The 144,179-nt window shown below is 41.8% G+C and overlaps 7 protein-coding genes across 13 annotated transcripts; 1 reads left to right on the top strand and 6 right to left on the bottom strand.

Moving 5' to 3' along the window:
- Positions 1–19,855: 19,855 nt before the first annotated feature.
- nppa (natriuretic peptide A) lies at positions 19,856–23,240 on the bottom strand. The gene is made up of 3 exons (XM_085393547.1): positions 23,065–23,240; positions 20,863–21,169; positions 19,856–20,289 (listed from the first exon to the last, which is right to left on the bottom strand). Exons 1-3 carry the CDS (start codon positions 23,173–23,175, stop codon positions 20,285–20,287), a joined length of 423 nt encoding a protein of 140 aa, XP_085249673.1. The 5' UTR covers positions 23,176–23,240; the 3' UTR covers positions 19,856–20,284.
- Positions 23,241–28,150: 4,910 nt separating this feature from the next.
- Positions 28,151–29,286, bottom strand: nppb (natriuretic peptide B). Its single transcript, XM_085393548.1, has 3 exons — positions 29,102–29,286; positions 28,445–28,730; positions 28,151–28,361 (listed from the first exon to the last, which is right to left on the bottom strand). Exons 1-3 carry the CDS (start codon positions 29,213–29,215, stop codon positions 28,345–28,347), a joined length of 417 nt encoding a protein of 138 aa, XP_085249674.1. The 5' UTR covers positions 29,216–29,286; the 3' UTR covers positions 28,151–28,344.
- A 5,042-nt stretch (positions 29,287–34,328) lies between these two features.
- On the bottom strand, positions 34,329–35,564 carry nppal (natriuretic peptide A-like). Its single transcript, XM_085394730.1, has 3 exons — positions 35,432–35,564; positions 34,973–35,283; positions 34,329–34,546 (listed from the first exon to the last, which is right to left on the bottom strand). The coding sequence occupies exons 1-2, from the start codon at positions 35,513–35,515 to the stop codon at positions 34,975–34,977; spliced, it is 393 nt and encodes a 130-aa protein (XP_085250856.1). The 5' UTR covers positions 35,516–35,564; the 3' UTR covers positions 34,329–34,546; positions 34,973–34,974.
- Positions 35,565–61,552: 25,988 nt separating this feature from the next.
- Positions 61,553–83,903, bottom strand: clcn6 (Cl-/H+ antiporter 6). The gene is made up of 23 exons (XM_085393117.1): positions 83,725–83,903; positions 82,370–82,426; positions 82,160–82,225; positions 80,767–80,832; positions 80,625–80,691; positions 80,033–80,139; positions 79,699–79,825; positions 78,750–78,817; positions 78,544–78,602; positions 76,918–77,050; positions 76,311–76,424; positions 74,214–74,380; positions 71,430–71,538; positions 69,299–69,428; positions 69,012–69,165; positions 67,405–67,561; positions 67,213–67,319; positions 65,042–65,228; positions 63,924–64,084; positions 62,424–62,580; positions 62,233–62,340; positions 62,021–62,146; positions 61,553–61,895 (listed from the first exon to the last, which is right to left on the bottom strand). Exons 1-23 carry the CDS (start codon positions 83,797–83,799, stop codon positions 61,815–61,817), a joined length of 2,583 nt encoding a protein of 860 aa, XP_085249243.1. The 5' UTR covers positions 83,800–83,903; the 3' UTR covers positions 61,553–61,814.
- A 401-nt stretch (positions 83,904–84,304) lies between these two features.
- mthfr (methylenetetrahydrofolate reductase (NAD(P)H)) lies at positions 84,305–98,488 on the top strand. 3 transcript variants are annotated; one of them, XM_085394096.1, is made up of 12 exons: positions 84,305–84,817; positions 86,060–86,318; positions 87,166–87,404; positions 89,336–89,446; positions 89,522–89,715; positions 90,116–90,366; positions 95,655–95,789; positions 96,743–96,923; positions 97,271–97,453; positions 97,538–97,639; positions 97,722–97,841; positions 98,232–98,488. In XM_085394096.1, the coding sequence occupies exons 2-12, from the start codon at positions 86,074–86,076 to the stop codon at positions 98,445–98,447; spliced, it is 1,977 nt and encodes a 658-aa protein (XP_085250222.1). In that variant the 5' UTR covers positions 84,305–84,817; positions 86,060–86,073; the 3' UTR covers positions 98,448–98,488. The 3 variants fall into 3 exon arrangements, with proteins under 3 accessions (XP_085250222.1, XP_085250220.1, XP_085250221.1); XM_085394094.1 differs by lacking the exon at positions 84,305–84,817 and adding an exon at positions 85,322–85,920; XM_085394095.1 differs by lacking the exon at positions 84,305–84,817 and adding an exon at positions 85,322–85,615.
- A 4,623-nt stretch (positions 98,489–103,111) lies between these two features.
- LOC146645599 (solute carrier family 2, facilitated glucose transporter member 1-like) lies at positions 103,112–118,827 on the bottom strand. Its single transcript, XM_085394097.1, has 10 exons — positions 118,810–118,827; positions 116,415–116,507; positions 113,223–113,383; positions 112,855–113,095; positions 111,074–111,236; positions 110,549–110,736; positions 110,090–110,194; positions 104,437–104,538; positions 103,841–104,044; positions 103,112–103,318 (listed from the first exon to the last, which is right to left on the bottom strand). The coding sequence occupies exons 1-10, from the start codon at positions 118,825–118,827 to the stop codon at positions 103,112–103,114; spliced, it is 1,482 nt and encodes a 493-aa protein (XP_085250223.1).
- Positions 118,828–122,873: 4,046 nt separating this feature from the next.
- LOC146645600 (mitochondrial carrier homolog 1-like) lies at positions 122,874–140,427 on the bottom strand. 5 transcript variants are annotated; one of them, XM_085394100.1, is made up of 13 exons: positions 140,357–140,427; positions 140,028–140,180; positions 134,968–135,052; positions 134,778–134,884; positions 132,983–133,042; positions 132,020–132,077; positions 130,338–130,389; positions 130,147–130,206; positions 129,962–130,055; positions 125,310–125,357; positions 125,157–125,224; positions 124,211–124,286; positions 122,874–123,582 (listed from the first exon to the last, which is right to left on the bottom strand). In XM_085394100.1, exons 1-13 carry the CDS (start codon positions 140,372–140,374, stop codon positions 123,517–123,519), a joined length of 945 nt encoding a protein of 314 aa, XP_085250226.1. In that variant the 5' UTR covers positions 140,375–140,427; the 3' UTR covers positions 122,874–123,516. The 5 variants fall into 5 exon arrangements, with proteins under 5 accessions (XP_085250226.1, XP_085250225.1, XP_085250227.1 ...); XM_085394099.1 differs by having other exon boundaries at positions 132,983–133,045; XM_085394101.1 differs by lacking the exon at positions 140,357–140,427 and having other exon boundaries at positions 132,983–133,045; positions 140,028–140,302.
- Between the last annotated feature and the right edge of the window lie 3,752 nt (positions 140,428–144,179).

The raw sequence follows: 144,179 nt of genomic DNA on the forward strand, positions 1-144,179 counted from the left end.
TCTCTGTCATCCTCCTGCTACTGCAAAAACAAACAAACAACAAACAAACACATACATCCACCCTTTTTTTACTGTTTGGGGTGGATTAGGCATTAGAAGTGACTGATCCTAAAATGGTTACTGTCCTTAATCTCAATTTCAAGTCAGTCACACTTAGAGACTAAAGAGGTTAAAAAAAAAACACAGGGAAACATGGGAAATAATGTTTTGTCAGGCAATGACTTGTTGGCACAGGAAGAGTGGTCCTTGGTAGCCATGACAACAAGGAGGTCTGTTTGTTGCTGGCAGGTAAAAGAAAACAAACAAACAGTGGCTGCAGACCTCTACATTGGAGAGACCAAACAGCTACTTCACAAGCGCATGGCACAACACAGAAGAGCCACCTCCACAGGACAAGACTCAGCAGTCCATCTGCATCTTAAGGATAAAGGACACTCTTTTGAGGATGCCAGTGTTCACATTTTCAACAGAGAGGACAGATGGTTTGAAAGAGGAGTGAAAGAAGCCATTTATGTCCACTGTGAGCGACCATCTTTGAACAGAGGCGGGGGTTTACGACACCAACTCTCTGCCATCTATAATCCAGTTCTGAGATCCCTTCCCAGACGCCTTAACGCCCACTCACATCCTGGGCCATCTGACCTCAGGAATTCGCATGACAAGGTGGGGCCAGGTTTCACAATGAACACACCCGAAACTCTGGCTGATTGGGACCCACGCCCAGTTTCACACCTTGGCTCAGGCGATTAGAGGATCATCAGGGGGTCCTTTTGTCCCTCTCTGTGGGGATACTCACACTAGGTTTATATCTGGGACTCTCCACCATTTGACCTTAGAACTGAAGAAGCCTCTCGGATGAGAGGTGAAACGTCTTCAAGCAACTTAAAGAAGTCCAGACGCTTTTCTTTCCAAGCTCCTTTGACTACGATGACCTGGATGACTGAGAACCTTCACAGACATAGATAGAACTTTATTAATCCCTCGGGTGGTTCCTCCAGGAAATTCAGTTTCCAGTATCAGAACACTGACAGAAGTTGCATATTACAGAGTTAGAATATCAGGACGGGACCAGGTTGGTGGGGGTGAAACAGCAGATCCAGTCATGCAGTGATAATTCATATTTAATGCAGCAGATTTTGTTAGAAATGTGTAAACAATTGTATTCTAATCACATTGGCTAATTTTATATGCATATATAAATAAAAGGTATTTTTATTATGTCAACAGTCCTCCAACAGCATCCAGGAAGTACTATCCTATTCCCATGCCTCTGTCCAAACCAGGCGAGTGTTTCCATGTCACTTCAATGTGTTCTTTGCCATCAATAATTTTATGCTGATTTTTTGTTACATAAGCATGTCTCATGTGTCCTTCCACTTTTTTTCCATTGTCATTTCTCGCCTCCTTTGGATTGTTTTTTGTTGTCTCTTATTCAGTCATTCCCTCACAATTTATATAATCCTCTTACCCAACTCTGTCCTCCTTCCTCTTCTTTTCCCCTTCAATCTCTCTCATCGTTCATCAATATCGCACATCCAGACTATACCCGTAAGATAGAGTTGATCCGCTACCTTGTGAGCGGCTATGTGAACGGCAAAGTGCTGGCCACAGCAGAGCACGCCAACTCCATGGCGTCCTCTGCTGTGGCCAGTCTGGAGGACGAGGCTGACCAGCTCTCTCACTTCCCCTTCCTCCCAGTGGCCAGTGACCCTGTGCTAACTGTCTCCAAGCATCATGGTTGGTACAGTGGACTCTGTTGTAGCTAATGAGCCAGACATTTGATGCTGGTGCTGTAGTGATTAGAGTCGTGCTGTGCTCTTATAGTGCTCTGTGGCTGCAGGCCGTAGTACAACAAAGCTCTGCTGTGGTTATGAGTGCTGCACCTTGCTGACATATCATTCACACCAAAAGAAGACGTGAATAGAGCAGTTTTCAAGTGTAATAACATTCCTTTCAATCATATTGAGTATAGACGAATGCAACTGTGAGCTTTAGCAATTAGCCCGTTTCAACAGGACCGTGATCCCGATGTGTGAGACAGCAGGGTGCTGCCACTGGTGTTGTAATCTGTGATTTAGTTCCTCCTAACATTTCAGTTTGCTTCCAGTATCTATCCTCTGTGATTACTGGCTCTATAAACAGATTTAATAGAAGTGTGTGAGCTATTGGCTCAGTATAAAGGGTCAGTAGTGTTTTCACGTCACCTATCCATCCTCCATTTAGTCACCCAAAGCATGTAGTAAATACTCCTCACTTTTATTCATCTTCTCTTAAATCCAGACAAATTCCAGCTTGATAACATTGAGCTTCTGTGTGTGTGTGTGTGTGTGTGTGTGTGTGTGTGTGTGTGTGTGTGTGTGTGTGTGTGTGTGTGTGTGTGTGTGTGTGTGTGTGTGTGTGTGTGTGTGTGTGTGATAAAGTCACATGTTCATATATTGGGAGTATTCCTGTCAGCCCTCCTGTCAGATAAAAAAATGACGGCTTTGTGGAGATCAATTGTTCATCTCTGTAAAATGTCAAAATTATCAGAGTAATAATTAAGATTTGTCAGTGTGAACAAATAAAGGCCTGTCTGTCCAACAAACTTCCTGCTATTATTGCCCAACTGTGATGCACTGAGGATATTTCACTTTCAGAATTTTGCCGAACCACTTGATATGCTCCAACACTGGCAACTGTTACTTCAAAAATGTTCTGAATCCTTACTTCAAGGTTAATTATTGCTAAAAATGAAAATATTCAATTTATTTTATCTGAAGCTGTTGAAGCTCAGTCTAAATGGAGCTTATGTGTAAGTTCAAAAAGGAGGATGTGCAATCAGACACCTGTCTATGACACTGGTGTTTGGCAGCCAGTCTATTCTTTTCATCTCCTCATGCTCAATAATGACCTCTCCTTTTGAAATATAGTTGATAATTCATTTAAAATATATATAAATTTATTTTTTAAAATATTGTACTTGAGTCATGTTAAAGGGCTGTGATGTTTCAGCTAACCTTCAGTTTTTCCCTCTTTAATATTTAAATTGTGCATGCCACATTGAATCTTAATAGCAAATATCCTTGATTTGTTACGGCAGAGTTTTGTGTATGGCAGATTGCTTAGCAATTGCCTAACACACAAAAACTGCCTGTTTCTAACCCATCCTCATAGGGTACAAGTAACTGCCAGTGAAACTAGAGTTTTATGAACCTCACAGGAATATTGTAATTAGGTAAACAAGAAAATTCAGGTTTCCGGATGCTTGTCTAACCATGTAAATCTGAAATATGAAAACTCAATAACAACTTTAAATTTGATAAAATTCATAAAGGTATTGAATCATATGTTTGAGTTTCCAGTTTTTACAGTCAAGTGTTGTAATGAAAACAAAAACACAAAAAGTTCCACAGGAGGGCGCTCTGTGATAAAGTGTTTTCAAGGCTGCTGTTGTACAAAGAATCATTTTTGGGATATATTAAACAGCCACACTGTGCCATGATATAACGTCACCTTGGACTTTACAGGCCTAATTCATGCAGTTTGCTTTGTAGTGAAACTTACTCCTGCATTGTTTTCCCTTTTCCTTTTTCTCTCCCAGTATGTCCAGTCTGGCTCCAATTCCAGAGTCAGCTTTTCTCACTAGTTTTTCAGTCTGCCTGCACCCATGTTTCTGTTGTTACTAACTTTTTTGGTGTGTTTTAGTGATTTAGTGCTTTTTGACTGGTGCTTTAGTTTATTGGCAACTCCTGGGTTTTGTTCTCTTTCTTTAAACAGTGGTTTCAACAGTGCTTTTGTTGGGCTGGAGACATTTTCCATGATGACTGTTGCCATAGAGGGATTTATATTTCCACTCCCAAGCCCTCACCATTGCAGCAGCACAGCCACCATGAAAACACCTCTTTATCTCAGCTGGAGTAGGATGGTGTCTTCCAGATTTGCTCTGTTTCAATGAGAAAAGTACCCAGAGCTCTTGAGCAAACTCTTCTCCACAGAGACGTATCCATCGCTAAAACTAAAGTTTGAGTAAAACTCAGAGCTGCCAGACTTGCTGCTGCTGTTGAAGTGCATGTTCTAGAATTTAGGTGAAAGAGCCAGCAAACTGAAATCTTGCATATTTGTATATTCTGGCACACACACACACAAACACATACACACAGACCTTTTCCCCTTTTGATCACGTGTGCAACACTGAAGCCAGCACAGAGAAAAAAGTGGACACAACGACGGGCTATGTGGTGGTTAACATCGTGAGGACACCATGTGTCTATTGAGCATAACAATAATTCTTTTCAGGTTCAGGTGAAATGATTCACTGGCGTATTACCAATTGATCTCCATGATCTTCATAATCTAACTGGACACAACAGTATGGTCGTCCTTTTGTTATAATCAGCAGTGACGTCTTCTCCATGCTGCCTGTCAGGTACATTTAGACAGCAGTAGTTAATGGATGAATCACAGCTATTATTTCCTGCATGAATCACCTCTCTCTCTCAATGATCTATTTTTATTTCACAGGAACTTAGAAGTGATATATGTAATTAGTTTCTGTTCATGAATCCATTTCATCAATCACATTATATCATTTGTAGTTTCTTTTTCATTTTGTGTCTTAGCTTTTCAGCTCCAACATTTTGTTGGTACATCTTTATCAACCACTTCTACTCCAAACTCTGTTTTACAAGGTGCATTGGGAAGATTGGGGAAGGAGATTTGACTAAGCGGTCCAGTGTTAGTTATACAAATTAAAGAATGGGCTGTTGTCAGTGCTTGTTGCGCTGGTGTGCAGCTGCCCTTCAAGCCAGTCCATAAGCCTGTATAATTATACTGACAAAAAAAAATTATATTGGCCCATCGACCCACTGGGCAAATACTCGGTATGCCAGATTACCAGTCCTGTGTAAGACTCAAGCAGTCAAGGTTATTATCATTAACGAAAACTAACGAAATAACGAAAACTAGAAGTGAAAAAATATTTTCGTTAACGGAAATAAAAATAAAAACAAAAAAAGGAAAACTAACTAAAACTGTAATGAGTGTTCACAAAACTAACTAAAATTAACTGAATTTATAGCAAAAATGTGTTTAGTTTTCATTGATTTGTGTGTGTCATACAATAGTCAAGGGTGAAAATGAAGTTTAGTTTACAGATTTTTTTCTTGCTGTCTAATTATGCCAGCAGGTGGCAAATATTTTAGCCGAGTCGTCTATGTTGCTGCTCCGTCCACGCGCAGAATCATGTCAGGAAAAGTCGGGAGAAAGCGCCAAAGTCCAATTTGGGATTACTTTGAATATGTCTTTGTTTTGGATAAAGCAAGTGTCTTGTAGTGGAAAGAGACAAATTATGAGGGACATTTCTAAAGGGGGAAAAAATCCCACAAACCTTAAAGTGCACTTGAAAAGCTCACACAAGAAGGTTACCTTGAGAAGGTAAGGGAGCACACTCAACCCTCATCCCCAGAAAACAGAAGCTAACCTCAGGCAAGGCAGCGTGATGCATCCCGAGACAACAGGACGGGGATATCTACATAACTGTGTGAGTCAATTGCCTTCAAAGTTTTTATTTATTTATTTATTTAAAGAACCCATAGGTGGGAATGTGAGTTGTCTGCCTCTGCGTGTTAGCCCTGCGACAGACAGGCGACCTGTGCAGGGTGCAGGGTATGGTAGCTGGAATAGCAACATACCCAAGGATAAGCAGAAGAGAATGACTGATATGATGAAACTGGGATTTTGTTAGACTTAATTATTGCAAACACAACTAAAACTATAACTGAAACTAATCAAAACTAAACTGAAACTAAGGATTTTCAAAAAATAAAAACTAAACTAGCAAACAATTGGTAAATACTAATTAAAACTGATATAAAATTGAAAATCTGAAGTCAAAACTAAATAAAAATAAAAACTAATGAAAATTGCAAAACTATTAAAACCCTGGAAGCAGTGAATAAGAATTTCAAGAAATAACCATTTTCTGTTGTTTAAATTGTAGAGGGTGACTTTGATGCCACACCTGAACAGAAAAATGCGAACAGTCAAGATCTCTGATGTTGTTCCTGGGATCTGCTGGAGCCACTCGCCTAACTTGGGAGTCATTGCACCTAGTGCTCTGATTACCACTGGGACCATGGCTACCTTCACCTTCCACATCATCTCCAATTCTTCTCTGAGCCCTCGGTACTTCTCCACTTTCTTGAGTTCTTTCTTCCTGATGTTGCTGTCATTGGGAACCGCTACATCTATCACTACAGCCATGTTCTTCTGCTTGTCCACCACTATGTCTGGTTGGTTAGTCACCAACATTTTGTCTGTCTGTATCTGGAAGTCCCACAGGATCTTAGCTCAGTCATTCTCCACCACCCTAGGGGGCATCTCCCATTTTGACCTTGGGACTTCCAGGACATACTCGGCACAGATGTTTCTGTATACCATCTTTCTTTCTTGGGTTTCTGCTGCCTGAGGTATTCACTGAGCACGCGGTCGGTTGGGGCTATCTTGCTGATGTATTCATGGATGTTCGCTGCCTCATCCTGGACTGTGGTACTGACGCTCTCCAGTTCTTCTATTTGGCGTACAGCCTCAGTGTCACGGTCTGGCTAGGGCAGACCGTATGTTGCAGGGAAGGACTCAAGCGCAGACCGAAATGAGGTATGGATAACAAAACAAGCCGTTTATTAAGGCAAGAAACGAGGGTACAAAATAATAGGGAATCGATGAAAACTAAACAATGACCTAAACTGGGTGAACTAAAACGAAACATACAAAACTCTAAACATAACGAACTGACAGGGATACCTGGAGCCGAGACATGGATGAGCAGTACAACAGACGAATACAACGGACCAGTACAACGGACGACCTGACAAAGAATGAATGAGAACACACAGACTAAATGGACACAGGAGGATAATGAGGGAAGTGGCAACACCTGGGGAAACAGCTGGCACACATGAACATAATGACGTCACAGTGGGAGAGTAAAACTGAACACGATGAACACAGAAACGCCAGACCTCTTCACAATAAAACAGGAAACAGTGAGATATAGACATGACAACCTGAACTTGACAACATAAGCCACAGACATGAAATACATGAAAAGCAGGGGAGACTTAACATGGTGGAAACACGAGGGGAAAATAACTAGAAACACCTAGGCATGAAAACAATGAACTTAGGAAACCTGAAGGCTACATAAACTAAACACAAAACGCTGGGTCAGCAGACCCAGGATCATGACAGAGCCCCCCCTTCAAGGGCGGATTCCAGACGCCCAAAACCCCAAAAACCAAGGCAACCCACCAAGGACGGGCGGCGGGGGCCCAGGACGGGGGGCCAGAAACAAGGCCACAAAACAAAACGTCCAACAAGAGCACAGGAAACAGTTCGCAACTCCTCAGGGGCCGACCCGGAGGGTGACGGTCCAGAAGTCCATAGTTGACTCGAGCAGGGGGCCGGCCCGGCGGCAGACGGCACAGGAGAACACAGTCAAATAGTTCTGGGGACCGGCCGTGCGGGCGGCAACGGCGGCGACACAGGCGACGGCGATCCGGGGGCCGACCATGCGGAAGGCAGCGGCGGCGATGAAGGAGACCACGGAGCAGTTCAGGGGGCCGACCCCGACGGCGATGACGTCCAGCTGGTGGCCCCGAAAATGGCCGGCGATATCGAGGTGCAGAACGAGGCTTGGGCGGCGGCACAACAGCCGCAGGACCAGGCGTAGCAGAAGCAGAGGCCGGACCAGGCGTAGCAGAAGCAGAGGCCGGACCAGACGAGGACGAAGACTCGGATGAAGCCGGACCAGGCGAGGACGAAGACTCGGATGAAGCCGGACCAGGCGAAGCACAGGCTGAAGCTGAACCAGGCGAAGCACAGGCTGAAGCTGGACCAGGCGAGGATGAAGACTCTGATGAAGCTGGACCAGGCGAGGAAGAAGACTCTGATGAAGCTGGACCAGGCGAGGAAGAAGACTCTGATGAAGCTTGACCAGGCGAAGCACAGGCTGAAGCTGGACCAGGCGAGGACGAAGACTCTGATGAAGCTGGACCAGGCGAGGAAGAAGACTCTGATGAAGCTGGACCAGACGAGGATGAAGACTCTGATGAAGCTGGACCAGACGAGGATGAAGACTCTGATGAAGCTGGACCAGGCGAAGCACAGGCTGAAGCTGGACCAGGCGAGGACGAGGCGGCCGCAGGTGGCGGCTGGACAGGCTCCTCGGGCCCTCCAGCTGACGCGGCGGGAGGCTGAACGGACCCCTCGGACCCTCCAGCGGAGACGGGAGGCTGAACGGACCCCTCGGACCCTCCAGCGGAGACGGGAGGCTGAACAGGCCCCTCGGACCCTCCAGCGGAGACGGGAGGCTGAACGGGCCCCTCGGACCCTCCAGCGGAGACAGGCGGCTGAACGGGCCCCTCGGACCCTCCAGCGGAGACAGGAGGCTGGTGTGGTTCTCCTGAACCCCCAGCTGACGTGGCATGAGGCTGGACGGGCTCCTCGGGCCCTCCAGCTGACGTGGCATGAGGCTGGACGGGCTCCTCGGGCCCTCCAGCTGACGTGGCATGAGGCTGGACGGGCTCCTCGGGCCCTCCAGCTGACGAGACATGAGGCTGGACGGGCTCCTCGGGCCCTCCAGCTGACGTGGCATGAGGCTGGACGGGCTCCTCGGGCCCTCCAGCTGTCGAGGCATGACCAGCAGGTGTAGAGACCACTGGCTGGACAGAAGGCTGAGCAGGTGATGGAGCAAATGACTGAGCTGCACAGTGGGTTAAGGGCTGGGCTAACGGAAGCACAGGAATGTAAGCTACGGACCGGGCTGCTAACAGAGCTAACGACTGAGCTAATGACTGAAAGGCATGCAGTAGAGATGGCGGTGTGGATTGCAGACCGAATTCTCCTGAGCCCTCAGTAGAGACAGGAACGGGTGCAGGAGCATGCCGGACACTAGCCACTCCCACCCGAGGAGTAGGTACGGGTGCGGAGACGGGCTGTATCCTGGCTGCCCTCACCCTGGGGACCGGAACAGGTACCGGTAACGGCTGGGCAACTGCCCTTCCCACCCGAGGAGCAGGTACAGGTGCAGAAAGGGTCAGAGCCTCAGCCGGCCTGGAAACCAGAGCGGGAGCCAACCGGGCCTCAGTCTCCCCCACCCGAGGAACAGACACGGGTGCAGAGGTACGCTGGGCCCGAGTTGCCCCGGAAGGAGAAACACGAGCAGGAACGGGAGTAGGCTCAGAAAAAACAGTCACAGAAACGGCAGGCTCAGGGTCAATATATACGGGGTCGACAAAAACGGATCTATCAAAAATGAACCCGCCGTCCACTTCATGCTTAGCAGTCTTAGCGTTTGCAGTCCTAGGTTTAACAGCTTTCGAAATCCGTGGGTTAGTGGTGGCAAAGCGGGTTGACTCAGGGATAACTGAAACGGACCTGACAGAACCTGAACAGACGGAAGCGGAACCGAGTGTGTTTGTCCTGGTAGCGTGATTAACAGTCTTTCCCTTAACCGTATGTGCAGGCTTAGGCGAGCGGGAATTGTCCTTCATCCCTCCCTGTGTAGAGGGAGTAAAACAAAATGGATCCTCCCAGTCCACATCGTCATCCATAAGGGAAATACCCCATGGATCGGAAGTGAGCCGATTGTTGTTAGCATCAGACGGGACGTGAGGGTAATAGTCATCGTTACTCACCACCGTGAGCTCGGCATTGTCCAGTTTATGGCGACGGGCGCGCCGCTTCCTTCGAGCGGAGGAAGCCGGTGGAGCGAGCGACTGAGCCCCCGGTGCACAACACGGCGACAACGAGGCTGGAGCGCGAGCGCCTGTAGCCACGCGAAAAACTCCCACTTGAAGCGGACGAGGCTTGGAAACAGGCGGGGACTTACGGCAGCTCTTGGGACCTCCGAGAGCCAGCCGAGTCCCGTGGAAAATCCGCTCATAGTCGGGGGCGCGCCACGGCTTCCAGCGGAGCTCCTCCTCCAGCTGGGCGAAGGCTGCCTCCCGACGCTCGTAAAGCTCGCGGTCTGCTGAGTCCATAGTGGTCAGGTCGTACTGTCACAGTCTGGCTAGAGCAGACCGTATGTTGCAGGGAAGGACTCAAGCGCAGACCGAAATGAGGTATGAATAACAAAACAAGCCGTTTATTAAGGCAAGAAACGAGGGTACAAAATAATAGGGAATCGATGAAAACTAAACAATGACCTAAACTGGGTGAACTAAAACGAAACATACAAAACTCTAAACATAACGAACTGACAGGGATACCTGGAGCCGAGACATGGATGAGCAGTACAACAGACGAATACAACGGACCAGTACAACGGACCAGTACAACGGACGACCTGACAAAGAATGAATGAGAACACACAGACTAAATGGACACAGGAGGATAATGAGGGAAGTGGCAACACCTGGGGAAACAGCTGGCACACATGAACATAATGACATCACAGTGGGAGAGTAAAACTGAACACGATGAACACAGAAACGCCAGACCTCTTCACAATAAAACAGGAAACAGTGAGATATAGACATGACAACCTGAACTTGACAACATAAGCCACAGACATAAAATACATGAAAAGCAGGGGAGACTTAACATGGTGGAAACACGAGGGGAAAATAACTAGAAACACCTAGGCATGAAAACGATGAACTTAGGAAACCTGAAGGCTACATAAACTAAACACAAAATGCTGGGTCAACAGACCCAGGATCATGACACTCAGGGTACTGGACTTGGGGTGAAACCCTCCATGCATGGTCAGGAGCTTCCTTGTCTTGGTGTCAGTGGCTTCTATCTCCTCCTTTGGCCCGCTTATTATCCCAGCAGGGTACCTGATCACGGACAGGGCGTACGTGTTGATAGCCCAGATCTTGTCCTTACCATTTAGCTGACTCCTCAGGACTTGCCTGACCCTCTGCAGGTACTTGGTGGTTGCAGGTTTTCTAGCGGCCTCTTCGTGGTTTCCATTTGCCTGTGGGATTCCCAGGTACTTGTAGCTGTCCTCTATGTCTGCAATGTTACCTTCTGGTAGTTCAATCCCCTAAATTCTGACTACCTTACCTCTCTTTGTTATCATCCAATTACACTTCTCCAGACCGAACATCATTCCGATATCATTACTTTAGACCCTGGTGGTGTGAATCAGTGAATCGATGCCTCGTTCACTCTTGGTACAGGAGGTGGCTGACAACTGCTCCATTCTGTAGTCGGTATCTGTAGCCAGTCTTGTCAATGATCTGACTGAGGGGGTTCAGGCCTGTACAGAACAGCAAGGTTTGAGCCCCGGTTCGGACAGTCTCAGTCGTTGTGTCCTTGGGCAAGACACTTTACCCATTGCCTACTGGTGGTGGTCAGAGGGCTCGTTGGCGCCAGTGTCCAGCAGCCTCGCCTCTGTCAGTGCGCCCCAGGGCAGCTGTAGCTGTGTGTGTGTGTGAACGGGTGAATGACTGAATGTAGTGTAAAGCGCTCTGGGGGCATTAGGGACTAAGTAAAGCACTATACAAATACAGTCCATTTATCATTTACCATTTATGGGCTTGAAGTTGACCTACGTTGTTGTCCACCACAATCCAATTGAGTTCCTGATGAAGGCTCTTAGTGTCCTGTTGATCCTGTATAGTTATAGGCATTCTAGGTTCCAGGTGTGGGGCATTGAGTCATAGGCCTTCTTGTATTCAATCCAGGCAGTGCACAGGTTGGTCAGTCTGGTCTTGTAGTCTCGGCTGACTGCTAGAGTCTGTTGCTGTCCAATTCTTCATACCGGAGACCCTTTCTTGTAGGTCTGCCACTGTGATGGTTACTGGACCCTGTTCAAGGAGGTTGCTGTGGTCTGCTCTTAGATCCACTAGCCACTGAGCATTGCTGTTATGTGTTGCTGTTATGTGTTGCTCTTTCAGTATTGCTTGGTCTTCAGCCTTGTTGGTGGGTGTTCTCATGTTGTTCTCCTGCCACTGAGAGTACATCTTGGCTGGTTCTGTGGAAATAGCTGGTTTATTGTCCTGCCTTCTATCTCTCTGGTGTATCTCTTGAAGCGGCTGGCCAAGGCTGTGAGTCTTTGCTTGGCAGTTTCCAAGGCCTCAGGTATGGACAGCTTGCTGTACTTCTTAGGCATCCTCTTCATTCCACCTTTCTGCAGCTCCAATAGTTGGCTCACTTTCCTCCGTGCTACCTTGATCTTGGCCTCTAGTCTCCTTCTCCATGGAGGGTACTGCTTCTTGTGTGAATGTGTGTGTGAATGGGTGGATGACTGGATATGTAAAGCGCTTTGGGGTCCTTAGGGACTAGTAAAGCGCTATATAAATACAGGCCATTTACCATTTACCATTTGTGGCTGTTCAACTTGTAGCTAAGCATTTCACTGATCACTGCTGCTATGGTGTAGATCAGCTGGTTAGTCTCTTTAATAGTGGTGGTAGGTATCGTCCATAGTGCTGCATTCACATCATCTAGTAGATCTTCTGAGGGTATTTCACGTAGTCTTGGTAACTGGCTATGGAGGATCCGGGTTTGAAGCTTCGCCATGATTCTATCTTTTAGGCCAGCTCCTCTCGCACTCAACTATCCTTATTCTATTGCACCTGCTGTTTAGTATCCAATGTGATGATATCTCCCCCCTGACCTGTCATCCTGGCTCCCCCTTGCCATAGCATTTGTGTTGTACCTCATCAATCTCTAGCCATGAGAGCAGTTCTTTCTTCTAAAAGTTGGAACACTGAGCTACTAGTTGTGTTGCTGTCAATCTGGTTGCTGGGCATCAAAGATTCCTTAGGTTCTTCATCCTATTCATGTAGCCCAGTTCTCATCATGGATCCTGGTTACTCAACACCTGGCGCAGGCTTTGTTAATCCATGCGACGTCAAGCCAGTATGGCTTCATTTAGCAGCTGGATAGTGTAGTGGTAAGACTACATGCCATTTTATAACAGGAGTTGTGGGTTAAACTCCCGACCAGGACATCTGTAAGAAATCAAGGTAAAATAAAAAGTAAAGAATGAAATCTGAACAGAAATAAACCCTCTGTCTATTATCAATGAATGAAGAATTAAAACCAATCATAAAACCTAATAATAAGCAAGAGTATAAAGTACTTAAAAAACCCTCATACCTTAGGTCCACAACCCCTGTCTCTATAAACCAGGTAATGTTCGGTTAAAACTATACTGGGAGAAACTAAAGCTGAGGCGCTGGGAAGACACGGGGGAACGCACACAACCTAGAGGGACGACGCAACACGGAACAAAGGGATACTCTGACATAAATACACAGAAGGAAATGAGGGAAGTGGGAACACACGGGGAACACAGCTGAGGACAATTACTCATGACCGAGCGGGGAGGACACGAAACTGAAAATAATGACACCAAGATGTGGACCTTAAACACAACACAGTACACAGAGAAGAGCACAGAGAGAGAGGCAGAGAACAAGGATGAATACACGAGGGGATGAGGAGAACACAGAACCCAAAGGACGGGAACACGGTACCAGAACAAACACCACAATAAAAGCATGAACACAGGGGGAATCCAAATACCAAACCAAACAATCCAATGAACATAAGGAACAAAATACAAAACCACAGGAAAACTAAGAACACTGGGTCAAAATGACCCAGGACCATGACAAAACATGTCATTGACAAGGGACAGTTCGATACTTGAATGAATGAATGCCTTTTTTTGTCACTTGCATTTGCCTGCACCAAAATTTCAGCCTTTCTGACTGTACATAAAATACACAAACATCATATTGGGGAGACAGGTCAGACAAGGTGGCATTTTAAAGAAACAATGAAATGTATAACACAAAAGGGCAGTCGAGGAGAAAAAAAGAAACTCTGCTCATACTGGTCCCCAATAGGGAATCAGTATGAGAACAGAAAACAAAAACTCCTCAGCACAAAAAAGCACATGTATCTTCACATTGTAACACCATGAAACACAAGACAAGCAACAGGGAAATATGCCAATGTGCACAGCAGCATCTGATACGCCGTAGTACTCTCCACATCCGAAGCTGATTCGCCGTCCACATCACCATTGGTAGCTGCACTGAGCCTGTTTTTCACTGCACACCTTCTCGAGGTGTTGAAGGCCTAATCCTAACCAAATTCATTTATTCAAAATCTGCACTTTGTTTTCACTGAGGCAACAGCAGAAAACAGATGAAAGATGTGGCAAAGGGAAGTCGAATGCCAACAGCTGTCCATCCTCTCCTAATTACACCAAGCCAGAATTTACTCAGTGTTTGTGCTGCAAACCTCAGCCGCAGGATGGAATCAGATGTCATATCGATGAACTGGTGTTTTTCAGGAGAAGTAAAATCAGCAGGTGCAGCTGCATTAAATGGATCTGTCATTTAGTCATACTGAGCACCGTTGTTTCACCAAGAGCATTTCTGGAAAAATGCTCTTTGGAGAAGAGATGTGTCCCTTAAGACATGTGCCACCTCCCAACTCCTTGGTTTCAGCAAATTTACCCAGATGACATGACTGACAGGAAATTACATTTCCTTCATCAAGTTTTCTGCTGAGTGAATGCACAGATTTTTGTCTGCCAAGAGGTTTTCTCTGCTTCAAGGCTGAAGATTTAATTTCACTTTATAATATATTGCTGATATAAGCCAGCTTCATCACTTCATCACTAAATTTTCTTGCTTTTCTTTGCCATGGTCTGTGCAACATTTATGCAAACATGCACACACTCACACAAACTGTCACAGATGCAGGAGAAAGAGTACCCCGGATTCTCTTCTCCTTGCCAATTTCTGGCTTGGAGTAATAATCCGATGTCAACTGTCGCCACACATCTTCCTTAAATGCCACAGGTCTAAGAGGGAGGCTGATTAGAAGCAGCGGGCAGGGCGATCAAGTGCAGGTGAGTCCACAGCCGCGCGGAGGAGCCTCTGTCCGGGCCACACCCTCCCCGGAAGCGCGAGCTTCCGTAAACAAACGCCACGGTTGGGAGAGAGGAGAAACAGGAGAAAACCAAAATAACAAAACCCAGGTTGCCCGGGGAGGACCGTCCGACCGTGACAGTAACATTGTTTGTGTCCCATTTCAGATTATATTCTGTAATATAAGAAACAAGAAGCATAAAGAGCTCATGAGCTCATCTATTTGGGATGTACTTTTAACAGTGAAAATCCTCATGCAGTGACTCTTAGGTGACAAAGTAATTATAAGCAATGAATAGACATCCTTTATTGCTGTCTGCAGCCTAGTTGACCTGTAAGGCACTGTTACCTTTACGTTAGCAGATTTTCCCAAGCAGCCAGGAAAACAGGCTAGCTTAGTAATGGTGAGGAGAAGGCATAATCCTAAACAGAAGCCCATGATTCATGTTTCAAATAGCTTTTCCCTACTCTGGCTGTTGGTGATTCTGTTTGGAGAAATGTGACGTTGTGTAATGTTGATTCGGTGTGTGGCTTTGTCAAAATGAGGAAAACCTGGACTTGTTAGAAGATGTGGCATCCATCTCACTTTGGATGAAGTGGCTAACATTCCTCTCTCTTATAATTGCCTGTTAGCACTTAATAATTATTAGTATAGCAAGTAATAATTGATCAACATATTGATTTATTCTGCCTTACAGAAAGCTGGTTACAGCAGGATAACTATGTTAGTTCAAATGCAGCTCATCTACTAATCGGAAGGTTAGTGGTTCGATCCCTGGCTTCCCCAGTCTGAATGACAAATATCGTTTGGCAAGATACTAACCCCATGTTGCTCTCCGTGGATCCATCAGAATGTGGATGTTGGCTAGGAAGCACTGAAAAGCACAGAAAGAACTGTTTGTGTGAATGGGTGAATGTGGCACTTCGAGTGCTCTGGGAGAGCAGAAAAGTGCTAAAAAATAGAATCTGCCCATTTACCATCTAACTCTTTGCATTGTTCCCCTGAACTGAAAAACTGAAAAAACAGTTTTAGAGTTTTCATTTGATTTTTCAAACTTTTTATCCAGTTTAGTTCTCATTTCAGGTCAAATTATTATTAAAATAAAAAAACAAAACTAAAATCAGAAGTACTTGAATTCCTGGTATAACTGTGAAATGCATACCTTAAAGCAGATAACTCATAAACTGGAGAGGTAAGGGTGTCTCACACTATTCCTCTATCCTTGCCTCACTGGTACTGTACTCTTCAAGTTCCAGTCCTACCTTTCGATTTTGGCTATCCTCTGTAGCAGAAACGCTTATCCAAGTCTTTCTCACCATCTGGCTGGATTACGGCTGTTCAGGATTTCCAGCAAAGACCTGGACAGGCTCCAGTATGTCCAGAACTCAGCTGCTATGATTTTAACATGCACTTATCTCTGGAACATGTCACTTCAACCGACTCTCAGTTGACTCCCAGACTAGTCACACATTACTTACAAGATCCTTCTTCTCACTTACAAATCCCTTGATGCTCTGGGCCCTCAGTACCTGTCTGACACTGCTGCACCCATACACACAGTCTCAGATACTGCAGTACTCAGCCAGGGGTTTACTTTCTGTCCCTCACAACAACCTCCAAACCTTTGGGAACAGAGCCTTTAGTGTGGCAGCCCCCACCCTCTGGAACTCTCGCAACGCCCCATCACTGGACTCTTTTTAAAAATCTTCTCAAAACTCACCTCTAGCCACAAAGCTTTTAACCTCTAGCCTTTTTATTTATATACACTACCGGTCAAAAGTTTTAGAACACCCCAGATTTTCCAGTTATTTATTGCAATTTTTGAACAGTATTGTACTGCAGAAAGCAGTGTGATGGTACACAAATGGTGAAAAAAAGGTGATTAACAATGGAAGAGAGACAGACCATCATAACACGTATAAATGTCGGTCTGTCCTACAGAGAAACTGCAAAGAAAGTCAAAGTGTCAGTGAGTCCAGTTTCCTTCACCATCCAAAGGCTCAGAAACAAACTGACAGGAAGAGGTCTGCAGACCCAAAGACACGACTCAATCAGAGGACAAGTTTCTGAGAGTTAACAGCTGTGTGATAGGCGGCTCACAGGACAACAGCTTCAAGCAGCTTAATAGTGGTCGTAGTAAGAAAGTCTCAGTTTCAGCTGTGAAGAGAAGACTTTGAGCTGCAGGTTTGACAGGACGAGTTGCAGCAAGAATGCCAGACGTCAGAATAAGACAAAGAGGCTTGGCTGGGACATGAAATACCACCATTGGACTACTGAAGACTGGAAGAAGGTATTATGGACTGATGGATCAACATTTGAAATCTTGAGATCATCACACAGGATCTTTGCGGTGGAGTAGGTGAAGGATGGTTCCACAGTGTGTGGCATCGACTGTCAAACATGGAGGAGGAAGTGTGATGGTCTGGGGCTGTTTGCCGGTGACTTGTACAGAGTGAGAGGCACCCTGAACCAAAACCACAGCATTGTGCAGCACCATGCAGGACCCTCTGGTATGACCTTGGTTGGTCAGGGCTTCATCCTACAGCAACATAAAGACCCAAAACCTAAATCCAAGCTGTGCCAGAACTACCTCAGGAACAAAGAACAAGGTGGTGAGCTTGAAAACACGGAGTGTCCAGCACAGTCTCCAGACTTAAACCCCATCGAGCTGGTTTGGGATGAAGTGGACAGAAGAGTGAAAGCAAAGCAACCTACAAGGTCCACGTTTATGGGAACTTCTGCTACAGATATGGGAGAATATTTGATTTCTATTGTAGAAAGAAGCCACGACTGTCTTCAGCTGTTATATCTGCCAAAGGGGGTGACTTTGATGAGTCAACCCTTTTTTTAAGCTACTATACAAGACTAAGTTATTCACGATAATAATTTAAAGCATCTTCAGTACTTGTGTCTGTGAAGGTTCTCAGTCATCCAGGTCATTGTAGTCAAAGGAGCTTGCAAAGAAAAGCGTCTGGGCTTCTTTAAGTTGCTTGAAGACGTTTGACCTCTCATCCGAGAAGCTTCTTCAGTTCTAAGGTCAAATGGTGGGGAGTCCCAGATTTAAACCTAGTGGGAGTACTTCAGTACTTGTGATTAATGATTTGGCATGATATAAATAAAACTGGGGTGTTTTTTGTTTCATTTATTTTATTTACTTATCTTTTCTCCTTGTTACTATGTGGAGTGATATATTCTTACTGTAAATTTGTTGTTTGGTTTGAGTTAGGACAGGAAATAAGTGTTAATGTTAGTTTGTTCCTTGACTTTTGGTGCCCACTTGCGATATAAGTTGGATTGTAGATGGGGGGCAGGGTTTAATAAGAATATATTCTTCTGCCTGCTCCTTTTCACACGTGGTTGCAGTGCTTTACTGACAGAAAGTGTAGTTGGTTTGTTTGAAAGAACTAACTGTGGAAACTGTTGACCAAGTGTGAAATAAATAAATAAATGAAATGAAATAATGTTACATGCAGATGTTTCCAGATGGAAAATACCTACTGTTTGTCCTCATCTCAAACCCCATTCACTGTGAAACCATGCACAAGATTACCTCTATCATATATACTCTTTGAATCCTTTTTTGCTGATTCTGCTGCCTCTGCCTCTTGTTTATTTTACACGTTATGCCCATATTTTAACTACATTTTTGTCTGGCATCATCTGCCTGCTAGCCCTTAAATCTCTTATGTATAATTTCCAGCGTAAATCAAACAGGGTTCTTTCCAGCACAGCTTGAGGATGGCCCCGGGTATACTTCCACTTTTGATGCTCAGCCTGTCTTTGCTTGGGATACCCCACAGGAGGAAAGAGCTAATTTCCTTGTGCTGCTTCTGTGGAAGCTCTGCTCCTGCGCTCATGTTGGGTTGATGCCAGGCAGATTCACCTGAGACTGGTTGAGGCTGGACTAGTCCATGCTGCCTTGTGTTTACCACCTGGGCTGCCATCTAAAAGGCGTGGAAAGCTAGGGCCCAACACAGCAGGAACCCTGATTTTGTGTGTAGCTTACGCCACCAAAAAAAACTTGTAATAAACAGCCACTCAGTTTGTAGTCTTATATTTTAAAGGACTTGTTCTATAATGAGAATCTGGATTTAATGTTAATCTTTTTGGCCTGGCAGCGTGATAATAAAATGTGGTATTTTTAAAAACTATATTCTAGAGTTCCAGTTCATTTGTGCTCCTCACATCTTTGCCAAAGGAAGTGGAACAGCTGTAAGCTTTAAAAAAAGACATTTTTATGCCCGATGATCCGTTTGAGCTTTCACTGCTCTTTTAAGGTTCATAATGATTGAGAAAGGCAAGAAAGTGTTTATTAAAACAAACAGTTTCTTGCCATTCTCAATCAGGTCACTCCTTACAAAGTGGCCCTTGCTCTGTCAATTTCCACTCACCCTGGTTAATTAATAAGACTTGCAGCCTTCAATATTTCCATCGAAAAGCAGGATGACTGCAGAAGTCCCGAGGTTTGGTTGTCTACTGTGAACACTTCAAAGAGCTCATTCACTCTTACTCGCTCGATCCTCTTATGTCAGTAATCTTGCTATAAGAATAATTTCCGTTTATCATTGGATACTATCAACTGTATTGTTTCTCCTCCATCTCAGCACGCTCTGTTACTTTCTGATGATGATTGTAACACATTTATCAATCACTTAAATCACATAAATAATGTGATGTCCTCAAACTGCTTCCGTTCGGTGCCTTGAGTCATTTATTTGGCTTTGCTAAGGTAACTCCTCTACTAAAGAAACCTAACCTTGTTGACAGCTCTATTGGTAACTATCAGCCTATTTCACAATTAGCAAATTATCAGAAAAATTGTAAAAAGTTTGTTCGAATCTTAAGTATGTCATGGTGATGGAAGCCAACAGTAACACGGAACAACTATTTCCCTTTTTATTAAAAACCTCAGTGTGGACAACCACTGTCCTCCTGCAGTGTGTCATATATGCAGTACAATGTTTCACATACTTTACCACTTTGTTGTTGTGAGAGCCGTATTCTTTTATAGCAGCATCAGTCACTCCGCTCCTCAATGTGCACACTGCAATCTCAAATATTATTTAAATTCTACTTTTTATTCTGTCTATAAAATAGAGAGAATCCTTCATGTAAGTAAAAAATATGTTTATTTTTGTTAGACCCCCACATGCAGTTACAGTAGTTGTTTAACTCTTTTCCATTAAAGTGTTTATGTTGCTCATCTACAATGGACTTATCGAATTAATTACCTACTTGAAAAACAACCAGTTTCTCATGTCTGACACAGAAACATGCAAAATAGATACACAAAGTTGAAATGCAACTAATACAAAACCATACTTTTCCAAACTCTATATTTCTCTGATATAATTTCAGTTCCAACAGCAGAATTCGTCATGCGCCCCGGGAAAAGGCTGGACTATCCTAGGAGGACAATGACACAAGCACAAAAAGAAGACAGTACTGTTATTTAACTGGTCATGTTGCAATCCTGGTACCATCATCATCCTTCAAATGCATTTATTTCCAACTTCTACTTAAACTTTAAGTATTTATATTTCATTTAAAAAATAAATAAAACTAAGTGTCAATCAACATAAATGTGTTCTGCAAATTATTACTTGGCGTACTTTATAGTATGAACAAAAGTGGACTGTCCAAAACATTTTTACAATGAATAGTGTGAAGAAGGTCAATGTTTAAGGCAAAGCTGAGATAGTTTGGACATGTGCAGAGGAAGTTGGTGTGATGGAGGCAGATGAAGGCTCAATGCTGTGCCAACCCCGAAAGGCAGCAGCCCGAAAGAATAACAAGTGAGAAAACACATCAACACAATTGTCACGTTGTCAAGTTAAGAACTTGTAGAATATGTGAATGCACATTTAGTCAAAATCCAACTGCATGCACATTTTTAAGGGTTGACATGTTCTAATGCTCTGTATTTATTTAACAAATTTAATTCAAATTTGTGTTTTGCTTCTCCGACTGCAGTCCTACCTCTTCCACTATTGCATCCCAAGCCACTGGCATTTCCTATTCGATCGATCCTGGCTCCAAAACAGCCAGAGGTGCGTTTCCTGGTGGCCATCAGCAGGTCCTGGAGGCGGCTCCTCTGATTCACAGTCTTGCCCTCAGTTAGTGGTTGGGCTTTTTCAGATATCAGAGGTTCTTGGTTCCCCTCTTGGTCCCATCCTTGGCTGGCCTGGCTGCTTTTGGGCTCTTGGTTCATGTCTTCATAATAAGCTTCCAAGTCTTCTTTCTGGACCACTTCATCCAATGTCTCCTCAAAGCGTTCCAGCAAAGACTGTTGTAGAAATCATAAAGCATCTAATAAATCAGGTGGGACGTGCAAGTGTGTGTGTGCGTGTGTGTGTGTGTGTGTGTGTGTGTGTGTGTGTGTGTGTGTGTGTGTGTGTGTGTGTGTGTGTGTGTGTGGGTGGGTGGGTGGGTGGGTGTGTGGGTGTGTATACATAATGAGGGTGACAGGCTGCAACAACACCCCCCTGGGAGCCCCCACTGCCAAAGGACAAGGGCCCCAGAGAACCAATGGGTAACCAACCCCACAAGAGGCCGGCCATCCCAGCGTGAGCCAAAAGAAAGGTCCCAGGTGATGAGGATTGTTTGTCAACCCTTGTTTAAAGGACAATAGTGGACTTTTAGAATGAGATGAAGTTGCTGAACCCTGACCTCCAGCATCTCAAATCAGTTGGTTTAGCTATAAACTTGTGTGAGGAATTTATTGACAGTGGGGGTCTGTCTGTCAGAAAAGGAGGAATAAAAGCTGCCTCAGCTAGGTAAAAAAGGAAGCAACAGTTAACCCAGCTGACTCTCACACTGGATTATTACACCTCACAGAATCTCAGTTCCTATGTTATGTTTCTTCTGCTAATACTGATACTATAGTGTACACTGCAAGCTTTTAAATACAGACCTTATGGTGCAAGTGAGTGTTTGAGATATAAAGGATGAGTATGACTGTATGAAAAATAGAGTGCTTTTAAGATTGACAGTTGTGACATGAGCACCCGACAGCTGGTCAACAATGCTCACACTCAATGCCTCAGGTGCAGATCAAATTGAAAAACACACAGCAGTGACGAGTTGTGTGGGGCCACCAAGGTAGCCAGGAAAGACCCAGTTCATCAGCTGATCATCTAAATCCCCTACTACACCCTACCTGGGGTCCCAGGGTTGGGACTCACCATCTCCACCGCAAAGCGTGGACTAGAGTCAGCAGATGGGTCCCGAGTCTGAGAGCCCACCTGGAGTCACCCACTCAGCCAACAACAAACAAGAGGGACCCATCATTCACGATGTTTAAATTTTAAATATCACAGTTATCATCAGTGCACAGATATTGTGACGTTCACACTATGAACCAAAGGCTGCATACTTTCAAAACAATGGATGTTTTTATTGCCTAATTTAATAGGTATGCAAATATTAACAGCATATCAGGAATAAAGGTGAAGGTTTTGTTCATGTGTTGTCAGTGCTGTGTCAGAGTCAAAGCAAACTCATTAATAACTGTCTACTTCAGCCACAGCTAAACCACAGCTTGTTATTCTGGAAGCAGAGAGCTCTAATTTCTAGTTCACCTCAGCTAATTATAAGATGAAGGAAGAATGAAGATGAAGGTTTTGATGAAGTTAAAATTACAAGTGAAAATCAGGAGAACAAAGTAAAGCTGGTATATCTTTGAGATCAGATCAATGTGAGGTCACACTCTAATGATAACTACTTTTCGACATTGTGTTGCTTTGTTTGTAATCGCCTGATCTGTTGTTGTGTCTTCTTGGTGTCATCACAACAGTCAACATTTTATCTTGTTATGCCCTCTCAATACTCACAAATCCAAAGAAAAGCATGTCAACACGTGGTCTGATTTAAACTATATTTGAAAAAAACTCTTTACTTTGTCAAGTAAAACATAAATCAGTTATACTGGACTGGATGCATTTGTGCAATTATAAAATGCTTGTAGCATTCCTACAAGCATGGTATAATTGAAGACACTGATACCAGTGAAACTGCCTTTGAATGACTTTTAAATGTTGTAATAACAGGAAATATGTTATTCATGCAACTATTTTCTCATCTTTGACCCTCTCTCTGTTTGAATATCAAAGTACCTGACCCTTCACAGTGTAATGTTTTCACAAATGGTGTGTTGATTACAGGTGTGACATGGTTTCTTACCTTGAGCTGAGCCAGGTCATTAGCAGATGAGGGCCTCCCCAGTATGTGGCTGCTAACCAGTGTTTGCTGACACAGCAGGGCCAATACACCCCACAGAACCTCAGTTCTCATGTTATGTTTCTTCTGCTAATACTGATACTATAGCATGCACTGCAAGCTTTTATATACAGACTGGCTCACATACACAACCATCTACATACACTTACCATGCGCCAGACAGGCAGTGCCATCATTTTGTAGACGGCCCCAAGTGCATTCTGACACCTCTAAATGATAAGGCCGCTGGTCAGATGTCTCTTTAAGTGGCGCTTGGTGGTAAGTGACGTGTGTGTGTGTGTGTGTGTGTGTGTGTGTGTGTGTGTGTGTGTGTGTGTGTGTGTGTGTGTGTGTGTGTGTGTGTGTGTGTGTGTGTGTCTATGTATACAGTATATGTGTCTGTGTATCATCATGCTTTCCAGTCAGCAGTGGCATGACCTAAGGAGCCATCTTGGATCTCTGAGCTGTGTATTGGGAAGAATGCAGTTTCACTATGCAAATACTTAACACTGTCTACACTCCTAAGAATGAAACGTACCATAGTAGGTTAAAACTGCTGCTCGTGGTTCCATGGTTTAGATTAGGACAGGAAGGAAACAATGTTATAGTCAAAGGAATATAAACAGTATCGTGAATATGATTTATTACCATAACTGAAGGCATTTCTTCCTGCCATGAGTTTGTAAGGTAGGAATAATACAGCCTATAATCTAAAATTATAGGCTGCATTATGAACAGGCATGAACAGGCGGTATTATAGAAAAGAAGAAGCATATACTGTGAGTATGTTTCAATAATAGGTGGCCTTTAATAGAAAGTAGACAAGAATTACATGGACTCAACTTTCAAGAAACAATCATAAATTTACATGTTTTATAACAAACAAGTAATTTTCACATATTTAAAGAAATATTTACAAAATAAATATTTGAGTTTTAATGTGTATTCGGTGAGTTTCAAAGTTAAGAGTTACACAAACACCATGTTCTCATTTTACTGTAACTCCACAGTATTAATCAGACAAATCAGAGCCTGAGGTCTTTATTGGTTTCTAGGGTCTTTGCAGTCGCACATTTTGGAAGTGCAGACTTTGATGCACTATGATAAGAGATTGCATTTCATGGGTGGAGCTTTGCCTTGTTCGCTCATTCAGAAGGCACATAAATGGCACATTTAATAAGGGATGTGCTTCACACAGACCCCTAATAATCCTGCAGATTTGAATTCTAAGGAGTCATTTTAAATTCCTATTTGGAGAAAATTAAAAAGCAATTTAAAAAAAATCACAAGGTCACTCAAAACTAAACAGAACTGAAATAAATAAATAATATTTAGAGAATCATTTGTTTCATTTTGCTGAGAAGACTAATACCATTGTCATGCTCAGACCTCATGTTTAAAACATACAAAAACTTTTTTTTAAATTTGCTTTCGTTTTTTCTTTACACTCTTGGCGTGGGACAATCCTCCACAGCTGACCAAGCTCCCAGAGGACTTTGTAGGACCTATGATGGCCAGCTAGAGCCGGAGAATTATAGGGAATGTAAAGTATTTGGGCAATAAAATATGAGATTTATGTGGCTTTGCAGCATTACAGATGTGCCACATATACTTGCACAGTGTGACCTTAGCTGCCTTCAGGCTTTGAGCAGACAAGGACATTAATCTGAGTGGTAAGAAGGAATATAAAGGGAGTGCACTGGGTGTGATTGAAAAGTAATGTGATCCTGGACATGCTGCTGCAGGAGGTGTCTCTGTGGCCTGATGGTTGAACTGCTAGCTGTTGGAATGCATTTAAATTACCCAGAATTCATCATTGTTGTTGCTGTTTGAATCCACTTCAGACCAATACAGTTTGGACTCCTTTCCATCATTTGAGGAACAGGCTAACCAAATGACTGTGGCTGTGGTGAATGGATGTGGATCCTGAGCACCCAGCTTTTGCGTGCTCTCTCATGAAAACAGAGCCAGGAGAGCCTGAAAGAGCGTAATGTCATGGCTTGATGCTTTGGCTTTATGAGAACTCCAAACAATGAAAATTAAAGCAGTGACTGCAGTCAGCAGTTCAAAGCTGGGCGACCTTCATTTGGTTCCAGTTGCAGCAGCTGTGCTTCAGATGGGACTGAACTGGGAGCACATCCAGTTCCTCTTCATTGGATGGGAATGGGGTGGCTGAGAACCAGTTGAAACTTTAAACAGTGATTGCTTTTAGCACTGAGTGAGTTATGGGCATATTCACAAGACAACTCAAAGTTATGGATTGTTATGGATAATTCAACCACAGGCTGCTGCTACTTCCTGCTTTCATCTTTCGATCTGTCCATTTGTCTGACGGTAGACTCCAAAGCACTTGCTCTTGTATTATTATACTGTGGTGGACCACTAGAGGGCTCCACTCACACCCAGTGTTGAGGAAGTGTGTGTTGCTGTGTTTGTGGCGCGATGTGTTCAGTTGATGTTGGAGAGGAATAAAGAAGGAGTGAGAATTAAGAGCTCTGTGTCGTCCATGCTTACCTCCACAATACAGTCTTTATCTTACAATTTAAAGTGCCCTGAGTCAACTGCTGTTATGATTTGGTGCTATATAAAATTGAATTAAATTGAATTGAAATTGGAGGCTGAGGGAGCTTCTTCAGGGCCACACAGTGAGCTGCCTCAGAGAACCTGTACACAGTGGTTAATATAACTGTCTTTCCATCTGAGAGGAGAAAATCAGTGATAAAATCCAAAAAGATGTATGACAAGAACCTATTTGGAATTGTTAGTGGGTGAAGGAGACATGTGGGGGAGGCAGGAACGTATTCTTTAACACTAATGAAGGACACCAAAAATATTGTTTCAGGAAAGAAGTAGTTCTACTTACCCAAAGGTAGCAGGCAAACCTAGTGATGTGGTCCCAGTGGAAGCTGGGAAGGAATGCCATGGTGGTAATTTCAGTTCTTAAAAAAAAAGTTCCAAATACAACAAAAGTTGCCTCGAGATGCTGTAAGGTAAAAGTCTTCCATCACCGGTACAAGCGGTACATGGTGGACAAATTGAATCTTCTAAAAACAAGAACCATTGTGTAAGATTGGAGTTCGAACTTTTAGCAGTCTGCAGGTAGGAGAGAAATTGTAGTCTGTGGTCCAGCTGGACCTGAGGTGGGGCCAGGCTTCACCTGTCAACCTCGAACAGGATTTTGAAAAAAGTAGAGGAAAATCCCAATCTAAACACAAAGATGAAGACGCTAAAGAAGTCTCTTAGGACATCTTTTCTGAGGGTCTGAGACACCGTAGGGATTGGTTAACCCAAACAGCATACGAGGTGTTTGAAATGTCCCAGTGGAGTTTTAAAACAATTTTCCATTCATCTCCATCTTGGATTCTAACCAAATAATTAATTTTTTTAAACCCAGTTTAGTAAATAATGTTGCAAAGATCAGAAGACAGAGTTGATTAAAGGCTGTGGATACTTACTCTTGACAATGGTTTGGTTAAAGTTCTGTAATCTATAGATGGTATGAGTGTTTTATACCTTTTGTTGCACACTCTACTTCAAACATACAAACTACACTTAAAATAAAATATGACAAGAAAACTATTACATACTCTTACTATAACTAAAAAACACAACTTTTCCTCAGATCCCCAGACTCTTGAATGATGTACATGGTTCATGACAACCACTTCAATAAAACCTTAAATCTAAAATGATAAATCGATAAACCACCCCGCCATTTTCTTCTGCTTCTGTGAAGTTGGGCCGTAGGGGCAACAGTCTAAGCAGGGAAGCTGAGACCTCGCTGTCACCAACCAGTTCCTCCAGCTTATCCAGAGAAACATCAAGGCATTCCCAGGCCAGCCGAAAGATTTCTCCAGCATGTCTTGGAGAAATCTGGTGCCCACTCGTTACAATAGCAATGATTAGTCGTCTAGTCGTGCACGTGCCTAGTATATTTCTAGACGAAGAGATTTTTAAGATGGGTTGTCAGACCCAACCCATCAAAAAATATCCATAAAATTCAGATTGTTTTGGAACTGAGATGTTTATTAGCCCTTATAACAAAATCCACAAATCTTTTTTTTTCCTACATAATGTTGTGCATGATATATGTTTATTATATATTTATTATATATTTTTTGTATCGCATTTGATACATTGGATGTTTTGGCAACTTTTTGTTAACAACAATGTTAATTTTAGACAAAAAATGAGTTTTGTCCATAAGATTTTGAAATTATGGCAAGTATTGATCATGTTCATGAGATAGAGGTCTCAGAAACTCATATTAAATATGATACAAAGGACATTATAGGGTTAATACCCTGTTCGGTGCCTGTAACAAGAAATCACATGTGATTTTTCTTCCCCCTTTATTATCTCTAAAAGGGGAATTTATTTAACAAGCTGGGGACTTGTAAAGTGTGGTGGAGTCAGTGTGAATTGTTATACATCTAGTGGAAACAATCAATATATCAATCAGTCAAACAGCCATCTAAACCATGTGGCCATGAAAGGTGGTTTGAACACTCTAAAAAAGTCAGCAAATTCAAATTCACTCATGATGATGTAATTGTAGCTTTAATCAGTGGAGCTCCTCACTGATGATGGAGTGCTAAGCTGTACTGTAATTCACTGTACATCACTTCCTTGTTAGAAAGCGTTTAATCAACCTCGGAGACGCAATCAGGTGCCAAGCTAAGCATGTACACACTAAACTACTCAGCTGATCAGCAGTAACGCACTGGCAGTGAAATAAATGGGAATGGAAAATCATTATCACCAATAAACAGTTCAGCATATTAATCAATGTTGTTGAGTAATGATCTGTGTCAGATCATTACTCTTTTTTATGAAGACAGAAAAATAAATCTGTTATCAAATGAATTCTGTATATAAACGTCCTGCATAGAGCTCCCTGCTGCTGTCAGTTACTCAGAATGACAAGAGCTTCTTCATTAAGACAACACTGCATGTTTCAGTGTGTGTTTTTATATTTGACAGTTCAAAGGAAAAGTCTCCCGTACATTTGTGCCTTTTTGAAATATGTTGGCTGTGTCTCATGGTCAGTGATGAGGGCCAATGACGTGCAGTTGTAAACATTTATTAAAACATTCAACAGTACACAAGGAACAGTTTGGCTTTGATTATTTTAAATATTCTGCTGAGCAACAGTATTTAATAAATATTAGTAAATAAATAGCCTTTAAATAAAAGTATCTTTGGGTAGAGACGTTGCAGTTTTGGAATTTAGATGGTAAGACTTCATCTTTGCTTTGGATCTGCAAGGGAAGAGTAAGAGAGTAAGAGTTAAATCTGTGGTACATTACTCTAACCGTGTTGTAGTGTAGTTACTGTAACTTACTGTATCTTCCCACAGTGTTGCACCCCAGAGAGCTCATGGAGCCTATTCTGTCCATCCGTCGCCCAAAACAACCAGAGGATTTCCTAGATGAATCATTGCGGACACTCTTGAGGTTCTTGGCCGAAAGAAACTCCCGGATTTCAGCTTCATCTAGTCCGGTGTCTGGCTGATGTCTATCTCCTGCGTCCTCTCTGCTAAGGCTGTCTAGAAGATCTCTCTGTCCAGGGGCATTTTGGTCCACTGCCGTTTGGTCTGAAACAGACTCTTCCAGTCTGCTTAGGAGCACCTTTAAAGATCCACACAGATGAAAGTTGTACTGTGTCTTGAATAATAAACATGGCAATTTAACTATGGCATGAGGATAGACAGAGGCACTCAAATGTATTTGTCAACAGTTTATGTCTCAGTTTATTGAGATTATTAGAAGCAATGTTGGAGCACAGGTGACAGATAAAAATGATCAGACTTTATGCTTTTATCACATGAGAGATCAAGGCTAAATATTGGGAACAGCTATGGAAGGAAATGCAGGATGTTGTTCAACATTTTACGTGAATAAAATTGAGTTCCTTGTTCTGATTGCTGCTACAGATTGCCTGAAACTCCCAGAAAGACTCAACTTTTTCAAGAAAAACTTTAGTGACTTTAGAGACTTACCTTCAAGATGTCCATGTCAGTGTCAGTCAAGCCAGTGCTGATGGGATATGTACTAGTCAGCTGCAGCTTTAAAATGAGAAGGAGGCTACAGAGCGATATAGAAGACAGACGCATGTTGCTCTGTGGGTTGCTGCAGCTCGTGTTAGTAGTTGGATGAATGGATAAATTCTCTTTTTCTTCTTTGACTTGTAGGTGTTTGGATGCCGGAGCCAACAGCAGCACTCTCTTTTATACTTAAGGTTAACACACATAGGTATGCCAGGAATTGGACCGGCATGCCTGACACCTAATTCTGATAACACGAGCTGTCGGAAAATGCTCCTTTTAAAGCATTGTATGCTAGTATTCTTATGACATAGCCGCTTACATATGCTACTTTGCTTGAGAAACATTCTCCAGAGCCTCCCCACCTCACACGGGACACTGTTGTCACTGAGTTACAGGAAGTAGTAAACTAATGTGACAACATGATAGTGTTACTAAATGAAGACACAGATGTAATAGTTGTACGGTCACCTCGCTCTGAGAAATCATCTTTTAGTGGAAGGAATAAAAATGGGGGGTCCACTCTGCTAATGGGCTGTTTACATTGCCTAATGTTCTTTTCTTGAAAGTGTATTTTAAAGTCTGTCACCTTTGGGTGATTACAACATTTTTAATTGTCGGTCATCACTGACCTGCTGTGAGAAGCAAAGGAAAAACAAAACACTACACATATCACTCACAAGTCTTGTGATAACTTTAATCAAATATAGCAGTGAATTAAATGATTATGAATTTAGGTGAAGTACTGTCTCTAAAAGACGGATTCAGCTCTGCTTTCATACAGACAGATACAGGAAATCTTTTATATTTCATGCAGTTATAGTGACTGACAAGTAGTAACTGCTAAACTCACTGCTGGGATTTTGGTAGGTCTAAATAAATAAAATCGTTTTTATTATTGTAGCAGTCTCATTTGGACCACCAAGTCACAGAATCCTCAGTAATTGAATGAACACAAACACAAACAAAAAAAACAATAATTTAATGAACAACAACAACAACAAATTTCACTTTCTTGTAAGCAAATTAACTTCAGAATAAACTCCTCTAAAAAAATTAAAGGGTCATCACACTATCTGGGTTTGGGGCAAGGTGGAGCAGGAAAAGCACTGCTAGAGCCAGATCACCAGTAAGCTACTACTGCATTTTCAAACAAAACATTCGTGAACGGACCTAGAGAACACTACAACTAGCAGGTCTGCCACTGGTGCCCCAATTATCCTTGCAGATGAGAGCAGGTTCAGCCCTGAATCCAAATAAGAATGAGAATCCAGCTGTGGTGGGGTGGAGCAGCGGGTTTAGGGTGTGGAAGCAGGGGAGGCTGATCTTCACAACTGATGAGCATCATTTAATCATGCATTACCTATTCCAGTAGCTGCTGGGGCCGGAGAGGAGCATTTTCATCCAGACACAGGAGCTGGCGTGACAGAAACTGACAGCGAAGATAAAGGAAGAGCGCTGCAAAGTTCAAGAGCACATCAATCAAATAAAAACTGCCCAAGCATCCGGGTCGTGCCAGGAGTTTTTTCCACAGTGGTGCTGAGGAAAATTTCCTCCAGGCCCAGGAGCGCCCGTACAAAGGGAGCGGCTAGATTCTGGCAATTTTCACTGGGAGACAAAGTGCTTGTATTAGTCTCTCCTTGTAGCTTCTCTGGTGACCCTGTAGCTTCTCCAGACCCTTCTCCGGTGGCTGGAGGTGCCAAATTTCAGCTTTCTGGCCTCCCCCTATTGTGATAACCATCTCATACAGGCCCAGAGAGCAGATTTTGCTGTGTTGCAATAGCAGTTTTTGCAGATGTGTTCTCCCCCCTGCCCGGCTGTACAAATGCCATGGAGCAACATTTTGAAATGCGGCCTGATGTGACAGCACGTTCAGAGGTTACCTGAACGCCAGAGACAAACTGTGCAAAAGGAATTGTTTGAACTGCTCAAGCTGGGAATGATAGAAGAGTCAAACAGTGCATGGAAGAGTCGCACAGCCCCATAGTTCTTGTACTAAAGAAACATGGGTCCATATGGTTCTGTGTTGAAGTTGAATGAGGTTTGATGTTTGATCGACGAGCTCCTGGACCAGTTGGGCAGAGCTAGTTTTTTTTTTTACGATGCTAGACTTAACCAAGGGCAACTGGCAGATTCCCTTATCTGCAAAGAACATCCTTCACGAGCAGATAGAGAAAGTGGCTGAAATCCAGAAATCCTAGAGTGGCTGAACAAGGCACTAATTGTGGCAGTACAGAAACAAGCTTTCAGCACAAGATCTATAGAGAATGAAACGCCACAACAAAGTGGCCGGCATATTGTACAGCAGGGGTCCCCAATCCCAGTCCACGAGGGCCGGTGTCCTGCAGGTTTTAGATCTCGCCCTGGGTCAACACACCTGAATCACATGATTAGTTCATTACCAGGCCTCTGAAGAACTTCAAGACATGTTGAGAAGGTAATTTATCCATTTAAATCAGCTGTGATGGATCATGACACATCTAAAACCTGCAGGGACACCGGCCCTCGTGGTATGGGATTGGGGACCCCTGATCTACAGTAACATTGTAGCACTCCTACCCTTTTATTCAAAAGGCCCGCTTTCAGTAATGGTGACCACAAACACTTACCAACAATGCCATGGCCACGGTTAGAAAAACTGCTGAAACGGCCAGCAGTTTTTCTAACCGTAACAGTGGTCCCAGTGGTAATCGGAGTACTTGGTGCAGTGACTCCCAAGCTAGGCGAGTGGCTCCAGCAGATCCCAGGAACAACATCGGAGATCTCTGTCCAGAAGAGTGCAATCCTGGAAACAGCTAAGATGCTGTGCAGCACCCTAAAACTCCCAGGGCCCTGGTAGAGGACCTAAGCTTGAATGATGGACTTTAGACAATAATACAATAATATATGGTGATGGTGACGATTTAATGATTTTGTTTGCTTTCCACCAGGATGTCACCAACTTCTAATTTCTAACTTCTTAAGTTCTACATCTATCTGTGAGTCATTGTAGGTTTTCTTTTGTATCCATTTGATTAAATATTTTAGTTGACTGTGACATAATAATGCAAATTTGTACTGCTTCTAATCTATCGTGTCATTTATTATCTTGTAGTGTTGCTATGGCAATTTTGGGTTTCTTGTTTTTCCGATAGATTTTTGTTGCTCATGCATCGAGGAATTTAAACCAGTTGTCTGTGAGTGCTATTGGGGGCATTAAGAACAGATAATTATTGTGTGGACTTTAATTTTGACTGTTGCAAATCAGCCAGTTAATGACAACAGAAGGCTGATCCAGTGTTTGAGCAGATACTCACTCGTATTATTTGAGGTATTTGTGTCTAACTGATGAAAACAGTCATACAATTTAAAAAGGCCCCGACATAGTTTGGACTGGCTGTGCTGGTAAAATGTGTCTATATTGGAACAATAGTCATGAGGAATGGGTCAAAAAATTGAGAAGTAGTAACTAAAGGAAGCATCTAATACTCTACGAGTGTATACATGCCCACCTGACAAGCTTCACTACTAATTAGGTTTGTTTCACTAATAGATCCTGCCCTTGACTGTGGCAACAACTTGAAATGAGGTTCTAACGACAGTCAACAACACCTGTGTTAAGTAATAAGTAGGTAAAACATACTTTATTTCCTCTTCGGTAAGAAATACTTGACCACAAAGGAATACTTTTTGTCATAACTCATGGGTGTTTTATTTTATAATTGAAGATTTCAACACAATGTAAATGTAAACATTCAGTTGGTTTCATCACACAAATATCACAAAAATAATGTTTACTCAAGTGAGTGAAAATAAACTGCACATTTTTTATTGTTTATATTTGGTTGGAACCCTTTGAGTGGTCAATAAAAAACTATTCAGTTCCAACTTTTAGATGTTCGTTGACCGAGGGGCTGGTATTTAATCCCGACTGACTGACCCCACATATTTAGCCAGTCTTACTGTTTGTGTGCGTTGTACTTCTACCTGCCAACCCGCAGGATTAGCCATCAGTTATGAAGCACTTCTTTTCTTCTTTTTGTAAGATATAGTTACTTGTTACTGTACAGCAGAATATTATATGATTCATATAATATTATATAATGTATCAGACAAAACACAATGAAGTTTCATGCAGTGAAGCTATTAGACAATATCTAAAACAAGATAAATAAGGCTGATGTCAGGCTAATATATTTTACATTCTGCTTTCATCTGAACAGCACAGAAACAGTGCAGTGACAGAGCACATTTATCTGTGAAGTAGTCACTGACATAATAAAAAAAAAGTGTCTATTTTTGGGCACCAGTTTAGCTCAGTTGGATGAGCAGGTGACCATATGTAGCATGGCTGAGAGCAGGCGGCCGGGTTTGGATCTAGTCCTTTGCTGCATGTCTTCCATTCTCTCCTTCACTTTCCTGTCAGCCTTCACTGTTTCTGTCTAATAAAGCCAAAAAGTATATTTTAAAAAATACTTCATTTTTGTACTTTTGCTCATCATTTGAGAATTTTTATTGGTTTCTTTTTTGTTCTGAGACTGGTTGAGAAATTACAACAAAGTTGTAGAAATTTGGTGAAATTCAGTTTGATTCATTTTGTCATTTTTAACATTAATTGTTTGCTTGTTTTTTCATTTTGGTCTACTGGCATGTACAATCAAGAACATGTGGAACCAAATGTTTCATATGCCGTGTCTCTGAAAGCTGTGATTTATATCTTGTACCTCAAATACTCAAATATGAGAGCTTTGACTATGGACTGCTTGTGAAGCCTAACCCAGCAGCTTTTTATTTTCATCCATCCATCTCCTGCTAACCAGTTCAGGGTGGGATGGCTCCTAGCTCAGCTATCATGGGGTGAGAGTCAGAGTGCATTCACGGAAATTTTAAAAAATATATTCATTATATTTTAAGAAATATAGGCATTTAAAAAAAAACGTCTATATTGCTCCTAATGGAAACAATAAAATCAGCAGAAGTGATCTTGTTTCCTATCAGGTGATCACATGATCAAATGAAACAAACCAAACAAATCCTTCAGGTACCGGCTCCCCAAATCACAGACACCTTTATTTCACGTGTATATATCTCATTAAAATATTTCCTGGGAAAGTCTGGAGCTGCTTTAAATTATGTCAGGAAAGAATTGAATGCAACACTCAGCAATTATGCAAAATAACTGTTTTACTGCAGTACATTCTATTACAAGGCAACTCTTATACAACAGCATAAAATAAATAATAAATACATTTATAATAATTTAACAGCTCACATTTGAAAAAGGAAAACACAGTTTTGAATATGAACCATGTACAGCAGAGTCTGAATCAACCGCCCTTTAAAGTGTCAGTCAAAACCTTGTGGTGTGAGGGGAGCTCGGCTCTTGGTTGCGTTTCACACTGATGCGCTGAAGGTCCCCGCCTGCTGACAGAACAACACGTTATTAGTCCCAGTGAAGAGCCACCCTCACCTGCTAGAACTGCCCAGCTGTTCTCACACAATGACATACGAAATCCGATCTGATTAATTATATGTATAATGATATTTATTAAAAATAAATAAACAAAATAGGATGTGACTTAAATCTTCCACATAGGGACCATAATACTGCTTCTACCATCGATTTATATTCATATTAACAAATCATATCAAGTTATACATGAACGCAAAATACCTCTGCATCAAGACAATATTTTAACTGCATGTATTCATAAAATGTAACATTTAGTGGCGCAAATTGTTTCTGTTACTCAGAATGAAAAGAAAGACATTGAAACTATGTTTGTCTTTTTTTCTGTCTTGCAACTATTCCAAATAGCGTTAAACGGAAAGTTTTCTGCTTCTTACCTTTAGCATCCCAGCCCACTGAAGGAACCGATCCTCTCTAATCGGACCCCGAAACAGCTCCTCATCCCACCCTTCTTATACCGGCTCCACGAGCGCTTGGAGGTCCTCACGAGATCTTTGAAGATGCGGGAAAGGAGGTTCTGTTTAGCCACCAGTGCGGAGTTACTGGGGTCAGAGGAGTCCCATGGCTGTTCCTCTGGCGCCCCGAACACCGACTTGCCCGTGTGCAGGTCTTTCCCCTCCACCTCAGTCTCGTCTGCGGGGAGTAACGGTGAGGCGTTGATCTCCTCTTCTAAAAGCTGCTTGAAACTCTGAGGAGAAATGAAATAAAGATGCTTTTAGAATAAAGTTGCCATTTCTGCACAGTGCTAAGAAACTAACCCGCAAAGATTCAGCAATAAATAACTCATCATTATAAAAGGAGACATTTACACCAGCTGAAAGCTCAGGTAAACTCACCTGAAGGTCAGAAACGGGTTTGGCTCCTACGAAATGAAGCAGTAACAGCAGAGACACGCCGCAAACAGAGACAGTCAAACTCATTTTCTTTTGTTTTTCTTGCTCTTTTCTGTGAGGACCAGCTGACGCACGCGCACTCAGTCCGTCTCTGCTCCACTGGCTGTCCAACGGTGGACAGGTGCAGCTTTTATACGCGACCTGATTCCGTCATCAGTGCTGGGGAAATTAACGAGGTGTGACTAATGTTCCCACACGTGGGAGTAGAGTCTAACCTGACTGCTGTAGGCGTTCAAACTCCTCTGAAGCTCTCTCTGCTGCTCAGTGTCAGAGCTTCATTTTAGAGTTGAATTACTCACGACATGGAACATCGCATCTGTTTGGCTTTCACTGCCATAACTTTGTGACAATACGCATCAACACACTTTGTTATAAATGTGTAATTACTCAAGAACAAATGAGAAAGGATTTTGGAAGTTGGCATTTGGATAGCTGACCCTTATAATCACTTCTTAACTTTATCAGCCCTGTAAGTACAGTACATGGTGAGTAGTTGGTTTGGAAATACCATATTAGTGACTCTTCAAGTAATTGAGCTCATTCATTTTTATTTCTGAGCCATAGTCGTAATTATATCGCGAGACCTGCCTGAATTCCAAACATAGAATTGGCACAAATATAGATGTTAGTATGTTTACAGCACAGGTACAAGTACTGGTTTATTATTTTAAATTTTCAACATAATAACTCAAAATGTCAGGTTTTGTTTGTTGGAGTTTTTTAGTACCAGACCAGTGCTAATCCCTCAGACCTGATTGTGGGTTATCAAGTCGAAATGTTGTGTTGAACATTTTGCATTTTTGAAGTGATGTAAATGACATTTAACTGTATTAGGTAATTAAGGTGGCGTATGAAAAATACTTGTATTAAAGCACTTTTAAATGCAAGATAAAAATGGAGTAACTGTTCCTCAACTCCAGATTAGAATAAAGTTTGGTTAAGGTTTGGCGAAGCCCAGTCAAACTAATATGTTCTGAAGTGATGAGCCACATGTGCACATACCGCTGCCCCTAGCTCACCTCCCTGCAGACATGTACCAGGGGTAAATGATGAGCGATTAGCCCTGGACCCTATGAAGCTGAGCACACCGTGTGGAGGTGGATGGAGGCTAATTGACATTTCACCAGGTTCTCAGCTGGAGGGCTATCATATGAAATTGGCGCAGGCAGCAGTGAACAATTCACATGGTTTTTATGGAAGAAATCTGCACTTTTCTAATTTGTTACACAGAGAAAGACACTACATGTCTACATGTGCCAGATGTGATGCTGTCAGACAGAAGACAGGCATTTAGAGCCTTTGTTTCTCAGCATTTAAGAAACTAAACAAACATATTGTATGAACCACTGTGCTTTAATTTTGGGGCTTATATGCAATAGTTACATGATAAAAGATAAAATGCAATTTTTTAATGCTGTGCTGAGAAACTTTGTCCTGCCATTTTTAGTTCTTTCTTTAGTTGTTGATTATTGGAGGGTTTTTCTGCCTCTTGGCCCATTTTCAGCAGTGGAAGCTCAGTCAGGTTAATATCAGTCAAATGGCTAAGCTACTGTACAAAACTGACAATATGTTTTATGTCATTGTTCAACTCGTACAACTCTTCTTTCAGTGGACATTTTATTGCACTTGTACTTGTACAGACGTTAATGGAAGCAATGTTTTTTAGTGTTTTTCAGTGTTCACTATATGTATTCTAAGTTGACGGGCAGCTTCTACAATTAATTTTATTCTCATTTTCCTTTTCAGATTTTTTTAGTCTTACATGTATGGACAAGGTTCAAACTGGCTGCTGTTCCAATCATGTGTTTAAGCACTCGTAGACTGTATGACCCGCCCAGTAATGACGTGCTGTCACTGGGCACTGCCACTCAATGGGGTATGATTCATTACTAGCAGATGCTTGATGAAGAAACATGATGAAACATGATGGTTAAATATCTTTTCTCGGTCTCTTAGCTCTTTGTGTTTCTTTATACACACACTAAAGCTAATAGAGTCATAAGAAAGAAAATTTGACCTTCATGTTGTGCATGATTAAATATCCAAGTTCTGGGGGCCTCTGGATGTCTGGAGTTTTGATCTCCTCCATACCTGCTTCACGCCCTGGAGGACGGGGCTGTGGCCCCCCCACACCCTCTAGCAGATTATTACATGAAGGAACCTTTTAAAAAAACAAAAAACAAGCGCGTCCATGCTCACAGGTGTACACACGGGTGATCACACCCACAAACTACACCCTTTTTGGCTCCTACCTCAAAGCACACTGTGCTCTGTTGATCTTATGTGCTGCACAATAATGTTTAATATTTAGTATTTACTGTCATATTCCCATATATCATTGTGATGTTGTTTATTCTATTACTCTTGTTCTCTTCTGCTTGCTTTCTTTTTTCTTTCTCAGCAGGTGATCCAGGTGATTGATATATGCATTTTTTTTTCTCTGCCCGTTCTGTTGGTTTTTGTCTTTTGCCCTTCTCCCCCGTCCCTCTTCTCAGCTGTTTCTCTTTCCCTCTTTCTTTCTCCCCTTCTTTCCCCCAGTCAAGTCTGTCCCGTATTCAGTAAGTGAAAATAAAATGAACAATAAAAGGTGAATCAAATGGACCATTACGGCAAGGCTGGGATGGTCAATTTGGTAAAGTAAATCCGTTGGGCATCTTTCTTTGCCTTTAGACAACAATTCTGATGGCAAAAGAGCCAAACGGGACAGGCCAAAAATAAAAAAAATTAAAAAAATAAAATAAAAAATATCCAAGTTTGCAGCTTTATGGAGCAAAACTGAAACAACCGTCAACATCAGGTTAGGTACATGAACACACAACATTTTAGGATATTTTGGAGGTTGCTGGATAAATACTAATCAAAAATCACTGGGATTTCAGACAGACACCAAAAATAATAAAAAAATTTAAAAATAATAAAACAAAAAAAGCACTCGGTTGTAAGGTCAAAGCAAACAGGGCTAAGTAGTTCTTTCTTTCTTAAAAAGCAACAGTTACACATTTATGATTAAATATAAACACCTCTAACTTAGCATGATGTAAAGAGAACAGGTAGACGTGGTCTTTGACCAGTGAAAGACAGCAAGCAGGTCAACAAGCCTGTTGTTCACAAGGCCTCTACAGTATTTCACCCAGACTATGGACTCTTGTGGACAACAGGCATGCAACCAACTACCCCATGTTTAACTGATGTGTGCACATACCATAATAATATTAATGCACGTCTCCTTCTAAAGATTACATTTTACATTTATATAGCACATATAGCATGGATGGATGTGAGCTATGAAACTGTAGGAAGGAACTGTTGAAACTAGGTTAAGGAATCCTTTGTGGGTTTAGTGAAAGAATTTAAATAATAGGAGATCACTTGAAAGAACTGAATGCGATTTATTGAGATAAAGAAGTTGTATGACTCCAGTGACCCATCGTAGCAGATCAGAATCCCAATGGTGACCCCCACCCACATCTGCTGAGCTCAGCTGGAACCACAACGCAAGTGCCCTGATAAGGAAGGCCCAGCAGCAGCTGCACTTCCTCCATGACCTAAGGAAGAATAACCTGGACCAGGAGCTGCTGCTGGCCTTCGCCCGCTCCTCTGTGGAGAGCATGCTCTCCTGCTGCTGGTGTTTGGTACACAGGGGCCATTACTGAGAACAGGAAGGCTGTACCAAGGGTCATTAACACCGCCCAAAAAAATATTGGCTGCCCTCTGCCCCCCCATCTCACACACACACACACACACACACACACACACACACACACACACACACACACACACACACACACACACACACACACACACACACTCTACTCAGACTAAGTCCTTTGCACTACTTTCAAGCACTTTGCTGTCTGTCCTCTGATGTGTTTGTGCTGTCCTACTGCTTATATTTTACACCATGCAGGGTTGGTGTGGACCACCCACAGTTTCATTTTGCACAGTGGCTGGGACTATTCTATTCTATTCTATTCTATTCTATTCTCAGTGTCCAAAGCTGTATTGTGAGTAAGAAACGCAGCACCTGATACAGGATGTGACTGAAAGACAGTCAGTCATGGATGATCCTTTGAGCTTCCTGTCATCATTTAGCTTATTGCCAAAGCACTGCTGGAAACAACTCTCAGCTGTGTGCTTTAAGCAGCTCCTCAACCCCACATGAGCCTGCTTTCCCATTGAAACATGGCTGAATGAATGAAGTAATAAGTTGTTTCATTTTAGTTGTTTCATACATAGAAACATTGCAATGTGAAAGTGTTTTACAATGTTTGCTGAAAACAATATTTAAAATAAACTGGACTGAAAATCAGTAGCAACGGGTCCTACAAGGTGAGGAAGCCAAGTTGTCAAAATGTATGTACGAGGTCACAAAAGGGGTACAACAGTGAGCATCTACAGCATTTGTAAAAAACAGTGGGGGCACTTTCATGGTGTGGGGCAGCATGAAAGCTATTTAAAGAAATGTTGGATAAAGATGTCAGACTGTGTTGAAGAATAAAGATGACTTTCAAGCTTGCTAGAACTGTACAATCTCCGCTTTTGACTTGTATAACTGCATTTCCACGTATGATTGCACATATTTCTATCAGTCATTGCATCTGCCTTCTATTTTCATAGCATAATATAAACCAAAGGAACTTTTTTGCAGTACTGTAACTAGATGTCAGTGTTACGTTTCTTCATGACTCATCTTTTTTAATTCACCATGTGTTTATACACTATTCAGCATTTAACCATTAATTATTATTAATCTCCCTCCCCTCACCCTCAGCTGGCTGCCCCTGAGCCTGATTCTGCTGGAAGTTTCTTCCTGTTAAGAAGGGAGTTTTTCCTTCCCACTGTTGCAAAGTGGTTTCCCATAGGGGGATTGTTTTCTCTGAATGACTGTAAAATGTAAAGCTTCTTGAATGAACTCTTGTTGTGATTCAGTGTATGCAGATAAAACCGAATTGAATTGAGCTGAATTAGTGTTGGAAGACCTCAATAGTGCCCAGTCCAAATCGAGGATACAGGTTTGGTTTAAGAAGTGGATTAATTAAGACACAATGCCTTTGTTTGTATTGCATTTGGAGATCATTATGCATGTGTGTGGATATTTTTTGCACTTACTAAATGTATTTATTTCTGTTCATCAAGAAATCCACAAAGTATACCAAGATATTAAAGAAACTGACTGCTGACAAACGTCTGTTTTTTTCTGTTTTCTTTTCTTATGACTGTGTATCTTTCTGACCTTCTTCCAGCCCACAGCTTAGACATTTCCACCTACTGCTAATCATTCACAACCATTCCAAAAATAGCCATCAAAATTCACTTCCATAAACAATAAGCCAGCTTCAGTTAACTCGTTAACTTGTTGGTAGACACTGAATGTTTCAAATATTACCAGCTTGTGTCTATTTTTGACTTGCAACCCCCCCACAGGGTAATTATGTTTCTGTAATAAAGCCATTTCTTAGTTGTGAGAAAAGCAGCAACATATGAAACTGAGTGTAGAAATAACCGGACTTTGGCTGTGTCGACTTTTATGCATCGTGCTTTCCTTTCTTCCTTTTTACATCATCACGGTCAATTTAATTCTATTCAAGTTTTATTTATGTATCACCGATTCAAAACAGCAGTTGTTTTATATTGCAACACAAAGACCCTAACAAGAATTCATTGTAAATTCATTGTGGTGCACTTTCTAAGAAGAGAGCGTGTGACCTTGATGGCTCAGAGAACTGCAACGTTAGATAAGACAATGCAGGATAATAGGGCATGAATCAAAGCTTATAACTCACATTAACGGCAGGTAGGTTTGCAATTTGTGTCTTTAGCGGGAACCAGAACAGTGATCATTCATTTCTCAAGCATATATGAAAACCAAGTGCCAGTGAAGCTCTAGCTCCTTTGCACTTTTACATAAAAAGAAACTAATTATTTAAAAACAAATCTATGTTTAAAATGAGAAAATGGCCAATAAAAGTATGAAAGAAACAGCTAGTACAACTTTAATTTGTCAGTTTTAGTTTAAGAGAAGAGGAAGTCAATGCCTGTTGTCTATCATGTTGCCAATAAGTGTCTAAGAACTTAACAATGAATGGATAAAAATATAAAAGCCCAAAATTCCTGTCATATCAGTGCACATGCGCCAACCAGCATGTGGCCTGTTACAGTTTCTCTGTCTTGGCCAGTGCAATCCTCTATGCTGTTGCATGCTGGAGGAGTAGATTGAGGGTTGCTGATGATAACAGACTCAATAAACTGATCCACAAGGCCAGTAATGTTGTGGGGATGGAGCTGGACTCTCTTAAGGTGGTGTCAGAGAGGCGGATGTTGTCCAAGATAAAGACAATGTTGGATAATACCTCCCACCCACTCCATGACATGTTGGTCAGTCACAGGAACACGTTCAGTAAAAGACTGAGATTACCAAAAAGCACCACTGAACAACACAGGAAACCATTCCTGCCTGTGGCCAGGTCCCTGTACAACTCCTCCATCTAACACACTGTAAACACTGCAATAGCTACACCCTTTCTGCACATGCTCTTCTTTCTTTCTCTCTTTCTTTCTTTCTTTCTTTCTTTCTTTCTTTCTTTCTTTCTTTCTTTCTTTCTTTCTTTCTTTCTTTCTTTCTTTTTCAGATATTAATCAGTAAGTGACTTATATGTATGTATATATATTGTGCTATTTCTAACTTCTTGAATTGTCTGTTTTTGTTACTGTTTGTACTGGAGCACTGTAACCAACATAATTTCCCCTAGGGATCAATAAAGTATTCTGATTCTGATATATGTATAAACTATATACAGTAGCTATGCTAACACATTTTTAATAACATCTGCATCCCCAATTCCCAAATTGTTGGGACAGTGTAAAATGTAAATAAAACAGAATGCAATGATTTGCACATATCATGAACCTGTATTTTATTCACTTTTATTCACATTGTCTAACACAGAAAACATACCAAATGTTTAAACTGAGACAATATAACTCTCATGAAAAACATTAGCTCATTTGAATGAGAGGGAACAAACTAGTGGAAAAGTAAGTAGTCCTAAAAAGAAACCACTACGGGAAAATTTATCCAGTTATTAGTTCAACTGGCAACAGATCTGTATTCAAGGCTGACTTCACTTCAGCATTGTTATAATACCACTAACAGCTGACTATGGAATATCAAGTAGTAGGAGAATTCATAATTGGATAAATTGAAGTAAATTGTTGCACGGCTACTTCATAAATTCTGTTTTCATGGATGCCTGGATGTTAAACTTAATTGTTACACCTGGTAGAGCAGCCACACTGATCGTTTTCTTAAAGATGAAAGTTTGTAGACAGTTTGTAACTCTCAGTGTTAGTTTGACTTTGGGACCTGAAGCAAAGTTTGGACCTGCTGAAAGTAACCCACTGTTTCACAAGTCTTTGTAAAAAATAATAATATAGTGTATGATGCAAAGAAGAAGAATGATCCAGACACACTGAATCAGAATCATAATATTTTATTAGTCCCTGAGGAAATTACGTAAAAGAGAAAACGTAAAGTAAGAGTAAAAGAGAAAGAAAAGTTAAAGTATGGAGAAAAAAGCAGGAGCAACTGATGGTTCATGCATGCGTACTATATATGTTGCTGTCTTCTTTGGGCCAAAGCTCATTTAAAATAGAAATAGGCAAAGAAGAAAAGAGTTGTGTGGTCAGACAATTCTAACATTTTTCTGGAAAACATGGATGCTGCATGCTCCAGACCACAGAAAAGAGGACCATCTTGTTATCAGTGCTCAGTTCAAAGGGTTGCATCTCTGATGGTTTGGGGGTGCATTGGGAATAAAATCAGAACAAAAAGAGTCTCTGAGCTCAAATAAAACAACAAATATAGTCCAGGGGCCTGGTCCATGGAGCTAAACAGAAGGCAGCGCAGATCAGGGAGTCAGCTTGAACACTGGCTTGATTCAGAGGCAGGGACTGCTGACAACATAGTTCACGGGGTCTGCCAGGAGGTCAATAGCTAAGATGGAGAAACTCTGGAGGCTCGCTGAGTGGGCATCAACAGAGATGGAGTAACTATGGAGGCCAGCGGCTGATGATGGTGAGGGAGACCCTCAAGTGGCTTCGATGGCAGCCTACAATGGCGATGGCCAAGGAGACGCACCTCTGGCTTGGGCTGGCTTAGCAGAGAACCCAACGAGCTTAACTTGGGACAGGGACTGTGGCTGTTCTTGCTTTAGATTCTCCAGGGGGGCAGAGCTAACTGGGGGCTGTAGCCCTGTCTCTGGGGATGTGTTGGCCAGACTTACAGTCACTGGGCATTTTAGCACAAGAATTTACCAAACAGTTCATTACAGAGGTTGGCTCACAGCTTGTGCCAAACATTCCATGTTGGGAAATGTTGGGAACAGGTTGTAAATGTCTCCTGTGAGTCTTTAGCATTAACTATGCCCTGGCAGTATTCCAGAAGCTGGGTAAACATTTCCCCTGAAGCCTCTGAAAATCAGAGTTTTGCACCTGATTCTTCACAGCCTCCTACCTGATGGGAGGGGACAGGTGTATCTCCTGGGTGAGGAGCGTCTTTAAAAATACAGGACGCTGCTGTATATGTAAGGTCATCAAGAGGCTGCTGCCAACATCCTTCATGCATCCTTCGTGCTGAAGATGATGGGAGAGGAGTAAATGTTGTGAATTTTGATGGAAGAAATTAGATTGAAGAAAGAAAGAGCAGGCATAAACTTTTCAGGTTTATGAAAAATGCAGGAACTACTGATGACATGGCATCGTCTGTGGAATGGTTTTTCCTGTGGGTATACTGGTGTGGATCCACAGTGACATCGATGTCCTTTATCAGGGCTATAACCAGCCGTTTGAAGTACTTCGTGACCATGAGGGTGGAGGCCACCATCTTTTAGTCATTCAGTCATTTTTGGGAATTCAATTAGAATAAATTTATTTCAGTTTCAAGTGTTACTTATATAGCACTAAATCACAATAACAGCTGCCTCGAGGAGCTGTATGTTGTATGGGCAAGACCCTATAATGATATAAATGAGGGTGATTATGGCAGGTATTGTTGCCTGTGAGAGAGAGGCGTCCGGGATTTCAGTCAGCACCTCCAACAGATTAAACAGCATAAATGAACAACATTTATGTTTCATTTAGTTGTTTAGACCCATGAAGAACAGTAACCCTCAGAGCAGCAGCAGCACAACAAAACCCAGTGGAGCTTTTACTGGAGCATTTCACAATAAACCTGTCTGTACTTCTTCTTTAACTACTATTAGATGTAAACAATCGTGAAAAACACCACTGTAAACTTGCAAGACAGTGCGGCCGGCTTTGACAGTCAAATATTCTCAGGACCTCGACACCGTGACTGTTTACCAAAACCAAGATTTGTACCAACTTTTGTTTATGTACACATCCTGGATATTTCCCTGCCAGATGGCCTCGATACACATGAAAGCGTGGCATGCCATCGATCTGGATGGTTGAATCTGCTGCTGTTTAGCAAGGTTCCCAAAAGTCAAAGTACAGCACAGTTCTTCAACTTCCTGAAAACCCCAAACCTTGTCCACCTTGTTGTCCAGTGAGTGGACCAGAAAAAGAGACAGGATCAGTCTGTTAGCTTTTGGAATGGCTATCAAGCCAACTTCCTGATCTCTCCATTGCATAAGCTTCCTATTGCCTCCTGGCTGCTGTACCAGGGTGTGCTCTAGGGATTTTATGGTTAAACTCCCTTATCTCAGTGAGGTCAATCTTTCTGTACATCATACCTTTGAAAACTAAGAATCCGCTGCAATGCTATGCACCATCATTGTATATGACACCCCAACTTCTCATGAATGATTATTGATTAATCTTCAAGTGAAAACATCTTGTTAAGTTTTGGTTAGATTTCAAGTTAAATTTCTCCTGACTTCTCTTGTGTTACCATAGTGATGTTTTAGCACATTACACATTTAGCTACAGTTTTCTGCATGAAGGGACTATTAAGTTACCCTGTTAATTAAACACATTATCTTAAACAGTTACCCAGTGCACTGAAGTATGGCATCAAGGGGCCTTTGCCAAATGATCATCAGTGACAAGTTTGGAGTGAGACTTGAACCATTTAGATTTGCAGTTGCAGGATACAGCACCAACAACGGTACAGCAACAGAGTGTTGCCACTCTCAGCAGGATTTGGTCGAGCTAATCTAAACTGTTTTACAATTTCTGTTTATGCATGAGCGATAAAAAACGTTTTTATTGTACAATAAATTAAAAAGACGAACTGACCTATTTTCGACACTGGTGAAAGTTTTTTCAATGGTCACAGTTTTTATAGATGCAAGGTAACTTTAACCTAATATTTTTGCTTTAAAATATCATTAGCTATTTCCTGAACACCCAAAACTGGGATATATATATATATATATATATATATATATTATTCGTATCGATATTGAACCGTTCGATACAGTGCTTTCGGTTCGGTACGCATATGTATCGAACAATACAACATTTGTAATTTATTTTATCAATTTTCCTTCTGACGATGCTGTCTGTGTTGAGCGCTCAGTGAATCTGTGTTCGACTACTCCGCCTAGGCTGCACTGTCGAGCGCAGATCCACTGAGCGCTCCACACAGACAGCATAGTCAGAAGGAAGAGCACAGGACAAGCTAGCGAGACAGTGGTTAAGCTCTCCTTGCAACAGGCAAATTGACCCTCATTCAGATCTGGCGTTTGGAATTATTTTGGTTTTCATGTGACGTATGACCCTGAAGGTAAGTCATGGACTAAAGTAAAACAGTATGTTGGATGTGCCATGCAATGCTCAATTACATTGGTGTGAACTAGTGTGTTAGCGCAGTTAGCTCGTTAACGTGTTGGCCGTCTAGCCCCATGCACGGAGCGATCGGCGGTAGCTCGTTAACGGAGATTTGCCGTGTTGTGGCGTTAAGGTCATTTCAACGAGATTAACCTGAAAGCACTAGTGGGAACACAACGAATATGACTGCACATTTACACCGACATCATCCTAGTGCAAAGACAAAAACAACAAGCATGCTACTAACTTTACCCGAGTCATTTAGACAGCTGTTAGCACATGATTCTCCTTATGCTGCTGAGAATATAGCCCAGAAGAAGCGGATAGTATAGCTTTTATTTTGGAAAGAGCCATTTCTCTGTAATAAACTCTCTTTTCCAAAGATGAGTGATTCCTCAATCAGATACAGGGCTTGCAATATGGAGAAGTGTAGTCGGATGGTAACAAAGAGAGGGAAGGTAGTCAGAACTGAGGGGATTGAACTACCAGAAGGCAACATTGCAGACATAGAGGACAGTTACAAGTACCTGGGGATCCCGCAGGCAAATGGGAACCATGAAGAGGCCGCTAGAAAGGCTGCAACCACCAAGTACCTGCAGAGGGTCAGGCAAGTCCTGAGGAGTCAGCTGAATGGTAAGAACAAGATCCGGGCCATCAACACGTACGCCCTGCCCGTGATCAGGTACCCTGCTGGGGTAATAGGCTGGCCAAAGGAGGAGATAGAAGCCACTGACATAAAGACAAGAAAGCTCCTTACCATGCATGGAGGGTTTCACCCCAAGTCCAGCACCCTGAGGCTGTACGCTAAGCGGAAGGAAGGGGGCCGGGGACTGGTGAGTGTCAGCACCACAGTCCAGGATGAGACAACGAACATCCAAGAATACATTGGGAAGATGGCCCCAACTGACCGAGTGCTCAGTGAATACCTCAGGCAGCAGAAACCCAAGAAAGAGGAGGAAGACGAGGAACCATCATGGAAGGACAGGCCCCTGCACGGTATGTACCACCGGCAGATAGAGGAGGTGGCTGATATCCAGAAATCCTACCAGTGGCTGGACAAAGCTGGACTGAAAGACAGCACAGAGGCACTAATCATGGCAGCACAAGAACAAGCTCTGAGTACAAGATCCATTGAGGCTGGGGTCTATCACACCAGGCAAGACCCCAGGTGCAGGCTGTGTAAAGATGCCCCAGAGACAATCCAGCACATAACAGCAGGGTGCAAGATGCTAGCAGGCAAGGCATACATGGAACGCCATAACCAAGTGGCCGGCATAGTGTACAGGAACATCTGTGCGGAGTATAACCTGGAAGTCCCGAGGTCAAAATGGGAGATGCCCCCAAGGGTGGTGGAGAATGACCGAGCTAAGATCCTGTGGGACTTCCAGATACAGACGGACAAAATGGTGGTGGCTAACCAACCGGACATAGTGGTGGTAGACAAACAGAAGAAGACGGCCGTAGTGATCGATGTAGCGGTTCCGAATGACAGCAATATCAGCAAGAAGGAACACGAGAAGCTGGAGAAATACCAAGGGCTCAGAGAAGAGCTCGAGAGGATGTGGAGGGTGAAGGTAACGGTGGTCCCCGTGGTAATCGGAGCACTAGGTGCGGTGACTCCCAAGCTAGGCGAGTGGCTCCAGCAGATCCCGGGAATAACATCGGAGATCTCTGTCCAGAAGAGCGCAGTCCTGGGAACAGCTAAGATACTGCGCAGGACCCTCAAGCTCCCAGGCCTCTGGTAGAGGACCCGAGCTTGAAGGATAAACCGCCCGCAGGGGCGTGCTGGGTGTTTTATATATATATATATATATATATATATATATATATATATATATTAGGGGTGCAACGATATTCGTATCGATATTGAACCGTTCGGTTCGGTACGCATATGTATCGAACAATACAAAATTTGTAATTTATTTTATCAACTTTCCTTCTGACGATGCTGTCTGTGTTGAGCGCTCAGTGAATCTGCGTTCGACTACTCCGCCTAGGCTGCACTGTCGAGCGCAGATCTGACGTTTGGAATTATTTTGGTTTTCATGTGACGTATGACCCTGAAGGTAAGCGAGTCATGGACTAAAGTAAAACAGTATGTTGGATGTGCCACGCAATGCTCAATTACATGGGTGGGAACTAGAGATGGCACGATACCACTTTTTTATGTCCGATACCGATATCATAAATTTGGTTATCTGCCGATACCGATATGAATCCGATATAGTGTTTTTTAATCAACAAAACTGTTTTTTTAAATATCTTGCTGCATTTTGTATAAGTTCATACTCAAGTTTAAAACAACAACTACACTAAAGCTATTCTGTTATACCTGTATGCAAAAAAAAAAAATTTCATAGTTCAGCAATACTGATCAATCTAATAAACTTAAACCTACACCATCCTCCCTATTCTGGTATTTTAAAGAGTACTTAGCATAAATATTAAGCAACCTAACTAATAGGGTTCCAACTCCCAGCAACAACAAAAATAAATAAATAAAAAATAGGGAACCACCCCTCACACTCCACCTCATGATGCTTAATCGACGTAATCAACCTTAATTTGATTCAGTGTGAAAAAAAATGCACAGAAATCAATTATTTTTCAAGAAATATTAAATAGATTCAACATCTTTCTTCAACAAAATTGCAGACTGCACAGATGGTACCTTTCCAAAGGAAAAAGTACTATAGCTTACTAGGGTATATATATTAGACTTAATAGTCACTATATACTATATACAGTAATTGACTTCTATTCATTTTACATCAAATTAAAACTTTGGGTGTAAGATTCGGATAATTATTTATTAAAAGCTAGACATTTTAAATGAGAATAAGAAAGAAAAGTATGTCTTTGTGCCCCCTTTTCCCTGTTAATGCCCTATCGGCCCCCCTGGCTAAACTTTGCTAGATCCGCCCCTGCACAGTTACCAGCCGTCAGCTACGTAGAAAAAGATCCTCGAGTAGAAAGAAATATTAAATACATTCTAACAACAGCTTATCAAGCTTAAACGTGCTGCTGTTGTTCAGCCACTGGTTTCCTCTTTCTGGTGCAAAGTGGGCCAAAAACAAACCAGAGAGACGGACTCACTCGCGACAGAAAAGCCGATCAGCTGATCATTAAGCAGTTTCATGATTGAAGTAGCAGCAAGAAGAGGCAGTCGCTTGTTAAGCTTAACGCAGGAATGCTTTACATACATTCAGAGATGGACTTACACACTTGCTTTACTTCTCTCGGGGATAACTTTGTCGGAGATGAAATGCCGGGTTGCTAGCGAAGCTCCACATGCTATCCAGACCACCAACAGGTCCCGCATGCCACAGCCGCTCTATCACGTGATGCATACTGCTCCGACGTGCTAACGTTCTGAGGTGAGTTACAGCGTGTTGCAAGTTTTGTGAGGTGCTTTCGTGATATTTAATGGATCGGATTACATTTTTTATTTTTCTCCGATATCCGATCCAGTAATTTAGGTCAGTATCGGACCGATACCGATACGTAATATCGGATCGGTCCATCTCTAGTGGGAACTAGTGTGTTAGCACAGTTAGCTCGTTAACGTGTTGGCCGTCTAGCCCCACGCACGGGGCGATCAGGGGTAGCTCGTTAACGGAGATTTGCCGTGTTGTGGCGTTAAGGTCATTTCAACGAGATTAATGCTCACAGCACTAGTGGGAACACAACAAATATGACTGCACATTTACGCCGACATCATCCTAGTGCAAAGACAAGTGGAAGCAGACAAAAACAACAAGCATGCTACTAACTTTACCCGAGTCATTTAGACAGCTGTTAGCACATGATTCTCCTTATGGGGACCTGATATGTTTAATATGCTGCTGAGAATATAGCCCAGAAGAAGCGTATAGTATAGCTTTTATTTTGGAAAGAGCCATTTCTCTGTAGTAAACTCTCTTTTCCAAAGATGAGTGATTCCTCAATCAGATACAGGGCTCGTAATATCTCTAGCCCGACGTCTTGGGGCTAGCGATTTTTCCAGTCGGGCTACCAAAATCTATCTCTGCCCTGCCCGTCGGGCTATTGTAGGAAGGAAAAATATATGTCAATGCTTTTGCATTCTTTCAGAAATGTAGCTGGGTAATTATGTCATTGGCATCGGTGAGCCACTGTCAATATGTGACATATTGAAATCGCGTTTGAATTTGCGCTTGTTTTTTTGCTTTCACTTTGCAATCGCGTGAACTGTGTATAGAGAGCGACAGCACTGATCTGTGAGTGACGATAATTTGTGCACCAATTCCTCTGACATCGTCTTATTAATCGTTAGCTTACTATGCAAACATGACAAGTGAAATCTCCCGCAGCTTAAACATGTGAGAGGTTGATCGCGCAGAGAATCGCTGAGCTTATGTGAGTGCGTGTGTAAAAGCAGCAGGATATATATTTTAGTTCTGCTGAGCCAAATAAGACAGGTCAGGGTGAAGAAGTGACAGCCAAAGAAAAGCTTACCACAAAACGGAGAAGTTATGACAAATCAGACTATAAGGCAAAAAGAAAGGGCAGCTTTATGGTTTCATGGACAAAATAATTTCTGTGGCTGCAATATGATGAGCTAAATAACCAGGGCTGCACATAAGTGGTCCGCAGGTGTGCATTCGCTGTCAAAATAAAAAACACGCACAAGGGTTAGGGTTAAATTTAAAAACTGTACTTTTGAGTTAAAATATATATTTATAATTTTAATAAATGACAAATTAAAAATGCATGAACATTTTTTTTGTATCGAAAAAATATCGAACCGTGACAAAAAGTATCGAACCGAACCGTGAATTTTGTGTATCGTTGCACCCCTAATATATATATATATGCACACACACACACCTATCAGGAGGTAATTTAAATAAATTTGATTACAATTGACCTGTACCCTTCTATATTACGAAGCAAGTCAGTCAGCTCTGAGCTGATGTGTTGAAAGCAGGACAGATGGCCGCACTGTGGACTTGTTCTTACTTTATATGGTCAAAAACCTTTATTCTTGGTCTATAAGCCACATTTTCCCATTCAGACACTCTTATAATACAAGCACTTTCTAACCATCAAACTCACACTGATGGATGATTTGGTATCTTGCCCAAGGACATTTCAACATGCAGATTGGAACAGCTGGGGATTGAACCACCAACCTTCCAAGCTGCTCTACCTCCTGAGAAACAGCTGCCCCTAATTGTGATGGCAGGCAACAATATCAGAGCATTCTCAGAGCTGCAGGTCTCGGGGGTTGTTCCTGGTGTGCAATCGATGCCACGTTAGCATCAATCCTAAACAAAGGAACAACCCACCTACTATGAACCATGTTTTCTTTTTCAAGATGCGCATATAAGTTAAGCATGACAATAAAAGAAAGAACATGCAAAATCTAAATGCATGTGGAGGCCATGTGTCCTCAGTTAGTGAGCTGTGATACCTGGCTCACTGTGGCTATTCATGGATTCATTTATGAGTCAATATCGGATGACAAAATGACAGCTCAAATATTTCAACTTGATCAAATATACATCATCTTTATGCCCCTCTTCTCCGAGGGACTCAGATGCTGCAGTCTTTGCAGTATGTGTAAGAAAGCCTCCTGCTGACTTCCTGGTAGCTCCATACACGTGCACTTTGTTAGTCTGCTTTAAAAAACCTAAAAACTAACTGTAATTCATTGTCAGTAGGCACACCTTTCTGAAATTATAGCAAATTCTGTTCTAACCTTCAGTGAACAATCCTTGTATATTTCTGTCCTAAACTGATCCCAGATGCACATGACACCTCATACCTTCCCCTTCCCTCTGGCTCTGGAAAGACTAGCATACACATGTTGTAAATGTGACCTCTCTAGTGCAACCTTTGAACAGATAAGGCTATTTTCACACAACAGGAGTGGGAATGCATATATTTAGCATTAGTTCATGTTATTTTTAACACAAATGGCCTAAATACAGCAAGGACGTACTTTTTGTCACTACCGGTCTTTCTTACTGTTCACATAAAAAATCAGGTGTTACATGCAGTTTAAATATTTCCCTAACAGTCTGATTTAACTACACCAGGCCTTTATATAGATTGGTGTTGTAGATTTACTTTATTGAGTTATTAAAATGCTTCACTGTAGCAGCTGCTGGAAACTTTATCGTGGCCTCTAATTAACTCTGGATTTCTATCAGTTAACAGATTTCATTATTATTGTTATCTTTTTTCTTTTCACCTGTAGAGAGATAGAACTTTGTTATAAGCTATATTTAAATTAAATCTTTTATAAAGATTATTAGCATACCATTTGAGCTTATTATTAAGTAATCGATAGACCCGTTGAACCTTTTGAATTTTCAAAGCACGATGTTTCAGATTGAAGGAAGCATCATAATAATAATATTAATAAAAGAGATTTGAAATCCAGAAATAATCCAATCGTAAAGCAGGATGGGTATAGCTGACATGCTGAACAAAGGAGATGGATTCTGAGTTGAGACTTGAACTTTGTAAAATTATCAAACTGATGAAGGTGTCGCCATGATGTTTGGTTTGAAGCTAGGAGCACTCAGGATGATGCTGAGCATAAAGCATGTCAAGAGGTGTAAGGCTGAAGGTGGTCTGACTGATAGGGAGGTGCCAAATCATTAAGGACTTTGAAAGTAAGAAGCAGAATCTTTTATTGAGAAATCTGAGGAATTGGGAGCCAGTGAAGCTGGATGGGAATAGTGTAATATGGTCAGTAGTGTTCCATTTAGACAGAGAGAATGACATTACAGTAATCCAAGTGAGAGGTGACCAGAGCAGGAAAAGGGCAAAGTCTATAAATGTTACGAAGGTGGAAGTAGCAAAGACTGGTTTTATACCAGTAGCATTGGAGGAGAAACCAAATCAGAAGCTGGCTCAGTCAGCTCGCTCTGGAAATAGCCAAAGAACAAGACAATTTGCATTTGAGTGTCTTACTACACGTACAGTGGAAATACATTCATATGTGGAAAATATAAAAAGATGAAAGAAAACAAAAGTGTGTTTTATAAAGCCCCATATAACAGTGGTACACAGAGCTCCTTCTTTCCACTTAGTGTTTCCTCAAGGCAACAAAACACACTCAGAGTCTGTTACATTTGCATGTAAGACACAGATTTGACAAAAATGAGAAAAAGAGCTTTTTACAATGTCATTAAACCTCTAACCCCCCCTCCCTGCACACACACACACACACACACACACACACACACACACACACACACACACACACACACACACACACACACACACACACACACACACACACCCTACTGCTGACCTCCTATTGCGTGCTGACAGATATTGATGGCATTACCTCCGGCTTCCAGGACTCCAACAGTTCCTAATGGACTGGTTACAACATACAAAGAAAAGAAGACAACACAACAATCTGGTCACACTCACTAACTCTCATGGTCCTCCATTGCTTTCTCTGGTGTGCTGTTTTTCACCTACTCCGCCAGGGCGGCATCGGGGCCCCAGTTTCCTACTGATCCCCACACCCACGCACTGTTCACCTGCTGCTCATCACTGCTGAATGATCCAGACAATAGTCAAGACCTCAGTGGATCGTGGCTCCTCACTGGATCGTTGTACTTACCTTTGTAAGTGTAGCCCCGGCTGTCTCTAGCGTACCTCCTTGTGTTTCCTGGTTCTTCTCCCCCAAAGGCTGCCTCTGTCTCCATGTACAGATGTTCCTGGACCTTTGCCTGTTTCCCTTAGACCCAACCTGGATGAGTGCAAGTGTGTTTCTTGTCACGGGCTGTAGGAAGAGGAGCGTGTATCCCCTGCCCCGGACCCTCCCTTGGAATCCCTGGAACCGTCACCGCTGTATAAATGTATGTAACTCTCCTTGTTTCAATCATAAACATGCGCCATTAAGTCTAATATTCAGATTTACAGTATGTCTGTGAGTGCATACATGTAACACACAGACTCGTTGATGCTGATACAGTTGATGCTGTATCAAAATTATCAGACAATTGTGTGACGAGCTCCAGTGACACAGCCCCTGATGACAGGATTGTGTATGTAGTATTTCATTTACTCCAGTGCAAACAGGACTGTTCTGCTCGACTTGTGTGGCGCCTCCATCATTCCTCGAGCTGTGTGATTATTTTTACATTGTCTCTGTTTCAGCCACTCCCACTTCCTACTTTGACACTGCCCGCATGTAACTAACCCAGATAGCATTACCTCAGGCAGACACTGTTTACATGATGTTTTCATCACAAAGTTTTAACAAATAAAATATCACATTACTAGAAATTAAAATCAAGTATGCTTGTGTCTCTTTTAGAGTTCAGGTTTAGAGACGCAGACGTAAAACGCAGGACTGTACAGCATTCAGGAAAGTGCACACGATATTAAAGTTTGTAAAAATGATTTATTATCATGATTTCATAGTAATGTTCACACTGTTGTTTTGTTTTTTCTCTTTCCCAGATCTTTATGAAGCTTCTGCATTTGCCCAAACTTTACCGCTTTGTGAAGTTTGGTGAAACTGGGCGTGTTATTGTGTAATGAGTAATAGATGCCCTTGGCTCTCCTGGCAGAAAAATAAATAGGTGCACTTAAAGTCATTTGGGAAATGATTAGTGATATTCCATGAAACAGTGTGCATTGTGTAACATTGTGACTGTTCATCAGGAATCTCACCTTGCTCTGGGTCATATTCCCATACAGGCACGTAGAGATTTTCAAGACCTTCTCTTGCTACCATTCTGAGATCTAGAGCACTGGAGCAGATTCCAGTAATGTTTACAATGCAATCATTTAGCATATTCACACATATTTAAAAACATAAAAGTCCACACGGGACTCAGAATTTAGATTTGAATAATATGTAGACTATAGAATATAATAGAATATAATAATAATGAGTACATTTCAGAGCTGGTACTTTTTCACTCTCTGTTTCTTCAGTACTTCAACATTTACTGGAGATTTTTTAAACACGGGTATCTGTACTTCTACTTAAGTAAAGAAAGCGTGTACTTTTGCCACCTCTGATAAGAAGTATGTGAGGTTGGTGGCAGACATGTATGAGAACTGTGAGCCACTGGTGAGGTGTGTGCATAACTGGACTTAACAAACAGAGACTTGAAGCTGACTGCAAATTTCAGTGCAGTTCAGTTCTTTTTTATTTCAAACATATACATTCACCAACGTTTCATAAAATCATTCCATACAGTTGTTTGAAAAGGAGTAGGCAGAAGTAAATTTGAAAGTGTTTTGATAAAACATCAGCTGATATTAATAACTATTGTTTAATAAATGTTGTATGTGTGGTAAAGCTGCTGTTTTAAGCCACAGTGAACAAAGCTTGACATGATGACTGCGTGATGGCGTGGTTAATTCCAGTGCGCGAGCACGGGTCACCCATCACTCTGGACATTCCAGACTGTGGGTTCTTAGGGACTAACTGTCATCACACTCAACAAAGTTCGTTTCGCAGTCTTGGATGAACACGCCACTGCTAGTGTGTGCATGCTACTTTAGTAACTAATGTGCATCTGAAAGGCACAGTTGTATTTATAACAGGTAAACACAACCTGAAATGACACATTTAAACTCTGAACTACATGTTACATAAATATGAATATAATACAAGCAGGCTAAATGGCTGCTGCCTCTGTTCTTGAAGAAATGAAATGATTGACCTGCTCTTTGAAAGCCTTTGTGAGACGTATTAGTGGTCAAATTATGCAAGTTTCAGCTACTGTGATATTTCAGAAAGTGATGCTTCTCTTTTGACATCATTAAAAAGCTTATATAAGCAAGGCAGGAAAAACCAACCGACTGACACAGAGCAACTGAAAGAAGCAGCAAACGAGTCAGACAGAGAGCGTGTTCGCTCTAATCACTGCAGTGTTGCAGTCATCACGCTGTCCCCCCTTGTGGCAGTTTTATTATCAGAGCTGGAATGCAGCACAAGAGTCATTTCCCCTAACGATCTCAGCCACCTTCCACACCTCAGGACAAGTGAGTGTGGCTGACATGAGTGTGGAAGAGGGGAGGGCAGCAGAGGAGGATAATACATATACGAAAAGGACGAAAGATGGAAAAAAAATAGTCATGTATGAAAGTGAGCCAACAAAGACACCTGTTAGAACGGCAGCACTAATGAGATGAGAGTGAATAATGTAAACACAGAAGTGTTTATCTGATATACTGTAACACTGTCAACAACTAGTATTGTAAGTAAAGTTATCATAACTGGTGCTGTATGTCCAGATGCAGTTCACAGCTCACTGAGTACAGAGAGAGAAGCCATGTTTAACTCTGGAAAGATTAGATTGATAAAAATAAGAAAAACATGCAGCTGAGCAAACAGAAAGAGAAAAAAATACATGGATCTGAAGGTAGAAACAAAGACGGGGGAGACTTCCTGCCTGACCGCAATAAGTAGAATAGATAAATAAAAGTTGTTGCCTTGGTAATGGGTTTAGGTTTTTGTTGTTATACTCTATCTATATTTCTGTGTCTGAAGTTTTTCTTTCAGCCTTTAGAGCTGCTTTATCTGTGGCATAGACTCCACACTGGCTTTTGGATGTGATGACCTCATTGTGGTGTTCAAGAAACCAATATGAGACTAGTTTGGTGTCAGGATCGGGGCAGACTGGATGTTTTTCCCTCTTCTTTCATCACCAGGTGGATTGATGGGCAGGGTTTGCCTCCCAGCTCTCCACGGCTCCTGCCAAGTCATCCTCACAAGTCTCCTACAGGAAATTCTTCCCCGGTTCTCAGAAGTCCGTAAGAGTCACTAGCTGCCGTAACCTTAGCCAACTCTTCCTGTCCACACTAATCCTGCCTCTCCTCTGCAGACGCTCCCTGACTGCCAGTGCTACGTGTAGTGTCAGCTGTGATTCTCCCTCCTTGTTTTGCCTTATTTATGTTGTCAAAAGCAAAGCTCGTAATTGTGCTACGCACCGTCTCAGGCTGCTAGAAATTCTTCAGCCATGACACATGGTCTGTGATTCACCCTGAGAGGACAGCAGCACGAGTTATTGTTTCTGCACCATGATACTAAACAGTTTCATCTGCTCTAAGCTGCCTAGTTATTTCACACAACATTTAATAAACACTAAAATTAATCAGAATATGTTTTTCAACATATTTTCCAATATAAAATAACCTGATAACATCAGCAACACTTAATGTAGAAACCCAGGGTCTAACATGAATTAGGACATTAAAATAATCTTTGAATGTAACAATTATTAAATGTCACTCATGGAGAAGTTCTTATGAATCAAGTCATTACATGGTGAAAGCCTGTCAGATTTAGTGATTTATTTGGTTAAGATGCTCTTTTAGTCCACTTTCCGTATCTATGTAAAACAGAATAATCTGTTAAAGCAAACATGATGCATAGCACCAGATTTCTTCTTCTACAAGAGCTTACAGCCACATCATCACCATTAGCAGTCTGGCTACATTTTTCATGCAGTACGAGGATTTTTCTAGTCTTATTTTAATAATCCATCATAATAATCTGTATTTCTCCTATTAAAAAGTCTGTTACATAAGCCATCCTTTGATTACCCTGCTGGTTACGGGTGACGCTTTTTAATGGCTGGAGGTAAATGACAGGATTGTATTCAATCAGCTCAGGTCAGATGGAAAGAGCCTCTCATAAATACCATCACCTCTCATCATCATGTTCAAGTGTGAAGGGTCTGTTAGAGTATAAAGTGTCACATCGTCATTATAGCATCGAAGAGACTGACATATTATGTTTTTATTATTTGCTAGTGATTTTATTTGAAATCTCCATGATGAAAAAAGTTTTACCAGGTAAAAACCTCAGAATTGGACTCAGAGGTTAGCCATCAGCCTCGGCTGATCTAGGATGACAGTGTTACAAACAACAAACCATAATGACACATACATGTTACACCACAATAGCAACATAAATGCCTTTTTAAACTGTATCTGTTTGGGAAATGACGTTTGGCTAACTGCTAACTATCCACAGTTATGGTTTGTAGCAGTGCAATACTGACAACTGCCACTGGATTACTTTAGTGCTGAAGCATCATAACGAGAAACAGGATAGGATGTGTGCATCGTTATGGTATAACATTATAACTTTGGCCAAAATGGAGACATACAAACATGCCAACAAAGTTACTCAGTCAAGAGCAAACAGTAGTACTGTGCCAAAGCGCAAATTATGCTGTTCTGCATAGGCCTGAACCCCCTCAGATCATTGACAAGACACTCTACGGATACATGGATGACATCAAGCTGTATGCCAAGAATGAACGAGAGTCACTGATCCACACCACCAGGATCTACAGCAAGGACATCGGAATGTTGTTCGGACTGGAGAAGTGTAGTTGGATGGTAACAAAGAGAGGGAAGGTAGTCAGAACTGAGGGACTGAACTACCAGAAGGCAACATTGCAGACACAGAGGACAGCTCCAGGTACCTGGGGATCCCACAGGCAAATGGGAACCATGAAGAGGCTGCTAGAAAAGCTGCAACCACCAAGTACCTGCAGAGGGTCAGGCAAGTCCTGAGGAGTCAGCTGAACGGTAAGAACAAGATCCGGGCTATCAACACCTGATCAGGTAACCTGCTGGGATAATAAGCTGGCCAAAGGAAGAGATAGAACCCACTGATATCAAGACCAGGAAGCTCCTGACTATGCATGGAGTGTTTCACCCCAGGTCCAGCGCCCTGGAGAGAAATCTTATATAATTAGTCATGTAAATGTATGTCTCTGATTGATTTCCACTGCCATACAAAATAAGGGTTATCAAAATAAATTGTGCCACAATCAATGTCATACAGTAAAACAAAACCAAAAATAAATGTGAACAACTTGAAATAAGATCTCCTCCTAATAAAACACTGAACTAGGAGAAATATATAACACCAGGCACCTCCCTCATCCCTCCAAGCTGCCCCACAGATGTATAATCCCCCCACAAAAACAGCCCATGCAGCACTGGAGTGGTTGCCTCCAGATTCCCTCCAAGCCCTCTTGTGTAAAGTGCAGCTTCTGTGATTACTGAATAAAATGATTTACCCATTTAGATCCCAAAATGAACACGAAATTAAGAAACCACGCATATTTTACAACAAAAACAACGGTACCGTTTAAGAACTGCTTCTCAGGCAAAATACAAAGCTCTATATGGACCATGTTAGTTCTCTGCACTACAAATGTTACTGTAAAACCACCTTTCATCCCCACTTTGCATTGTTGTCCATAGCATAAAGTTCACTTCCATAAACTGTCTGCATATTGGAGGTTTTCTCATGCTGAAACAGTTTTTCTTTCCCACTGTTGCCAAGTGCTTGCTCCAAGGGGGATGTTTGATTGTTGGGTCTTTACTTCACAACATAAAGCTTCCTGAGGCAACTGTTGTTGTGATTTGGTGGCATATAAATAGAATTGAACTGAACTACATGGAACACTGCATCTATTATAACAGCATGGCTTCGTAGTACAATAGTAAAAAAAGTGTTGAAATTGCCTGGCTGCAATGCAGATCTTTCACCAATTAAAGACAGCTGGCACAATGTGAAACAAGATGAACTATAAAAATGAAAACAAGAGAAGATGCTTCACGGCAGTAAACGTCCAGTGAGACATGTTGCTGCCATCATGGTACATTTCCTCACTTTAAACTCTGATTTTATTCTGTTTTGAATAAACGATGCCTTTATTGCTAATCACTACATTCTGTTTTACACACCGCCCCAATGCTTTCAGAAAGGACGGACCGTACATCTTATTTAAACCAAAACAAACACAAACACACAAAACAAGGATCTTTATTTAAGTCATAGAACAGAGGGCAACATAAGAATGGTTTTACATCGCGCGTTCTCTAGTATGTGACCACGATCCAGGGCAGCCTCGGCCCATCAGTGAGCGATTCAGACTAGAGTCAGTAAATCATAAAGATAAAACTGTATAAAAATAAACCACAGCGCAGAGGCTACACTAAAATAAGAAATGTTTGACGTACACGTGTGCTGTTGTGCTTGCCAATAATAAAATAACCATACACATAAAGGAATTTCATCTCTTTGACTTGCCTTTACTCACATCTTTAGTCCCTTTTAGGAATGACAGTGAAATGATGTACCGGAAAATCCGATTAGAAACATATTGTTGAAAAAAGTAATAGTATGAGAAACAAAATACATAATAGACATTTGTTTTTCTAAAATATGGCTCTGCATTAAAAAATATTTAAATGACATAACACGTTGGTCAGTGAAACCTGATCATCACAGCCCTCACAAGTCCAACACTGAACTCTGTGAACACAAACATGGATTTACAGACAGCTCAAGTGGTTACAAATGTTACAGTACGGCATGTGCAACAAGGTCACAACGTTACTGCTGAGCTCTGGGTTAGTGTCAGACCGTGGGGACATCCGCCTGCTTTTAGTGCACATATCCAGTTCATCACAAAGATTCAAATAATATACAGACAAAAATAAAAGTGCTATAGTGATAAAGCAAAATCAAAACATCAAAAGCAACATTCAGTCATGAAGCCATTCGGGAATCCTCAGTAGATGACATTTCATTTTGGAAGTTTGTGTCCTGTGCGTCAAACTGCGAGAAAAACAATCAGCAACGCACTGAAGCCACTGCTGCTTTTAGATGATTAGAGTGAGACGGACATGCTAGTTTGAATTTATTATAAGATGCAGATCTTCCTTCTGTCTAAGAGCTGTTCAGTTGGTTTCCCCCTCAAACCACACGAAGATCTCTCCCGTTTAAAGGGGGCTCTTCCTTCTTACCATTGCTGCTGCTGACTGCTGGGGTTCTCCCTCTAGTACTGTAGGGTCTTTGAGTTTTTCTTTCTTTTTAGTATCAACTCTTTAACTAGTGGAGACACGTTGGAAGCTCAGCAAAACAAAAGACAAATTAAGATGATACAATGTTCACCAAATGTACTGACGACAGGGTTAATGGTGCATTCTCACTGGATAAACAAGCTGCTTCATGTTTATATATGACAGAAAAATCCTTGCCGTCACTTCTAGAGTTAAATATTTGTAGGAAGGTGGACGTGCATGGACCTGTTCCTCCTCTGGGAACACATAATGTCCTTGAGAATTATCGGAATACTAGTGAGAATCTCGCATTAACGTGTGTAATGCTTTTAATGCTATCAATCATTCTGCAGCTGTTTCATCAGATGGCAGGATGACTCTCTGCGGCTCACAGCTTGAATGCACAGCAAGTGTTCTTGAATAATCAGCATCGATATCTGTGGTTTATGGTTTATTGTGTGTGTGTGTGTGTGTGTGTGTGTGTGTGTGTGTGTGTGTGTGTGTGTGTGTGTGTGTGTGTGTGTGTGTGTGTGTGTGTGTTTTAGCACACTGGAGGTTGGACTGAAGAAGACCAAAAAGACTGCAGTGATTGACAGCTGAAAGGTTTCGTTACCTGGATAACGACGCCCCCTACTGTACAGAGGATGTATGTGCATGTGTGTGTGTCAGAACGCTATCAGGGATGGAGGAGGTTTGAGGGGAGGCAGCTGGGTCAAATGGTGATGTAGTGCTGTCGCAGTTTGGCCATCAGGAACTCGTGGGTTAAATTGTGTCGTGTGATTATTCCCACAATCTAAAAAAAAAAAAAAAAGAAAAAAAAAAAAAAAAAAAGAGTTGAGTTGGTGAGGACAACATAACACAACAACTCTGTGGCTTCCTCACACGTTTACTAGAGGCATGAAAGCCCAAATCACTTACTTCTCCAACAGCATTAACCACGGGTAAGTGTCGCAGGCCCATAGTCCTGAAGAGGTTAAACACCTGGGAGATGCGGGCATTGGGTGAAACAGTGTAGGGACACGGGTTCATGTAGGGGGTGACATCCTGGGTACACAGAAAGGACGGCCTGTTAATGAATCTGAGTTTTCTGCTTGATTATTTTCTGTCTCAGTCGGGTAAATCGAACGTACCACTATCATGCGAGGGCTGAGCAGGGTGAGGTCGAGGTCATGGATGTCAGGGTAGCGTGGGTAATCTTCAGTCATCTCTGCATACGACAACCTAGGCTGATTGGTGCTCTGCGTCAGAGGGTACAGAGAAACTGCTCGTATAAGAAAAAGTCATCTCATTTATTATCTACACATGTGTGTCAATGACTGACCGACTGGTTCTCGGCGTAGCACACCCCTCGTATGAGCAGGTTAACCAGCTGGGAGCGAAGGATGAGACCGTGAAAGGTTAGCGGCCTGAAGCGCTCCTCCATGGTCCACTCCTCACTGGGAGACTGGTCTGGGTACAGGTTAGGGTAGGGAGCATGCCTGCAGCACAGAAATCACAGGAGTGCCAGATTTATTTGCAGTTATTATGCACCACAAAGAAAACACAGACAGAATGAAAGGCAGTGTTACAAATACTTGTAGTTACTATGTGCACTGACAGCATCAGGAGTAAATTCAAAAACTTGTGGTAAATATTAGCAGTTCAACTCATTATACTACGCCATTCGACATCAGCTTCTCTGGTCATTTGTCATCTGTCTGGAGCAGGGGTGGGAACTCCAGGACTTGAGGGCCGGTGTCCTGCAGGTTTTGGGTATCACCCTGGTTCAACACACCTGAATCAAATGTTCAGTTCATTACCAGGCCTCTGGAGAACTTCAGGACATGTTGAGGAGGTAATTTAGCCATTTAACCCTCTCAAGGCAGGCGTTGCAGATTTGCAACAGTTAAAAGCTAACAACCTGATTACCCCACATACATATTTTATGAGGTTTTTTTTACTCAGAAGTACCACTGCAGGTATTCTTTTGTGCATTAGCAACAAAAACTTAATTTGAGCCTGAGAGGGTTAAATCAGCTGACACATCTAAAACCTGCAGGACAGCGGCCCCTGGAGTTCCCACCCCTGCTCCTGAGCGCTGCTTCTGGGTCCCCTTGGTTATACTGCCTCCTCTTGGTCTAAAGAATTATTTCGGACAAACTTCAAAAAACAAAAAACAAACCTCTGACACTGATGATGACAAGAGATTGTAATCAAATCTGTAACATTCAAACTTCTCTGAATTTTAAATCTTTCCTCTCAAGGGGTGGCTGTAGCTGTAGCTCAGCGGGTCATCTCCTAATCGGGAGGTGGTTTGATTCCCTGGCTGCACCAGTCTGCATGACAAATACATACCTTGGGCAAGATGCTAAGCCTGACCAACTCCGGTATAAATGTTTGTGTTTTCGGTCCATTTACCAAATACAAAACCTTAAATAATTAGGCCCCATTTTATCCAGGTTTCAGCTTTCAAGCCCCTCGTCTGTGGATCTCCCAGTTTTTATTTGGGACACAGACACTGTCTGTACTTTTAAGATTAGTCTAAAAACGTTCCTTTTTCATAAAACACATAGTTAGGGCTGGATCAGGTGACCCTGAACTCTGTTATTGCTATGCTACACTAGGCCGAGTGCTCGTCAGTCAGCTGTCTAATTACTTCTGGCCCTCTGAAACTATAAATGTCTAAGTATTAATAGTTACTGCCGTATTGTTATCAGACATCCTGAATTAGAGCTTGATGTCTGCACTTTAATCACAACTTGATTGTTTGATTTAAAATCCACTGAGATCAAATTTAGAGGTAAAACTTCAGAGACTGTCTGGATGTGTTTATCTGGCCTACCTCCTCTCTAACATCTGCTGCAGCAGGTCTTCTCCCTCTTCTGAAGGTTCGACTGCAGCACTTTGCTCATCGCAAACATTCCTCAGCTCGCTCGATGGGTACGACTTCATGGACTGGCAGCGCCGTCGCTGTTCGCCCGCACGTGACACAACACTGGATTTCTACATGTAACAGTCAAGGGTTAGAAGAAAACACAGCCTTCAAAAACCACAACAATGATTTCATCCAAAAATAAAGAAACATGAAATTCTTAAATAATTATCTGCACATCAACATATTGCAAAGCTTTGCTCACTACAGAGCCAAACCTATGGGCTCGCACTTTCAAACCCACTGATTCTCCCTGGAGACAAAAATACAAGCTCGGTAGCTGATGTTACTTTGGTTTTTATACTTTATTTAGCTCAGTAACATTTCCTGCTGCCTCTAGGTTTTGTTAAACACTACTTCAACACAGACCATCGAAATGATAGAACCAGTGACAGAAAACTCGATCATCACAGTCTGACCTGTTAGGAAGCACAAACCGTATGAATCCATTTGATCTGCTTCACAAGTGACAACAAGTGCACTGCAGACACACTCAGGCTGCACATACATATGTGGAGACCACCGGTGGCTCCCCGTTCTCTTCATGTTCACACTTTCATTTGCACCCAAGCAGATGAAACTGATGCATGTTGGTTTCTGCTTCCTTACTGGACAGACTGATACACCAAAGGTTTACACTGTGAGGATCAATTTGCATGAATGACACGGCAAAATAGAGCTGACCAAATCAATCATAGTTTCTACTGTTGTTTAATTCTTAATCTTGGAAGGGAAACAAATCCACATTCTTTTCAGAATTATACAAATTACTGACTGCTGTAAAAGTCTGCATGCTCTTTGTTAAATCGATGACGTGTCTGTATCAAAACTATATTATGGGACGAGCAATGAGGAATTAGAAAAAACGAAGAAAAAAGCAGAAGCAACCTGAAGGACATTGCTGGAGGGGCTACAGTGTCACTAAAGAAATGTTTCAAAGTCACTGCTGCCCCTGGTGGGGGGAGCCTTAATCACCTCCATTTGGACGGGAAGCTTGAGCTTGAGCTCTGTAAAAGAGCAGGACATACCTTGAAGTGGATATTGTTGCTGATCAGGATGTTGCCCTTCATGAAATCCCTCTCATTCTGACGGTTTTCAGTAACTACGGGGAAGGCATGGTAGACCGTGGTGCGCAGAATGCTGACTAGAGACTGGACTCGGGTGTGGGGGTACACGTAAGTCAAGTTGGTCTCCATGATATCACTGGCTGTCAGCCTTGAAGAAATGAGAGATAAAGACAACCTGAGTCCACAGGAAGAGCGACCATGCTCGAATCACACAGTTTGGGTTTTTAACCTCACCTCACCCTCACACTGCAATAATAATAATAATAATAATAATGGATACTTTATTGATCCCCATGGGGAAATTACTTGTTTTTCTCTGCATTTGACCCATTCACTCTGTGAAGCAGTGGGCAGCCCACTAAGCAGGCGCCCGGGGAGCAGTGTGTAGGGACGGTACCTTGCTCAGGGGTACCTCAGGGTAGCCGTTAAGTGGATTCGAACCGCCGACCTTCCGATCATGGGGCGACCACTTTACCTACTGAGCTATCCCTGCCCCTATCATGGGGTTCCTAGAATCTGTAAAGGCAGAAAACAAGACAGAGCCTCTCATGCTAATGCTGAGACTGACAGCTTTGTCTTTTTGATGAAGTGCATCGAGGAAGCTTTGACACTGCTTCAGCCTTTCACCAAAATGGACTAAATTCATTTTTCACCTACATTTTTTTCAACTATTTGCAAAAATCTCAAGCATCTAAACCGTTTGAGGCGTGTATTCACCGATGAAAGGCAACATCAAATCCCCTGACAGATCAGCTCTGCAATATAAAGTCTTGTCATAAACCACCTCATTTTTCAATTTCCACCTTAACCCTTCAGCTGCCCACCATGGTGGAGGGGTTTGTGTGCTCCAGTGATGCTAGGTTGAGGAGGCTCGTTTTGTACCCTCCCCGGGACAGGATTACTGGGGCCACACCCTCGAGTCAGGCCTGGGGAGGTAGCTCGATGGAGAGTGCCTGGTGGGTGGGCTTTAGCCCATGGGGTTTGGCCGGACTCAGCCCGTCTCTCTTCTGTAGACCCACCACCTGCAGGAGGCGCCATAAAGGTCCGAGCATTGTGTCTCGGGGTCTCAGGGTGTGTTACGCCCCTCTGCAGTCCCTAATCTCTTTGCAGTGACAGTGCAAGAGTGTTCAGCTGTTGCTAATTGACCACACCTAGTCAGGTGTGGATAAAGGCATACCTGAGGCAGGCTTTCAGGGAGGATCACTAGTCTTTGCCTTGGTGGTGCCAGCTACTTTAGCCAACTTGCCATGTAATTTTAGAAAAAACTATTCTTGTTGAAATTCTGGTGTTCGTCTCCATATTTATGTTGCGGCTTTCAAGCCGGGTCATAACAGGGTGTTTTTCACAAGTGAGAAGAGAGGCAGATTAACACATGGGTTGATGCTGCGTCTACAGTACCGATTCGTCTTGGTAAATAAAGAGCGAAGCATAAAAGTAAAGCTTTTCTGATCGATTTACATCCCTACATGACCTGTGGTCACAAGCTCTGGGTAGCGATCGAAAGAATGAGATTGTGGTTCCCGCAGATAAGCTGGAGCTCTGGGCATTCTTGCTTTTAGGGTGCTAGCTCCACAATCCGGCCCCAGACGAGCATTGAATGGAACAATGAAGTATCAGACCTGTGCTTTGTGTAAGCAAGTAAGTAAGTAAAACTTTATTTATATAGCACCTTTCTAGACCTTTCTTGTGCTTCACACAAGGATAACAAAGCATAAAACAAACAGACAACAGTTAGCAAAATGCAATTCTAAAAAGTGTGATTTAGTTGTTTTTTGAAAGAAGCTACTGAGTCCAGAGATCTTATGCTCAGTGGGACAGAGTTCCACAGTCTGGGAGCCACAGTGGCAAAAGCTGTCTCCCTTAGTTCTCAGCTTTGTATGATGAATGACAAGAAGACCCTGATCACATGACCTCAGAGACCTGCTAGGAACATAAGGCTGTAGAAGTTCAATGATGTAGGCAACAGAAGAAAAAAAACGAATAGATACTTGAGGTTGGCAGCTGCATTGATCTGGAGAGTTGAACTGCTCTGGGCTAAGGAGGGATACCAACGCCTACTGACAATGCTGACAACACAGTTCATCCACCACAAGGGCCAACTGTCCTTTTTTGTTGCCAACAACAATTCTTACCTGTCCATCTCTACCTCAGTCTCCCACTCGAGCAGAGGCACTCCTCTCAGCTGGATGTGTATATCATAGATGCCCTTGTTGAAGAAATCACCAGTCCACTTGGCAACCTGACAGTCAACACAAAAGAATTTGCACATGAACTCAGGTCACAGTGGCGAACAGTGCAAAGTGCAAAAACACATGGTTGTGTACCATTAGCGTAATCATGATGGGCAGCCCGTATGTGATTTCATTGGTGGATTCAATGAGGATGACAGTGAGGCTGATGGTCATTCTGACCACACCTCCAAGGAAGGCAGCAGCTCCAATGAGAGCAAAGGTTCCTGAGTAGATGTCCATTCCCAGTTTCCTAACAGAGGACAGACTCATTAAGAACCAGTATAACCACTATGAGAGAATGTGACAACTGAAAGTGTTACGACTCAGTTTGCTTTGTTTTTACTCTGATAAGGTCGATAATGTCTGTTCATTTTGTTCAGTCTTTTCTATCATGTAAGCTGCAGGTGGCAGCTTGTTGGAGATTGGATGCACCACCTTTTAATTGATACCCATCCAGACCAGTTTGGCTCCACCTTCTTCCTGACTCCCAGACAGATTGTGTCGTGTTTCTGAATCAAGAAATGTCTGAATCTAGAAGAGCTGGATTAGCAGCTTTGTATGTACTGTCAGTTCTCTACAAATAGCCCAGGTAAACACATTTCTCCTGTTTCTGTTAGCGAAGGATGTAAGAGTCCTGCATTGCTTTTGTTTATTTTTGGGGTAATTCCCCTGAGAACACTGTGAGTTTCAGCTGTACCCACCCTGACCTTTTGTAAGTGGAAAATACACCAAAATGTTTGGAGTGCAAATCTTGCCGCAGCACTGGGAGTGAGGAACAAGGAGTTACTTCTATGGTATTCTCTGGCTGTCTTAGGCTGGGGTGTAATATAAAGTGTAGGGGCACCAACTAACTGGAAGCTGGGCGGTTTGATACCTAAATATCACACCTGCTAAATATCCTTGGGCCATACACTAACCCCAAGGTGCTCTCTGGTGCATCCACCCATAGATGTGAATGTTAGGCTACGTTCACACTGCAGGTCTTAATGCTCAATTCTGATTTTTTGATCAAATCCGATTTTTTTTTCTCTGCTTGTTCACACTACAAATAAAATGTGACAGCAAACGCGCTCTAGTGTGAACGGTTCACGGCCCTCAAAGTGGCCGCATGCGCAAAAGAAGACGTCACAGACAACGCGCTCTGTTTACGGAAGTAAAAATGGCGGCTACAGAGTGAGTAGGTGTTGTTGCAGCAGTCTATCAATTTCTGCACAGTCGTAACCGACAGAATTTTGACAAATTAATTAGAGAAAGAAGGACACTGAGAAAACAGAGAGCCGTGCTTTAACAATGGCCGCCATGCTTTCTCGTTTGTCTTCTCCGGCGCTGATAATTGGCGTCTGTCTTGTGTCAGTGACGTAAAAGACGGATATAATGCGACATGACCATTCACACAGCCTCGCTTTCTAAAACATCAGATATGTATCGGATTCAGTACCACATATGAAAGTGACCCAGATTGGATTTGAAATATCGGATTTGTGCCGTTCACATTGTCATACCATGATCGGATATGGGTCGCATAGGGTCAAAAAAGTCAGATTTGATGTGCTTTCACCTGCAGTGTGAACGTAGCCTTAGATAGAAAACACTTGAGCAGAAAAAAGTGCTTGTATCAACAGTGACTGCTCTCAGTTCAGCTCAACACAAGGCTGTGACAGAGAAAAAGTGAGAAAAAGCATATTCTAATTAGTTCTTACACTTTGAGCACGTTGGCAACCAAGCGTCCAAAAGCTGCCCCACACAGCAGTGAGGGGACAAAAAGGCCACTGGGGACAGACACACCATATGTCCAACAGGCCAGCAGGAAGTATAAGAAGAAGAACACTGACAGAGTCACAGGGCTGAAGGTACCTGAGGGGGAGAGTTAGAAACCAGTTTATTGATAGAATTGAACTTGATTTTTGAAAAATGGCCTAAAATGCCACTTCACTGTACGGGGTACATGAGTAATGCATGGAATGAATCATGTGTGAACTCATCTAACCATCCTGATGGAAGAGCTGGTGGATGGCTGCCTCCTGTGGGTTGAAGAACAGTGTTGCCATGTCATTGTAGGTCTTGTTTGAGCAGAAGAACTGTCGAATGGTTGAGTTGATGTCCTCACTGCCAGCCAGCTAAAAAACATACGTCACAGGTTAACATGGTCACATAGTGAGGCTCTATTTTTCACCGGAGCTCCAGTATCCAGAGTCGTACGTAGTGAGGAGGTAAAATTATTAACAAGATGATCGACCTCTGTTGGACTAGCGTTCAGGTAGCTGCTCTGCTCTGTGTTGGTACAGGGCATTGAAGATGATAACAGTGGGTGGATTATATTCTTAAACTTAGTCACAGCGCTTTCAGAAAGACATCTACTGTGATAAAGTCTACTCCCCACTGCTGTGTAATCAATTATTGTAAATGTAAATGTTATCAGGAAATGATCAGACAGGAGAGGGTTTTCAGGAAACACTGTTAAATGTTCAGTTTCTATGCCATATGTTAACACAAGATGTGGAGTGTGGTTAAAGTGGTGGGTGGGTTCTTTTACATTTTGACAGAAGCCAACTGAGTCTAATAACAGATGAAATGCTGTGTTGTCATTTTTAATATATCGTTCTGTCATAAATCAGCACATTTTTAGGAGATGTTCTGCTTGACCACCTGATTTGTATAAAACTTTTATGATTTAAAGTTTAAACATATAAATAAAAAATTAATAAGCTTATATATCATTCAGACATCATCACTGATTAAAATGTGAAGTTTAATACTGTATGGGTCTTTACCAGACAGCTTGAAATAATTTCCATATTTTAGTGGGCCAATACTCATATTTTGTGATGCATCTGTGCCAAATTGCAGATCCTCATTTATTTTAATGGTAGAAACACTTGTAGTCCAAGAAAGGTCGTAGGTCGTACACAGGGAGCAGGCAGGAAAACCTCGGGATCCCGCTTCTATGGACTTATAGTCACTCACTCACATGTACTCAGCCTCTCCACCGGCACTGATCTACAAGTTCTCGGTACTTTGGATGTTTGCATTTGTTTGCTTCTTCCAGCACGATCCTCACAGGGAACTGTAAGCTTAACTACAAGGACTCTTTCAGGGAGAAATAGCTGTAAGTACCATATCTGGCCTCAATGAGGTTGGTGTCATATGGTTTGGGAACTTCTCTTGATGCGTGTGTGAGTCTCAGTCTAAAGCTGAAAAGGCCGTCTGATGGTTTGAGGCTTCTCTCTAGCCAACAGCAAGCAGCTGTGCTGGGGGTGGCATCAGCTCAGGAGGTAGAGCAGGTCACCTACTAATCAGAGGTTTGATCCCTGTCTGCATGCCAAATATCCTGGGCCAAGATACTCTCTGATGAATGTGTGAGACTTTTGGATAGAAAGCACTTACATGCTCCAGCACAGTAGACCAGTGCCACAAGAACCAGTCCATTTACCATGTTGGCCAATGAATTGAAGATGGTATTCACGGTACATGTTCATAAATATTTAAGTAAATATTTGAGCAGAAAATATTCTGAAACTTTGATGATTACAGATGGAATGAAAAAGGAAAACATATTGAACTAAAGTATTTTCTGTTAGCAAAGCATCTGAAAACTCAAGAATCCTGCTCTGTTTGAACAGGACAGTCTTATTTTTGTGGTACAACTTTTCATATTTGCTCAATCCAGCAAGAACATTGAAATGTAAAGTAAATTTAACTATGCACCATTAAGACGTCAGTACAATATTAAATAAAAACTGTCATGTAGTTTAATGCTAACTTTGCAAGACTTCTTGAATTAGTTTTGATATTTTAATTAGCCAGTGTCTTTTTGATACATCGGCCCCAGATTACAGATCCTGGTTCATTTTAATGGTAAGAAAGGCTCATGGAAATGTCAGGCTTTTGTCATTAATAGTTTCTGAATTATTCCCATTCAAATGGTGTGACAGATTTCAATCTGAGGAAAAAAAAGGCCTGAAAGTGGGCTGACAGATTGTTTTTCACACAAATATATCTTAAAGAGTATTTGAAGCTAAAATATCACAGTAATCATAACATACGTTTAACGTTTAGACCAGTGAAAACACACCTGTGGTGTTTTTGTTGAGTAATGCAAAGATTATTAAAATTCTTACCGTGGTGTTGTGAGCTGTGGGAGTGGACAGGTCACGACATTCACCCAGCATGGAAGCCGCAAAAATCACAATTGTTGTCACCATGGTAACCAGCAGACTCTCTAAAACTCTGGAACATTAGAACAATCGTTTATTATCCTCTGGTTAACAAAGTTAGGCACATATTTAACGACAGTTTGCACCTTTATAAAAAGAAACACAATTACAGTAACTGATTGGAAAATTATCAATTAAAAGGAGCGCCTCGTTAATTTATTCAGCAGAATACATCATCTTTCTCTCAGTGCGCAGATTTTAGGGAAGAATCTATTTAAACAAATGATAGAAAACTGGGACGGGAGCTCATTCATTACTAACAGTGCTGTTTGTAAAGGAGACGAATCTCGTTTGAGTCTGACATATCTGTGCCAGCTTCTACTGAGAACAGAAATGTATTTTCCAGTGGAAAATGTGGATGTATCACAGCTTTGAGGGCAGTGTCACTCTAACCACTGTGGCAGTGAAACAACAGTGAAATCTTTGGTCCAAATGTTTACAGACCCGTTCTGCATGTTCCTGGTCCTGATACATAACATGGATCACCAGAAGGAGTTTCTAAACACAACTCAGTTACTTTCCATAATGAACAGAGCGGTTTGTGACTTTCCAGTAGGGCTGGGCCATATCATACCGTTCACGGTAATACCGGTATAATATTGGGCTACGATAAGAAAAAGAAATACCGCAATAGAATATGGGTAAAACGTACGGAGCCCCGCAGGGGACATGGGAGAAAAAAAAATTACGATGGACTTTTGTGAGATCTCGCAAAACAAACTCGGGATCTCGCAAAAGTTTTGCGAGATCTTGCAAAAGTTTTAGCTGCATTCTTTGGCCTTCAACCTCCCGTTAGCGTCGAGACCTACTACAGCCGGGAGGAACACCGCACATCGTGCCTCGACCTCCCGGTCGGCTTCGAGCCGGCATCCGAAGAATGTGGCTAAAACTTTTGCGAGATCTCGCAAAAGTCCGTCTTAATTTTTTTTTTCTCCCATGTCCCCTGCGGGGCTCCGTAAAAACGTGCATGCGCAGTGCCTTTGTTTTCATACGCACATGGCGGAAAAAGCATGGCGGCGACGGAGAATGTGAAGGGCAAAAGCGGATCGTTAAATGAAACGGATGAACCAGAATTGGTTTTAAAAAATGCTGCAACTCCAGTGGTGTAGAACTGGTTTAGATTTCGTCCATCAGATACACAACAAAGCACTATTTTTGGTAGCGCATGCTAGCGGGCCGTCGTTATTACCTTTTTTTGGAAAATACGGCACACTTAAAATCAATCCTTTGATTTTTCTGAAAATCAACAGCGCCCCTTATAATCCCGTGTGCCTTATGTATGAATTCTGGTTGTGTTTACTGACCTCGAAACGATTTTATGTGGCACACGGTGCTCGAAAATCTGTCAAATGTTTTAGTACAACTTTGCTAAGCTACGAAGCCGCACCGCTTGATGGATTGTCGGAGCATTACGACTATCGTAGGCAGGAGCCTCGCAGAGTGATACGCACTGCGCTTCAACATAATATTACTGTATTGTGTGTGTATAACCTCTTTTTAAGTTTTGTGGATATTATACATGGTTATGCTGAGGCTATATCGGCCAGTTTCCACTGGAAATGCCTTTTGGTTAAACTGTCAGCAAGGAATTTGCATTTGCACTGTTAATTTTTATATAACTTTAATGCACACAAAAAACAGCTGCTTGTTTAAGTGAAAATACATTGATGGGTTTTTTTGCACTAATAAAGTTGTGGAGTTGTAAAGTATTTTGTCTCACATCAATTATATCATCAGTTATATCGTTATCGCAAATTTTCAAATGTATATATCGTGATAAATATTTTTGGTCATATCGCCCTGCTCTACTTTCCAGGTTTTTGTATATGTTACCATGGAGATCATTGTACTGGTACTTATAAAGCACTTTTCTAGTCTTACTGACCATGTGACCAAGTGCTTCAGACGATATATTATCTTGTCCTCTTTACATCTAATCATACATTCATACAGAGTTTTATTCGATCCACTTACTGATGCATGGTCAAATTAGACTGAACAATGACTCTATTACACATGCTGCATGGACTGTGAGAGAAAACTGGAATACCTGGAGAGGAACCGCGCAGGCACACAGGGAACAGTGTGTGTGCGCCACACAGGTCTCGTATCTAGGCTTTATGGCCCATTCTAGGCTTCCTTGTTTGTTTCTCTACAGATGTCAGTATGTGAGACTTCTTCCATTCCTTTGCATGCAGCTTTATACTCCATGCAACAAAATGACAGTGGTATGCTTATTTATGCTATGATGTAACACAGGAACGTTCAGGTAATATTCTGGGTGTTGACCAACCACACATCTAATAGCTTGTTATACACAGATTTCAGGAATTTACTGAGGAATTGTTTGTAATAAAGCCTTTGCCTTTCTAACGTTTGTCCTGCTCTGAACGTTCCCTGTTATGTTTGTTCCAACTGTGAACAGCAGCTTGGCTCTGAGATAACATTATTATTGTCGGGTCTGCCTTACAATATAAAGCAGCTTGAGACTCTTGTTGTGATTTGGTGCTATATAAATAAAATTGAATTGTAGATGCTGTTCACACATTTATGCATTATCAGTTGATCACTTTAAAAACCTTTCACTTCAGTTCATGTTTGTCTTACACCAAACTGCTTGCGTCCTAGTGTCACAGTCTGATGAACATGAAAAGCACAGATGGGATCAAAGATGGTCAAACAGTTCACCTGATAAACTTGGCCTTAGGATGAATGTGTCTTATGCGATACTTGGCCAGGTTCTTGTTCATGCAGTTAAAGAGCGCCCCCAGAAGGCCGCCCACCACACCCATCAGGACAAAGAAGGCAAGATCCACAGCTGTCCACAGGTGGCAGTTCTTGTCTCCATCTGGACACTGGTCAGCAAGAGGAATAAAACCATAATAATATTTACATCAGGCTGATATTTAGGGATGGGTATCGTTTAGGTTTTATCCAATACCGGTGCCAAACCGGTGCGTTTGAAACGGTGCCGGTACTTAAACGGTGCTTAAAGAATGGTCCAAAAACCTCTCATGTTCAGCTGTTTTTTGTAAAAAGATAACAATGTTAGCCTTTTCTGCAGCTATGGGGCATATATGGTATCACTCTTGGCTGGAAGCAGTGCTTAAACAATGGAAAAAACACAAACTTTGTCCAAAAACCTCTCATGTTTAACTGTTTTCCACTTTTTCTTTGGTCATTTTAGCCTTATTGGCCAGGGTGAAGGGAGTATCTGCCATCAAACAAGAAGACAGCTGCATGTAACTACGACGGTGTTTGCTAGTTCACCTTACATGCATTCATGTAATAACGTGGTTAGCCTACTCAACGTAAATTACACACGAACAACATTAAGCTACTCACGCAGAGAAGAACAGCTGCTGCTGCATCATCATCCTCATCATTTCTGCTACACTGACCCGTGTTTTTGGGGGATGTTGCTAAATCCGGGTCCGATAACAGGCAACCCACCCGCAGTAGATGTGCTTGGTGTGAGGTCTCGCAGCAAGCTATCAAATACGGTGCATTTCTCGGCTTTAAAAAAACCCCGCTATGCGTCACCAGGTGTTTCATCGGATTTGAGGTGTTACCTCTTTTGACAGTATCACAGTATCACCTTAAAGCTCTTGTTGCTGCTGAGTTTGCATATTTTGCTGTGAAGTACAGCCAGACTTTTGACCGCTTTGCCTTGGGCATTTTTAATCTGTAGCTCTGCTCTAACAGAACGTACGTACCTGGCCCCGCCTACTATCCTCGGAAACGTAAAACGATTGGCTAGAATCTAAAGTGTATCACAGCTCAGGAAAAAAAAAGCACCGAAATAAAGCACCGAAATGTGCGCTGCTTTTCGGTCTGGTTACTACCGTTTATGTCAGAACCGGTGCCATCATGTGGGTACAGAAGGAAAAGTCAAAACTGGAAGCAAACGAATCACCAAGCTTCTTTTTCCAAGTTTTGTTCTACAAAGTCTAATCTTTGCAAAGTGTTGCAACATCTCCCTCTGTAGAATCTGTCAATCTCTGCACATCTATACTGACACATCATTAAAATTGGGCTAAAGACCTGCGAAATCCGACACTCGCGTCTTCAACACAGCTGCCAGGTTACATAAATTGAGTGGTGCATGACCTGCAGATCTTTAGTCATGTCAGCAGCTGTCACATCAGTTCAACATCAACTTTGTTATCGAGTACTGGAAAGCTCTGCACAGCGGGTATTAACTGGGTCGGTTGCAAGAGATATCACAGACAGGAAGAGGCAGTAACGATGATGTGAGGAGCAGATATGAGGTGAGATGGTGGAACAGTTGGGCTAATGGTGACCCCACAGACTCTGTTTTTTAAATCCATATGTAAACATGTCAGAACAGATTAGTTGAGATTCAGATGTTTTAACTTCATTTGTGTCAGTTTTATTTACATATCACCTACTCACAAAAACAGGTGCCTCAAGGCACTTTATACGGTAAGGTAAAGCCCTACAATCCAACAATCGTGAGCCCCTGTGAACAGCATTTGGCGACAAGAAAAACTCTCTTTTTAAAGGAAGAAACCACATAAAAAAGTACCATATGGTAAAGTTTAGTCACCCCAGATCAGTGTTTCCCTACCCACAGGGTTGGCATGTTGCTTTTGGAGCCGTCCTCAAAATCAAATCAATGAGTCAATCAATACAATGAGTCACTGTGTAGACCTAAAGTCTGTTATTTCAGCATCATACTTTATATAAAAAATAAAATACTATATATAATCTTTGAAGATACATTTTGTACCACATGGAATAACAAGATAAGAAACTCTTAACCTTGAACTCTCCAAAGTTCAGGAGGCCAGGCAGCTGGAAGGAGCCCCACTTGCTGAAGTTGATTCCCGAACGGAAGAAGTTGAGAGTAAAAGTGGCCGACATGGAACAGAAGAGCTAAAACAGTAGATAGACAAGAGGAACATTTAATCACACTCATTGGTCAGTAAAGGTCAGAGAGATTGGATGGTGCACTGTGTCCTGGTCTACCTGGCTATATCTATAAAGCAGATGGATTGTTGTTGCAAATAAGGGAAAAATGACAGGATCAAATTTCATGTACTTTTATCCTCTTGGTGTACTTCTGATCCAAAGCAAACATTAATCTGTCGTGCAAACTTTCAGCTTTAGGTCAAAACCATCAACTGTTTAGGTTTAAAGACGTTTTTGCACATTTTCAGAGCTCAATTTTACAATTGACTGACGAGCAAGTAAAGCTTGTTCTCTTGTTATTTGATGACAAATGAAGCAGGTAAAATAGAAATAGAAGAATAGAATGAATTTTTATTTTATAGCATTTCAGTGTAACTCCTAAATATGATATCCAAAGAGGTATCCGTGCATCTTTATCAAAGAAATTGTGGTGAAGTAACTATAAAGGGTGACCTACCACTTTCCATGTAAGGGCTTGGTTCCAGAATGACGAGCCCTCCTCCAGACTGAAGAGGGTGCCACCGATTGGCGCACCAAAGGCAGCAGCTACTCCAGCAGCAGCACCAGCTGACACAAAGTCTCGCTTGTCCCTAAAGAACAGGTAAGAAAACTGTCAGTCACATGTCACACATGCTACACTGCTAGGAGGCAGTAACAGTGTTTGTGCCAAAAAGTTGGAACATTGTGTAAACTACAAATTACAAGAAAATTCGTTGCTTTGGAGATTATTCAAACTCTTTGAACAACTAAAAATAGACTTTGTATAGTACAGAGAGAGAGCTGGTCGATAATATTGGAGAGTCTCTGTTATACCAGAGTAGGGATAATCTTTAAGAGAGGACACATAAATAATGCGAAGGTGAAGACAGCGTCATACAGGATCATGAGCCTGAAGCTGGAAATTAAAGGGGTGGTGTTGAATGCTGTTTTATTTAGTGCCAAATCACAAAAACAGTTGCTTCAAAGCATTTTATATTGTACAGTAAAGAAAGTATAATAACGCAACACTCAGAAGATCCCCTGTGAGCAAGCACTTGGCCTCCTGTTAAGTTTTTCCTGTTTAACAGGAAGAAACCTCCAGCAGAACCAGGCTCAGGGAGGGGCAGCGACCAGCTGGGGGTGAAGGGAAGGAGACAGGGCCCAAGACGAGCAGGGGAAAAGAGTCAAAGCTTAGTAGTAACTAATGATTACATGCAAAGTGGTTTGCATAAACAAACTGAGAGTGAAAAGAGGTGAGTGAAGAAGTCAGAAGAGAAAGATGAGGAAATAGTCAAAGAAAATGTGGCCTAGGCAGAAAGATGAACAAAGCAGCCGGGAGCACAGGCGAGGTTAGGATGTGGATGCGAGGCTGGATGATAACGAAGGACAAAAGGACTTGTACTGATTGTCTACAAAGAGAAAATGAGCTGGAAAGGAAAGGATGCACAGCAGGTTAGTGTGGTTAACAATAACAACTGAAATCTACTAACAAGTGGAGAGAGTGTGTTGAGAAGATGGTAGGAGTGCTGTGAGGGGCTCAGGAATGAAGAGAGAGGACGGATGGAGCAAAGTCAGTGAATCAGGAACTGCAGAGGATTAGTAAGGAGGACAAGAGTGCAGCTGTGAATTCACACCATGCTCTGTATTAGAAATCATTCCCATGTTTCATCTTATCCAGATTATTAATCCCTTGTTCTTTTTTCTCAACAGACTCTCCTTGAATGAAGCTGTGTCGGTCAGCTTCTTCCAACGATGCGTCCACTGCTCCACGCCTCCTGCAGCTGAGCCACGGACCACAATCTGCAAGTTCGTCACTTACAAGGCTTCTAAGTAAACTTATGTCACACCCTTGCAAAAGCAGTTATACTGGCTCCCAGTCAGTGTCAGGGTCCAGTTTAAGAGTCTGGTTTAACTTTGGGCAATTATGCAGCACAGATCAGTAAAGATTTACATCTGTAGGTCCCCAGCAGGTCCCTGAGGTTTTCAGGATATCAAGGTCTGCTGTGTATCACACAGCACTGAGCAAATCCTAGTATTCTGTTTTTATTTACATTTACACCATATTCCAACTTTAGTTTGACTCAGGATCGTTACTGTCACATACCTGTCGCTGCGGAAGTAGGGAAAGTCAAATTTGATCTTCCTGAAAGTAATGCTCTGAAACTGATGGAGAGAGAAAAGGTCTGATATCCACAAGTACGACCAGACAAATCACAAGAATAACACCAGTGCTATTTTTAGTGTCCAAAATGTTTCACAAAACAACAACAACAACTAGAACTAAGCAAACTAGAATAAGCTTTGGGGTACTTGAGGAAGGCCGGCTCCCACGATGGCTCCACTGTGGATCATTGGACCTTCCTTCCCCACAAAGAGACCTGAGCACACAGAGTCAGTCCATCAGCCTTCTGACCCTGGCTCATCATTCATCATCAACATCATTTTGCTCTAAAGTTAGCAGAAGCTGACACTGCTTGACTCAAAGTATAAAACCTCATTAGTGATCTTGTTTTGCCTTAGTTAACCTAAAACACCACCGGGAGCACAAAGATATTTCTTCTATGTTTGCTCCCAATTCTGCACCTCCCATATGAAGTCATTATGATCACAACACAAAATATTCCAATAAAGTGCTTTGCTGTCAGAGTACAGTGGTGTCTGCAGGTTACAAAAGTAGATGCTTAACAAGTATCACGCAGGGAATACCGCAGGGCATCTGTGACGTCCATATTTTACACAACTTTCAGAAACAAGCCCAAGAACATGAAAACTCTACACAGAGTCTACCCTGCGCCTCCAGGAAGGAAACAACAGTAGTAGCCAGGGAGGAGGAGGAGGAGGTTGTGTGTGTGCATCTACCCTGGGTTGTTGATAATATTATTATTGGGTAAATGGTAAATGGTAAATGGCCTGTATTTATATAGCGCTTTACTAGTCCCTAAGGACCCCAAAGCGCTTTACATATCCAGTCATCCACCCATTCACACACACATTCACACACTGGTGATGGCAAGCTACATTGTAGCCACAGCTGCCCTGGGGCGCACTGACAGAGGCGAGGCTGCCGGACACTGGCGCCACCGGGCCCTCTGACCACCACCAGTAGGCAACGGGTGAAGTGTCTTGCCCAAGGACACAACGACCGAGACTGTCCGAGCCGGGGCTCGAACCGGCAACCTTCCGATTACAAGGCGAACTCCCAACTCTTGAGCCACGATCGCCCCGTACAGTAAATGTCAGGGAGTCAAACGCACTTTACCTCCAGCTACACTGAACAGGACTCCAGCAGCCTTGCAGAGAAAAGTTCGTAGTCGAACAATTCCAGGAATCTTCACTCCGTTCAAGTAACTTTTGATTTCTGGAATCCCTGATCCTGCAGCCACAGGCTGAAAACACGATACTGCAGGTCAGTGTGTAATCTACTATCACAAACATACCAGAATGAAACAACATGCTACAACCAGTTAACAAACTTGGACAGGTAGAGATGCAGGTAGACAGGTCTCAAATGCAAGGACCGCAGAATTTGCACACTTTAACTGTTAAAGCAGGAGTTCTTTCCTGAGTTTGTCAGCTGCAGCTGAGATGTTTACCTCGATGAGGACGAGTACACTGGCAATGAAGACGAAGGTCATGTTGAACGCCAGGAGCTCCAGCAAGGACAAAGACAGACAGCCTTTGTCACTGCACTTCTCTATAGCTGGAGGCTTCAGTTAAAGTAGAATCACCACATCAACAAACAAAGTGTGGTTACACACAGTAACACTCTTTAGATGAAGAGTCAGGCAGTAAATAGAAACCATATGACAGATACTAGCGAAGGGACCAAACCCAGGCATGAAAACACACATATACAGCACAGGATGAACCAAACATTACTTCACACTATTATTACAGCATCTGCATCATATGAACGCACTCTGAATTCTTTCTAGAACAAAAAGATAGACCTGACATTTGTTTGGACCAACTCTGGACAATGTTCAAACAAACACAAAAGAAAAAGGGCATAAAAATGCGCACCTGCTGTCAGCAATCTCTGAAGGAAATAATGCAATATTTTGTGCAACTTTACAAACGCTCTCCTTCTGTGCGAGGATCTTCTAAGGCACAACATTTCTGCCCAATATTTAGCTGCTTTGGTATCTGCCCATCCTCCACGTACAGAGTCATGTTAAAGGATACAATCACCAACCACAGTAAACTTTAGTTTGTTGAAGAGGCGTACGAAAAAATCCACAAACAGGCCCAGCTGAAAGAGAGCAACGTTTCTTATTGAGCAGCTGAAATCCAGCAAAACAAAAAGAAGACCCAGAATGCACCTTACCAGGCCCACTGTGACCCCGATCGCAAACACCATCATCCAATGCACCGCCTCATATTTTTTGGCTTTCTGTTGGCAGACAAGAAAATAAAAAACAGTTTTTTTCTCTCATATATAAGAGACTAAAAAGAGTCTAAAAACATTTCTGCGTTGGATGAATAATACACACACGTTCCCAGTCGCACAGTTTGTGCTTTATTCTGTGGTTTTAGTGAAAGTTCACAAGCTCCACATACTAAATGTATTCCCCCAGCATTGAATCTATACAGGATTAAAAATGCTGTAAATAAAAGTGATGGAGACGTGGAACAGAACCTCCCTGTCACCAGGCTGTGTTCAGCATAAGCTACTATAGTGGTTTAGCAGGTAAAAAGAGAGCCACTGTAGTGATACAGAAAACCCCTCTAACTTTAGCTAACCATGCTAATCGTGCTTCGTAGTACAGCCCGCAGGACTTTCAATGATCTGTATACAAATGCTGCCATCTGTATATGCCTCATACATCGAATGTAGGGCCGAAGAATAAAGCTTGGTGACAATGACGTAGATCTAGAACGTTTGCAGGTATGGTGGCGTAACAGTGGCACTCCAGGGCAGTCGCATCAATATCTCTATGACTGGATAAATGGAAACGTAATGCTGACAAATAATTCACAGTAATTCTTCAGAGTCTTCATTGATATTCTTGTGGCCATGTGTAGCAGTACTGTCTGACAGTATCCTAACGGCCCTGCTGCTTTCATCCCTGACCTCCTCCCAGCTGTAGGTGAGTGCTGTTCTCTGCTGTGTTTCCTAATTCCTGGAACACTGTTATTATCACTGCAGTGACCGTGACATGTTACAGAAACTTTGATTAAATGGAGGCTAAAAGATCGTGATGCTGTCTAAGTTTAAATCCATCAACGATCCACGTGACTTCTAGATTCAAACTACTGTTACAGTCATATTTCTTTGGATTTTGAGATCTGCCCCAATAAAGTGGACAGATCCCACGTGACCTGTTCTAACATAACACTGCATAGAAAATGTTTCCTTAATCTGATAATGAATCATTCACAACTTTTAGAAAATAGGAAACATTTTTAAAAGGAGGTTTGTTCAAATTAATATTAAAATATTTGAGCTAGCTCAATATTTATAATAGAGTGGTTTCTGTGTGTCTGTGCAATCAAATATGAAAAGCTGATTAGTAACACTGATCAAGATTAAAAACACAGAGCTTTGTGGAACATCAACTTTAATACAGATCACATACAGTTTAACAGATCAGCTGCTGGCACAAGTCCTACTATCAGTGATCTCATCATGTGATGTAAAACAATAAACGTGCATCGGTGACAGCCTTTGCACAGGCGTCATCCACACAGGAGCAGATGACACATTTAACCTGTCTTACCTTGTTGTCCATCCCCTCCAGGACCTCCACATAAGGCTCACTGATGCAGCGGTCATAATCCAAGCTCTGTGGACACAAAACACTGTGTGACTATTTCCTGCCTCACACATCGATTGTGTCCAGTACTGAAAAAAATTAATCTGCTCTGGCATTTCTGCTCTAAACACATAATATAATATCTCTTTGAAGGCTTTCTCCAGCAAGTCTCACCTCATAGTCTTTCCTGGGTAGAATCTGTTCCTCGTCTGGGATTTCCCCAAGGATTGTCTGGGGGGTAAACAAACAAACACACAAACAAACAAACAAATAACAATAATAATTATGTATGTATTTACATATACACACAAGGATATTTGACCACAAATTAAGCTTCCTACTAAAAGTTCAGCTAAATGTGTGCGCCTGCATGTTGGAAAAAATAATAAATAACAAATAAATAGAGGAAATAAACAAAGAAATGAGTGTGGAATTAGTACTTGACTCCTGCACCACCATCCAAAGCATCCAACACTGGACACACTTAGTTCCTGTAGGAAGTGATGCTCAGACTTATGGTTTAAAACCAGCGAGAAGCAACAGTTTGTTCACAGATTCTTAGACATGGAATATGTTTTATATGTGCAACATGTGAAGCTGTGCCTCAGTGAAACCACAAAATGAAGACATAAGCAGCACTGTTGCTGGAATTTGCATATATTAAACTGTCAATACAGAAAATCAATGAAAGTTTTTATATTTGGTTGTAATCTGATCTAAATCTGTTTTACATTGTGGAACTAGAACAGTTACAGTTGGAAGGTAATTGTCTCCACAGTAGGTCTCCTAGTCCATCAATAAACTCCATTTACTCTGCTGTGGTTACAAACTACAGCGATTAGTAACCTTTACTTTTTAAATGTATGTAGTTGAAAGTTTCAGAGCTTTCATGTCAAGCTGTCCCGTTAGAATTACACAGCTTTACTTAAGAGCAGCGTTCAATTCAATGCACAAACTCCAGGTTACATGTTTAACTAACGCAAATAAAGCCGGGCTATGTCCATACTGCCTTCGCAGTATACTTCTCGGAGGTCCTGTAAGACTACGCCTTTGCTTGGTGTAATCACAACATTCAAAATGTGGGGAAATAAATAGAAAGAGGTTATTTTCCACGCGACAAACACGCCGCATTGCACAATAGCTTCCCACACCTACTGAAAGATTAAAACCATATGAAATGAGGCAGAGATTAAATTGATTAAAATAAGAAGATTGCTTAATCTGAGGAAATTATAAATGGAGTTTGGTCCACGGACTATATCGTCACACGGAAAAACGGGAAGCTCTCTCTTCTGTAAGCAGCAATATTACAGCTGACTTAACGACTATACATTCATAATGTGCATTAATAAGTATTCCTCGCTTTCCTGCAAAAGAACCAAGACAAGAGAACATAGTGAGCAGCGGGGTGGAGCAGCTCAGCCAGAATAAAGCGCTTAGAATAGCTCAGAGGAAATCCTAAGAACCCCAAAGTAAACACAACATAAGCAGATGATGCTTCCTGTGCTTGTTATCACGTCTTTCTTTACCAGCTCTTCTGGGGTCCGTGTCTCTCCCTCTCTACAACAACACTGGCAACAAAAACATCTTCCACAGCACGCCATTTTCGTTGTTGTGTCATGCTGTATTCAGGGGCTGTCATAAAAAGTAAAGGTTGTTTTAGACGACTTTGAAAATACAGTAGAATAAACAATGTAAAACAAAGAACGGAGAAAATAACCGAACATATCTGAATATAGCTGAATTCTAACATTTTACATTTTTAAAATGTATTCATAACAAATAACGTTCCAAGTAAGTTTGAGTTGCGGATTTCCGATGACAAGTAAACGCAACAACGCAAGTCTCGCGTGAGGACAATGTTGCGTTTGCTTCCCGTAGAAAATTAGAAAGTGACAGTTCCTCTTAAAGTGCCAACCTCGGATATTTGATGTCTGCTCTGTAACAGACAGTACACAGAACTGGCCATACTGAATATGAACGTTTTGCGACTGTTCGTCTGTGGTAGCCGTGTGATGGATTTGCGACAGACTTCAGAGTCGAACGGCACAGATTTAAACTAAACGCTGCAGCTTCATAGGCTCACTTTAAAAGTGTCTTGGTTGCCTGCTGTGGCTCTCCTGTGACTCTAATCTATAATGGCGTCATCTGCTGTTACTAACACGACAGCGGGAGCCTTTTTAAAAACTCCCGCTCGGGTTTAAGAAGACACGCAGCGTCAGTTTTACGACAGAGAGGCGCAGACACGGATATTATTCGGGAGGAGAATATTACAATGAAACACACCAGGGCCATTTATAAGATTATTAACGGCAGAACCTGAAAAAAAGCACACACACATTTGTTTGTTTGTATGTGTCCAATTAAGCGCCACTTTAGCTGTCGGGTGGCTGCTGCTGCACCGTGGACAGCAGTACCAGCAACAACCAGGCCTGATAGGCTGAGCCCATCAGCCATGGAGAGGTGCAGCAGGAGTGGCCGCAGTCCCAACGGCACTGTGGGGACGTTAACGTGGTAATAAAAGGAGATTCACTGATCCCAGTAAAGGGTCACAGGCCTCCCGTGTTGTATTGAAGCCCAGCAGGAGGAAGTGTGTTTCGGGTTCTTGTGGCGTCTCTGCAGGTATGTACGTCTTTTCTCAGTACACAGCGATTATGAGCTTCTCCGTGTCTGAGCCTACATGCCACAGCTGATGATGTGACAGGACCATAAATAACACGCGCGTTTAAGCACATAGGACAGAGGGCTCGGGATAGGAAATGATGTTTGGTGTGCTTCCACACAGCCCACGGTCAGGTGTCACACATTCTAGTTTATGCAGTGGGATCATTTGTAATAATGCACCTGTCCTCTGGGTAAATCCTCCACTCCACCCGTGTCTCACTCAGTCCTTAACTGACGAGCTGGCCCTTACTGATTCTTCCTCAGCCTCTTCTCCTTAGCTGCCAGTGGAGACAACGTTAGAGATGCAAGGCTGAGATTGTTTGGACACGTGCAGAGAGGATACGTGACAGCTGCCAGGCAGGAGGGACAGAGGAAGACCTCTGAAAGTTCGGATGTAGTGAAGGAGGGCATGTGGAGAGTTTGTGCGTCAGAGGAGGAGGAGGAGGAGGAGGATGGGATCAATCGAAAGGAGGCAGCAGAATCTGGAAAGATCAACATAAAGCTGATAATTACACGAAAGACCAAATCGTGTAGCAGAATTCTGATTCAGAAGAGCGCTTTGTGTTGCAGACCATTTGGAGAATGAGCACTAAGAACAGAAGGGGGCAGTATTGCAACTGTAAAGGATGCAAACTGTTGGAAAACTCCAAAGAGGAAGCAGTTTAGCGTAAAGTTCGCAGCAGCTGTAGCAGTGCTTATTTTTGTGGCTGTGGACGAATGGGAGCTCAGGGGCATAAAGGCAGCAGGACCGAGGAGGTGGTATAAACTATCTGCACATTGCACCAGTGTAAATCAGTCCAGCACGATGGCGTTAGGCGCACTCGGTTGACTCGATGTGTCGATTCTGCGTTTACGTGTGAATGCAGCCTGAGCACGTGCTGAGCCCGGACAGCTAGCTTAAGCAGCGCGTGCGCGCAAGAGCTATAACGAGCCGCTCGCGTCGCTGTTAAGCAACCGACGTTATCACAGCCGTCGGTCACCATTCAGTCAGACCATAATTAACCCGTGATGTAAAGGGTCAGAGGTAGGAGTGTGTGAGTGCCGTGCTGCCTGCTATAGTGGTAAGTCCGAAACAGCTGTTATATGCGGGATGTGGAAAAGTTTCGTGGAGAACATTTAGCTAAAGTTGTGCTTTAACACGTTTTCTCATGCAGGCAACATTAAATCTGAACACACCGCCGTATCTGTTCTTCTTCCCAGTGTAAGTTACAGTCATGGTGAACCAGGTTCAGCGAGGGGATGGCACCTGCCAGTGCAAGAGCGACTCCAGCGGGGCCAGCAACAGTGGCGGGGACAGCTCCAAGGAGAGCTCCCGGTGCTCCACGCCGGTGCTGGATGCGTACCGGTCGGACAGATTGCGGGACAAGATGCGCAGAAGGATGGAGTCCGGAGACCGCTGGTTCTCGTTGGAGTTCTTCCCTCCACGCACAGCCAGTGGGGCTGTTAACCTCATATCACGGTATGTGAACTTAAACGGGACGCATCAAGAATGAGACGTCCCTGGGTTAACAGCGACCGCTGGTGGGGCTGTTGGTGGTGCAGATGGGAACTGAAGAGGGACAAGGAAAGGCAGGAGTGTGCTAGTAGGGCTATGTATAGCAACAGGAGAGATGATAGTGTGTGTGTGTAGGGGGGGGATCCAGTAGAAGTGACAGACTCTGGCAGTAACATATCCCGAAAAGTCATGATGGCGGTCAGTCCTGCTTTTATTTATTTATTTATTTATTTTAACTCATGTTTTGGTCCACAGGCAGCATCCACTATCTCAGGATGTTTATTCTAATGCTTATAAAATTGACCGATTTCGCGATTGGGACCTTTTCACGCCTTCTTTAACTTAATCACAAAAATCCTTTTTATGAGCAAAATCAACAGAAGGTTGCAATTTGACAGCTGTTCTGTTATGAAGTATGTGATCTCTCTGATATGTATCCAGGGAACTCTAAGACACAAAACAGTGTTCTTCACTGTCTGGAGCACATCCAGTTCTTGGTAGACTAATAAACCCAACACGCAGACCAACATAGACTAATTAACAATCCACCAAAAAAGTACAAACATTGATATGAATTTTCCACAGCAGACGTCCTCAAATGTGTGACAATAAAAGCTTCATGAAACATAACACTGTACACACTATGATCTTATCTGCAAAACTGAAAACACCTTACTGAGCCCATCTGGGAAAACGTGTCCCGGTTTGGCTCCCAGCCCTCAAGTCCAGATTGTAGTTGTTATGTATGTGTTCATCTTTACTACCTCACTCCCACCCCTGGTTTGAGTGTGCCTTTGTGTTTTTTCTACAGGTTTGACCGTATGGGCTCTGGTGGGCCCCTGTTCATCGACATTACCTGGCACCCAGCAGGCGACCCGGGTTCAGACAAGGAAACTTCATCCATGATGATTGCTAGCACAGCTGTCAACTATTGTGGCCTGGAGAGCATCCTCCACCTAACCTGCTGCAATCAAAGCAAAGAGAAAATCACTGGCTACTTGGCAAAAGCAAAGCACCTGGGCCTGAAGAATATCATGGCACTAAGAGGAGGTAATGCTGATGGTAGCCATACCAGCACTCTTCTGTTTAACACTTACTCTCCAACAGATAAACCGGAGAGCAGCTTGGGGTTAGTATGAGCCAGGGATCAAACCATCAACCTTTCAGTCATTAGATGATCCGCTGTACTTCCTGGGCTGCAGCAGCTCAGCAGCCATAAAGGTTGATGGGGCATTGTCATCCTGTGAATGCAATAACTCGAGAACAAGAGGATGTGGGATTTAGAGAGGCGTACCCACTGAAGGGTAGCACTGGCTGTCGAGTATTTTTATCATGTCTTCACACAGCAGCACGCCAACAACACTCGTACTCGTAAATTAAATGCATTATTAATGGAATCATCCATTTTTCTGTACAGCCTGTGATGTACTAAATCTCTCAGGATGTACCATTTATTTAAAAGGGAAAAAAAGAAAAAAAAACTCCTAATAAACTGCAAATGTAAAACCTGATGGAGACATCCTGCTGCAGCGTTTGTGCTCTGAAATATTCCAGATCATTCAGCTTCTGAGACGAGAATTAGAAACACAATGTCAGACCTACTTTTTCCTTTACTTTGGTCTTACTGCAAGCAAGAAAAATATTTGAAAATCAACAAGCAGCATGATTTCGAATGGCTTAAAAAATGTAGTAAAGACAAATGTCAGGTGACGTGAAGTTGCTCGGTGTAACAGTGGACTGTGTTCTCCACACTGGCGTGGGTTACAGTGGACTCTCCAAACACTGATTCTGTTCATCTGGACGTTTTCAGTGGGAGAAACGTTTCATCACTCATCCAGGTGACTTCTTCAGTCTCAGCTGAAGGTTTCCCCAATCTTATAAACAGTACATTTGCATAATGACTAAAACCAGCCCACTGAAGGAACAATGGGCTGTGAGGTCAGTCCCTTAATCATTATTATGCAAATTCTCATGACCATTGATCAACAGCCACTGATCAGTGGTCATGAGTATGATTCACAGAGTTGGTGAATGGCAGCTATCACAGCATTGTAAGATGGTGACAGATGTACCCTTAGACCCCCTCCTCCATTCAGAGATGGTCTTTCCCTTTTCACGTAAATGGCCTCCTTGACTCCGCCCTCAAACCAGCATTCCTCCCTGTCCAGGATGTGTTCATCCTCATCATTGAAAGAGTGTCCTCTGGCCTGTAGGTGTAAATAGACTGCAGAGTCCTGGCCTGATGGTTGCTGATCAATGCTCATGAGAATTTGCATAATTATGATTAAGGAACTGACCTCCCGGCCCATTGTTCCTTCAGTGGTGCTAGTTTCAGTTCAGGCAAATGATCATTATGTTTATAAGGTTGGAAACCTGCAGTCAGCTGAGACTGAAGAAGTCACCTGGATGAGTGACGACACGTTTCTCCCACTGAAAACGTCCAGATGAACAGAATCAACTTTTGGGATTTCTTTACCTGGATGACTGAACATCCATCAAGACATTACAATGGACTGTTAACACAGCGCCGCATGCACGAGCAGTGCTCTGCAGAGGCGGACAGTTTATGTCCTGTTTGTAATGTTCTGTGACACTTTGTTAAAATCATCGGTCACAACCATAAAAGCACTTAAATGCTGCGTTAGCAGGCATGCTACATGCAGCGAGTGATGTCACACGCTACATCTGAATCAGCTGATGGCTGAATGTCAACAATCTGATCGCTGACGGACGAGTTTTTCTTTGGCAATTAAAATCGATGCATTCCCACTGCTAATGCTTCCCAATCTGTGGAGACGTTCCTTCACCGTAACACGTCCTCGATTCAGCTGCACTTTCCCCGATTCATAATAACTAATGGATCTCCCTCTTTGTTTTAATCGGCGCTCAAAGCTCATCTAGTTTGTTGTACAAGGATGCGACCTGTCTCATCCAGCTGTGCATGTTTTTAAACCTTAGGCATGTGCCAAATATCTTCACAGACCCAATAGGAGAAGATTGGGAGAAAGAGGAGGATGGTTTCAACTATGCCATCGACCTTGTCAAACATATCCGCTCAGAGTTTGATGACTACTTTGACATCTGCGTCGCTGGTATGTTCTCACCGTCGAGGTCAGCAGGATGCAGTTTGAGTGGATTGTCGCTAATTTAAATATGTGTGTGTCCAGGCTACCCCACAGGCCACCCTGAAGCAGAGAGCTATGAAGCTGATCTCAGGCACCTGAAGGAGAAAGTGGATGCTGGAGCAGACTTTGTCATCACCCAGCTGTTCTTCAGGCCCGACACTTTCCTCAAGTTCCTGGATGATTGCAGAGCCATTGGCATCACATGTCCCATCTTACCAGGAATCTTCCCCATTCAGGTAACTAAGTTCTTCTAGGAACAGGAATCCTCTTATCTTTATCTTCAAAGCAATTTTCTCCTCTTTGAAGTGATAGTGTTGTGTTCTGTTACTCTTTACACTCCCTGTGATTGTGCTTTCCTCTTTCGTCATCTGAACCATGGAGCAGTCAAAGGGGTAGCTGGTTGCAGTGATACTAAAGAGTGTTAAATGTACTCGTCATGGTCCAGATTTCCCTTTTGCCTTCCACACAGGGAAAGACGACTCGATGGAGCTAATGTTTCAGACAGACATTGTAGCATTAGCAGTCTCACAGTGACAGCAGTGCGTCCTGACCACACGTAAAGCTGCTGGATAACAGTACGTTCTGTTAGAGCTGCACAGGAGTGGATCTCAACTTTCGTGTGTTCATGTTGTTCAGGGTTACCAGTCTCTGCGTCAGCTTGTCAAGCTCTCCAAGCTTGAGGTCCCAGAGGAGATCACCCAAGTCATCGAGCCTATCAAAGACAACGATGCTGCTATCCGTAATTATGGGATACAGCAAGCAGTGGAGATGTGCCGTGTGCTGCTGGATAGTGGCAAGGTGCCAGGTGTCCACTTTTACACGCTGAACCGTGAAGTTGCGACCATGGAGGTGCTTCGACAGCTGGGCCTGTGGATAGAAGACCCCAGGTCAGTCAATCAAACACCAGTGCTTTGAGCAAAAGTGAGATTCAGTCGAGTTTAATAAGAAAATGTAGTTTCGTCAACCATCTCCACACAATATTAACTCCGATTCTAAGTTAGAAATATGAACATGCTGCCAAAAACCACAGAAAAAATAAATGAAAGCATATACAAGGTTGGAGCCGCATGTAGATGGAGCTGGGGCATTGCTTCAGGAATGGAACTAATAAACTGTGCGGGCCATCCAGTGTCGTACTTTGCCTTGAGTGTATCATTACACTGCAGCTCCATCTGAATCTGCACAGGTGCAGTTTCCACGTAAATGAGTTGCGAAGCAGCTCAAAATTCTCTTTTTGTGCTTCAAAGTCACCAAAGCGCCGGGCGTGCGCAGTGCGCTCAGTTTATCAGCAAAGTCCGCTGACTTGGTTCAACATTACTTGGCAACAGGGAAAGTGGGGCAGGTTGCACTGGTGCTTCACTTGAAATGCCTTCACCACATCATACATGTCCATGAACTGACAGATTTCCTTGCTGAGCTCAAAAACTCTATTGAGAACTTTTCCCCAACTCAGCCAACGGACCTCTGTATGATGAGGAATGTCAGCAAACTCTGAATCTATTTCCCACATAAAAGACTGAAATTGACGGTGATTTAAACTTTTAGCTCAGATAAAATTTACGGTTTGCGTTACGGTGATCATTACATGCTCCATTTTTAGGACTTTACCACACAGCCTTTCCTGGTGTGTGATGCAGTATGCTGTTAACTCGCCGATACAGTTCTCCTGCATCTTTACTCGCATCCTGACGACAACACCGGCGCTCGATCTGTTGTTTGTCCCGGGGCAGTTTCATGTCGGTTAGAGCAGGGCGATATGGCCAAAAATATTTATCACGATATATATTTGAAAATTTGCGATAACGATATAACTGACGATATAATTGATGCGTGACAAAATACAACTCCACAACATTACTAGCGCAAAAAGACAACCTTCCATTTATTTTCACTTAAACAAGAAGCTGGTTTTTATGTACATTAAAGCTTTATAAAAATGTAACAGTGCAAATGCAAATTCCTTGCTGAAAGTTTAACCAAAAGGCATTTCCAGTAGAAATGGGCTGACATATCCTGAGCATAACCATGTATAATATCCACTGAAGTTAAAAAGAGGTGCTTTGCAACATTAAACTGTAGTGTGCAGTACGTATTTTTCGGACCATAAGGTGCACGGGATTATAAGGCACATTAAGCGAAACAAAGCAGTCAGATAAATCAAACTTTATTAAACTCATTCTTCTTGCTTCCTCCACCTCTGTACCATTGATTCATTAATGTTGAATTCTCTGGCAGCGGCTCTATTCCCATGTTGTTGCAGTATATTAATGACTAACCTCGTATTGTGGATGGATTATCTCAGTTGTTCTCCTGACTGAAGATTGGTCCTTTTACAGCATCCTGCCATGTGATTGCATTTGTCTCTAACCATGAAGAACCTTCACGTTAACTTTTATAAGTGGAAAAGTGTTAGTGTTCGTCCTCCAGCTTCACTGTTTGTTATGCTAACATAGCTGTGTCGCTAGCGATCACGTAGCACATCATTATATACCAGCTAGCCCAACTTCAGTAACCCTACAAACGTCACTGCTGTTTAGTTTCCTGTCTTCATTTATGTTGGAAGTGATAGCAGAGCTGTACGTTTGATTTTTTTCAGAAATCTCTCAGTCAGAACATGCAATATCATGCTTAGGTAACTAGCGAGCTAACTTCCGCTAGCTTCCTGCTAGCTTCTAACTCCGTTAAATGTAATACATTTTGTTTTCATGGATGCCTGGAAGTTAAACTTCATAGTTACACCTGGTAAAGCAGCAATGCTGATCGTTTTATTAAAGATGAAAGAATTTAGACAGTTTTTAACTCTTAGTGATGCTGCAGTGTTCGTTTGACCTGAAAAAGATGGAGTTTAGGACCCAGATTACTCCCAGATTTAAGGGCATCTTAGTCCGACGGCCGCTTGCATGTTCTGCAAAAAAATGTGCTTTGTGGACAAACACCAAACCAGTTCCACATCACTGAAGTTGCACCATTTTTACAAACCAATTCTGGTTCATCTGTTTCACTCAACAATCAGCCATGTGCGTATGAAAACAAAGGCACTGCGCATGCGCGTTTTACTCATATTCTATCGCGATATTTCATTTTCCTATCGTTGCCTAACATTATACCGGTATTACCGTGAACAGTATAATATGGCCCAGCCCTAATGTCGGTTACACTTTGACATACGTTTCTGCTCAGGCTCACATTTGCCAAAATCTGCGTTTTGTCTGGACACATGACGTCGCACAGCTTCATCATGCAGCTCTTCAGAGTCATAAATGGCCGGGCTGATTTGGCTATCTCCTCTGCTACAATAAAACTTGCTTTCACAACAGCTTCACTTTGTGATTTTTCTCTGGTGAAATGTTAGATTCTTCTTTAGCTCTTCTACCTTCTGTAGTTTCTGCATTTAGGTTTTTCAGCTAATCCTGATGTTTTTTTGTCATAGTGCCGTCTTAAATTAAATTCTTTAATTACAGCATATTAGCTCCACTAATAAGACACACGGGGTTACCAGCAATGTCTGTAAACATATATTCAGCCTCCCACCGGTGCTGAAAGGCTCTGCTTTCAGAATCGACTTTTCGCTTCGCCATTGTGAGTGGCTAGCTTTGTAATAACAGAAGTTTGACTTGATTGACGCAGGAATGTTCCCAGTTAGCCTAGCGTTCGGCAAGGAGGCTGCAGCGCTGCATTATGGGATCTGTAGTTTCTGTGTTATTAGCACCTCATATCACCATGCATAACACTAATAATAAATCTGTATAAAATGATTTCGGCCTGGAGTTTGACACGTGCTTGTAAGGAGTCTGGAATGATGCTGCATTTACTACTTTAAAGACTGGAAATCAAACCCTGACCATGTGGGTATAATGAGAGGATATGGCGATAGACTCCCCAAAGCACATTACTATCTTGCCTTTTCGACTCGCAGCCATACTTCACCTCTGTCAGACAGATCCTCGTCTATGCGATATGACACGTTTGGGCCTGTAATATAATAAATAAATAATAATAATATACTAAAATTAATTTTGTGTCCTGAGAGTTTCCCAAATCGAGTTGGTGTGTTGAGAATTGCCGAGACGGGGTTTGCACCGTGTAAGATGATGTCATCTGTTTAAAGTGATGATTTATGTGAGAGGCCTTCAGTCACGTAAAATGATGATTATGGCATGCTGGGTTCCTCAGTGTTCACCAATTCAATTCAGTTTTATTTATATAGCACCAAATCACAGCAACAGTCGCCTCAAGGCGCTTTATATTGTAAGGTAGACCCTACAATAATACAACAGAGAAAACCCAACAATCATATGACCCCCTATCAGCAAGCACTTTGGCGACAGTGGGACGGAAAAACTCCCTTTTAACAAGAAGAAACCTCTGGCAGAACCAGGCTCAGGGAGGGGCGGCCATCTGCTGTGATTGGTTGGGGTGAGAGAAGGAAGACAGGATAAAGACATGCTGTGGAAGACAGACGGGGATTAATAACAGATATGATTCAGTGCAGAGAGGTCTATTAACACATAGTGAGTGAGAAAGGTGACTGGAAAGGAAACACTCAATGCATCATGGAAATCCCCGGCAGCCTACGTCTATTGCAGCATAACTAAGGGCTGGGCCAGGTGACCCTGAATCCTCCCTATCTATATGCTTTAGCAAAAAGGGAAGTTTTAAGCCTAATCTTGAAAGTAGAGATAGTGTCTGTCTCCTGAATCCAAACTGGAAGCTGGTTCCACAGAAGAGGGGCCTGAAAACTGAAGGCTCTGCCTCCCATTCTACTTTTAAATACTCTAGGAACAACAAGTAGTTCTGCAGAGCGAGAGCGAAGTGCTCTAATAGGGTGATATGGTACTACAAGGTCATTAAGATAAGATGGGGCCTGATTATTTAAGACCTTGTATGTGAGGAGCAGGATTTTGAATTCAATTCTGGATTTAACAGGGAGCCAATGAAGGGAAGCCAATACAGGAGAAATATGCTCTCTCTTTCTAGTCCCTGTCAGGACTCTTGCTGCAGCATTTTGGATTAGCTGAAGGCTTTCAGGGAGTTTTTAGGACTTCCTGATAATAATGAATTACAGTAGTCCAGCCTGGAAGTAATAAATGCATGAACTAGTTTTTCAGCGTCACTCTGAGACAGGATATTTCTAATTTTAGAGATGTTGCGCAAATGGAAGAAAGCAGTCTTACATATTTGTTTAATATGTGCGTTGAAGGACATGTCCTGGTCAAAAATGACTCCAAGGTTCCTCACAGTGTTACTGGAGGCCAAGGTAATGCCATCCAGAGTAAGAATCTGGTTAGATACCATATTTCTAAGATTTTCAGGGCCGAGTACAATAACCTCAGTTTTATCTGAATTAAGAAGCAGAAAGTTAGCGGCCATCCAGGTCTTTATGTCTTTAAGACATTCCTGCAGTTTAACTAATTGGTGTGTGTCATCTGGCTTCATGGACAGATAGAGCTGGGTGTCATCAGCATAGCAGTGAAAATGTATGCTATGTCTTCTGATAGTACTGCCTAAGGGAAGCATGTATATAAACAGAATTGGTCCTAGCACTGAACCCTGTGGAACACCATAATTAACCTCAGTGTGTGAAGAGGACTCTCCATTTACATGAACAAATCTGAGTCTATTAGATAGATATGATACAAACCACTGCAGCGCAGTACCTGTAATACCTACCAGCATGTTCTAATCGCTCTAATAGGATATTATACCAGTCATCTTGGGTGGAATTTGATTCCACAGTGAGATTTGCTCAAGTTGCAGATCTGCCGATGGTTGTATTAACTGTTCAGGAGCTCACTGATGCCTTTTTCAAAGTCTGGGAGGAGATTCCCATAAACATTACTGCCTCACACCAACTTTCGTGACACATGTTGACATGCTAACACTGTGTTGAATCAAACTGTAAGTTCTAACTCCAATTTAGGTGTAATTTTGAATCTGCTTAAAAGGTTGATTATTACATCTCCACTGACAATTTTATTATCATTACATTACAGTGTTACATGAGTAAAGTATTTCAGCTTGAATGCTTCGTTCATCAAGAACTCATGTGTGATCAAAGTAGTGACCAAAGTATTTGCTTCATTTCACTGAGCAGTGTCTTTTGTAGAGCAGGCCTTTATTTCTTTTCCTGCCCTGAGAGAGTGCTGTAGAGGCTGACAGTGTGTTTCTGTGCCAGGCGGCCTCTGCCCTGGGCAGTGAGCGCCCATCCCAAACGGAAGGTAGAAGATGTTCGACCCATCTTCTGGGCTTCCAGGCCTAAGAGCTACATCTACAGAACCCAGGACTGGGACGACTTCCCCAATGGCAGATGGTAGGGTTCATTTATCACGATGTCCTCATTGTTGCATTTCAGACATTAAATGAGGGCTGTTCTTGTTGAATGCCTCAATTTATGCAAATTATTGCATAAGTGTATGTAAGAACTTGCATACGAGTTGTGAGTCGTGCTGTTGTCCACAGGGATCATCCTTCATCTCCAGCCTTTGACTCTGTTAAGTGCATACTGGAGTGACATTAACAGCTGTTCTATGTGATAAGTTTTCTAATGTGTGTTCTTGTAGCTGCAGTTTTTCTTTTTCGGTATTAAACCGGCAAACACACTGATGTCCTCATGACCATTGTATTCACTGTGTGTTAACAAGAAAACTGCCATCACTCTGAGCTGAGTGGACCCTGGCAGACGTGGGAAGTATGATGCAGGTTTTAGGCTCGCTGTTGCTCAAAAGCTCACCATCAGAAGACCCTGTTGCTTGCTTGTTTATGCATTTCTCCTTTAACCTCCTAAGACACAAACGCTTTCATAGCATGCATTTTTAATTTATCTTTGATATTTGGGCTGATTGGGACCTGATGAATGTAAAAACAAAGAGTTAACTTTTTTTAAACCTGATTTTGTTTCTAAGAAATGAGATCCACATATGAGGATACTTGTTTAAAATTTCAATAGAACAGAGGCAGTATAATGTCCTCGTAAGTGGATATCAGGCCCTTGTAGAGCAAAATTTAGTATTTTGGTCTAGACAACCAAAAATGTGATTCCTACATATGTGGACGCCAGGTCCTAGGAGGTTAAATATGTGACTCATTCTTCAGATGGACTGGTTGTTTCCTACTCTGCTCGAGCGCTCACATTGACACTATGAAATGTGCACACGCGTTAAATTGTATTATTATTGTTTCTTGTTTTTTTTTAATCTAATCACTTTCTGGAACCTCGTTCAGCTTTTATTGAACCTTAGCTCAGAGTCTTGTTTTCGTCCTCAGGGGAAATTCCTCGTCTCCAGCTTTTGGGGAGTTGAATGACTATTACCTGTTCTACCTGAAGAGCAAATCATCTAAAGATGCACTGCTGCAAATGTGGGGTGAAGAGCTACAAAATGAGGAGAGCGTCTTCGAAGTCTTTACCTGCTACATTACAGCTCAGCCAAATCGCTGCGGACACAAGGTATCCAGGATGAACCACGGAGCTCGGTCACTCGTAGCTTTCCCAGCCTGTGGCACCACAGATTTCCTATATCTGTCCTTGGTTTAAGTATACAAAGCTGTTGTCTATTGTATGTTCCAGCTAAATTAGATAAGTCAAGTGTGAAAACTAACCTTGTGGTTGGCTGGTGTGCCATTGTTACTCTGTTTAAATGAATCCTGTCCTGAGTGCACTGGAAACACTGACACTCACTCTGAGAACAGGTTTTTGTTTTTAACCATACCCCACGTAGCCACTCGTTCTTCCACAGCAAGTCTTCTGTATATAGCAGCAGTAACAGCAGGCTAAGGCTTTCTCTTCTGCTGTAGGTGATGTGTTTGCCTTGGAATGACGAGCCTCTGGCCCCAGAGACCAACCTTCTGAAGGATGAACTGGAGAAAGTGAACAGGCGAGGAGTCCTCACCATCAATTCTCAGCCCAACATCAATGGCAAACCCTCCACAGACCCCATTGTGGGCTGGGGACCTCCAGGGGGCTATGTCTTCCAGAAGGTACAAACACTAACAGTATTTTCAGTACCTTCAGATGGGATACTCAGTCTGCTATTGTTAATATGGATGTTATTCAACCGACAGGCCTATCTGGAGTTTTTCACCTCCAGTGAAAATGTGACCGCTCTTCTTAAAGTACTGAAGAAGTACGAGCCCCGTGTGAATTATCACATTGTTAATGTGAATGTAAGTTTGTTCACAAAGCATCAGTCACTCCATGGTTGTGTGTGTGTGTAAACATTGGTCATGGTGAACATTTTGCATGCAGGGCCGTAACCTGACCAACGCCCCTGAAATGCAACCAAATGCTGTGACTTGGGGGATCTTCGCCGGAAGGGAGATTGTTCAGCCGACTGTAGTGGACCCAGTTAGTTTCATGTACTGGAAGGTGAGACACTGTCTTCTTTCTGTCCACAGTTTGGGGAATGTTAAACCTTGTGTCGTGTTTTTAAATGACTGAAATATTTAAGGTTTAAAGGGGTAATAATAAAGTATGACTGCGTTTAATGGTAGAGTAGGAGGCGGAGCTCTGGAACCAGCTCCAAGCGGTCGCAGCAGATGGCCCCGCCCCTCCTTGCTGCTGGTACTGCTGGAGGTTTCTTCCTGTTAAAAGGGAGTTTTTCCTTCCCACTGTCACTAGCTGCTCGCTCATACGGGCTTATCTGATTGTTTGTTTTCTCTGTATTTTTGTATAATCTTTAACTTTAAAGACAGAGTGCAGTGTGATGTAAAAGCTCTGGCATGTTGTGTTGACCCAGATGTTCTCATATCTTCTCAGGATGAGGCGTTTGCCTTGTGGATTGAGCAGTGGGGCAAACTCTATGAAGACGAGTCTCCTTCTCGGATGATAATTAAATATATCCATGACAATTACTTCCTCGTCAATTTGGTGGACAATGACTTCCCTCTGGAGAACTGCCTGTGGCAAGTCATCGATGACATGTTTGAGCTGCTCGACGCTCCTCCAGAGCTTCACAGTGAAGAAACTGTCTGAATAAAGTCTTTTTTTTTTTTTTTTAAGAAAAAAAAAGAAAACACTAAGAACAGTTGAGTTTTTTTAAAAAAAAAAATGCCATTAACGTTACAGAGTATGAATATCAAACTGTAAAGATGTTTTTATTGATTTTTCAAACCTTTGAGTGAATAGGAAACAATGATCAATGAAATTGTGCGGTCATGTTGGCTCCTGATGAGTAATGTCACTGTCAGGCAGATTAACCTGTTTTGTTTTTACGTATGTGGAGCTGATCATTTGTTCAAAGGGAAACTTGTGCTAAACAACTAAACCTCCAAACGATGACCTCAGAACATGAATTGTGAACATTTCACTTTTACTCTAACAAAGAGTTCAGATGGCCTACATGTAAGAATGAGCATTAATGTGTTATTATAGGTGAGAACCTAGTGTAGTGATCAAATATATGTAAGATGTGTGCAAATCTTACACCTTATGATGAACTTGATGTCATGACAAGAGTCACACTTAAAGCACCTGCTGCCTTATGTACATGATTAATAATACTTATTAAATACTTTTCCTTCACTTACGTAACTTGTCCAGTAACTGTGTGGGTGGGAGGTATGGAGCTGGGCATCGACGCTGGTCGGTAGTGACAAGTGGCTTTATTAGGTGCTAGTGCTAACGTCAAGTTCAAAGTCCAGGTCATACAGTACATGACACTCCAGCAGCCAAGTGGCATGTGGGGATTTTCCACATATTGAGTAATTCAACGTGTAAATGTACATGTCACAGCTTATTGACCAGATCACCTACATCATGTTGAGCCAAGCAGAAGACACGTTTAAAGTATAGTTTGTATTTCTGCAAAAAATATTAGTAATGGAAGAAGCAATTAAAGTTTAAAATTTCTATCATTTTGCAAAATGTATTTTCCAGTGAGTTTTTTTTTTAATTTTATTTAAAAGTCCAGTTTAAGTTAGTTTTCTGGGTTCTTGTATCTGTATAAGCTTTTATGACATGTTAGAATGGGTGTCAGAATAATCAGCACTAGCTTGCAGTGTAGTTTCTAAATCTACGTTCCATTTTTAGTGATTACTCAAAATCTATTGCAAATATAAATGTTGACTGGTCAGTAACATACAGGCAGTGGCGGTCCTAGCCTGTTTGGCGCCCCGGGCGAACACTCCCTCTGGCGCCCCCCCCCCACACACACACACACACACACACACACACACACACACACACACAACTTATTAAGGATTGTACATTAACATAAAACTGTTGTCGGAACCATACTGTATTTCACCAGAGAAACATACACATATGAAGAGAGACAGATATGCATGGTATGCAAACGGCTACCAAAAAGCCATCATAATTCGTCATACAATGAGAACAGGACAAATCAACAATTAACAATGACTAATTAATATTAAAATCTGTAACATAAGGTATTTTTTTGGAGTTTATTCTGTAACTGTTGCTATTTTTACCAATTCTTCTTGGTGCAACTGTAACCCACATAATTTCCTTAGGGATTAATAAAGTATTCTGACTGATTGTTTCAGGATGAGCTGCCATAATCCAATGACACATCTGCTTACCTGTATCTTTTGCTCGTTTCTCCTCCTTTTCTATTTTTTCTAAACTGAGCACCTGATGGCTTTGAACTTTTCCTGTCCATCTTCCATTGGTTTTAATTTTACACTCCATGAACAGCCATCCCCCAACTCGAGGATCACCACAACATAACCTAACACACCTACACCTTAGTTCACAGATTCACTTTGTCTAAGGTGCATTTCTGGGATTTCACACAACCCAGGATTCAAATCGTGAATACATAATGGGCTTGGATTTACATCATTATGAATGAAATGTGCTCTATTTGAAAGCAGCCCCCCCCCCTCCCCTTTCAACGGGTTGTGTGTGAGACCTTAAATCATCAAACTGTAAATTATAAATTTTAAATTGTTATTGATCCCTTTACCCCGAGTCCTAAAGTGTATATTTATTTTCTTACTCTTCTTATATTTATTGTTTTCTTGCTGTAATTGGAGCCTCGTCGTCTTGTCTCTCTATATACTGGACTGTATGTAGCGGAGATGACAATAAAGTTTACTTTGACTTCAGCAGCGAGCAGGCGCACCGAGCAAATTATAAGTCTGTATCATGATGTCTGGTGTTTTCGTGTTTGTTGTTTTGTTTTTATTTTGTTTACTTTGCGAGTTGGTTATTAGACGCTGCTCCAGCCAGTCAGAGAATCCCCCGCCGCCCCGCCCTCTCCTCCCTGTGCCGCAAGCAGCAGGCACCTCGCAAACGGAGGGCGCCCTTACTGCCAGCAAATGGGCAATAGAAAACCGATTGGTGCCTGTACCATTCCCAATATGTGCTGGCTGACGTCGGGGCAGCATGAGTACGAGCATTTTTTTATTTATTTTTTTTGCCGATGCCCGTGATGCCGCCCCCCACCACGATGCCGCTCCGGGCAACCGCCCGTGTCGCCCGTATCAAAAACTGCATACAGGTGATACACACTGAATGTAACGCTTTCAACAAATCCAAACAGACAAACCAACATCGCCCTTGCATGAGGATGCTGAGCATGATAGAAAAGGACAAAATAATTGGTTTTCGTTTGCCCACTTGCTGAGGAGTTGGGTAAAATGCAGACATGTACAGATACATACCCTGTGGTCATAATGAGAGATGAATGTGAATTGTACAGTCTACCCATTCCGGGTACTCCCAGTATTTCATTAACTGAACCTGTTCAACAAGTATGAGTGTTTCTAATCACCGTGTCCAGGCCCATCAAAAGAACTACAGGTCCCATCAGGTATACTTCTGCTGTGGTTGGCCCCCTGCCCCTAGAAGCTCTAAGGACCAGCAGGGGGAGCCGTGCAGCTCCAGAGAGCTCAGCTCTGCCTTGGAGCAGCATGTGAACCATGTAATTATACACGTAATGTTATATAAATGACAGTGACTTGACTTTGGTTAACACAAAAGGCCTATATTCAGGCATTTTCACAGTTCATGCTTGAGGTCTATTTGTTCACTTATAATAAAATAAACACATTTAAATGGGCCAAATATATTATTTGAATGTCTAAATATACGATATGGGTAAGATAATGTTGCTGAAAAAGATGTTTAATGTGTTTATGTAGATTAGTGGTCTCAGTAAATAGTTTCCTTCCCACACGCATTGATGTTTGCAGTGTTTTCTCTGACAACTGTAAAATACCTCTACAGCATGCTTGACTTTCACACTCAGTGTGTCCAACATGCTAACGTGTGTTAGCATGAGAATAGTGGTGTTTTCACTGTTATGTCTATTTTCTAAATAAAGGGAGCAATGTACTTAACATAGAGGAGAGAAACTGAAACACAAGTTTTGGTCCTGTAACGTTAGTATGGTATATTTAATGATATTATTTAAATATTTGAAAGCAGAACGGGAGGCAGAGTCTTAAGCTTTCAGCCCCCTCTTCTGTGGAACGAGCTTCCAGTTTGGATTCGGGAGACAGACACCCTGTCCCTGAACCCTGGTTCAGCTAAAGGTTTCTTCTAGTTTAAAGGAAGATTTTCTTTCCACTATTGCAAAGGTGCTTGAACAGAGGTGGCCATCTGGCTGTATTAATAAAGGGTCTTTACCTTAGGATACAAAATGGCTTGAGATCACTGTTGCTGTGATTTGGCACTGTATAAATAAGACTGAATTGGAAAATGAGTGATGGAGATCTAGCACTTCTATTTTTTGAATGTTTAATTAAAGTATTAATGTTTGGAATAGTTAGAGCTTTGTCATCATGGAGCTGAACAACATGTGTGTGGTTAGATTTAGGCACCAAAATAATTGGATAGGTTTCCCAGAGATTATAGTTGAGGGTAAAATCCATTTTTCAATATAAACCAAAGGCTAAGAAGACTAACTTCTTTTCAACAAGATTCTTCGTCTATGCTTTTTACTTGAATTGAAGGAAAAACATTTAAAAGCATTGGAGACTCTCCAAAGATATTCTGCAGGCAGAGTGGGAACATCGGGAGCGTACAGGGAGACGAAACACTAACATGCATTTGCAGTGAGGCCACACAATGCAGAAGTCAAGCTTCATGTATGTCACATCACATCCAGTGCCATTTTATAGGTATTAATTTAATAACTCAGAAAGACAAAAAAAATCAATTATTAAACTTTGTTAAGTTTCATTTTCTCTGTTTGACACACATGTAAACACATTTGTAGTTCTAACATATTACGTTTGACTAAAGTCTTAATTATTAAACAAAATCAAATGTATATAAAAAAGCACACAACCAAGATTTTCTGTCACCTATCAAACATGAAAAGTCCATCTAATGTTTTATATCATTAACTCCAAAACTGAAAGAGACGTGTGGGCAAAAAGAAAAAAAAGGTTCAAAACTCTATTTCCTGTAATAAATAAGGAGAGGGTTCTATATAGTGATTCCATATACTTAACCCGGCTTTTTTCTGTTACAAAATGACACTTGGTTCATTTTGAATGCCTACTGGGATGTCATTTTTACTAGTGACCAACAGTTTCCTGTGCTACAGATCAAGCCCATGGTAACTCTGTGTGAAAGCCCCTACACTGTGGATTACTGGCTCTAACATTAATGGATGAAATATCTAAAACATGGACAACAGTCGTCCCTACATGAACAAACTTTCAAAGATCAGGGTCATCCCCCCTCAGGGTGTTGAATTCTTCCGGGGCTGAGTACTTGTCAGATCCCTGACCTGCTGTCTGGCGGAAGCCCGCTGCAATCTCATCAAAAGTGCAGCCCTTAGTTTCTGGAACCTTGAAGTAGGTGAAGACGAAGAAGCCGAGCAGCAAGATGGTGAAGATGATGAAGACGTAGGGGCCACAGAGTTGCTGGATTAAAGGGAAAGGCTCAATTCTGTTGTTGTTGCAGACAACAAGCTAATAATTACATTATACATTATACATTTTATATATATATATATATATATATATATATATATATATATATATATATATGTGTGTGTGTGTGTGTGTGTGTGTGTGTGTGTGTGTGTGTGTGTGTATGAATTGGAGCTATAGAAATTGAAATACAAATGGTCCGCAAGACACTCACAGAACAGGACTTTCCTAGACCGGTGCTGAGAGTGTATTGCTTGAATACCAAATTTATTTAAAAAAAAAAAATTGGCTCTTTGTCTTTTAAGGGCAGTCAATTCAAACTGAATTATGAATTCTGATTGGATCTTCTGTTGTTAGAGTGCATATTTACAGAGTTTTTATGTTCACCGGATTATACCTGTAGCCAACTGAATCTGTTGTTGTCTAATCCATGGAGCAAAAGCACTCAGTTGTACAACTGAAAATAGGAGCCCCAAAACAAACAAACAAAATTTTAAATAAAAGCTGTCTTACCTCAATGTACTGGAAGCACATCCCCACTAAGAAGTTGGCAGACCAATTGGAGAAACCAGCAACTGCAATGGCAGCAGGACGGGGCCCTTGGCTGAAGAGTTCAGCCACAATAAACCATGGGATGGGGCCAGGGCCAATTTCAAAAAAGGCTACAAAACTGAAGATGGCCACAATGCTAATGTAAGACATCCACTTTAGCTGGTCCTTAGAGCAAAGCATATCACAGAAAATGATCAGTTTCATGGTCTATTTTTTTTACATGGTCAGATTTTTATTACTCTTGATCTACAGCAGGGGTCCCCAATCCCAGTCCACGAGGGCCGGTGTCCCTGCAGGTTTTAGATCTCACCCTGGGTCAACACACCTGAATCACATGGTTAGTTAATTACCAGGCCTCTGGAGAACTTCAAGACATGTTGAGGAGGTAATTTAGCCTTTAAATCAGCTGTGATGGATCAGGGACACATCTAAAACCTGCAGGGACACCGGCCCTCGTGGTATGGGATTGGGGACCCCTGATCTACAGTAACATTGTAGCACTCCTACCCTTTAATTCAAAAGGCCTGCTTTCAGTAATGGTGACCACAAACACTTACCAACAATGCCATGGCCACGGTTAGAAAAACTGCTGAAACGGCCATTCCCATCAGACCAATGAGGTGAAGGGGTCTCCTGCCCATACGCTCCACCACAAACAACTACAAGACATACAGATGTTACAAAATGACAACATAAACCAAACATAATACCAGTATTCACAGTGGAGGTAATATCAATGGATCATAACTGTAATCCATTAATAAAAAATTTTATATTTAAAATGCCCAAAGGAAACCATCATAAAAACAGTAATATAATCATCTACTGTTCAACAGTACTTAAAAAATCCCCCAAAATATATGGAATAAAACTTAAAACTCATAAAACTCAGTGCAACATGATGTACCCACAACCCACGCAGCCAGTCCAGGCACTGGCAAAGATGGTAGCAGAGCTAGCCTCTATGCAGCAGAGCAGGTGGTGGTGAACCAGCACCAGCTTGAGATGCTACGTTCAGTCCAGTATTCTGTGTTGCTGAGAGGAATATATAGCGTTCTAGTAAGATGCCAAGGGGGTTCACGAGAGCCACAAGTGGACTTGGGCTTCACGCAAACCTTAATTCACCAAACCACAGATAGGACATGTCATGCCTGTGCTGCGCTCAGTGACTCGAGGTCATCGGACACTGACTCCAGCATATAATGACTCCATTATATGTTATAATGTTACACATTAAAAGCACAAGATTGTGCCAGAACTTCTGTGATGCCATATTTCATTTAATAAAATCAGATTTCCTTTCTCTTATTCATTGGGTAGTTTCACTTGGTGTTGGCTCTCTCTGCGACACAGTGTCACTTCCTGTTCCTGTTGCAATGCACAGTGGTGTTTTGTGTTGTTTATCTGTGTAGCCCATTTCATTGAAACTTTTAGATAACATCTTATTTCATATTATCCATCCATCAATCCATCCATCCATCCATCCATTAATCTTCTTCCACTTATCCGGGGCTTGGTAGCGGGGCAGCAGCCTAAGTAGAGAAGCCCAGACCTCCCTCAACCCCAGCCACCTCCTCTAGCTTGTCCGGTGGAACACTAAGGCAGCGGTCCCCAACCCCCGGGCCTCAGACCGGTACCGGTCCGTGAGTCGTTTGGTACCGGGCCGCGAGAGTTGAGGCTCAGGTATGAAATGTATAGTTTTCAGGGTTTTTATCGGTTTTCAGCGTTATTTTGTTATCGTTTTTATCATTTACTCTGTTTTCCTGGGTCTTTTCACGTGTGTTATGAATAAATTTTCTTTTTTTTCGGTACCGGTACTAGTTTTATTTTGTTGTATTTATCCGCGACACCTTAAAGGCCGGTCCATGAAAATATTGTCGGGCATAAACCGGTCCGTGGCGCAAAAAAGGTTGGGGACCGCTGCACTAAGGTGTTCCCTGGCCAGCCGAGAGATATAATCTCTCCAGTGTGTCTTGGGTGTGCACCGGGTCCCGTCCCGGTGAGACATGCCTGGAACACCGCACCCAGGAGGCGCCCAGGAGCAATGTTCCCTCTAAGCTGCGCGCATGCATAATTGCGCACTGGTGGCACGGTCTCTGCGCACAGAAAATCTAACCTGAATTGAAATTAAAATTAATACTTTAACAATTCTGTTTTGCAGTGTTAGTCAGTGAGTGACTGGCTGCTCCAGTATGGGATTAGAACGATGTCACCTTATCCCATAGTCCAGCCAATTATGCGATTCACATTCGTATATAGGCAGCTAATCAACTTCGTCTATGACAGCGTCCTTATGTGCCGACACCGGTGCTTTAGCTAGCAAAGCGGCGTGGCTGATGTGGAGTGAAGCCACGTAAATGACAACGTGTACAACTATTGGAGATGTGAGCAGGACAGACAGAACAATTGACGGAAAATGTGTTGACTTTATACCAGTTTTTAAATTGTGTTGATAGGCCACGTAAAACCAAAGATAAAAATATATGCAATGTTTGGTTTTCTTCCTGAATACTATCATTGTTTATATTTACTGCGGGAAGAAACGGTCAAAGCCAAATCCAAGAAAAACCCCCACCCTTTCCTATTGGTCGTAAAATGTACCATGTCGACCAATCAGAAAATGTTATGGCAACATGGCACATAGTTGTTTAGGGAGGGGGAAGTTTTAGGAGTGACTGCGGTGTTTTGAGATGTGAGAGATTTGCGACATTTAGGGAAAATCTTGTGCAGTTAGTGTGTAGTGTAGTAAATAGTTTTGTTGTGTGTGTCAGAACAATACGGCGACTACTGAATGTTACAGGTGTTACAGGAGTGATACATCTCCTGTTGTCAGGCCTGCAGGTATCAGGCTTTTGATGTTCTCCTTTATCTCATAGTGGACAGAAATTATTTTTGGAGTGACACAAATAATTTGTGTGGCATCAAATTTGATGCAGAACAGCTGATTGTTCTGTAAATAGTTTAAAATGTTTATTTTAAAAAACGCCTTGGCTGCATTTTTAGGTAAACTGCTGCAAAAAACTTTGTTGTTTGCATAACTCAGTTACTTTTTTGAAGAAGTAACTATATAATTAATTGCCCAGCATTGCTCATTATATCTGTATCTATGAAGCGCCTTGAGGCGACGTTTGTTGTGATTTGGCGCTATATAAATAAAATTGAATTGAATTGAATATACTGTATTTTGCAGACAGAGAGCTACAGGACTCTCTCCCAGACCACAGACTCATAATACAAGTCAGAGCTTTATAAAAAAAGAAAGAAAGAAAGAAAGAAAGAAAGAAAGAAAGAAAGAAAGAAAGAAAGAAAGAAAGAAAGAAAGTTTTGTTTTCAAAATTGGAGTTCAAGTTATTTTTACTTGTAATAGTGTTAACATACTACACAGGTCATGAACAAGATTTTTTTTTAATTCTCATTGTAAGTGGACTAAAGCAGTTAATTAAAAGTAGTCTAACATAAATGTAAATGCTGTAATTTGATTATTTTAATAAACCATGTAACTTGGATGGATTCGATGCGGCGTGTCCACAGTGCACACGTCTAATGTTGCTCACAGTGGTCCAAGGGACCGCTCAGGGAGTTAGTTAAATTAGAGGAAACATTGCCCAGGAGGCATCCTTGTCAGATGCCTGAACCACCTCAACTGGCTTCTTTCAATGTGGAGGAGCAGCAGCTCTACTCTGGGCCCCTCTCTGGTGACTGAACTTCTCACCCTATCCCTAAGGGAGAAGTCAGCCACCCTTCAGAATAAGCTCATTTCCGCTGCTTGTATCCGCGATATCATTCTTTCGGTCACTACCCACAGCTCCTGACCATAGGTGAGGGTAGGGGCGTAGATCGACCGGTAAATTGAGGGCTTCGCTTTTACGCTCAGCTCTCTCTTCACCACAACAGACCGGTACAGCATCTGCATCACTGCAGCCGCAGCACCAATCCATCTGTTGATCTCCAGTTCCCTTCTTCCCTTCTTAAAAATGGGGACCACCACCCCGGTCTGCAGTCCAGGGGTACTGCCCCTGACCTCTACACAACATTGCAGGGGCGTGTCAGCCAGGACAGCCCTACAACATTCAGAGCCTTCAGGAACTCAGGGCGGACCTCATGCACACCAGGGGCTCTGCCACTAAGGAGTTGTTTAACTGCCTCAGTGACCTCACCCCCCAAAATTGGCAGGTCACCTCCCTCATCCCCAGACTCTGCTTCCTCCTCGTAAGACATGTCAGTGGGATTGAGGAGGTCCTTCCACCGCCCAACAATTTTCGCAGTCGAAGTCAGTAGCGCTCCACCAGCACTATACGCAGTACCGCATACAGCCTCCTGAGTCGCCTGACGGTTTGCCAGGATCTCTTCGAGGCAGTCTGAAAGTCTTTTTCCATGGCCTCTTCGAACTCCTCCCACACCTGAGTATTTGCTTCAGCCACTGCCGGAGCCACATTCCACTTGTCCTATTGGGCTAGCCAAGCCCAATAGGACTCCTTCGTCAGCCTCGTGGCTCCCTTCACCTCTGGTGTCCACCATTTGGTTCAGGGGTTACAACGACAGGCACCAACCACCTTGCGGCCACAGCACAGTTAGCACAGCCTGCTAGGCGTTCACAGCACACCCTCACTATACGTTTAGGTGCACCGGGTCTGTCCAGTGTTCTCCCCCGTCGTCTAATCCAACTCACCACCAGGTGGTGTTCAGTTGACAGATCAGCCCCTCTCTTTACCCGAGTGTCGAGAACATATGGCCGCAGCTCTGGTGATATGATTACAGAATCGATCATCAACCTGCAGCCTAGAGCGTCCTGGTGCCACGTGCACTTTGGACACTCTTATGTTCGAACATGGTGTTCGTTATGGCCAAACTGTGGTTTGCACAGAAGTGCAATAACAAAACATCACTTGGGTTCAGATCACGCCCCTCCAGTTCTCGCTGTCGTTACCCACGTGAGCATTGAAGTCCCCCATTAGGACAACAGGCGGAGCATCTTCCAGCACCCCACCCAGGGACTCTAAAAAGGCTGGGTACTCTGAGCTGCCACTCAGCGCATAAGCGCAGATGACAGTCAGGACCTGTTCCCCGACCCAAAGGTGCAGGGAACAAACCCTCTCATCCACCGGGAGGAACCCCAACATACAGGCAGTAAGCCAAGGAGATATTAAAATACCAGGGGACTGGTTCCAGAGCCCAAGCCATGCGTTGAGGTGAGCCTGACTATATCTAGCCAGGAACATTCAACCTCACGGACTAACTCAGGCTCCTTCCCCACCAGAGAGGTGACATTCCATGTCCCAAATGCCAGTCTTGGATCAGTCCACCAGGGCCTCCACTCCTGGCCGCTGCCCACCACACAATGCACACGACCCCCTATGGCGCCTCCTGCGGGTGGTGGACTTGCAGGAGGATGGCGCCTTTAAATAACATGTATTTTTATTATTATTGTTATTATTATAGTTTAATCTTCATGTGCCTTATTCAAAGCACACTCTCTGTTGAATCTATCTAATATTCACAGTATTCATTCACTGTGACTTTAGGGATTTGTCAGCTTAGCTTAGTTCATAACCAACTAGCTAGCTGCACTTTCCTGCTCAGTGTGTTACATGTTTAGGTACTCAGCCTTCCTTAGTATAAATGATACATTTAATAAATGTAGCCAGTTTACAGCTCTGGAGGCTAAAAAGAACACCGCGGTATACCAAAATCTTTTCTCTTCCTTAATCATTTTTCCCAGCTATCCACCTGGTATTGGTTTAGGTCTTCCACGAGAATTCCTTCCTCCTGTGTGTTTTTCCAACATTGCTCAGTATTAGCTCTTCATGGGTCTGCTCTTGTACTATTGTTCCCATGCAGCTGGGACTGTACCCTGGATAGGTCTTTGGAGGACAGGCTATTTATTCTTTTGACCTCTGGTATTTTGTTTGGCAGTTTATAGATCCTCAGTTATGTACAGTTATGTATCTTATTCATACAGGACCTGTTTTCTAATGATACTGTTGCACACCTCTGTTAGCCGCCTACCCTCCGACCGAGATTCTCTCATTCTGGAATATAAAATTCCCCTCTCGTCCCTGTAGGCAGTCTATCCTTAAGGCCTGGGTCCTCTACCAGAGGCCTGGGAGCTTGTGCAGTATTTTAGCTGTTCCTAGGATATATATAGGATTTATATATGTATATATACATAGAGCTTATTTTTTTGTTTCAACTTGTTCTTTTGCAACTTACAGAAACAACTGTGAATGCAGTGTTGACCACTCCTGTGCCGATAGTTGCATAGACAGGCTGGGACACGCCTGCTCGCTCAAAGATCATAGTTGAGTAGTAGAACACCTACAGAAGATGACAGACACAAGACACAGGTGCGATACTTGAACTTTATATCTTTCTGTGCATGAATTTCTTCTCTACACCTTGCACTTCAACTCGAATGCACTGTTAATGATTTCAAGAACATGAGTTATGACTAATCATTTTAGTAGTAGTAGTAGTACAGTAGTAGTAGCAGTAGTTCATGTTACTAAATAGGATCTCATTACTTAATGGTCGTTAAAGTTATTGTTTAGGTCATTTGTAATCTATGTAGCTTAAGAGATGTAAAACATTTTATCTTATACCCTTTGTTTTATACTCGATGGCATTCACTACAATAGAATGCACAAGTTCTCTTTTGCTCATTTGACTTACAGCATTGATACCAGACAGTTGCTGTGACAGCTGCAGCATGATGGCAACAAAGATGGGCTGGCGGTACATGGGGGAGCGGAAAAGTTCAGGGATGGTCACCTTCTTTTCCTTCATCATCTGCTGGCTCTCCTCCTTCATCTCCTCCATTTCCTCACTCACGTCATCAGTACCCCGTAGTTTAATTAGGACTGGAAGACAGTAGTTATTTCTATGATGTTATGTTACAACTGTCTAGCAGTATATTAGATGGTTTTGGCAGAAATTGTGTGGATAAAAGAAGATTTATTTGTGTAACTTGAGATATAGGTGTTGTTTACAATGAGTCTCTATTGTGTATTTGAGTGTCTATGTGTGTATTCTTCTGTGTTTATTCTAATGAATAGCAATTTTTAGTTTTAGACATTGGGAGTCAGGACATTTGAGAACATGCCTGCCTCTTTGTACTGTAATCTATAATCCCCAAATGTTCCTGTTTGATTGCATTTGATTTTTTCGTCGTCTCTCATGACAGTGTGTTCATCTTACCGCCGCAGGCTTTGTTCTCCTCGTTGCAGTTGATGAGGAGGTATCGGGGGCTCTCAGGACAGAGAGGCAACAGGACACATTGCAGCACAGATGGTAGCAGAGTAAAACCCAGTAGGAGGGGCCATAGGGATGCATTCCCCATGATGGATTCAAGCCCAAAAATCTAAACAATGTATACAATAGACTCCTTATTTGAAAGCCCCTTTCAGACTTGGAATATACACAACAGTAAATTAGTAACGACATCAAATGCTTGAAGTGTCAGCATTTATATATTTTTTAAAAATTAAATTCCCCTCTCGTCCCTGCGGGCGGTCTATCCTTCAAACTCGGGTCCTCTACGAGAGGCCGGGGAGCTTGAGGGTCCTGCACAGTATCTTAGCTGTTTCTGGGTCTGTGCTCTTCTGGATAGAGATCTCCAGTGTTGTTCCTGGGATCTGCTGGAGCCACTCGCCGAGCTCGGGAGTGACTGCATGTAGTGCTCTGATTACCACTGGGACCACATCTTCTCCAGCTCTTCTCTGAGCCCTTGGTACTTCTCAAGCTTCTTGTGTTCCTTCTTCTTAATCTTGCTGTCATTTGGTATCTCTACGTCTATCACTACAGCTGTCTTCTTCTGCTTGTCCACTGAGTTCCTGATGAAGGCTTTTAGGGTCCTGTTGATCTTGTATAGTTCCAGGATCCAGGTATGGGGCATCGAGTCATAGGGCTTCTTGTAATCAATCCTGGCAGTGCATAGGTTGGTCAGTCTTGCAGTCTTGGCTGACTGCTCGGTCTACCAGTAGCTGGTATTTTGTGCCTCTGGTATTCTTACCAATTCCTTTCTCTGCCCTGCTAATGTATTGACCCATGTGCCTATCCAGCTTAGCCACTATGATGCCTGACAAGAACCCCCATGTGGTACTGAGGCAGATTATTGGCTGGTAATTGGATGGGACTGGTTTCTTCTGGGGGTATTTGAGGATCAGGACTGTCCGGCCTTCGGTTAGCCATTCTGGGTGTCTCTCATCCACTAGCAGCTGGTTCATTTCTGCAGCCAGACGCTTGTGGAGTGCAGTCAGCTTCTTCAGCCAGTAGGCGCGAACTATGTCGGGGCCTGGTGCTGTCTGACTCTTCATATTGGAGAATCTTGGGTGTCTGCCAGTGTGATGGTTACTGGACCCTGTTCAGGGAGGTTGCTGTGGTCTTCTCTTAGATCCACTAGCCACTGAGCATTGCTGCTATGTGTTGCGTCCTTCTCCCATATGCTCTTCCAGTATTGTCCCATCTCCAACCTTGGTGGTGCTGTTCTACTGTTTACCTGGAAGTTACTAAAATTATCTACAGTATAGTTGTGTCTTATCCTGTAGAAACTGCAGTGTTGTCAATGCGTTGCCAGGCCTTCACTGCAGCTGCCTTGTTTGTTGGCATCTGTGCCTTCATTTTGTCTTCATTAACTAGAAAGCACAATCTATTGGATTGAAATCAGGTGACTCTCTTGGTCATAGCGAATACAGTTTCTTTGCCTTGAATAACACTTGGGTGGCTTTTGCGGTCTACACTGCGAAACAATACACGTGGATAATGAATATTTTTACAGCATTTAGCTGAATGTGAGCAGAGTATAGCCCTGTAACACTGGACTCTCCTGTGGTGGTGTGCAGAGTGTACAGAGGCAAAAATCACAAAAAATATGTCATTATCTAGGAACTTATGAAAGTGATTATACGCATTATTAATCAACTGTTACTCAAACTGGTAAATGGTGGGAGTATTTGTGGTTAAAAATGTAAGGCTCTCACCTGTGCCATGAGAATGCCGATCACTACACCAAGCTGATGCAGCGTTCCTAATGCTCCCCGGAGAGATGTGGGTGAGATTTCCTCAATGTACATGGGCACAAAACCAGTGGACAGGCCAGAATAGACACCCACAATTAAACGTCCAATAACGAGCATCTCAAAGGAAGCAGCCAATTTGGAGAATCCCATAAATATTGCAGAAATGAATGCAAGCACATTGGCCATGAGCATGGAGTTCCTCCTTTAAAAAATAATTTACCATAAATGCTCTTTAATAAGAAAACTTTAAAAAAAATTTAATTTTTAAATTTAATTTAAAAAAAAATATGGATGTATATAGATCTTGTTAGCAACGGAGAGAGTCATACCTGCCAAAGCGGTTAACAAAGAGACCGACAGAAAAGGAGCCAAACATCCCTCCCACAGAGAAGATGGCCACAGAGAGAGACCACAGAGCTGTTAGAGTGGTCTGAGGGATGGGCTCTGAAAACCTGCTGCTCCATGTCTCATTGTAGAAGCTCTCAATGATCTAAAACATAAAACAGTACGCAGTAACAGTCTTATTGTAAGACACATAAAGACAGATTAAAGTAAAGTGAAGTAGCTCTTATGTACACAACAGCACTTTAATCCCAACTTTTGCTTAGTGACCCTTGGTGATTTAATACTTTACGCTCAGGGTGAAATACGAAGACAAATATTGGATACACTGCGTTGTCATTTAATTTCCAGAGTCTAATATTTCCAACTCTTTCAGACTTCATGACTTGGGTGGTCTTTAACTTTCTCTCCAGAACTTTCATCAACAGGTCATATGTAAGAGTAATACAGTCAGTCATTATCCTTCTGATACCATTCTAACTTGGTGAACATGATACCTCATGCGCATGTATGTAGCTACATTCATGTCACGGCCTGCAAAGGCAGACCGTGTGGAGTGTGTGAGGAGGACTAGGTGCAGACGCAGACGAGGAGCCAAAACTAAACTTGAACAAAAAGCGAGCCTTTATTTTGGGGTTGAAACTCACAAACATAAAACACAACAAACAAAATGAGGGAAAATCTAAACACACACTGGGAAAACCATGACTTTTACTATGACTGAAACAAGATAATGACTATGAGAACTGTGACATGATGGAGGTAACGCAGAACACAGATACAGAACAAAGGAAGACAGAGGACTTAAACACACACATAAGGTTATTAGGGGAAATGGAGGCACATGGAAAAACAGCTGACAAGAATGAACCTAATGATGCCACAGTGGAAGTGAAACTAAAACAATGAACATGGACCCCAAGACCCCCTCAAAGTAAGACAGGAACCATAAAAAGACGCAGACATGACATGACAGATTAGATACACTAACCAATAAGGGAGACTAAAACACAGGGGTGAGCCACAAGGGGAACCTGATAAACCATGAACTGTAACCTAGGTGTGGCAGAATTTAGCTAGATAAGCTGAAATGAAGAACACAAATGAATAACAAAATACAAAGAAACTCACAAACACTGGGACCCAGTGACAATTTAAAGATGATTTTTCTTCAGCCTTAACCTCCTAAGACCCAAAGTCTTCCACAGCATGCATTTTTAATTTCTTTTTGATATTTGGGCATATTGGGGCCCGATAAATGTAAAAACAAAGAATTACCAGATTTTTTTTTTTTTACCTGATTTTTGTTTCTAAGAAAAATGAGAGCCACAAATGAGGATATTCGTTTAAAATTTCGATAGAACAGTGGCAGTATAATGTCCTTGCAAGTGGATATCAGGCCATTGTAGAGCAAAATTGAGTATTTTGGTCTAAATAACCCAAAATGTGATGTCCAAATATGTGGACGCAGGGTTCTAGGAGGTTAAAGCAGTTCTGGCTAAATGTCAGGTAACTCAGGAGGGGTGCTCTACTCACACTGTATAGTATAGGCACCGCGGACTTCAACCGAGGATCAGTGGTACAGTAAAATCAGTGGTATGGAAGGAATACTTCTTCTTCTTCATTTAATCCTTAGTTATATTTATTATCTGTCTCTCTTGCACAGTTGTAGAATTCTTCCTGTTAAAGAGCGTTTTTCCTTCCCACTGTTGCCAAGTGCTTGCTCAAAGTGGGTTTACTGACCATTGCAGTTTTCTCTGTATTAATGTAGGGTCTTCACCTTACAATATGAAGCACCTTGGGGCAACTGTTGTGTTTTGGTGCTATATGATTGGGATTGAATTCAGTCTGACTTGTTTACAGTGAGTCTTTGTCACCACTTTGTTCAGAATTTTTATGGGTAGAATTTGTAGGTGGAGCCAAATGGCAGCAGGCTTCTACTTTGGTAGACGCCTTCTACAGGATCTTGTGGCTGCTTTTTGTAGATGACATGGTTCTCTTGCCTTAACCAGGTGGTGGCTTGAAGCAGTGGGAAAGAGAATCAGCACCTCCAAATGTGACTCCATGGTTCTCAGCAGGAAAAGGGTAGAATGCCCACTCAGGGTCGGGAAGTTGTTGGCTCATGTGGAGAAGTTTAAGTATTTCTGGTTCTTGGTCACATGTAAGGGGGGAGGTAATGAGATTCCACACCACTGCAGATTTGAGTGCTTTTCTGGTCTGTTGAGATGAAGAGCGCTGAGTAAAGCTGTCAATTTACCGGTCACTCTATGTCCCTAGTCTCACTGATGGCATCAAGCTCTGGGTAATGACCGATAGAATCGGATTGCAGATACACACAGTAAAAATTAGTTTTCTGCAATCAGCGTTAGAGATAAGGTGAGAAGTTCAGTCATTCAGGAGAGACCCAGAGTGTAGCATGGTACACTAATGTGCCTGTTTTAATTCATCTCCATATTATTGTGTGAAGTTGCACTGGGTTGGGAGTGTGTGTGTGTGTGTGTGTGTGTGTCACATTTCTGGTGAGCCAATGGCTGTAATGTGGTTGGACTACTAGGCAGGTGTAATTGATTGCACTGATACACTGGTCTACTTATAGCCCACACTACAAACACTGCTGTGTTATTTTGTCTCTCTGTGCAGGTATGTAATGTGATGAAACCGGATATATTTGGGATGGATGGGTTTTGTGCTATGAATTATATAGTGGAGGTGTTATTTTGTCTCTCTGTGCAGGCCAGGGCCTATGATATGCCACAGCTTAAAGGCAGCGGAGTTGCAGAGGCTGGAGTGACCACTGGCTATCTACTTGCAGGGTGGTGGGTCTCAGAGGACAACTGCTAACCCTGTTGAAGTCATCGTGTGGAGTGCAACTGGCATTGTGATTTCATAAAAATGTTCTTTTAAGTCATCGGAGCTTTTCACTATGTGTTAACAGCATTTAACACTGACGCGTTTGTTTGAGATGGGAATGTTTAAGCCACATAAATTAATACATGTGAAAACAGTAAATATACCACATGGATTCAGCTTCAAAACCTTAACTGAAAAAAAAAGAGTTGATCTTCATCAGTGAAACTAACTACTGTATCGCTATTCTAATTCCATTTGTTCTCACACATTTTCAAATATGTATATTTTTTCCTCCTTTACATTCTTCATTCAGACAATGAAACTCTCACATTTTGAGGAGCATTGATGACGCCAGTATTGTAGCCAAACTGAAGCGAGCCAATCACAGCTGTCCCTACTGTGATCATCAGCTGGGGCGTCACCTATTGTTATAAGACAGAAAGAGAAGATTGATAATTACTGTTGGAAGAGGAAAAATCCCTTTTTAATCATGTTACAACCCTCCTAAAACTGTGTGTGGGTAAAAAGATCAAATTTGGAGCTCTCTTGAAGCTATTTTTTATTCTATTAACTTTATCACTTGATAACATTCATTTCTCTCGATCATTTTGATTCATGCAAAAGTTACATTTTCTTTTGATATTTTGTAGTTATGTAGCACTTTATTTCTCTAGCTGCAAAACTCGTTCATGCATCAGCACAGCATTTTCAATATATGCCTTTGCTTTGTCTAAGATTCACACACTCACTGATGGATGGATTGTGGAAACATGGTGTACAGTATCTTGCCCAGGAGCAAGGGATCAAAGCATCAATCTTCCATTTAGAAGAAAACCTGCACTACCTTGACTGGTTAAGTCAGGTTTTACCAGGCTGCTACTCGTTTTCCCGTACTCTCTTGGAAACAGAAATCAGCAACAGCTGATTGCTCTGACTGTTGTGGTACCCAGAATGAGGATCGTAATCCTGGAGGAACTTCATAGCAAACAATGAGATTTCAATCGAGCTGTTTCAGCAAGCATCATCAGGAATGTGAGGTGTATATTTAACAAAATGGACAAACTTAGTGAGCTGATCAAACCCCAGAGAGCACATCAGAGTGACAGAAGTGTTTCATGGAGGACTGAAGTATTGCAGTTAGATGCTGACACTCAGACATGGCTTCAAGACTTTTTAGGTGAACAAAGAGGTTATTTTGGATTATTAGAAGAAATGCAGAAGAATTGCACTGTAGTTCTAATTGAAATATTGTGTAAACTTTGAATGGATGGATGCAGGATGTTTATCGTTGATGGATTAATCCCTGATGCATCGATTGGCATGTGTAAATATATCTATTGATCTGGTTAGTTAAGTAGCAGAGGGGGTGGTTAATCAGGTTCAGCTACTTTGGTTTTAATGAAATTAACAACAGGTGCACTAGAGGGGCAGCACTGAGACAACTCCCAAAATATGAATACATCTGTCCCTCTTCATATTCTCTGACTATTTTTGATTAGTTTTACATTTGCCTAGGGTCAGTGCAACCACTGGTAGCATGAGGAAACCTGGACCCCACAGAGGTTGAACAGGCAGTTCACCTCCTCCAGGATGGTACAAACAAGGCAAACAAGGTTTGCTGTGTCTCCCTGAACAGACTCAAGAGCATACAGGGGAGCTGGACATGTTCATAGAAGGTAAAAACCCATCAGCAGTACTGGTATCTGCCTCTTTCTGCAAGCAGGAACTGGGTGAGTGCTGCCATAGTCCTACAAAATGACCACCAGAAGGCCAGTAATGTCTCCCACCAACCAGTGACTTCAGTGGTGCCCTGTTCTTTTCACTTTGATTTGTTTTCACTGATCTCATCCATCTGTAGGCTGATACTTTTACCTTCCATTTAACAATATGACATCCTGTGTTTCTTGACTTGTTTTCAAAGTGTTATCAGTGTAGATGAAAGCATTGTATCATTGTGTATGTGACAGGGTGAAGGAAAGAAATTAATAATAATAGTAATTATAATAAAGTTTGTTTTATATAGTTTATATTTATTTGTGTGCTTGCTCTTTCATTTGCAGGGCTATAGCTTCTAAGCTAACTATTATTATAGCTAAGCCTGTAATAAAATTAAAGTCTAATCCCTGTCATGTCAGGAGTGCTGCTTCTGCTGTACAGTCAAATACATCAGCATATATAGTACGAATGTACACAGATCCTATGATGTGTAACACAACTTTACACAAAATTGCATGGCATGCTGTATAAAAGTACTTAAATCCTTAAACGCAGACCATCTTAAAAAACTACTAATCCACATATTAATGCATCAATTTTACTTCTTTACTGACAGTTTAAGACTGATCAAACTTTATTATTTTACATAAATTTTGAATCACTTGTTGTAAAACAGTGTTTATGCAAAACATTTGTAAGACAAAGACTAAATTTATCTTCTGTTGCTACTATCTCACGGTGTAATAAGAAAATGGAAGCACTGCTTACAGCTGTAAGAAAAGGAGTAGAAGTCCTGACTGTGCTGCTGAATTTAGGTCAAACACACCATTAAAACATCCTAATTTTTATATCTGAAGTTATTGTTTCACTCACTATGACATGGTGTCTGCTGTGAAAACGTGCTGCCACATAATGGATTAAACACTGGAGCCTTTTAATTGTATTCCTGACCTATTTCTTTTTTCAACAAACAAAGTCTTCATCCTGTATGAATCAAGCAGCAGTTACCTTGCCACTGCACTCCATGGCAGCCCACAAAATCCAAAATCCGGATTGTCAGTAATCAGTCAGGTAATTTACTATCTACAATAAAACAGTGCTCATGATGTTGCCTGCTAGACTTGAGTCCTACATCAGTGTAAACAAATCTTTTTCAGTTCCTTCCTCCATTCACCTGCAGCAGTAAGCAGCTTAGTGACGTCAGCACTAAGTGGATCTTAATGAGCTGCTGAGGTCCCAGCAAAGCAGCACTATCATGATGTTGACATCCTAGGGCTGAAGTCTCAGAGCTGTAATACCTTCACTGACTGATTTAGTCTTAGATGCATTTAATAAGTTAAAAAATGAAATTATTCACACATTTTTTTCAATGTACATCTTCTTATAGATGATTAAAAAAATGTAAATACAAATTAAATAAAAAAAAAAAACCCTAGTGGGGGTTGTCTCTTAAGAGGATTGTTGGCCCACTATTAATCACGAGCCTCGTCACTTGAGCCAAGGAGTGAAAAAGGCGTCTGTAATGATCACCTGAGGTTTCAGGTGAAAACACTGTGAGACCTTGCCTCACCCTGTCATGTGACCTATTAAGGTCAAAACTACACTGTAAGTGGCAGACAGCTGGTGTGGTCAGCCGCCGCGCTGTTCAATGATGGACACTCACAGTGGACACAGAGGAACTCTTTTACTCTTCCATCTGTCTTTTATCTAATTTAGTGAACAGTTCAGATAAAATAGTTACACGTAGATGCTGAAAATGACAGCCTCAGTGTTGAACATACTGTGACTCACTTGGCCTCTCTCAAAGTGTAAATTAGCCCACCCACCTCTCCGATCACACTCTGGCTCTCGTTCTGATAGAAACTGAATATTTAACAGTGTTTCCTGAAAACCGTCTTTTGCATAATCACTTCTTAATAACTTTAAATTTACAATAATGAATTACACTGCAGCGGGGAATACATTATAGGAGATGTCTTTTTGAAAGTGCTGTAACTGAGTGTATGGATGTAATCCCTCCAGTGTTATCTTCTTCATGTGCCAACACAGTGCAGAGCAGCCACCTCAACTCTGCTCTCAGAGGTCAGCTGTTGTGTTATTAGTGTTACATACATCTGGATACTAACAAAGAAATCCACAAATCACAAGTACTTGACTCCCTGGTGTAACTCGTAAATACATATCTTGAAAAAGATAAGATGGGAATAACCCCGGCTTTGTTTTCAGAGCTTTAGCCAGGCTGACAAATACAGAGGGCCATGTGTGCCAAAATGAATTAAATAAATACATCATGAAGTATTAATTAAATATGGCATCAATTAAAGTATATATAAATAATTAAATAAATATCAGTTAATTTTATTATTAAACATTTAATTAATTATTAATTCATATTAATGAATATTTTCTAGTCTAGAAATTAATGATCTAATCTTCTGGTCAGTCTAACAAGACAGACTCCATGTGTAAAACTGCTCCAACGTTTTTGGAGATGTTCGTTCCCGCTAACATTCAGCTCAGTTTTCAAAACTGCTGCTCCTCACTTCTCAGTGGAGGTAAAACCCAAGGTTTAGCATTTTAACACCTGATTTGTGTGTTTTTTGTTCAATGAGCAGTATGACCTGAGACTAAACCACAGTATCACTCCATCACACGGCAAACACCCCCTATCTTATGGATGTGTAACCCTGTGAAAACGCTTCCTGTTCAATAAAATAGGGCTGGAAGTGAATTTAGTTTCTTATGAAACTATCTTTTCTTATTGGACAAACCTGTTGAGATTAGAACTTTATAGATTTGGCACCTTAAAATCTTTTCAATCATTGTCACACGGATCGAGGGCATCTGTCTCAAAGTGACATCTGTCATAGTCCTGGTCATCTGCAGCAGTCACCCTGGATGTATTTAGGACCTCCTCAGACGTTCGCCAGGTCGTCAGATGTTCTGTACTGCTAAATCGGCCTCTATGCTTGCTTTAAACTCCTCGTAACTTTCTGTGCTAAGTGTTTTGCTCCTTGTGTCTCCTGTCACCGGTGCTTTGGATCACTCCCCACGCTAACCTGTTACTTCCTCAGATTGTCTGAAGCTGGTCTGCTATCTGCTACTACTCACCTGCTGCCTATCCACTGCTCACTGGAAATCCAAAAAGGATCGGAAAGATCACCTACCTGCCCTACCTTCACTCTGAACACAATGGGGTGATGCAGGTGAGACTTTGGAAAGAACGCTTCATGTCTCTTTGAAACCAAAACAATACAATTTGACAGCTTGTGCAGCTATTTGAAGAGCTTGGGAAGCAGGAGTGCTGTTTTGCTGTAAAGGCAGCCATCACAACACTGTCAAATGCAAAAAACACAAAGGTGCTGAAACCCTTAAACACTGTTGTTGTCGTTATTTTCTTTCTAAGAAGAACCATGGTCGAATGACCGATGTCACGAACTAGTCTCCAGTCCTTGACATTGTCCGTGTCTGGGTCTCGTCTGAGTATTATTCTCCAGCTTGTGATTAAAAACATGGATATGAAACACCATGATGCAAACAGCTTATTATTTATTATTATTTGACTCTGCTTCTGCTCTGCTCATGCCAAACTGCTTTAATAAAATATCCTGTAATATCCACCAAAGTCTAAATTGTAGACATTCTCCTTTTAATCATTTGTGAAACAGCAAACCCTGAATATTCATCCTCAGTTTAAATAGCTCCTACAGGTTACTGGAGCCTTTTAAAAGTTACAGAACCTCAGGGCCTGCTGTTCAGGCCACTAAACTGGGCCCAGTTAATTACCAAGTGCACAGGTGTTACTGGCTTTTTCTTTTCTTAACAGACGAGTCAGGGTAGACGACTGGACAACAGAGGTAGTAAATGTTGGGCTCCATCAGGCTCTATACTACTTACTGTTCAAGTCCCACAGGATCGCAGACACACTCATCCCCCTGCCTTTCCAAACGCCTTCGATGCTTGCTCCCTCTTGGGGAACATGGCGGGTCTGAGCCCGCGCTGGAATGGTAGCGCTGGGCAGGATGGCTGCTGCGTTGCTTCGAACTATTCCTCACCCCCTACCCAACCCTGTGGCTTGTCACGTCTTCCATAATGTTGTGCTGTGGACATTCATGTGCTTCTTTTTGTGCAGAGGAGTTTTTTCGTTTCCTGTTCTCATGCTGTCCTCCCAGGAGCCCAGCACAAGTAGAGGTCTCTTTTTTTCCTCTTGTACTTTCCCATTGTAGTGTATATTTCAGTGTTTTTTTCTGTAACGCTACCGATCTCCGACCTGTAACCCCATGTGATATGTGTTGTGTGTGTGTGTGTGTGTGTGGGGGGGGGGGGGGGGGGGGGGGGGGTGTCTCCCATTTCACTGCAGGGCAACCTGCATGTGGCGAATAAAGTCTTGATTGATCAGAGGTTGGGACTTTTTAAACAGAGCCGTCCTGTGTTGGGGGAACACTACAGGCGTAATTTATTATCAGCTCTGATGTTCTGTAGCACTCAAGCTCGCAACCTTTATTACAGTGTTTATATTACAAAGCCTCAGAATATCAGGCTGTTAGAAAGCTAATGAATAGTTAAACTTACCTATGGATTATCTGCTCATCACTGTAAAACCTCATTAGTTCAGAGAACTTCAAAAAGTATGTAAACTTGTCGCCTTAGAAAAACGGTGAGTTATTTATTCATGTTAAAAAAAAGTGGCCCAGGCAATGAACTATTCTTTACTATTCTATTATTCTATATCTACTATTCTATATCTAGTAACCCTCAATATGTTCTTATTTACTGCTTAAGATTGGATCTTAAAGCATCAGTATACAACTTATATAATATTTCACATTTTGAATATGAAGTGAACACTGTTGTGGCAAAGATTTTATTTTTTATCAATAAAAACAGGCATGTGGGGTTGTTACTAGAGTCACACACATAAAGCAGAATTCATTTATCAGTCACATGTATCAGCGAACATGGACGCTTTCAGAACTAACAGACTGTTAACAGGTTTTTAAACCACTCGATTGGCAGGTTTAAAGGTTTAAAGGCTGACTGATAAAAAAGAAAACATTGTACAAACTTCAAAATCATATTTCTCCGTTTTATTAGACTCTGGCATATATAATATCTTGAGCTTCTTGACTTTCATACATTTCTCCAACCTCTTTTAAAGAAAATATTTTTTACTTAAAAAAATAGCATTACCTCTTTACTCAGTTTGCAAGAGCAACATCAAGAAAAAGACAGAGGTTTTTAATTGCAAAGAAACTGAAAACAGATCATCTGTTCAGCTGCAACACTGGAGTGGATTAATAACATCTAAAATCAAGCAAAATGACAAGTTTTAAAACAACCAGAGATGTTTAAAGTGCTGCAGACTATAGCAGAGGTACCAACAAACATATTGGTGCAATTTGGAAGTACTGTTCTCACTGCAAGTCAGTCAAATAAATCATTTCATGTGAGAATCATTTCTAAAATGTCTTTGTGAGTCTCAGCAACAAAACGGTGCCCATAGTTGGTGCATTGTTTGGAAGCAGGGAGGAAAGGAGTAGAAGCTGGTATAATCATAACAATGAATGTGCTTCTCATACTTCAAAAAAGGTTCTGCTGCTCCAGCTGTCTGGATGGATACAGCAGGCTGATGACAAAGGAAGGGATCGATATCTTTGGAAAATGTTTCTGAGCAAAAGGTGAAGAACATCCCAGCAGGTGGTGGCGATGACCATGTTAGTCCTCGATGGAGGTCAAGGGCACTCGGCGGAAAAAGAAACTGGATCCTCTAAAGAGGTGACCCTGGCGTGAGGGAGACAAAGAGAAGGAATATAGGAAAATATATAGTGCACTGGGGAACTCCAGCTCTGGTCTTCTGACTGGCTTTTGCAGTATGCTTTGCCTGAGCAGAGAGCATAGGCTTGTACACGTCGCAGTTCACCCTGCTACTTCTATCAGCAAGTGACCTGTTCCCTTGGCATCCATACATGCACATGCTGCATCACTACCTCCACCCTATTTGACAGGCAGTGTCCTGCTTACTCTCCACTATCCTACTGTAGTGTACAAGTGGTTTCCACTTTTTTGTGAACCCTCTGCATTTATCTTCACAAAGGTGTTTCTTGATTATAGATTTTGACAGTGATAGACCGACTACCTCCTTTCTTGACATGGCTACATACTGTGAATGTTTTTTCTGATCTAAGGAAGAATTCTACCTCTTCAGTTGTCTTCTGTGGTATTTCAGGCCTTTTGGTGTTGCTGAACCAGCCAGTGCATTCCTTCTTTTACAGATTGTTAATTTGAACATTCCTAAAGCTTCTGCATCCATCAGCATCTCTATTACCTCTATTTTGAGTTCCAGTGAATTGGTCATGGAATAATAAAATGGCATTAAGGAATCAAATGCCATGTGACATAGTGAGTGTACCTTGTTGCTCAGGTGATTCCAGCAGTGCAGCCAGGAGCTAAAGACGGGCGACAGAGGAGGAAGTCCTGCAGCCAGTCTGACAAGACAAAGCTCAGCAGTCAGACTGAAGCATCAGCGATTATTTTGCAAAAAAATATTAAAAGCATATTTACTGTAAACATAATAAAGACTTTAATGTAGCACAAAAAGCCCCTGTTCTGGAGACAAACTTCAAGTGTAAAAATGATGAACCATTTATTGTATGAGCCTCACATTAGTCAGATTTCGAGATCTTTAGTGATTTGGAAATGCTGTCAGACTCCAATCAATGCCTACATGGTAACACAAGAGCAGTTCATGGAGGAATCTGTAAACATATTTAAAACTTTAACTTTTGTTATGAGCACTGGTGCTTGTCCTTTGTCTACCAGTGGTCCTTGAAATATTTCTACAACTTCAGTTCTGCTGAAATTATTGGACATAACCTGGAAAGCACATACTAAAGCCCTTCCTTCGTAGTATATATATATAAATCTAAGCTGCTAGAAAACATGTATGTGGCAGTCATATGAAAAACAGGAAGTTCCTCATTTAGAATTTCACCACTTTGTTCTTAATCATTGTATGAAAAAAATCTATGAGATCAGGAATCCAACTGCCATCTGATTGAAATTACCCTTAAAAAGTTATAAATGATATGAGCTCCAGTTTCTCTAATCTTTGTTGACTAAATTTAACCTTTTCCAGAAGGTTTGTGCAACTTTTGTCTTTTTATTCTTTTGTATTCCACAGACCTGCAATCACAGCATCATGTTTCAAGTTGGTGAGAGAAAAAAAAACAATCGCTGAAACCATTTAATATGAGTGCGATAAAAAGCTAATTATAAACCTTGAAAGAGTCTACGGCATCAGGTTTAAATCAATATTACATTTTAAGTTCATAACTGTGTTTAGCTTAATGACTCACCCACAATTGTTTACCACCATAAGATCAGCAACCAGCATGAATGGATATGTAAGGACACTTACTGCAATCTAATGAGGCACAAAACGCACACTGCATTATTACTGAATTATGACATACAGGAGAAACCTTTCATGGTCTGAAGAGAGAACTTACGCCCATCACAAATTTAGTGTAGCTTCTCACTGCAGAGGCCTGACTGAACTGCAAAGAAATGTAAAGAGAGGGGGAAATGTTATTGAAGGAATTTACATGTTTCCAGAAACTAAAACTAATGCACTTAAAGTTCAATAGTTACAATCGTTTGTATAATAAACAACAAATTACCATGTAAGCATATACAAGTGTCTCTGAAACACCGGTATTACACGTTTTCTTTCATTCATCATTTTTGTTTTTGGTGTGTGAGGGTGATGGGTTTGTGTGCTCCAGTAATCCCAGAAGCTTTGTTGTCAAGTGCAATTTGCTACTGGTAGGGTCTTCGAAATCAAACTGGTCCTGGGTGAGGAGCCAGACACCCTACGCAGTATAATAAATCTAATAAAGGTTCAATGTAGCCTGCTCGGGACAGGGTCAGCGGGGATCCTACCCTGTCACCAGGAACAGGATAGAGGCTTATGGGTGAACGTCTGCTGGCCAAGCCTGAGCTCACAGCCTGGCAAGGATCAGCATGAAAAAGCTAAGTGGGTTTACTGTGGGACCACCACTCTCACAGGATGGGCTGCAGAGGAATGAAATATTGATAAGACATATGAACATGTGCATGGTACCCGGACACTATAGATCACTGGATGATTTTGTAATCAATAAAGACCAAGGAATTGACCTCAGGGGCAGGATTGTATCATGGCACAGATCTGAGGGTGGCTACAGAAAGATTTCTGCAGCACTGAAGGTTCTAATGAGCACAGTGGCCTCCATTGTCCGTAAATGGAAGACGTTTGGAACCACCAGAACTGTCTGACCATGTCAATCTACATGATCTGGGTAAAAGGGCCTTATTCGGGAGGTGCCCAAGTACCCGATGGGCACTCTAGTAAAGAGCTCCCAGCATTGCTCTGTGGAGAGAGGAGAAGCTTTCAGAAACAACCATGCCTGTACTCCAAGTAGCCAGGGTGAAGCCTACTTCTCAGTAAAAGACACATGAGAACCTGCCTGACTACTGTGTGAATGTCTGGCCCTGCCAGAGCCCAGACTGAAATCTGCCTGAAACCCTCTGGAGAGAAATGGCTGTGCACTGCTGCTCCCCAGCTGAGGTTCCACAAAGGAGAATGGGAAATAAGCTGCCCAAAAATAGGTATGCAAAGCTTGTAGCATCACTCTCAAAGAGGCATGAGGCTGTAATTGCTGCCAAAGGTGTTTCAAGTATTAAGCAAAGGCTGTGAATATTTAAGTACTTGTTATATTTTTCTCTTTATGAATATAAATTTGCAAGAATTTCAAGCAATTGCTTTTATAGGTTATTGTATTTAACATTTTGCAGTGAACAATGAATAGGGCTGTAACATGACAAAATGTGGAACAAATGAAGCTCTGTGAATACTTTCCAGATGTACTGTATGTATTATAGGAGACATATATAAAAATGTCTGAGTAATGGGTAATTAAAAAAATAAACCTATCTGGTAAAATGCAAAAGACAACTAGTATATGAAGCTAAAATTTCACAGCAATCCTCATAAACTACCAGTAACAAGTTTTAGAACACCACATTTTCAAGTTCTTTATTGAAAATTACGCAGTTTATTGTCTGATTGCACTCTGAAATGAAAGCATAGCACAAATAAGTAATTGGAGTTAAAAAAGAAATCATGGAATCAGTTTATAGACCAAAGTGTATTCTAACCTTTAACCCATCAGAGTAGCCTTCTTTGGCAGATATAACAGCTGAAGACAGTCGTGGCTTCTTTCTACAATAGAAATAGAATATTCTCCCATATCTGTAGCAGAAGTTCCCATAAACGTGGACCTTGTAGGTTGCTTTGCTTTCACTCTTCTGTCCAGTTCAAACCAGCTCGATGGGGTTTAAGTCTGGAGACTGTGCTGGACTCCATGTTTTCAAGCTCACCACCTTGTTCTTTGTTCCTGAGGTAGTTCTGGCACAGCTTGGATCTATGTTTTGGGTCTTTATGTTGCTGTAGGATGAAGCCTTGACCAACTAGGCTCATACCAGAGGGTCCTGCATGGTGCTGCACAATGCTGTGGTACGTGTTTTGGTTCAGGGAGCCTCTCACTCTGTACAAGTCACCGACCCTGGATCCAGCAAACAGCCCCAGACCATTACACTTCCTCCTCCATGTTTGACGGTTGACACCACACACTGTGGAACCATCCTTTACCTACTCGACCACAAAGATCCTGTGTGATGAACACAAGGTTTCAAATGTTGATCCATCAGTCCATAATACCTTCTTCCAGTCTTCAGTAGTCCAATGGTGGTATTTCATGTCCCAGCCAAGCCTCTTTGTCTTATTCTGACGTCTGGCTTTCTTGCTGCAACTCGTCCTGTCAAACCTGAAGCTCAAAGTCTTCTCTTCACAGCTGAAACTGAGACTTTCTTACGACGACCACTATTAAGCTGTGCTTGAAGCTGTTGTCCTGTGAGCCGCCTATCACACAGCTGTTAACTCTCAGAAACTTGTCCTCTGATTGAGTCGTGTCTTTGGGTCTGCAGACCTCTTCCTGTCAGTTTGTTTCTGAGCCTTTGGATGCTGAAGGAAACTAAACTCACTGACACCTTGACTTTCTTTGCAGTTTCTCTGTAGGACAGACCGACATTTATATGAAGGTCTGTCTCTCTTCCATTGTTAATCACCTTTTTCTCACCATTCTTGTACCATCACACTACTTTCTGTTCAACTGATGCTTTCGAGCGTATGGTACCACAGTGTGTTCCAACACTGCTTAATGGTCTGCATGTATCAAGTGTGCCTCTTCTGTATGTTGTTTATTTGCAATAAGGCAACTTTGTCATTAGCCTAGCCCAGGCTTTTGACTAGCTGGTGATGATGATAATAATACCTCTGCCATAAACACTAGCTTAGCTTTTTGTCTATGAGACTATCCACTTGTTAAGTGATGATGTAACAACCCTGCCTCTGGGTCCAAACTCCTCCTTTTTTAATGCTATTGTCTTTTTCATGTATTGTAATGCTTTGTATTTTGTTTTAATACAAACAATACTAAAAAAACCCTTAAAAATAATCTATGTTCACTGTAGGCCTCTCTGCTTTTTTATTAGCACTATTCATGTGCACTGCATTTTTAAGCTCAGTTTTTAAAACCTTACGATGTAATTAGAATCCATGGGCTCACAGTCCGCTAGACGCCAAATATTTGAATGTTGAAATTTTAAAAAAAGAAAAGAAAAGAAAAAAAAAAGGACTCTCAGACTAATAATGGATTGCATTTATATAGCGCTTTTCGAGATCCTCAAAGCGCTTTACAATTCCACTATTCATTCACTCTCACATTCACACACTGGTGGAGGCAAGCTACAGTTTTAGCCACAGCTGCCTTGGGGCAGAAGCAAGGCAGCTATATCGCGCCATCGGCCATTCTGGCCAACACCAGTAGGTGGTAGGTGAAGTGTCTTGCCCAAGGACACAACGACCAATACGACCAAGACTTACAACCTTCCGATTACAAGATGAGCTTCCCAACCCCCTGAACCACTCGACTAACTAAGACTTCAACTGTTACATTAAGATGAGAATGTTTTGTTTCTTGTATTATATTCATAGTGATAGCAGAGCTACAACTTTTAGCTGTTTTTATAAATCCTTCAGTCAGAACATGGCATATCATTTTCAGTGAGATAACTTTCTTTGAACCTTGTGAATCCTCTTTTTCATGGATGCCTCAGTGTTAAATTTGATTGGAACATCTGGGAGAACAGCCAAACCTATCATTTTATAGAAGATAAAAGACCATTTTTAACTCTTTAAAGAAGAGTTTTGACCCTGAAATGGCTAATAACGTCAGATGTCAAAAATATATTTTTCTATAGAAAGCACTCAGACATAGAAAAATGTACTTGTAAGATTGTGTGTGTGGAAATGGGCCAAGTGGAGCAGAAAAGCACTATATAAGTGCAAGTCCATTATCACATCAGGATAGCCAGTGTCAACTTTAAGAAAATATTTTGTGTTTTGTATGATTAGCAGCATTGGCCAAATAGATTTCTAAGATTTGCAATCATTTATATAAAGTTTAGATTTCTTTCTAAATTAAGTGTTATAATATTCCGGTGTACTTCCGGGCCTTTGCTCCGTTGACAGGAATCTGGTCTTATTTTGTTGAAGGGATACAAATTGGATTATATTAACAGATTTTAAATTATGACAGGAATTTTAAAGTTGCATGAGAGCTCTTTTGTTTGTCACATTGTAGCTCTTACGGTATGTTTTTGAATGTACACAGGAAATCTTTGATACCACATGAACAGGATAATACGTATAATACAGAGATTCATCTGTTAATCTGTCAAGTGTGCAACCTCCCATTGTTTAATCCCCCTTACTGCACTGTACTGTCCATTACACTTGAGCCACTTAATGTTATCTAATTTTTGCATTTTGACTACATTTTAAATTCTGTTTTTTTGCTTTGTGGAAAATAAGGGCGCTCTACCTTCTGAGGCACAACCTCAAAGGTAGGCGTGGCTCAGGAGGTAGAGCGGGTGTTGAACATGCTCTTCAAGTGCCCACCTAGAACATACAATAGTTTTCCTAATAAAAATACAGTACTATTATAAAATTATATTTATTGTCAAAGCTTGTTGAAATAGGTAAAGGTGACAGACTTACACTTTCATCCACAGCATAGGTGTTAATAAAGTGAGCCAGGAGATTACAACACCACAGAAACAGAACCTCTCCCAGGACATGCGGTATGAGACCACTGCAAACACACAAACACTGCTATGATGGTTGGAGGTGAAAGATCACGATATCTGAGCAGGACAGACTGTACTAATAAAAGCATGACTCACACATAGAAGCCAGCAACTCCTTCCTCCTTGAAAATCTTGACCATACAGCTGAGCATCCCACTAAAAATCAGACAGACCTTTAATATCATCTTGCTTTTTTATGTAGATGTGAGTGTAGAATATTTCTTTTAATCCACTTTCTTCATCTACAAAACACTTGTATGAAATTTATGTATAAACCAAAGTCTTACCCATACTTGACTTCTCTGCCAACAAACTGAGCCATGCAGCGTACCGACATAACTGCCAACGCAGAAAGGTTTATCAGATCATTTCATTCAGACAACATAACACTTTCATGAGGACTGGGAACATGCTACATACTGTAAACTGCAAACAAAGATTGATGCCTCAGAATAGTTCAATATGTAAACAAGTCTGTTAGTCCAACATGAGATTCCTGCTTCATGTGACGACTCAAATCACTACCTTCACATTTTAGGCCACTGTTCACAATCAGGCATTAAAAGGAGTTACAAATTTCCAAAGCACGCAGTAAAGACAGAATTCAATTAAAAATACTCAGTGTTGGGGAGTAACGGAATACATGTACCGCCGTTACGTATTTAAAATACAAAATATGAGTAACTGTATTCCGTTACAGTTACCGTTTAAAAAGGTGGTATTCAGAATACAGTTACTTTGTTGAAATAAATGGATTACACTGCGGTACTTTCCTGTTTCATTTTGTCGCGGGTCAGGACTGTTTGGGTTTTGTTTGACAGCTACGTTCTGTTGTTCCAGGCGGCAGCGTTACGGTTGCCATGGTTACAGGGTTACGCTCTCTCTCTGCGACTGTGTGTTTCCTGGGTGAGAGAGCGCCTTTTCGTTGTTGTTGTTGTTGTGCTAAGCTAACAGGCAGAATGCTACAAGCATAGCTCTAAAGAATGTAGCATCATGGGCAGTGTAGTCCGTGTTGCAGGGAGAATGGACTGCCATACACGTTATGGGTCTGTGAGCGCGAGGAGGGAGAAAAAGGGGAGTGGAAAGGTACGAGTTGTCATCGAGGAAAAACGGGAGCTGGAAGCATGTAAATATAATAATAACCACTTCAGCCAAGAAGAGTGCCTGACGAGCCCAGTTGTAAGTAAGCTATTAAGACTCGACTGTACACCGTGTTCGTGTTTTCCTCCGAAAACAATAAGTTCCGTTGGAGCAGCCTTTCAACGCCTCTCTCTGTCTCTTGCAAGAAAAGTTGACCCACACAACAAAGTAAAGCTATTTTTCGACTACGAGCCGACAGGGACCCCGCCGTATTAGTCAGAGGTCCCTTTACTACAGTTCGGAGTCGCGGACCTTCAGTAATAGTAATAAATCACAGCAATAGTACATTCACGTTGTTGTAAAAAGCATGATAATATATTAAGTAATCCAAAGTATTCAGAATACGTTACTGTCATTGAGTAACGTAACGGAATACGTTACAGAATACATTTTGGGGCATGTATTCTGTATTCTGTAATGGAATACATTTTAAAAGTAACCTTCCCAACACTGAAAATACTTAATCAGTAGTTAAAAACAACAGAAAAAGAACACAGTACTTTTTTTAGTTATACTGACGACACACATTTATTTAGAATACAGTCACATTTTAATCATATGTTGACAGAGTGCTTTGTTCTATAAACTTTGAGCACTTTATCTACCTCAGACCTACATTCACTTTAGACTCACAAACATGCGTCTCTTTAGATTGTGGGCGGAGCCACAGAACCCATTGGACGCTCAGGAGCTGGAGTTCAAACCAGGAAATCTCTTCCTGTAAGGTGACTGCAGCACTATTTTATTTTACTAATCTCTGCCTAGCTTTTTTTATTTACTCAAAAGAAATGTTTCATGGCAGAATAAACATTTCCGGTTGCTGACATACCATGAAAAGGATGGGTGGCTACTCTGGACAGGCACTGGATGATCATCTCATGTGAGGTCTGGGAGACAAAGCAATGTAAAGAGAACGTTTTTCAAAGCCAGAAATAGCAAGACAATGTCTACAAATATCCTCTGCTTTCCAGATTTTTCACTTGATCACCACTTGCCTGTCTCAAATTTGCCCAGAGAAATTCCAGGGAAAATATAAGAACTTCCTAACAGGAATTATGCACAATTTCTGGTCCCTACCAACATTTGGTTTCTCAAAAAAGTATTTTAGGGATGAAGGTTGTTTCTAGACACTTTTTGGCATTTTTTAAGGAACATAATCTCTGATGAATCCTTTCAGGACCTGGTTGAAAATCTGCCATGAAGAATTAAGACAATTCTGAAGGCAAAAGGAGGTCCAACTCGCTTTTGGTCCATTTACGGTCCTGCAAATGACGGCAGGTTTCCCCATATATAAACAGTATAAAGTTATAAATATTACATTTTTTTATAATGACTATAATTAGCACTACTGACGGACAGTGGGCGTTGAGGTCATTTTTCTTGATCATTAATTTGCAAATTGGGAAACCAATGGGAAACCTTAAAAACCAGGTCCAGTAGGAAGTAGTGGAAAACTTGTAGTAACTAGTTCTAAGATGTTTTGCAAGGTTTTTATTTTGTGGCATGATACCACATTTCAGGTTTTACGCTGTGCCCTCACAATTTTCTGGAAATACATTGATTAATCAAAAAGGATCCAATATTGTTTTCAAATAAAACCAAATCTATCAGTTACAGCATTTGATACTGATCATCATTGAACCATTTACCCTTTAAATTTAGGGCTTAAATGATTTTCAAATCATCGTATTCTGTCTTTTTCACAACTTATGAATAAGGAAACATTTGTACATCAGTTCAGCTACACTCAAAATGAAAGAAGTGAAGAACAGCCCTCACAGAGTTGTCTCACCTCTTTGACCACTTTCCTGAGTGAATTCTGCTGGTCGCCCTTCTTAAACAGGACGTCTATCTGCTGAACAAAGAACTCCGATTACCCTTCAAAACACACTATTGTGTAATCAGATATTTAAAGAACATAACATTCATCGACAACATCAATCATCTACAGCTCCACCTGCACAATCACTTAAAAACCCAAGTTTATTTTTGCAGAACCACAAATTCTTATGCATGTTTTAAATAAAATCATATGCGTGAGCACAGTGATTACACTTTACTGCCTGTCATCTCTCAAAGGCCTATTCAAGCACATCAGCTGTTCTTATTTGTAACTGGTAACAAATAAACAACATGTAAGTCCTTTGAACTTCACTAATATTTTGACTACAAACTGCAGCAAGATTACAGAAAATTACAGACCATGTTTACATGAAAGGCAAAAATGAATTAATTGATAATAAAAAGGAATTGAAATTGATTCCTATTGTAACACTTCTGCTATCAAACTGTGCCCTGGCTGAAAATCCATATGTTACAGCAATGTGACAGCAGAGGATTATTATCATTATGAAAATTCACTGAATGGGAAAAAGCTTTGAATGTGCTTTTGTCAAAAACTGAACCAGTAATGACAACAACACTGAGCAGCAATAAAAACCAAATTAAAAATATTATTTAAAGAAAAAAAAAACCCAAAACATTAGCACAACATTGGCATGAAACCTGAAATAACTTGTCCTCTGTCAGGACATCACAACAAAAAGGGAACACAAACACTGGAAATGGCATCCCACTGATTCAGGAGACTTTCCTCCAGACAAAAGCAGCCTGCAAAGCTGGGAGAGCTTGCTGTTAGTGATTCATACAGGAGAACGATAAAAACCCAAGGTTTCTATTCAACACTGAATATTATTAATTTAGCTTTAATAATAAGGTGGCAGTAAATAAATCACTTCCTGTTCGAGCTGTTTCAGCCAATTACAGATCATTGAGACCACAGGCATGTCTCGAGTTTTAATCATCTTAAATTCCATCCACAGGTTTTTGGAAAACAATGACAATTTGATTTCATTTCATAAAACTGTACTTGTGTTAGTGCAGTATAGTGTCAGACGAGTGCCTGTAATCTTCACACACTTGGCAAATGCCTCTTGTTTTAGAGGCATTTAAATACACAGGGCAAAATCTTATTTGCAGCATGGCCCTGCTGGGGCCACATAAATATAAGCACAGTGACCCTGTGCTGTATCTGAAACACTGTGACGTGAAACATTCAGCAGCATGTTAAAGTAATAATTCAGTAACACTGCAGTATGGGAAAAGTCAGAGTGTAGTGTTTATACGTATTCGTTTTTAATACGAAGGCTGGTAAGGAAAGTCTAATATCAGCTGTTTAACAGTTTGGTTCCCACACTCTGTGTAAAGTACAGAGCGTGCCCTCATCATTGGCTATCATCATTGTGCTTCTGTATAAGCCTTTGCAATAGAACATATAGAACATATGCAGCTCCGTTTTTGTTCTTTATCTTTCAGATTTTAAAGAGTTACAATCAATACAATACTCCAGCTTGTCCAGGTTGAAATCTAAAGATAACAAAGGGAATTTTTAACAGTTTTAACAGTTTAATGTTAAGTTCAAGTTGAATCACAGAGATTCTTGATGGAGGTCACACTGTCAGAACTGCTAATTCAAATGACTTATACAGGCACCTCTGATGGATCCAGCTATAGAGAAACATCTGCTTATTCATCTTAGCAAGAAGGGTTGTACCCTTTGTACCATCTTAATCTCATTTCCTGCTTACCTGTTTAACTTTGCTCCTCACCACAGTAGAGATGGCACTGGATACAATACGTGGTGAGAGGCCACGAAGAAGTCCTCTCTTTCCATCCACCTTCACAATATGCTGCGCTGAAAACAAATTCATGTCCTGTAAAATGTTCATGCTTTGTCCAGTTAGACGATAAGTCATCCATTAATCCCACTTCACTCACCATAAGAGAGAAAGCCGGGCAGGTATAAAACTCTCCTTCCAAACATAGTTGTTCCCACAGTCGGGGGAAGAGGCTCATGTCCCACCTGGAGACAACAGCAGTTTCAATTAAACAGATTCTCTACATGACCATTTTCTTTTATTCAACTACAGCTTCGGGTGTTTGCTTTCCAAGAACAGACTGGACGACTTAAACAACTGACCAAAATACATTTAAATCATTATTTTAAATCAGTGACAGACAGAACAATTCAGGTTTTGAAAAACAGACATAATGAGCCAAAATGAAAGAGTAAAAAATGTAAACACTGAATGAGATGAAATTAAAGAAAGATGACCATCTCAGCAACGTGTCATCAATTTGCCTTTTGGAATAAAAACGCCGCCCTCAATAAAAACCAGTTTATCTGGATGTGCTTTTGCTAATAGTAAATCAGCTTTATTCTTAATCAAGACATAAAACAAAGTACACGTCTGACTAATATGTCAAATGAGAAATGGGTTGAGTATGAAAATTATTCTCATGGCTGGATTTTTGCAGACATGATCCAGATTTGGCCCGTGCAGATTAGCGTCTGCATACGACTGCAGCAGTGTGACTCTGAATCAGGTGTTGAACCATAACACATGTGTTTTTGCTGATAGTTAATTATAGCTTAAAGCTAATCAGAGTCTAATCAGGTGTAGCTTTGACCAATATCATGAATAAGAAAATATAATCTATAACAATGATTCCAATCACAGTCCTCTTACTGAGAAGCTGTGTAGAAACAACCTTGGAAAGTAAGTGTTCATGTGTGTGTGGAAAAGATGTGACGTGTGTGGGAGTGAGTGACACCAACGAGGCACTAATCTAAAAGGACGTCTGACTTCTTAAATACAGTGTGTAAGTGTGCTGTGTATTCTGTACAAATGTTTGTGTGCGATCTTCTCTGCTTAGGCTGCTGCCTCGATCAGCAGAAGGAAATGGGTGGATGGAGGTTTAAACTTTGGTTTATATCAGCTATGTGGAAAAGTCAAACAGATAGAGAGAGAATGATAAGGGTGGCTGATCAGTTGTCAACCACATGACTGGATGTCACAATGGGTGAGGCCAGATGTCACCTGAGAAGCTGTGCCATTCTGTAACAGAGGTATAAAAATTAGGTGAAGAAGAGATTCAGGGTTTATCCCTTTGTCTTCTGCAAGATAAGCAGTTAAGCTGACTGGAACAGTTCACAGTTGAAAATTCCAGCAAAGACACTAAAGGGATGTTGGGATGCTGTCCACACTGTGAACCTGCACACTGGCTTGTTTTTGTTTTTTACCCTTTTGCTTATTTTTCCGGTGTTAGATGAAAGAATCCGGGTTTGGGTTAGGATCTGGATTTCCAATCAACACGGAACAAAAGGATGAGTACATCTTCAGATCCAGTTGTGCTCACTGTCTCTCCAACCTTCTTCCTCACAAGATCTGAAAACTCAGCATTAGCTCAGAGTGGGTTCATTAGATAATCTAATTCAAGGGATTTAATCAGAAAAAAAACTGTTTGACACTGCTTTGCAAAGTTACACACCAATTCAATATTCATTGTAGTGACCTCCAATTGATGTGATCAGTGTCATTACTGCCAACATGAATTCTGATTTTACTGAATCTATATTTATCCTGAACCAGCAGATTCATGTCTCCTTCAATGTCATCTGCTCTGACGCCTGAAAGACGATTAAAGCAGAATCACCAATAACTAGATAAAGTGTAGAACAACTAAATTTGTTTTGCTGTTATTTAGAGGCAAAAATCACAATAAAGGACCAATCATGTTAAGTGATGTGGTTTACAGATGACAAGCTAGAAGAAAAATCAGTGTAAAATTTCCACGTTTTTGGACATCAGTGTGCCAGAACAGCATGTTCACATTAAAGTCTGCACTGAAAAAAACTTAAATAAATCTTAAATACAGATGGTGAAGAGAGCTGTTGGGCACATGAGTTCAAAAATATTTCACAGGCGATCGCTGAAATCTAATGACTGTGAGGTGTACAGTCTACAGTCCTATCAAAAGTTATGGAATCACCAACCTTGATTTGAATAAAGTAAAACACAGTAAAAACTCTGAAAGCACATCCTCAAACTACAGATGTGACACAAAACTATCAGTCCACGCAGTTCAACCCAGCTGTCACAGAGTGACACCCAAAGTGCACGTTGGACAGGTCGTCCATCACAAGCATCTGCAGTGGATCGAAGCTATTTTATGTTTAAGAACTGGCTTCATTAAAGAGGCCCCAAACAAATCACATTGCTTTAATTAAAGTGAACATGAAACACTACAAGAGTAAAGGTTCATTTAGGAGACCTGCTTTCAAAAGCAGAACACGTTTAGCGCCATCTTGTGCCACATGGCATCACCGACTTGGTTGGTTAGTTCTGGCTAATAGATTTAAGTATTATTCAGAGATTATCTCTCTCATAAAATCATGGAAGGACAGGCCCCAGCACGGTATGTACCACCAACAGATAAAGGAAGTGGCCTCTGGTAGAGGATCCGAGCTTGAAGGATAGACCACCCGCAGGGGGGAGCAGGGAGTTATACCCATCTATCTATACACACATACATATATATATATATATATATATATATATATATATATATATATATATATATATATTAGGGGTGCAACGATACACAAAATTCACGGTTCGGTTCGGTTCGATACTTTGGTGTCACGGTTCGATATTTTTTCGATACAAAAAAAATGTTCATGCATTTTTTATTTGTCATTTATTAAAATTATAAATATATATGTTTTAACTCAAAAGTACAGTTTTTAAATTTAACCCTAACCCTTGTGCGTGTTTTTTATTTTGACAGCGAATGCGCACCTGCGGACCACTTATGTGCAGCCCTGGTTATTTAGCTCATCATATTGCAGCCACAGAAATTCTTTTGTCCATGAAACCATAAAGCTGCACTTTCTTTTTGCCTTATAGTCTGATTTGTCATAACTTCTCCGTTTTGTGGTAAGCTTTTCTTTGGCTGTCACTTCTTCACCCTGACCTGTCTTATTTGGCTCAGCAGAACTAAAATATATATCCTGCTGCTTTTACACACGCACTCACATAAGCTCAGCGATTCTCTGCGCGATCAACCTCTCACATGTTTAAGCTTGCTGCGGGAGATTTCACTTGTCATGTTTGCATAGTAAGCTAACGATTAATAAGACGATGTCAGAGGAATTGGTGCACAAATTATCATCACTCACCAATCAGTGCTGTCGCTCTCTATACACAGTTCGCAGATTGCAAAGTGAAAGCAAAAAAACAAGCGCAAATTCAAACACGATTTCAATATGTCACATATTGACAGTGGCTCACCGATGCCAATGACATAATTACCCAGCTACATTTCTGAAAGAATGCAAAAGCATTGACATATATTTTTCCTTCCTACAATAGCCCGACGGGCAGGGCAGAGATAGATTTTGGTAGCCCGACTGAAAAAATCGCTAGCTCCGGGACGTCGGGCTAGCGATATTGCGAGCCCTGTATCTGATTGAGGAATCACTCATCTTTGGAAAAGAGAGTTTATTACAGAGAAATGTCTCTTTCCAAAATAAAAGCTATACTATCCGCTTCTTCTGGGCTATATTCTCAGCAGCATAAGGAGAATCATGTGCTAACAGCTGTCTAAATGACTCGGCTAAAGTTAGTAGCATGCTTGTTGTTTTTGTCTTTGCACTAGGATGATGTCGGCGTAAATGTGCAGTCATATTCGTTGTGTTCCCACTAGTGCTTTCAGGTTGATCTCGTTGAAATGACCTTAACGCCACAACATGGCAAATCTCTGGCCAACAAGTTAATGAGCTAACTGCGCTAACACACTAGTTCACACCAATGTAATTGAGCATTGCATGGCACATCCAACATACTGTTTTACTTTAGTCCATGACTCGCTTACCTTCAGGGTCATACGTCACATGAAAACCAAAATAATTCCAAACGCCAGATCTGAATGAGGTTCAATTTGCCTGTTACAAGGAGAGCTTAACTTCTGTCTCGCTAGCTTGCCCTGCGCTCTTCCTTCTGACTATGCTGTCTGTGTTGAGCGCTCAGTGAATCTGCATTCGACTACTCCGCCTAGGCTGCACTGTCGAGCCTAGGCGGAGTAGTCGAATGCAGATTCACTGAGCGCTCAACACAGACAGCATCGTCAGAAGGAAAATTGATAAAATAAATTACAAATGTTGTATTGTTCGATACATATGCGTACCGAACCGAAAGCACTGTATCGAACGGTTCAATATCGATACGAATATCGTTGCACCCCTAATATATATATATATATATGTACCTAATTATTCAAAATAGTGAAAAGAGGGTGCTTGCAGACCTTAACAAGTTGTAACATCTGGCTAAGTAAACAAAAGCATGGCCCCAAAATAAAGATGTAGCTTGTTCCAAGTCAAGTGTGTTTAAAATTTGGAGAAAATGGAAAACGGACCTCACAGTAGAGCCATCAGAGTCTTTGACTACAGGACTCGGGGCTTATAGTTTTTCCTGTCATCCAGCTTTTGCAATACATTTTCAGTGTTTAAAACAATGCTGGATGTTCATTCTAAGTTTGGAGGGTTTTACAGAATGAGCACAACAGAATGTCTTGATGCATCATCCAGGTAAGGAAATCCTAAAAAGTTTATTCTGTTCATCTGGACGTTTTAGTGGGAGAAACATTAGTGGCATCTTCAGTCTCAGCTGACTGCAGCTTTCCACCTGTATAAACAGTACATTTGTAAATGGTTCGACGGAGCAGAAATAACTGCTTAGATTTACAGTATTTTTGAGGTGAGGCTCGGATTTAAAAGTCAAACGCAATTTCGTATCGATGAGGAAAACAAGACAACACTATAGACTCTTCTGCCCATAGCGGTTATAAATGTAACCCACAGCAAGCGATTACATTTCACTGCTAAGCTAAATGAGTAAATAGAAGCATGAGTTGACATATTTCCAAAAACAGCACGGAAGCTGTATATTCATATTCAGCCTCTATGATGACTGTTAGCTAGCTACATCGGCTACCTGTATTAGCAGCTTGACGTACAGCAGCGGGTGTGTGAGGGTTGTTACACCCGCTCCCAGCAGAAACACTGCGGTGTCCACGTCCACGGTGGTTGGTGTAGCATCCTGCGCGACACCGACTGCTGGACCATGCAGGTTTTCTGGCGACTCCATCTTTAGTTACCGTGAACGAGGGAGACGAATCATTAGCGTTGTGTATCAAACAACAAAAACAACTTCCGCTTTTCAGAATAATAGTTTAAGTGGAGACGTTTTCTAGTGAGTAAAATGCAGGCGTGAGTGAGAGCAGATTTCACAACGTATTCTGTCTAAAAATAGCTATCTCTTACCAAAACTCGTGAAGTCATAAAAACACGTGCGTGTACTTCTTATCTGCCACAGCCAGAGAGCTTCCTGTCAGCGTGGACAGAGATTAACAGCGCCTCTTGGGTAGTCTGCCTTAAATTCTAGAAATAAATAATAAATATTGAAAGGCTTGTGTAGCATGCTGGTTAAAAACGTATAAACTGGTATATTTTTTCTTATAGTGCTTAATTTAATTCTGGATCTAGAAGAAGCCGATTGGACGGACTTAATCTCGCTGTTTCTCACTATTTTATTTTAGTAGCAGTATTTTTCTTTTTCTTTTTTTTCTTTTTTTTAAAATGATGCATTATTTTTTAAATATTCCTGACGAAATCAGGAACCACAAAAAACAAAAACAAAAAACAAAAAAAAACGTTGTATGCATATGGTCATTTCTAATTACATACATACATGACTATCAGCCTTCCATGCTTCAAAATAGCAGTGCTGTTCATGGCTCAGTCAGCTCATCCATCCATTCACTTACCTAACACATAACAAATGTTTTTATTTTTTTGTTTTTTGTTTATTTGATTTTTAAAGTCAGTTACATCCCCGAAGCAACTCAATTTATCAAATAATATGAGATCGTGCAAAAGTAAAAAAAAAAAAACTAGATAAACATAAAAAGGAAAATGCAACATTTTTGTAAAAAGGACAAGAGATGAAGCAGGAAATTATCAATCTAGTGATAACAAAAACAAATAAAAAATGTAATTGGTTGCAAAGCAATACATCTCACTATATGTTGCTGTCAGCTGAATTCTCTATTATTATTATTATTATTATTATTATTATTATTATTATTATTATTAGTAGTAGTAGTAGTAGTAGTAGTATAAGTAAACGTATTATTATTATTATGCTTCCTATTCTTTCCCACACCGTTTGTCATGTAGGCAGAATTTTCACACCAAATCAACCAATGAGATGTATGTTTTACATTTTTAGATTTTTGTATTTATTTATTTCAAAGAATTCACCTAAAAAAAATTGTTTATTTATTTTTTAAATTTCTCTGGCTCTTGTTAAATTCCCAGTAACCCCAGTACGAGAAGTCTCGACCGTCTCTCCATTTAAAGAGTCACTCTTTAAATATCACTTGCTAGGGACTTAATTATGCCGATGTCAGAGGGGCATGCCTAGTTCTATTTGCCTACGTCCTGAAGCTGAGCTTATACACTCACTGAGTAGCCTTAAGCACAGTTACTAGCCTCACCCATTAACAGCAGTGCTCCCATTAATGATCAGAGAAATTGTGGACACCATATCACCCTATTAGAGCACTTCGCTCTCGCACTGCAGGCTTACTTGTTGTTCCTAGAGTATTTAAAAGTAGAATGGGAGGGAGAGCCTTCAGTTTTCAGGCCCCTCTTCTGTGGAACCAGCTTCCAGTTTGGATTCAGGAGACAGACACTATCTCTACTTTCAAGATTAGGCTTCAAACTTTCCTTTTTGCTAAAGCATATAGTTAGGGCTGGACCAGGTGACCCTGAATCCTCCCTTAGTTATGCTGCAATAGACATAGGCTGCCGGGGGATTCCCATGATGCATTGAGTTTTTCCTTTCCAGTCACCTTTCTCACTCACTATGTATTAACAGACCTCTCTGCATTGAATCATATCTGTTATTAACCTCTGTCTCTCTTCCACAGCATGTCTTTTATCCTGTCTTCCTTCTCTCACCCCAACCGGTCGCAGCAGATGGCCGCCCCTCCCTGAGCCTGGTTCTGCCGGAGGTTTCTTCCTGTTAAAAGGGAGTTTTTCCTTCCCACTGTTGCCAAAGTGCTTGCTCATAGGGGGTCATATGATTGTTGGGTTTTTCTCTGTATCTATGAAGCGCCTTGAGGCGACTTATGTTGTGATTTGGCGCTATATAAATAAAATTGAATTGAATTGAATTAATTAGGTACGTCTGTGTACCTGCCAGCCATGACAGGCTGTGCACCTTTCTGAAGGTTGTTGGATTAGTCCCTCCAGTCTGCATCTTAAAGTGTCTTTGGGCAAGATACTCAACCCTGAGTTGCCCCAGTTACACAAGGCATTGTTGTTTGGCATTGTCCATTGTGTTGCCAGGTATGTTTTTAACAAGGATTTACAGTACAAGCAGAGGGAGATATTTTTATTTTAAGCCAACATGAAATAATCATGAGAAAATGTTTATAGAAACTTTCAGGTCAGGTCATCGAGACGAATCATCTGCTCCAGTCTGCAGGCCAAATATCCCTGAGTGAATGATGCATGTGTTACAAAGTGCTTTGAGAGCCCTGAGAGAGTAGACAAGTGCTTTATAAGAATCAGTTCATTTATTTATATGTTAGAAATGATACAGCGTGCTAAAACAGATGTCATCTATATGTGCTTTTGCTAGAGGTAAATCATCTCTAATCAAAATATAATCAAAGTATAAATCTAATTAATGTGTTGAATGAGAAATGCAATTTGAGAAATGGCAGATGTCTGTGTGTGTGTGTGTGTGTGTGTGTGTGTGTGTGTGTGTGTGTGTGTGTGTGTGTGTGTGTGTGCAAGAATGTGAAAGATAAGATAGTACGAGTCTCCACCCAGCATTATCCACAATTCTGAGTGAGAAAAATGGTATTAAAATTGTTGTAGATGCTAAACACAGAATCATAATTTATAATGATTTCAATGCAGCAGACCCCTCAAAGCACTCGGAGGGATCTGCTGATAGTTCATCATGCTATTAACTATCAGTAGACCCTCCAAGCATCTGGGTCATTAAAACATGGCCAGATAAATAGTAGTCCTGTAGTAGAAGAGCAAATGCTCTTCTACTACAGGACTGTTTTGATCTGATTGGTTCACTCAGTCTGTCCTTTTCTTCATAAAGTGTTTTAAGAAAATGTGACAGTGACAAAAACCATCTAGGTTTTTCCTAACCGAAAACCTTGGATGACAAGTGAAGTACAGGCTCTGATCAGAACTCATAAATCAGCCTTCAGGCTGAGAGGCAGTTCCCTGTATAGCACTGCCAGAGCCAACCTGCGGAGGGGCATCGAACAGGCCAAGGAGGCCTACAGGAGGCAGATAGAGGGCTTCCTCACTGACAACAACCCCTGCCAGATGTGGAGAGTTATCCAGACTCTCACTAACTAACTAAAGTAGCCCTCCAACAGCAGCCTCAAACTCGCAGAGGAGCTCAACAACTTCTTTGCTCAGTTTGAGGCCACTCCTGAAGCTGAATGTTCTTAAAACAGAAGATCTCATAATGGACTTCAGGAGGCACAGACAGGTCCACTCTCCTCTGAATATAAATGGAAAATGGGTGGAATCTGTCTCCACCTTCAGGTTTCTGGGCACTCACATCTCTGCTGTTCTCACCTGGACCCACAACAACATCGCTCAGATAAAGAAGACCCAGCAGCAGCCGCACTTCCTCCCTGTCCTGAGGAAAAATAAACTGGACCAGAAGTTGCTGCTGGCCTTCTACTGATCCTCAGAGGAGAGTGTGCTGGCATTTGCCAGAGAACACCAAGATTGGCAACTTGGCCACTGGTGCCCTGTGCTCTTCACAGATGAAAGCATATTCACACTGAGCACATGTGCATGTGACAGAGTCTGGAGACGCCGTGGAGAACGTTCTGCTGCCTGCAGCATCATCCAGCATGACCAGTTTGGCAGTGGGTCAGTAATGGTGTGGGGTGGCATTTCTTTGGGGGGCAGCACAGCCTTCCATGTGCTCGCCAGAGGTAGCCTGACTGCCATTAGGTACCGAGATGAGATCCTCAGACCCCTTGTGAGACCATATCCTGGTGCGGTTGGCCCTGTGTTCCTCCTAATGCAAGAC

Source organism: Rhamphochromis longiceps, linkage group LG20 (genome assembly GCF_057381845.1).
Source record: "Rhamphochromis longiceps isolate RC_006_pf linkage group LG20, R_longiceps_female_GT1.1, whole genome shotgun sequence".
NCBI lineage: Eukaryota > Metazoa > Chordata > Actinopteri > Cichliformes > Cichlidae > Rhamphochromis > Rhamphochromis longiceps.

What these genes read in the sequence shown, in the direction of transcription:
- nppb (XM_085393548.1), bottom strand. Translation starts at nt 29,215, where the DNA reads ATGCGTCTGTCTTCTATATCGCTCTGTAGCCTCCTTCTCATTTTAAAG. An exon ending in CTGACATGGACATCTTGAAG is followed by an intron (nt 28,731 to 29,101) that starts GTAAGTCTCTAA and finishes GGATCTTTAAAG; the next exon opens with GTGCTCCTAAGCAGACTGGA.
- LOC146645599 (XM_085394097.1), bottom strand. An exon ending in TCATCAATGCTCCTCAAAAT is followed by an intron (nt 113,384 to 116,414) that starts GTGAGAGTTTCA and finishes TTTATGTTTTAG; the next exon opens with ATCATTGAGAGCTTCTACAA. An exon ending in TTTGTTAACCGCTTTGGCAG is followed by an intron (nt 113,096 to 113,222) that starts GTATGACTCTCT and finishes TATTTTTTAAAG; the next exon opens with GAGGAACTCCATGCTCATGG.
- mthfr (XM_085394096.1), top strand. Translation starts at nt 86,074, where the DNA reads ATGGTGAACCAGGTTCAGCGAGGGGATGGCACCTGCCAGTGCAAGAGC. An exon ending in TATCATGGCACTAAGAGGAG is followed by an intron (nt 87,405 to 89,335) that starts GTAATGCTGATG and finishes ATATCTTCACAG; the next exon opens with ACCCAATAGGAGAAGATTGG. An exon ending in TTAGTTTCATGTACTGGAAG is followed by an intron (nt 97,842 to 98,231) that starts GTGAGACACTGT and finishes ATATCTTCTCAG; the next exon opens with GATGAGGCGTTTGCCTTGTG.
- nppal (XM_085394730.1), bottom strand. Translation starts at nt 35,515, where the DNA reads ATGAGTTTGACTGTCTCTGTTTGCGGCGTGTCTCTGCTGTTACTGCTT. An exon ending in AACCCGTTTCTGACCTTCAG is followed by an intron (nt 35,284 to 35,431) that starts GTGAGTTTACCT and finishes ATTTCTCCTCAG; the next exon opens with AGTTTCAAGCAGCTTTTAGA.
- LOC146645600 (XM_085394099.1), bottom strand. An exon ending in TCAGGAAAGTGGTCAAAGAG is followed by an intron (nt 132,078 to 132,982) that starts GTGAGACAACTC and finishes TTTGTCTCCCAG; the next exon opens with ACCTCACATGAGATGATCAT. An exon ending in AGCCACCCATCCTTTTCATG is followed by an intron (nt 130,390 to 132,019) that starts GTATGTCAGCAA and finishes CTGCGTTGGCAG; the next exon opens with TTATGTCGGTACGCTGCATG.
- nppa (XM_085393547.1), bottom strand. Translation starts at nt 23,175, where the DNA reads ATGAGAACTGAGGTTCTGTGGGGTGTATTGGCCCTGCTGTGTCAGCAA. An exon ending in ATGACCTGGCTCAGCTCAAG is followed by an intron (nt 21,170 to 23,064) that starts GTAAGAAACCAT and finishes TTTCTACAACAG; the next exon opens with TCTTTGCTGGAACGCTTTGA.
- clcn6 (XM_085393117.1), bottom strand. Translation starts at nt 83,799, where the DNA reads ATGGCGTGCTGTGGAAGATGTTTTTGTTGCCAGTGTTGTTGTAGAGAG. An exon ending in TGAACTTTGGAGAGTTCAAG is followed by an intron (nt 74,381 to 76,310) that starts GTTAAGAGTTTC and finishes CTTGCTGACCAG; the next exon opens with TGTCCAGATGGAGACAAGAA. An exon ending in TGGTTAATGCTGTTGGAGAA is followed by an intron (nt 61,896 to 62,020) that starts GTAAGTGATTTG and finishes TTTTTTTTTTAG; the next exon opens with ATTGTGGGAATAATCACACG.